Source organism: Ammospiza caudacuta, chromosome 4 (genome assembly GCF_027887145.1).
Source record: "Ammospiza caudacuta isolate bAmmCau1 chromosome 4, bAmmCau1.pri, whole genome shotgun sequence".
Lineage (NCBI taxonomy): Eukaryota > Metazoa > Chordata > Aves > Passeriformes > Passerellidae > Ammospiza > Ammospiza caudacuta.
In genome coordinates, this window is record NC_080596.1 from 41,046,859 (window position 1) to 41,190,194 (window position 143,336).

Below are 143,336 nucleotides of genomic sequence, written 5' to 3' on the forward strand. Positions count from 1 at the left end.
AAGGGACGATGCTCTCCGGAGCTAAGCGCCGCTCCCGGGCTTCTTTCGGCAGAAGCGGCGCTAAGAGAGCACTGTGAGCGGTACAATCGTCTTTGCGCGAAGAAGCTGCTTCTTCGGCTCAGGAGAAGAAGGAAGCTGTACAACACTGGGATTGTGTGCGCAGCTTGCCAACTGATAGAAAACAGTACCTTACCATTCTCCTGACTTTTCTAATCACATGAATATTCGATAAGAAGCTGTTTTGGACAGCTTTTCTTTTCTTTATGCCAAACACTTGGCAGACGTCCGTGCAACGTCCAGAACACGATGGGAGATGTTTTCTGTGCTCGCGCAGGTTTTCCTTGCCAGACAGAGTGGAAACGCTATCTGCTAAAATGTAGACTACAAAAGACGCCAAACGCGAAGGGACGATGCTCTCCGGAGCTAATCGCCGCTCCCGGGCTTCTTTCGGCAGAAGCGGCGCTAAGAGCACTGTGAGCGGTACAATCGTCTTTGCGCGAAGAAGCCGCTTCTTCGGCTCCGGGAGCCGGAGAGAGCGGCAGCATCGGAAAGGTGAAGAGGGAAGCTGCACAACCCTGGGATTGTGTGCTCAACTTGCCAACTGATAGAAAACATTACCTTACCATTCTCCTGACTTTTCTAAACACATGAATATTCGATAAGAAGCTGTTTTGGACAGCTTTTCTTTTCTTTATGCCAAACACTTGGCAGACCTCCGTGCAACGTCCAGAACACGATGGGAGATGTTTTCTGTGCTCCCGCAGGTTTTCCGTGCCAGACAGAGAGGAAAAGCTTTCCGCTAGGATGTAGACCACAAAAGACGCTAAAGACGAAGGGACGATGCTCTCCGGAGCTAAGCGCCGCTCCCGGGCGTCTTTCGGCAGAAGCCGCGCTAAGAGAGCACTGGGACCGGTACAATCGTCTTTGCGCGAAGAAGCCGCTTCTTCGGCTCAGGTGAAGAAGGAAGCTGTACAACACTGGGATTGTGTGCGCAGATTGCCAACTGATAGAAAACAGTACCTTACCATTCTCCTGACTTTTCTAATCACATGAATATTCGATAAGAAGCTGTTTTGGACAGCTTTTCTTTTCTTTATGCCAAACACTTGGCAGACGTCCGTGCAACGTCCAGAACATGATGGGAGATGTTTTCTGTGCTCCCGCAGGTTTTCCTTGCCAGACAGAGTGGAAAAGCTTTCCGATGGATGTAGACCACAAAAGACGCTAAAGACGAAGGGACGATGCTCTCCGGAGCTAAGCGCCGCTCCCGGGCTTCTTTCGGCAGAAGCCGCGCTAAGAGAGCACTGGGACCGGTACAATCGTCTTTGCGCGAAGAAGCCGTTTCTTCGGCTCAGGGAGCCGGAGAGGGCGGCAGCATCGGAAAGGTGAAGAAAGAAGCTGTACAACACTGTGATTGTGTGCGCAGCTCGCCAACTGATAGAAAACATTACCTTACCACTTTCCTGACTTTTCCCATCACAAGAGTATTCGATAGAAAGTTATTTTGGACAACTATCAATTTCTTCATACAAACACTTGGCAGACCTCCGTGCAATGTCCAGAACACGATGGGAGATGTTTTCTGTGCTCCCGCAGGTTTTCCTTGCCAGACAGAGTGGAAAAGCTTTCTGCTAGGATGTAGACCACAAAAGACGCTAAAGACGAAGGGACGATGCTCTCCGGAGCTAAGTGCCGCTCCCGGGCGACTTTCGGCAGAAGCCGCGCTAAGAGAGCACTGTGACCGGTACGATCATCTTTGCGCGAAGAAGCCGTTTCTTCGGCTCCGGGAGCCGGAGAGAGCGGCAGCATCGGAAAGGTGAAGAAGGAAGCTGTACAACACTGGGATTGTGTGCTCAACTTGCCAACTGATAGAAAACAGTACCTTATATTCTCCTGACTTTTATAATCACATGAATATTCGATAAGAAGCTGTTTTGGACAGCTTTTCTTTTCTTTATGCCAAACACTTGGCAGACCTCCGTGCAACGTCCAGAACACGATGGGAGATGTTTTCTGTGCTCCCGCAGGTTTTCCTTGCCCGACAGAGTGGAAAAGCTTTCTGCTAGGATGTAGACCACAAAAGACGCTAAAGACGAAGGTACGATGCTCTCCGGAGCTAAGCGCCGCTCCCGGGCGTCTTTCGGCAGAAGCCGCACTAAGAGAGCACTGTGAGCGGTACAATCGTCTTTGCGCGAAGAAGCCGCTTCTTGGGCTCAGGGAGCCGGAGAGAGCGGCAGCATCGGAAAGGTGAAGAAGGAAGCTGTACAACACTGGGATTGTGTGCGCAGCTTGCCAACTGATAGAAAACATTACCTTACCACTTTCCTGATTTTTCCAATCACAAGAATTTTCGATAGGAAGCTGTTTTGGACAGCTTTCCCTTTCTTTATGCCAAACACTTGGCAGAGCTCCGTGCAACGTCCAGAACACGATGGGAGATGTTTTCTGTGCTCCCGCAGGTTTTCCTTGCCAGACAGAGTGGAAACGCTATCTGCTAAAATGTAGACTACAAAAGACGCCAAACGCGAAGGGACGATGCTCTCCGGAGCTATGCGCCGCTCCCGGGCTTCTTTCGGCAGAAGCGGCACTAAGAGAGCACTGTGAGCGGTACAATCGTCTTTGCGCGAAGAAGCCGCTTCTTCGGCTCCGGGAGCCGGAGAGAGCGGCAGCATCGGAAAGGTGAAGAGGGAAGCTGCACAACCCTGGGATTGTGCGCTCAACTTGCCAACTGATAGAAAACATTACCTTACCATTCTCCTGATTTTTCCAATCACATGAATTTTCGATAGGAAGCTGTTTTGGACAGCTTTCCCTTTCTTTATGCCAAACACTTGGAAGAGCTCCGTGCAATGTCCAGAACACGATGGGAGATGTTTTCTGTGCTCCCGCAGGTTTTCCTTGCCAGACAGAGTGGAAACGCTATCTGCTAAAATGTAGACTACAAAAGACGCCAAACGCGAAGGGACGATGCTCTCCGGAGCTAAGCGCCGCTCCCGGGCTTCTTTCGGCAGAAGCCGCGCTAAGAGAGCACTGTGAGCGTCTTTGCGCGAAGAAGCCGCTTCATGGGCGCAGGGAGCCGGAGAGAGCGGCAGCATCGGAAAGGTGAAGAAGGAAGCTCTACAACACTGGGATTGTGTGCTCAAATAGCCAACTGATAGAAATGAGTACCTTACCACTTTCCTGACTTTTCCAATCACAAGAATATTTGATAGAAAGTTATTTTGGACAACTATTAATTTCTTCTTGCAAACACTTGGCAGACCTCCGTGCAATGTCCAGAACATGATGGGAGATGTTTTCTGTGCTCCCGCAGGTTTTCCGTGCCAGACAGACTGGAAACGCTATTTCCTAAGGTGTAGACCACAAAAGACGCTAAAGACGAAGGGACGATGCTCTCCGGAGCTAAGCGCCGCTCCCGGGCTTCTTTCGGCAGAAGCGGCGCTAAGAGAGCACTGTGAGCGGTACAATCGTCTTTGCGCGAAGAAGCCGCTTCTTCGGCTCAGGTGAAGAAGGAAGCTGTACAACACTGGGATTGTGTGCGCAGCTTGCCAACTGATAGAAAACAGTACCTTACCATTCTCCTGACTTTTCTAATCACATGAATATTCGATAAGAAGCTGTTTTGGACAGCTTTTCTTTTCTTTATGCCAAACACTTGGCAGACGTCCGTGCAACGTCCAGAACATGATGGGAGATGTCTTCTGTGCTCCCGCAGGTTTTCCTTGCCCGACAGAGTGGAAAAGCTTTCTGCTAGGATGTAGACCACAAAAGACGCTAAAGACGAAGGGACGATGCTCTCCGGAGCTAAGCGCCGCTCTCGGGCTTCTTTCGGCAGAAGCGGCGCTAAGAGCACTGTGAGCGGTACAATCGTCTTTGCGCGAAGAAGCCGCTTCTTCGGCTCCGGGAGCCGGAGAGAGCGGCAGCATCAGAAAGGTGAAGAAGGAAGCTGCACAACCCTGGGATTGTGTGCTCAACTTGCCAACTGATAGAAAACATTACCTTACCATTCTCCTGACTTTTCTAATCACATGAATATTCGATAAGAAGCTGTTTTGGACAGCTTTCCTTTTCTTTATGCCAAACACATGGCAGACCTCCGTGCAACGTCCAGAACAAGATGGGAGATGTTTTCTGTGCTCCCGCAGGTTTTCCTTGCCAGACAGAGTGGAAAAGCTTTCTGCCAGGATGTAGACCACAAAAGACGCTAAAGACGAAGGTACGATGCTCTCCGGAGCTAAGCGCCGCTCCCGGGCTTCTTTCGGCAGAAGCCGCGCTAAGAGAGCACTGTGACCGGTACAATCGTCTTTGCGCGAAGAAGCCGTTTCTTCGGCTCCGGGAGCCGGAGAGAGAGGCATCATCGGAAAGGTGAAGAAAGAAGCTCTACAACACTGTGATTGTGTGCGCAGCTTGCCAACTGATAGAAAACATTACCTTACCACTTTCCTGAATTTTCCCATCACAAGAGTATTCGATAAGAAGTTATTTTGGACAACTATCAATTTCTTCATACAAACACTTGGCAGACCTCCGTGCAATGTCCAGAACACGATGGGAGATGTTTTCTGTGCTCCCGCAGGTTTTCCTTGCCAGACAGAGTGGAAAAGCTTTCTGCTAGGATGTAGACCACAAAAGACGCTAAAGACGAAGGGACGATGCTCTCCGGAGCTAAGCGCCGCTCCCGGGCTTCTTTCGGCAGAAGCCGCGCTAAGAGAGCACTGTGAGCGGTACAATCGTCTTTGCGCGAAGAAGCCGCTTCTTGGGCTCCGGGAGCCGGAGAGAGCGGCAGCATCGGAAAGGTGAAGAAAGAAGCTGTACAACACTGGGATTGTGTGCGCAGCTTGCCAACTGATAGAAAACATTACCTTACCACTTTCCTGATTTTTCCAATCACAAGAATTTTCGATAGGAAGCTGTTTTGGACAGCTTTCCCTTTCTTTATGCCAAACACTTGGCAGAGCTCCGTGCAATGTCCAGAACACGATGGGAGATGTTTTCTGTGCTCCCGCAGGTTTTCCTTGCCAGACAGAGTGGAAACGCTATCTGCTAAAATGTAGACTACAAAAGACGCCAAACGCGAAGGGACGATGCTCTCCGGAGCTAAGCGCCGCTCCCGGGCTTCTTTCGGCAGAAGCCGCGCTAAGAGAGCACTGGGACCGGTACAATCGTCTTTGCGCGAAGAAGCCGTTTCTTCGGCTCCGGGAGCCGGAGAGAGCGGCAGCATCGGAAAGGTGAAGAAGAAAGCTGCACAACCCTGGGATTGTGCGCTCAACTTGCCAACTGATAGAAAACATTACCTTACCATTCTCCTGACTTTTCTAATCACATGAATATTCGATTGGAAGCTGTTTTTGACAGTTTTTCTTTTCTTTATGCCAAACACTTGGCAGACATCCGTGCAATGTCCAGAACACGATGGGAGATGTTTTCTGTGCTCCCGCAGGTTTTCCTTGCCCGACAGAGTGGAAAAGCTTTCTGCTAGGATGTAGACCACAAAAGACGCTAAAGACGAAGGGACGATGCTCTCCGGAGCTAAGCGCCGCTCCCGGGCTTCTTTCGGCAGAAGCCGCGCTAAGAGAGCACTGTGAGCGGTACAATCGTCTTTGCGCGAAGAAGCCGTTTCTTCGGCTCCGGGAGCCGGAGAGAGAGGCAGCATCGGAAAGGTGAAGAAGGAAGCTGTACAACACTGGGATTGTGTGCGCAGCTCGCCAACTGATAGAAAACATTACCTTACCACTTTCCTGACTTTTCCCATCACAGGAGTATTCGATAGAAAGTTATTTTGGACAACTATCAATTTCTTCATACAAACACTTGGCAGACCTCCGTGCAATGTCCAGAACACGATGGGAGATGTTTTCTGTGCTCCCGCAGGTTTTCCTTGCCAGACAGAGTGGAAAAGCTTTCTGCTAGGATGTAGACCACAAAAGACGCTAAAGACGAAGGGACGATGCTCTCCGGAGCTAAGCGCCGCTCCCGGGCTTCTTTCGGCAGAAGCCGCGCTAAGAGAGCACTGTGACCGGTACGATCGTCTTTGAGCGAAGAAGCCGCTTCTTCGGCTCCGGGAGCCGGAGAGAGCGGCAGCATCGGAAAGGTGAAGAAAGAAGCTGTACAACACTGGGATTGTGTGCTCAACTTGCCAACTGATAGAAAACAGTACCTTACCATTCTCCTGACTTTTCTAATCACATGAATATTCGATAAGAAGCTGTTTTGGACAGCTTTTCTTTTCTTTATGCCAAACACTTGGCAGACCTCCGTGCAACGTCCAGAACACGATGGGAGATGTTTTCTGTGCTCCCGCAGATTTTCCTTGCCAGACAGAGTGGAAACGCTATCTGCTAAAATGTAGACTACAAAAGACGCCAAACGCGAAGGGACGATGCTCTCCGGAGCTATGCGCCGCTCCCGGGCTTCTTTCGGCAGAAGCGGCACTAAGAGAGCACTGTGAGCGGTACAATCGTCTTTGCGCGAAGAAGCCGCTTCTTCGGCTCCGGGAGCCGGAGAGAGCGGCAGCATCGGAAAGGTGAAGAGGGAAGCTGCACAACCCTGGGATTGTGTGCTCAACTTGCCAACTGATAGAAAACATTACCTTACCATTCTCCTGATTTTTCCAATCACATGAATTTTCGATAGGAAGCTGTTTTGGACAGCTTTCCCTTTCTTTATGCCAAACACTTGGCAGAGCTCCGTGCAATGTCCAGAACACGATGGGAGATGTTTTCTGTGCTCCCGCAGGTTTTCCTTGCCAGACAGAGTGGAAACGCTATCTGCTAAAATGTAGACTACAAAAGACGCTAAACGCGAAGGGACGATGCTCTCCGGAGCTAATCGCCGCTCCCGGGCTTCTTTCGGCAGAAGCCGCGCTAAGAGAGCACTGTGAGCGGTACAATCGTCTTTGCGCGAAGAAGCCGCTTCTTGGGCTCCGGGAGCCGGAGAGAGCGGCAGCATCGGAAAGGTGAAGAAGGAAGCTCTACAACACTGGGATTGTGTGCTCAACTAGCCAACTGATAGAAATGAGTACCTTACCACTTTCCTGACTTTTCCAATCACAAGAATATTTGATAGAAAGTTATTTTGGACAACTATTAATTTCTTCTTGCAAACACTTGGCAGACCTCCGTGCAATGTCCAGAACACGATGGGAGATGTTTTCTGTGCTCCCGCAGGTTTTCCGTGCCAGACAGACTGGAAACGCTATTTGCTAAGGTGTAGACCACAAAAGACGCTAAAGACGAAGGGACGATGCTCTCCGGAGCTATGCGCCGCTCCCGGGCGTCTTTCGGCAGAAGCCGCACTAAGAGAGCACTGTGACCGGTACGATCGTCTTTGCGCGAAGAAGCCGCTTCTTCGGCTCCGGGAGCCGGAGAGAGCGGCAGCATCGGAAAGGTGAAGAAAGAAGCTCTACAACACTGGGATTGTGTGCTCAACTTGCCAACTGATAGAAAACAGTACCTTACCATTCTCCTGACTTTTCTAATCACATGAATATTCGATAAGAAGCTGTTTTGGACAGATTTCATTCTTTATGCCAAACACTTGGCAGACCTCCGTGCAATGTCCAGAACACGATGGGAGATGTTTTCTGTGCTCCCGCAGGTTTTCCTTGCCAGACAGAGTGGAAACGCTATCTGCTAAAATGTAGGCTACAAAAGACGCTAAAGACGAAGGGATGATGCTCTCCGGAGCTATGCGCCGCTCCCGGGCGTCTTTCGGCAGAAGCCGCGCTAAGAGAGCACTGTGAGCGGTACAATCGTCTTTGCGCGAAGAAGCCGTTTCTTCGGCTCCGGGAGCCGGAGAGAGAGGCAGCATCGGAAAGGTGAAGAAGGAAGCTGTACAACACTGTGATTGTGTGCGCAGCTCGCCAACTGATAGAAAACATTACCTTACCACTTTCCTGACTTTTCCCATCACAAGAGTATTCGATAGAAAGTTATTTTGGGCAGCTATCTATTTCTTCATACAAACACTTGGCAGAGCTCCGTGTAATGTCCAGAACACGATGGGAGATGTTTTCTGTGCTCCCGCAGGTTTTCCTTGCCAGACAGAGTGGAAACGCTATCTGCTAAAATGTAGACTACAAAAGACGCTAAACGCGAAGGGACGATGCTCTCCGGAGCTATGCGCCGCTCCCGGGCTTCTTTCGGCAGAAGCGGCGCTAAGAGAGCACTGGGACCGGTACAATCGTCTTTGCGCGAAGAAGCCGCTTCTTCGGCTCAGGTGAAGAAGGAAGCTGTACAACACTGGGATTGTGTGCGCAGCTTGCCAACTGATAGAAAACAGTACCTTACCATTCTCCTGACTTTTCTAATCACATGAATATTCGATAAGAAGCTGGTTTGGACAGCTTTTCTTTTCTTTATGCCAAACACTTGGCAGACCTCCGTGCAACGTCCAGAACACGATGGGAGATGTTTTCTGTGCTCCCGCAGGTTTTCCTTGCCAGACAGAGTGAAAACGCTATCTGCTAAAATGTAGACTACAAAAGACGCCAAACGCGTAGGGACGATGCTCTCCGGAGCTAAGCGCCGCTCCCGGGCTTCTTTCGGCAGAAGCCGCGCTAAGAGCACTGTGAGCGGTACAATCGTCTTTGCGCGAAGAAGCCGCTTCTTGGGCTCCGGGAGCCGGAGAGAGCGGCAGCATCGGAAAGGTGAAGAAAGAAGCTCTACAACACTGTGATTGTGTGCGCAGCTCGCCAACTGATAGAAAACATTACCTTACCACTTTCCTGACTTTTCCCATCACAAGAGTATTCGATAGAAAGTTATTTTGGGCAACTATCAATTTCTTCATACAAACACTTGGCAGACCTCCGTGCAATGTCCAGAACACGATGGAAGATGTTTTCTGTGCTCCCGCAGGTTTTTCTTGCCAGACAGACTGGAAAAGCTTTCTGCTAGGATGTAGACCACAAAAGACGCTAAAGACGAAGGGACGATGCTCTCCGGAGCTAAGCGCCGCTCCCGGGCGTCTTTCGGCAGAAGCCGCGCTAAGAGAGCACTGTGACCGGTACGATCGTCTTTGCGCGAAGAAGCCGCTTCTTCGGCTCCGGGAGCCGGAGTGAGCGGCAGCATCGGAAAGGTGAAGAAAGAAGCTGTACAACACTGGGATTGTGTGCTCAACTTGCCAACTGATAGAAAACTTTAGCTTATATTCTCCTGACTCTTATAATCACATGAATATTCGATAAGAAGCTGTTTTGGACAGATTTTCTTTTCTTTATGCCAAACACTTGGCAGACCTCCGTGCAACGTCCAGAACACGATGGGAGATGTATTCTGTGCTCCCGCAGGTTTTGCTTGCCCGACAGAGTGGAAAAGCTTTCTGCTAGGATGTAGACCACAAAAGACGCTAAAGACGAAGGGACGATGCTCTCCGGAGCTAATCGCCGCTCCCGGGCTTCTTTCGGCAGAAGCGGCGCTAAGAGCCATGTGACCGGTACAATCGTCTTTGCGCGAAGAAGCCGCTTCTTCGGCTCCGGGAGCCGGAGAGAGCGGCAGCATCGGAAAGGTGAAGAAGGAAGCTGCACAACCCTGGGATTGTGTGCTCAACTTGCCAACTGATAGAAAACATTACCTTACCATTCTCCTGACTTTTCTAATCACATGAATATTCGATAAGAAGCTGTTTTGGACAGCTTTTCTTTTCTTTATGCCAAACACTTGGCAGACCTCCGTGCAACGTCCAGAACACGATGGGAGATGTTTTCTGTGCTCCCGCACGTTTTCCGTGCCAGACAGAGAGGAAAAGCTTTCCGCTAGGATGTAGACCACAAAAGACGCTAAAGACGAAGGGACGATGCTCTCCGGAGCTAAGCGCCGCTCCCGGGCGTCTTTCGGCAGAAGCCGCGCTAAGAGAGCACTGTGAGCGGTACAATCGTCTTTGCGCGAAGAAGCCGCTTCTTGGGCTCCGGGAGCCGGAGAGAGCGGCAGCATCGGAAAGGTGAAGAAAGAAGCTCTACAACACTGTGATTGTGTGCGCAGCTTGCCAACTGATAGAAAACAGTACCTTACCATTCTCCTGACTTTTCTAATCACATGAATATTCGATAAGAAGCTGTTTTGGACAGCTTTTCTTTTCTTTATGCCAAACACTTGGCAGACCTCCGTGCAATGTCCAGAACACGATGGGAGATGTTTTCTGTGCTCCCGCAGGTTTTCCTTGCCAGACAGAGTGGAAACGCTATCTGCTAAAATGTAGACTACAAAAGACGCCAAACGCGAAGGGACGATGCTCTCCGGAGCTAAGCGCCGCTCCCGGGCTTCTTTCGGCAGAAGCCGCGCTAAGAGAGCACTGGGACCGGTACAATCGTCTTTGCGCGAAGAAGCCGCTTCTTGGGCGCAGGGAGCCGGAGAGAGCGGCAGCATCGGAAAGGTGAAGAAGGAAGCTCTACAACACTGGGATTGTGTGCTCAACTAGCCAACTGATAGAAATGAGTACCTTACAACTTTCCTGACTTTTCCAATCACAAGAATATTTGATAGAAAGTTATTTTGGACAACTATTAATTTCTTCTTGCAAACACTTGGCAGAGCTCCGTGCAATGTCCAGAACACGATGGGAGATGTTTTCTGTGCTCCCGCAGGTTTTCTTTGCCAGACAGACTGGAAACGCTATTTGCTAAGGTGTAGACCACAAAAGACGCTAAAGACGAAGGGACGATGCTCTCCGGAGCTAAGCGCCGCTCCCGGGCTTCTTTCGGCAGAAGCCGCGCTAAGAGAGCACTGGGACCGGTACAATCGTCTTTGCGCGAAGAAGCCGCTTCTTCGGCTCAGGTGAAGAAGGAAGCTGTACAACACTGGGATTGTGTGCTCAACTTGCCAACTGATAGAAAACAGTACCTTATATTCTCCTGACTTTTATAATCACATGAATATTAGATAAGAAGCTGTTTTGGACAGCTTTTCTTTTCTTTATGCCAAACACTTGGCAGACCTCCGTGCAACGTCCAGAACACGATGGGAGATGTTTTCTGTGCTCCCGCAGGTTTTCCTTGCCAGACAGAATGGAAAAGCTTTCTGCTAGGATGTAGACCACAAAAGACGCTAAAGACGAAGGGACGATGCTCTCCGGAGCTAAGCGCCGCTCCCGGGCGTCTTTCGGCAGAAGCCGCGCTAAGAGAGCACTGTGAGCGGTACAATCGTCTTTGCGCGAAGAAGCCGCTTCTTGGGCTCAGGGAGCCGGAGAGAGCGGCAGCGTCGGAAAGGTGAAGAAGGAAGCTGTACAACACTGGGATTGTGTGCGCAGCTTGCCAACTGATAGAAAACATTACCTTACCAGTTTCCTGATTTTTCCAATCACAAGAATTTTCGATAGGAAGCTGTTTTGGACAGCTTTCCCTTTATTTATGCCAAACACATGGCAGAGCTCCGTGCAATGTCCAGAACACGATGGGAGATGTTTTCTGTGCTCCCGCAGGTTTTCCTTGCCAGACAGAGTGGAAAAGCTTTCTGCTAGGATGTAGACCACAAAAGACGCTAAAGACGAAGGGACGACGCTCTCCGGAGCTAATCGCCGCTCCCGGGCTTCTTTCGGCAGAAGCCGCGCTAAGAGAGCACTGTGACCGGTACAATCGTCTTTGAGCGAGGAAGCCGCTTCTTCGGCTCCGGGAGCCGGAGAGAGCGGCAGCATCGGAAAGGTGAAGAAAGAAGCTGTACAACACTGGGATTGTGTGCTCAACTTGCCAACTGATAGAAAACAGTACCTTACCATTCTCCTGACTTTTCTAATCACATGAATATTCGATAAGAAGGTGTGTTGGACAGATTTCTTTTCTTTATGCCAAACACTTGGCAGACCTCCGTGCAACGTCCAGAACACGATGGGAGATGTTTTCTGTGCTCCCGCAGGTTTTCCTTGCCAGACAGAGTGGAAACGCTATCTGCTAAAATGTAGACTACAAAAGACGCTAAACGCGAAGGGACGATGCTCTCCGGAGCTAAGCGCCGCTCCCGGGCTTCTTTCGGCAGAAGCGGCGCTAAGAGAGCACTGTGACCGGTACAATCGTCTTTGCGCGAAGAAGCCGCTTCTTCGGCTCAGGAGAAGAAGGAAGCTGTACAACACTGGGATTGTGTGCGCAGCTTGCCAACTGATAGAAAACAGTACCTTACCATTCTCCTGACTTTTCTAATCACATGAATATTCGATAAGAAGCTGTTTTGGACAGCTTTTCTTTTCTTTATGCCAAACACTTGGCAGACGTCCGTGCAACGTCCAGAACACGATGGGAGATGTTTTCTGTGCTCCCACAGGTTTTCCTTGCCAGACAGAGTGGAAACGCTATCTGCTAAAATGTAGACTACAAAAGACGCCAAACGCGAAGGGACGATGCTCTCCGGAGCTAATCGCCGCTCCCGGGCTTCTTTCGGCAGAAGCGGCGCTAAGAGCACTGTGAGCGGTACAATCGTCTTTGCGCGAAGAAGCCGCTTCTTCGGCTCCGGGAGCCGGAGAGAGCGGCAGCATCGGAAAGGTGAAGAGGGAAGCTGCACAACCCTGGGATTGTGTGCTCAACTTGCCAACTGATAGAAAATATTACCTTACCATTCTCCTGACTTTTCTAAACACATGAATATTCGATAAGAAGCTGTTTTGGACAGCTTTTCTTTTCTTTATGCCAAACACTTGGCAGACCTCCGTGCAACGTCCAGAACACGATGGGAGATGTTTTCTGTGCTCCCGCAGGTTTTCCGTGCCAGACAGAGAGGAAAAGCTTTCCGCTAGGATGTAGACCACAAAAGACGCTGAAGACGAAGGGACGATGCTCTCCGGAGCTAAGCGCCGCTCCCGGGCGTCTTTCGGCAGAAGCCGCGCTAAGAGAGCACTGGGACCGGTACAATCGTCTTTGCGCGAAGAAGCCGCTTCTTCGGCTCAGGTGAAGAAGGAAGCTGTACAACACTGGGATTGTGTGCGCAGATTGCCAACTGATAGAAAACAGTACCTTAGCATTCTCCTGACTTTTCTAATCACATGAATATTCGATAAGAAGCTGTTTTGGACAGCTTTTCTTTTCTTTATGCCAAACACTTGGCAGACGTCCGTGCAACGTCCAGAACATGAAGGGAGATGTTTTCTGTGCTCCCGCAGGTTTTCCTTGCCAGACAGAGTGGAAAATCTTTCCGCTAGGATGTAGACACCAAAAGACGCTAAAGACGAAGGGACGATGCTCTCCGGAGCTAAGCGCCGCTCCCGGGCTTCTTTCGGCAGAAGCCGCGCTAAGAGAGCACTGGGACCGGTACAATCGTCTTTGCGCGAAGAAGCCGTTTCTTCGGCTCCGGGAGCCGGAGAGAGTGGCAGCATCGGAAAGGTGAAGAAAGAAGCTCTACAACACTGTGATTGTGTGCGCAGCTTGCCAACTGATAGAAAACATTACCTTACCACTTTCCTGAATTTTCCCATCACAAGAGTATTCGATAGAAAGTTATTTTGGACAACTATCAATTTCTTCATACAAACACTTGGCAGACCTCCGTGCAATGTCCAGAACACGATGGGAGATGTTTTCTGTGCTCCCGCAGGTTTTCCTTGCCAGACAGAGTGGAAAAGCTTTCTGCTAGGATGTAGCCCACAAAAGACGCTAAAGACGAAGGGACGATGCTCTCCGGAGCTAAGCGCCGCTCCCGGGCTTCTTTCGGCAGAAGCCGCGCTAAGAGAGCACTGTGAGCGGTACAATCGTCTTTGCGCGAAGAAGCCGCTTCTTGGGCTCCGGGAGCCGGAGAGAGCGGCAGCATCGGAAAGGTGAAGAAGGAAGCTGTACAACACTGGGATTGTGTGCGCAGCTTGCCAACTGATAGAAAACATTACCTTACCACTTTCCTGATTTTTCCAATCACAAGAATTTTCGATAGGAAGCTGTTTTGGACAGCTTTCCCTTTCTTTATGCCAAACACTTGGCAGACCTCCGTGCAATGTCCAGAACACGATGGGAGATGTTTTCTGTGCTCCCGCAGGTTTTCCTTGCCAGACTGAGTGGAAACGCTATCTGCTAGGATGTAGACCACAAAAGACGCTAAAGACGAAGGGACGATGCTCTCCGGAGCTAAGCGCCGCTCTCGGGCTTCTTTCGGCAGAAGCGGCGCTAAGAGCACTGTGAGCGGTACAATCGTCTTTGCGCGAAGAAGCCGCTTCTTCGGCTCCGGGAGCCGGAGAGAGCGGCAGCATCGGAAAGGTGAAGAAGGAAGCTGCACAACCCTGGGATTGTGTGCTCAACTTGCCAACTGATAGAAAACATTACCTTACCATTCTCCTGACTTTTCTAATCACATGAATATTCGATAAGAAGCTGTTTTGGACAGCTTTTCTTTTCTTTATGCCAAACACTTGGCAGACCTCCGTGCAATGTCCAGAACACGATGGGAGATGTTTTCTGTGCTCCCGCAGGTTTTCCTTGCCAGACAGAGTGGAAAAGCTTTCTGCCAGGATGTAGACCACAAAAGACGCTAAAGACGAAGGGACGATGCTCTCCGGAGCTAAGCGCCGCTCCCGGGCTTCTTTCGGCAGAAGCCGCGCTAAGAGAGCACTGTGAGCGGTACAATCGTCTTTGCGCGAAGAAGCCGTTTCTTCGGCTCCGGGAGCCGGAGAGAGAGGCATCATCGGAAAGGTGAAGAAAGAAGCTCTACAACACTGTGATTGTGTGCGCAGCTTGCCAACTGATAGAAAACATTACCTTACCACTTTCCTGAATTTTCCCATCAGAAGAGTATTCGATAAGAAGTTATTTTGGACAACTATCAATTTCTTCATACAAACACTTGGCAGACCTCCGTGCAATGTCCAGAACACGATGGGAGATGTTTTCTGTGCTCCCGCAGGTTTTCCTTGCCAGACAGAGTGGAAACGCTATCTGCTAAAATGTAGACTACAAAAGACGCCAAACGCGAAGGGACGATGCTCTCCGGAGCTAAGCGCCGCTCCCGGGCTTCTTTCGGCAGAAGCCGCGCTAAGAGAGCACTGGGACCGGTACCATCGTCTTTGCGCGAAGAAGCCGTTTCTTCGGCTCCGGGAGCCGGAGAGAGCGGCAGCATCGGAAAGGTGAAGAAGAAAGCTGCACAACCCTGGGATTGTGCGCTGAACTTGCCAACTGATAGAAAACATTACCTTACCATTCTCCTGACTTTTCTAATCACATGAATATTCGATAAGAAGCTGTTTTGGACAGTTTTTCTTTTCTTTATGCCAAACACTTGGCAGACCTCCGTGCAATGTCCAGAACACGATGGGAGATGTTTTCTGTGCTCCCGCAGGTTTTCCTTGCCCGACAGAGTGGAAAAGCTTTCTGCTAGGATGTAGACCGCAAAAGACGCTAAAGACGAAGGGACGATGCTCTCCGGAGCTAAGCGCCGCTCCCGGGCGTCTTTCGGCAGAAGCCGCGCTAAGAGAGCACTGGGACCGGTACAATCGTCTTTGCGCGAAGAAGCCGTTTCTTCGGCTCCGGGAGCCGGAGAGAGAGGCAGCATCGGAAAGGTGAAGAAGGAAGCTGTACAACACTGGGATTGTGTGCGCAGCTCGCCAACTGATAGAAAACATTACCTTACCTCTTTCCTGACTTTTCCCATCACAGGAGTATTCGATAGAAAGTTATTTTGGACAACTATCAATTTCTTCATACAAACACTTGGCAGACCTCCGTGCAATGTCCAGAACACGATGGAAGATGTTTTCTGTGCTCCCGCAGGTTTTCCTTGCCAGACAGAGTGGAAAAGCTTTCTGCTAGGATGTAGACCACAAAAGACGCTAAAGACGAAGGGACGACGCTCTCCGGAGCTAATCGCCGCTCCCGGGCTTCTTTCGGCAGAAGCCGCGCTAAGAGAGCACTGTGACCGGTACGATCGTCTTTGAGCGAAGAAGCCGCTTCTTCGGCTCCGGGAGCCGGAGAGAGCGGCAGCATCGGAAAGGTGAAGAAAGAAGCTGTACAACACTGGGATTTTGTGCTCAACTTGCCAACTGATAGAAAACAGTACCTTACCATTCTCCTGACTTTTCTAATCACATGAATATTCGATAAGAAGCTGTTTTGGACAACTATCAATTTCTTCATAAAAACACTTGGCAGACCTCCGTGCAATGTCCAGAACACGATGGGAGATGTTTTCTGTGCTCCCGCAGGTTTTCCTTGCCAGACAGAGTGGAAACGCTATCTGCTAAAATGTAGACTACAAAAGACGCTAAACGCGAAGGGACGATGCTCTCCGGAGCTAAGCGCCGCTCCCGGGCTTCTTTCGGCAGAAGCGGCGCTAAGAGAGCACTGTGACCGGTACAATCGTCTTGGCGCGAAGAAGCCGCTTCTTCGGCTCAGGTGAAGAAGGAAGCTGTACAACACTGGGATTGTGTGCGCAGCTTGCCAACTGATAGAAAACAGTACCTTACCATTCTCCTGACTTTTCTAATCACATGAATATTCGATAAGAAGCTGTTTTGGACAGCTTTTCTTTTCTTTATGCCAAACACTTGGCAGACCTCCGTGCAACGTCCAGAACATGATGGGAGATGTTTTCTGTGCTCCCGCAGGTTTTCCTTGCCCGACAGAGTGGAAAAGCTTTCTGCTAGGATGTAGACCACAAAAGACGCTAAAGACGAAGGGACGATGCTCTCCGGAGCTAAGCGCCGCTCCCGGGCTTCTTTCGGCAGAAGCGGCGCTAAGAGCACTGTGAGCGGTAGAATCGTCTTTGCGCGAAGAAGCCGCTTCTTCGGCTCCGGGAGCCGGAGAGAGCGGCAGCATCGGAAAGGTGAAGAAGGAAGCTGCACAACCCTGGGATTGTGTGCTCAACTTGCCAACTGATAGAAAACATTACCTTACCATTCTCCTGACTTTTCTAATCACATGAATATTCGATAAGAAGCTGTTTTGGACAGCTTTCCTTTTCTTTATGCCAAACACATGGCAGAGCTCCGTGCAACGTCCAGAACAAGATGGGAGATGTTTTCTGTGCTCCCGCAGGTTTTCCTTGCCAGACAGAGTGGAAAAGCTTTCTGCTAGGATGTAGACCACAAAAGACGCTAAAGACGAAGGTACGATGCTCTCCGGAGCTAAGCGCCGCTCCCGGGCTTCTTTCGGCAGAAGCCGCGCTAAGAGAGCACTGTGACCGGTACAATCGTCTTTGCGCGAAGAAGCCGTTTCTTCGGCTCCGGGAGCCGGAGAGAGAGGCATCATCGGAAAGGTGAAGAAAGAAGCTCTACAACACTGTGATTGTGTGCGCAGCTTGCCAACTGATAGAAAACATTACCTTACCACTTTCCTGAATTTTCCCATCACAAGAGTATTCGATAAGAAGTTATTTTGGACAACTATCAATTTCTTCATACAAACACTTGGCAGACCTCCGTGCAATGTCCAGAACACGATGGGAGATGTTTTCTGTGCTCCCGCAGGTTTTCCTTGCCAGACAGAGTGGAAAAGCTTTCTGCTAGGATGTAGACCACAAAAGACGCTAAAGACGAAGGGACGATGCTCTCCGGAGCTAAGCGCCGCTCCCGGGCTTCTTTCGGCAGAAGCCGCGCTAAGAGAGCACTGTGAGCGGTACAATCGTCTTTGCGCGAAGAAGCCGCTTCTTGGGCTCCGGGAGCCGGAGAGAGCGGCAGCATCGGAAAGGTGAAGAAAGAAGCTGTACAACACTGGGATTGTGTGCGCAGCTTGCCAACTGATAGAAAACATTACCTTACCACTTTCCTGATTTTTCCAATCACAAGAATTTTCGATAGGAAGCTGTTTTGGACAGCTTTCCCTTTCTTTATGCCAAACACTTGGCAGAGCTCCGTGCAATGTCCAGAACACGATGGGAGATGTTTTCTGTGCTCCCGCAGGTTTTCCTTGCCAGACAGAGTGGAAACGCTATCTGCTAAAATGTAGACTACAAAAGACGCCAAACGCGAAGGGACGATGCTCTCCGGAGCTAAGCGCCGCTCCCGGGCTTCTTTCGGCAGAAGCCGCGCTAAGAGAGCACTGGGACCGGTACAATCGTCTTTGCGCGAAGAAGCCGTTTCTTCGGCTCCGGGAGCCGGAGAGGGCGGCAGCATCGGAAAGGTGAAGAAGAAAGCTGCACAACCCTGGGATTGTGCGCTCAACTTGCCAACTGATAGAAAACATTACCTTACCATTCTCCTGACTTTTCTAATCACATGAATATTCGATAAGAAGCTGTTTTGGACAGTTTTTCTTTTCTTTATGCCAAACACTTGGCAGACCTCCGTGCAATGTCCAGAACACGATGGGAGATGTTTTCTGTGCTCCCGCAGGTTTTCCTTGCCCGACAGAGTGGAAAAGCTTTCTGCTAGGATGTAGACCGCAAAAGACGCTAAAGACGAAGGGACGATGCTCTCCGGAGCTAAGCGCCGCTCCCGGGCGTCTTTCGGCAGAAGCCGCGCTAAGAGAGCACTGTGACCGGTACAATCGTCTTTGCGCGAAGAAGCCGTTTCTTCGGCTCCGGGAGCCGGAGAGAGAGGCAGCATCGGAAAGGTGAAGAAGGAAGCTGTACAACACTGGGATTGTGTGCGCAGCTCGCCAACTGATAGAAAACATTACCTTACCACTTTCCTGACTTTTCCCATCACAGGAGTATTCGATAGAAAGTTATTTTGGACAACTATCAATTTCTTCATACAAACACTTGGCAGACCTCCGTGCAATGTCCAGAACACGATGGGAGATGTTTTCTGTGCTCCCGCAGGTTTTCCTTGCCAGACAGAGTGGAAAAGCTTTCTGCTAGGATGTAGACCACAAAAGACGCTAAAGACGAAGGGACGACGCTCTCCGGAGCTAATCGCCGCTCCCGGGCTTCTTTCGGCAGAAGCCGCGCTAAGAGAGCACTGTGACCGGTACGATCGTCTTTGAGCGAAGAAGCCGCTTCTTCGGCTCCGGGAGCCGGAGAGAGCGGCAGCATCGGAAAGGTGAAGAAAGAAGCTGTACAACACTGGGATTTTGTGCTCAACTTGCCAACTGATAGAAAACAGTACCTTACCATTCTCCTGACTTTTCTAATCACATGAATATTCGATAAGAAGCTGTTTTGGACAGCTTTTCTTTTCTTTATGCCAAACACTTGGCAGACCTCCGTGCAACGTCCAGAACACGATGGGAGATGTTTTCTGTGCTCCCGCAGATTTTCCTTGCCAGACAGAGTGGAAACGCAATCTGCTAAAATGTAGACTACAAAAGACGCCAAACGCGAAGGGACGATGCTCTCCGGAGCTGAGCGCCGCTCCCGGGCTTCTTTCGGCAGAAGCGGCGCTAAGAGCACTGTGAGCGGTACAATCGTCTTTGCGCGAAGAAGCCGCTTCTTCGGCTCCGGGAGCCGGAGAGAGCGGCAGCATCGGAAAGGTGAAGAAGGAAGCTGCACAACCCTGGGATTGTGTGCTCAACTTGCCAACTGATAGAAAACATTACCTTACCATTCTCCTGACTTTTCTAATCACATGAATATTCGATAAGAAGCTGTTTTGGACAGCTTTTCTTTTCTTTATGCCAAACACTTGGCAGACCTCCGTGCAACGTCCAGAACAGGATGGGAGATGTTTTCTGTGCTCCCGCAGGTTTTCCTTGCCAGACAGAGAGGAAAAGATTTCTGCTAGGATGTAGACCGCAAAAGACGCTAAAGACGAAGGGACGATGCTCTCCGGAGCTAAGCGCCGCTCCCGGGCTTCTTTCGGCAGAAGCCGCGCTAAGAGAGCACTGGGACCGGTACAATCGTCTTTGCGCGAAGAAGCCGTTTCTTCGGCTCCGGGAGCCGGAGAGAGAGGCAGCATCGGAATGGTGAAGAAGGAAGCTGTACAACACTGGGATTGTGTGCGCAGATCGCCAACTGATAGAAAACATTACCTTACCACTTTCCTGACTTTTCCCATCACAAGAGTATTCGATAGAAAGTTATTTTGGGCTGCTATCAATTTCTTCATACAAACACTTGGCAGACCTCCGTGCAATGTCCAGAACACGATGGGAGATGTTTTCTGTGCTCCCGCAGGTTTTCCTTGTCAGACTGAGTGGAAACGCTATCTGCTAAAATGTAGACTACAAAAGACGCTAAACGCGAAGGGACGATGCTCTCCGGAGCTAAGCGCCGCTCCCGGGCTTCTTTCGGCAGAAGCGGCGCTAAGAGAGCACTGTGAGCGGTACAATCGTCTTTGCGCGAAGAAGCCGCTTCTTCGGCTCAGGTGAAGAAGGAAGCTGTACAACACTGGGATTGTGTGCGCAGCTTGCCAACTGATAGAAAACAGTACCTTATATTCTCCTGACTTTTTTAATCACATGAATATTCGATAAGAAGCTGTTTTGGACAGCTTTTCTTTTCTTTATGCCAAACACTTGGCAGACCTCCGTGCAACGTCCAGAACACGATGGGAGATGTTTTCTGTGCTCCCGCAGGTTTTCCTTGCCCGACAGAGTGGAAAAGCTTTCTGCTAGGATGTAGACCACAAAAGACGCTAAAGACGAAGGGACGATGCTCTCCGGAGCTAAGCGCCGCTCCCGGGCGTCTTTCGGCAGAAGCCGCACTAAGAGAGCACTGTGAGCGGTACAATCGTCTTTGCGCGAAGAAGCCGCTTCTTGGGCTCAGGGAGCCGGAGAGAGCGGCAGCATCGGAAAGGTGAAGAAGGAAGCTGTACAACACTGGGATTGTGTGCGCAGCTTGCCAACTGATAGAAAACATTACCTTACCACTTTCCTGATTTTTCCAATCACAAGAATTTTCGATAGGAAGCTGTTTTGGACAGCTTTCCCTTTCTTTATGCCAAACACTTGGCAGAGCTCCGTGCAACGTCCAGAACACGATGGGAGATGTTTTCTGTGCTCCCGCAGGTTTTCCTTGCCAGACAGAGTGGAAACGCTATCTGCTAAAATGTAGACTACAAAAGACGCCAAACGCGAAGGGACGATGCTCTCCGGAGCTATGCGCCGCTCCCGGGCTTCTTTCGGCAGAAGCGGCACTAAGAGAGCACTGTGAGCGGTACAATCGTCTTTGCGCGAAGAAGCCGCTTCTTCGGCTCCGGGAGCCGGAGAGAGCGGCAGCATCGGAAAGGTGAAGAGGGAAGCTGCACAACCCTGGGATTGTGCGCTCAACTTGCCAACTGATAGAAAACATTACCTTACCATTCTCCTGATTTTTCCAATCACATGAATTTTCGATAGGAAGCTGTTTTGGACAGCTTTCCCTTTCTTTATGCCAAACACTTGGCAGAGCTCCGTGCAATGTCCAGAACACGATGGGAGATGTTTTCTGTGCTCCCGCAGGTTTTACTTGCCAGACAGAGTGGAAACGCTATCTGCTAAAATGTAGACTACAAAAGACGCCAAACGCGAAGGGACGATGCTCTCCGGAGCTAAGCGCCGCTCCCGGGCTTCTTTCGGCAGAAGCCGCGCTAAGAGAGCACTGTGAGCGTCTTTGCGCGAAGAAGCCGCTTCATGGGCGCAGGGAGCCGGAGAGAGCGGCAGCATCGGAAAGGTGAAGAAGGAAGCTCTACAACACTGGGATTGTGTGCTCAAATAGCCAACTGATAGAAATGAGTACCTTACCACTTTCCTGACTTTTCCAATCACAAGAATATTTGATAGAAAGTTATTTTGGACAACTATTAATTTCTTCTTGCAAACACTTGGCAGAGCTCCGTGCAATGTCCAGAACATGATGGGAGATGTTTTCTGTGCTCCCGCAGGTTTTCCGTGCCAGACAGACTGGAAACGCTATTTCCTAAGGTGTAGACCACAAAAGACGCTAAAGACGAAGGGACGATGCTCTCCGGAGCTAAGCGCCGCTCCCGGGCTTCTTTCGGCAGAAGCGGCGCTAAGAGAGCACTGTGAGCGGTACAATCGTCTTTGCGCGAAGAAGCCGCTTCTTCGGCTCAGGTGAAGAAGGAAGCTGTACAACACTGGGATTGTGTGCGCAGCTTGCCAACTGATAGAAAACAGTACCTTACCATTCTCCTGACTTTTCTAATCACATGAATATTCGATAAGAAGCTGTTTTGGACAGCTTTTCTTTTCTTTATGCCAAACACTTGGCAGACGTCCGTGCAACGTCCAGAACATGATGGGAGATGTTTTCTGTGCTCCCGCAGGTTTTCCTTGCCCGACAGAGTGGAAAAGCTTTCTGCTAGGATGTAGACCACAAAAGACGCTAAAGACGAAGGGACGATGCTCTCCGGAGCTAAGCGCCGCTCTCGGGCTTCTTTCGGCAGAAGCGGCGCTAAGAGCACTGTGAGCGGTACAATCATCTTTGCGCGAAGAAGCCGCTTCTTCGGCTCCGGGAGCCGGAGAGAGCGGCAGCATCGGAAAGGTGAAGAAGGAAGCTGCACAACCCTGTGATTGTGTGCTCAACTTGCCAACTGATAGAAAACATTACCTTACCATTCTCCTGACTTTTCTAATCACATGAATATTCGATAAGAAGCTGTTTTGGACAGCTTTTCTTTTCTTTATGCCAAACACATGGCAGACCTCCGTGCAACGTCCAGAACAAGATGGGAGATGTTTTCTGTGCTCCCGCAGGTTTTCCTTGCCAGACAGAGTGGAAAAGCTTTCTGCCAGGATGTAGACCACAAAAGACGCTAAAGACGAAGGTACGATGCTCTCCGGAGCTAAGCGCCGCTCCCGGGCTTCTTTCGGCAGAAGCCGCGCTAAGAGAGCACTGTGACCGGTACAATCGTCTTTGCGCGAAGAAGCCGTTTCTTCGGCTCCGGGAGCCGGAGAGAGAGGCATCATCGGAAAGGTGAAGAAAGAAGCTCTACAACACTGTGATTGTGTGCGCAGCTTGCCAACTGATAGAAAACATTTCCTTACCACTTTCCTGAATTTTCCCATCACAAGAGTATTCGATAAGAAGTTATTTTGGACAACTATCAATTTCTTCATACAAACACTTGGCAGACCTCCGTGCAATGTCCAGAACACGATGGGAGATGTTTTCTGTGCTCCCGCAGGTTTTCCTTGCCAGACAGAGTGGAAAAGCTTTCTGCTAGGATGTAGACCACAAAAGACGCTAAAGACGAAGGGACGATGCTCTCCGGAGCTAAGCGCCGCTCCCGGGCTTCTTTCGGCAGAAGCCGCGCTAAGAGAGCACTGTGAGCGGTACAATCGTCTTTGCGCGAAGAAGCCGCTTCTTGGGCTCCGGGAGCCGGAGAGAGCGGCAGCATCGGAAAGGTGAAGAAAGAAGCTGTACAACACTGGGATTGTGTGCGCAGCTTGCCAACTGATAGAAAACATTACCTTACCACTTTCCTGATTTTTCCAATCACAAGAATTTTCGATAGGAAGCTGTTTTGGACAGCTTTCCCTTTCTTTATGCCAAACACTTGGCAGAGCTCCGTGCAATGTCCAGAACACGATGGGAGATGTTTTCTGTGCTCCCGCAGGTTTTCCTTGCCAGACAGAGTGGAAACGCTATCTGCTAAAATGTAGACTACAAAAGACGCCAAACGCGAAGGGACGATGCTCTCCGGAGCTAAGCGCCGCTCCCGGGCTTCTTTCGGCAGAAGCCGCGCTAAGAGAGCACTGGGACCGGTACAATCGTCTTTGCGCGAAGAAGCCGTTTCTTCGGCTCCGGGAGCCGGAGAGAGCGGCAGCATCGGAAAGGTGAAGAAGAAAGCTGCACAACCCTGGGATTGTGCGCTCAACTTGCCAACTGATAGAAAACATTACCTTACCATTCTCCTGACTTTTCTAATCACATGAATATTCGATTGGAAGCTGTTTTGGACAGTTTTTCTTTTCTTTATGCCAAACACTTGGCAGACCTCCGTGCAATGTCCAGAACACGATGGGAGATGTTTTCTGTGCTCCCGCAGGTTTTCCTTGCCCGACAGAGTGGAAAAGCTTTCTGCTAGGATGTAGACCACAAAAGACGCTAAAGACGAAGGGACGATGCTCTCCGGAGCTAAGCGCCACTCCCGGGCTTCTTTCGGCAGAAGCCGCGCTAAGAGAGCACTGTGAGCGGTACAATCGTCTTTGCGCGAAGAAGCCGTTTCTTCGGCTCCGGGAGCCGGAGAGAGAGGCAGCATCGGAAAGGTGAAGAAGGAAGCTGTACAACACTGGGATTGTGTGCGCAGCTCGCCAACTGATAGAAAACATTACCTTACCACTTTCCTGACTTTTCCCATCACAGGAGTATTCGATAGAAAGTTATTTTGGACAACTATCAATTTCTTCATACAAACACTTGGCAGACCTCCGTGCAATGTCCAGAACACGATGGGAGATGTTTTCTGTGCTCCCGCAGGTTTTCCTTGCCAGACAGAGTGGAAAAGCTTTCTGCTAGGATGTAGACCACAAAAGACGCTAAAGACGAAGGGACGACGCTCTCCGGAGCTAATCGCCGCTCCCGGGCTTCTTTCGGCAGAAGCCGCGCTAAGAGAGCACTGTGACCGGTACGATCGTCTTTGAGCGAAGAAGCCGCTTCTTGGGCTCCGGGAGCCGGAGAGAGCGGCAGCATCGGAAAGGTGAAGAAAGAAGCTGTACAACACTGGGATTGTGTGCTCAACTTGCCAACTGATAGAAAACAGTACCTTACCATTCTCCTGACTTTTCTAATCACATGAATATTCGATAAGAAGCTGTTTTGGACAGCTTTTCTTTTCTTTATGCCAAACACTTGGCAGACCTCCGTGCAACGTCCAGAACACGATGGGAGATGTTTTCTGTGCTCCCGCAGGTTTTCCTTGCCCGACAGAGTGGAAAAGCTTTCTGCTAGGATGTAGACCACAAAAGACGCTAAAGACGAAGGGACGATGCTCTCCGGAGCTAAGCGCCGCTCCCGGGCGTCTTTCGGCAGAAGCCGCACTAAGAGAGCACTGTGAGCGGTACAATCGTCTTTGCGCGAAGAAGCCGCTTCTTGGGCTCAGGGAGCCGGAGAGAGCGGCAGCATCGGAAAGGTGAAGAAGGAAGCTGTACAACACTGGGATTGTGTGCGCAGCTTGCCAACTGATAGAAAACATTACCTTACCACTTTCCTGATTTTTCCAATCACAAGAATTTTCGATAGGAAGCTGTTTTGGACAGCTTTCCCTTTCTTTATGCCAAACACTTGGCAGAGCTCCGTGCAACGTCCAGAACACGATGGGAGATGTTTTCTGTGCTCCCGCAGGTTTTCCTTGCCAGACAGAGTGGAAACGCTATCTGCTAAAATGTAGACTACAAAAGACGCCAAACGCGAAGGGACGATGCTCTCCGGAGCTATGCGCCGCTCCCGGGCTTCTTTCGGCAGAAGCGGCACTAAGAGAGCACTGTGAGCGGTACAATCGTCTTTGCGCGAAGAAGCCGCTTCTTCGGGTCCGGGAGCCGGAGAGAGCGGCAGCATCGGAAAGGTGAAGAGGGAAGCTGCACAACCCTGGGATTGTGCGCTCAACTTGCCAACTGATAGAAAACATTACCTTACCATTCTCCTGATTTTTCCAATCACATGAATTTTCGATAGGAAGCTGTTTTGGACAGCTTTCCCTTTCTTTATGCCAAACACTTGGCAGAGCTCCGTGCAATGTCCAGAACACGATGGGAGATGTTTTCTGTGCTCCCGCAGGTTTTCCTTGCCAGACAGAGTGGAAACGCTATCTGCTAAAATGTAGACTACAAAAGACGCCAAACGCGAAGGGACGATGCTCTCCGGAGCTAAGCGCCGCTCCCGGGCTTCTTTCGGCAGAAGCCGCGCTAAGAGAGCACTGTGAGCGTCTTTGCGCGAAGAAGCCGCTTCATGGGCGCAGGGAGCCGGAGAGAGCGGCAGCATCGGAAAGGTGAAGAAGGAAGCTCTACAACACTGGGATTGTGTGCTCAAATAGCCAACTGATAGAAATGAGTACCTTACCACTTTCCTGACTTTTCCAATCACAAGAATATTTGATAGAAAGTTATTTTGGACAACTATTAATTTCTTCTTGCAAACACTTGGCAGAGCTCCGTGCAATGTCCAGAACATGATGGGAGATGTTTTCTGTGCTCCCGCAGGTTTTCCGTGCCAGACAGACTGGAAACGCTATTTCCTAAGGTGTAGACCACAAAAGACGCTAAAGACGAAGGGACGATGCTCTCCGGAGCTAAGCGCCGCTCCCGGGCTTCTTTCGGCAGAAGCGGCGCTAAGAGAGCACTGTGAGCGGTACAATCGTCTTTGCGCGAAGAAGCCGCTTCTTCGGCTCAGGTGAAGAAGGAAGCTGTACAACACTGGGATTGTGTGCGCAGCTTGCCAACTGATAGAAAACAGTACCTTACCATTCTCCTGACTTTTCTAATCACATGAATATTCGATAAGAAGCTGTTTTGGACAGCTTTTCTTTTCTTTATGCCAAACACTTGGCAGACGTCCGTGCAACGTCCAGAACATGATGGGAGATGTTTTCTGTGCTCCCGCAGGTTTTCCTTGCCCGACAGAGTGGAAAAGCTTTCTGCTAGGATGTAGACCACAAAAGACGCTAAAGACGAAGGGACGATGCTCTCCGGAGCTAAGCGCCGCTCTCGGGCTTCTTTCGGCAGAAGCGGCGCTAAGAGCACTGTGAGCGGTACAATCATCTTTGCGCGAAGAAGCCGCTTCTTCGGCTCCGGGAGCCGGAGAGAGCGGCAGCATCGGAAAGGTGAAGAAGGAAGCTGCACAACCCTGTGATTGTGTGCTCAACTTGCCAACTGATAGAAAACATTACCTTACCATTCTCCTGACTTTTCTAATCACATGAATATTCGATAAGAAGCTGTTTTGGACAGCTTTTCTTTTCTTTATGCCAAACACATGGCAGACCTCCGTGCAACGTCCAGAACAAGATGGGAGATGTTTTCTGTGCTCCCGCAGGTTTTCCTTGCCAGACAGAGTGGAAAAGCTTTCTGCCAGGATGTAGACCACAAAAGACGCTAAAGACGAAGGTACGATGCTCTCCGGAGCTAAGCGCCGCTCCCGGGCTTCTTTCGGCAGAAGCCGCGCTAAGAGAGCACTGTGACCGGTACAATCGTCTTTGCGCGAAGAAGCCGTTTCTTCGGCTCCGGGAGCCGGAGAGAGAGGCATCATCGGAAAGGTGAAGAAAGAAGCTCTACAACACTGTGATTGTGTGCGCAGCTTGCCAACTGATAGAAAACATTACCTTACCACTTTCCTGAATTTTCCCATCACAAGAGTATTCGATAAGAAGTTATTTTGGACAACTATCAATTTCTTCATACAAACACTTGGCAGACCTCCGTGCAATGTCCAGAACACGATGGGAGATGTTTTCTGTGCTCCCGCAGGTTTTCCTTGCCAGACAGAGTGGAAAAGCTTTCTGCTAGGATGTAGACCACAAAAGACGCTAAAGACGAAGGGACGATGCTCTCCGGAGCTAAGCGCCGCTCCCGGGCTTCTTTCGGCAGAAGCCGCGCTAAGAGAGCACTGTGACCGGTACAATCGTCTTTGCGCGAAGAAGCCGTTTCTTCGGCTCCGGGAGCCGGAGAGAGAGGCAGCATCGGAAAGGTGAAGAAGGAAGCTGTACAACACTGGGATTGTGTGCGCAGCTCGCCAACTGATAGAAAACATTACCTTACCACTTTCCTGACTTTTCCCATCACAGGAGTATTCGATAGAAAGTTATTTTGGACAACTATCAATTTCTTCATACAAACACTTGGCAGACCTCCGTGCAATGTCCAGAACACGATGGGAGATGTTTTCTGTGCTCCCGCAGGTTTTCCTTGCCAGACAGAGTGGAAAAGCTTTCTGCTAGGATGTAGACCACAAAAGACGCTAAAGACGAAGGGACGACGCTCTCCGGAGCTAATCGCCGCTCCCGGGCTTCTTTCGGCAGAAGCCGCGCTAAGAGAGCACTGTGACCGGTACGATCGTCTTTGAGCGAAGAAGCCGCTTCTTCGGCTCCGGGAGCCGGAGAGAGCGGCAGCATCGGAAAGGTGAAGAAAGAAGCTGTACAACACTGGGATTGTGTGCTCAACTTGCCAACTGATAGAAAACAGTACCTTACCATTCTCCTGACTTTTCTAATCACATGAATATTCGATAAGAAGCTGTTTTGGACAGCTTTTCTTTTCTTTATGCCAAACACTTGGCAGACCTCCGTGCAACGTCCAGAACACGATGGGAGATGTTTTCTGTGCTCCCGCAGATTTTCCTTGCCAGACAGAGTGGAAACGCTATCTGCTAAAATGTAGACTACAAAAGACGCCAAACGCGAAGGGACGATGCTCTCCGGAGCTATGCGCCGCTCCCGGGCTTCTTTCGGCAGAAGCGGCACTAAGAGAGCACTGTGAGCGGTACAATCGTCTTTGCGCGAAGAAGCCGCTTCTTCGGCTCCGGGAGCCGGAGAGAGCGGCAGCATCGGAAAGGTGAAGAGGGAAGCTGCACAACCCTGGGATTGTGTGCTCAACTTGCCAACTGATAGAAAACATTACCTTACCATTCTCCTGATTTTTCCAATCACATGAATTTTCGATAGGAAGCTGTTTTGGACAGCTTTCCCTTTCTTTATGCCAAACACTTGGCAGAGCTCCGTGCAATGTCCAGAACACGATGGGAGATGTTTTCTGTGCTCCCGCAGGTTTTCCTTGCCAGACAGAGTGGAAACGCTATCTGCTAAAATGTAGACTACAAAAGACGCTAAACGCGAAGGGACGATGCTCTCCGGAGCTAATCGCCGCTCCCGGGCTTCTTTCGGCAGAAGCCGCGCTAAGAGAGCACTGTGAGCGGTACAATCGTCTTTGCGCGAAGAAGCCGCTTCTTGGGCTCCGGGAGCCGGAGAGAGCGGCAGCATCGGAAAGGTGAAGAAGGAAGCTCTACAACACTGGGATTGTGTGCTCAACTAGCCAACTGATAGAAATGAGTACCTTACCACTTTCCTGACTTTTCCAATCACAAGAATATTTGATAGAAAGTTATTTTGGACAACTATTAATTTCTTCTTGCAAACACTTGGCAGACCTCCGTGCAATGTCCAGAACACGATGGGAGATGTTTTCTGTGCTCCCGCAGGTTTTCTTTGCCAGACAGACTGGAAACGCTATTTGCTAAGGTGTAGACCACAAAAGACGCTAAAGACGAAGGGACGATGCTCTCCGGAGCTATGCGCCGCTCCCGGGCGTCTTTCGGCAGAAGCCGCACTAAGAGAGCACTGTGACCGGTACGATCGTCTTTGCGCGAAGAAGCCGCTTCTTCGGCTCCGGGAGCCGGAGAGAGCGGCAGCATCGGAAAGGTGAAGAAAGAAGCTCTACAACACTGGGATTGTGTGCTCAACTTGCCAACTGATAGAAAACAGTACCTTACCATTCTCCTGACTTTTCTAATCACATGAATATTCGATAAGAAGCTGTTTTGGACAGATTTCATTCTTTATGCCAAACACTTGGCAGACCTCCGTGCAATGTCCAGAACACGATGGGAGATGTTTTCTGTGCTCCCGCAGGTTTTCCTTGCCAGACAGAGTGGAAACGCTATCTGCTAAAATGTAGACTACAAAAGACGCTAAAGACGAAGGGATGATGCTCTCCGGAGCTATGCGCCGCTCCCGGGCGTCTTTCGGCAGAAGCCGCGCTAAGAGAGCACTGTGAGCGGTACAATCGTCTTTGCGCGAAGAAGCCGTTTCTTCGGCTCCGGGAGCCGGAGAGAGAGGCAGCATCGGAAAGGTGAAGAAGGAAGCTGTACAACACTGTGATTGTGTGCGCAGCTCGCCAACTGATAGAAAACATTACCTTACCACTTTCCTGACTTTTCCCATCACAAGAGTATTCGATAGAAAGTTATTTTGGGCAGCTATCTATTTCTTCATACAAACACTTGGCAGAGCTCCGTGTAATGTCCAGAACACGATGGGAGATGTTTTCTGTGCTCCCGCAGGTTTTCCTTGCCAGACAGAGTGGAAACGCTATCTGCTAAAATGTAGACTACAAAAGACGCCAAACGCGAAGGGACGATGCTCTCCGGAGCTATGCGCCGCTCCCGGGCTTCTTTCGGCAGAAGCGGCGCTAAGAGAGCACTGGGACCGGTACAATCGTCTTTGCGCGAAGAAGCCGCTTCTTCGGCTCAGGTGAAGAAGGAAGCTGTACAACACTGGGATTGTGTGCGCAGCTTGGCAACTGATAGAAAACAGTACCTTACCATTCTCCTGACTTTTCTAATCACATGAATATTCGATAAGAAGCTGGTTTGGACAGCTTTTCTTTTCTTTATGCCAAACACTTGGCAGACCTCCGTGCAACGTCCAGAACACGATGGGAGATGTTTTCTGTGCTCCCGCAGGTTTTCCTTGCCAGACAGAGTGAAAACGCTATCTGCTAAAATGTAGACTACAAAAGACGCCAAACGCGTAGGGACGATGCTCTCCGGAGCTAAGCGCCGCTCCCGGGCTTCTTTCGGCAGAAGCCGCGCTAAGAGCACTGTGAGCGGTACAATCGTCTTTGCGCGAAGAAGCCGCTTCTTGGGCTCCGGGAGCCGGAGAGAGCGGCAGCATCGGAAAGGTGAAGAAAGAAGCTCTACAACACTGTGATTGTGTGCGCAGCTCGCCAACTGATAGAAAACATTACCTTACCACTTTCCTGACTTTTCCCATCACAAGAGTATTCGATAGAAAGTTATTTTGGGCAACTATCAATTTCTTCATACAAACACTTGGCAGACCTCCGTGCAATGTCCAGAACACGATGGAAGATGTTTTCTGTGCTCCCGCAGGTTTTTCTTGCCAGACAGACTGGAAAAGCTTTCTGCTAGGATGTAGACCACAAAAGACGCTAAAGACGAAGGGACGATGCTCTCCGGAGCTATGCGCCGCTCCCGGGCGTCTTTCGGCAGAAGCCGCGCTAAGAGAGCACTGTGACCGGTACGATCGTCTTTGCGCGAAGAAGCCGCTTCTTCGGCTCCGGGAGCCGGAAAGAGCGGCAGCATCGGAAAGGTGAAGAAAGAAGCTGTACAACACTGGGATTGTGTGCTCAACTTGCCAACTGATAGAAAACTTTAGCTTATATTCTCCTGACTCTTATAATCACATGAATATTCGATAAGAAGCTGTTTTGGACAGATTTTCTTTTCTTTATGCCAAACACTTGGCAGACGTCCGTGCAACGTCCAGAACATGATGGGAGATGTTTTCTGTGCTCCCGCAGGTTTTCCTTGCCAGACAGAGTGGAAAAGCTTTCCACTAGGATGTAGACACCAAAAGACGCTAAAGACGAAGGGACGATGCTCTCCGGAGCTAAGCGCCGCTCCCGGGCTTCTTTCGGCAGAAGCCGCGCTAAGAGAGCACTGGGACCGGTACAATCGTCTTTGCGCGAAGAAGCCGTTTCTTCGGCTCCGGGAGCCGGAGAGAGTGGCAGCATCGGAAAGGTGAAGAAAGAAGCTCTACAACACTGTGATTGTGTGCGCAGCTTGCCAACTGATAGAAAACATTACCTTACCACTTTCCTGAATTTTCCCATCACAAGAGTATTCGATAGAAAGTTATTTTGGACAACTATCAATTTCTTCATACAAACACTTGGCAGACCTCCGTGCAATGTCCAGAACACGATGGGAGATGTTTTCTGTGCTCCCGCAGGTTTTCCTTGCCAGACAGAGTGGAAAAGCTTTCTGCTAGGATGTAGACCACAAAAGACGCTAAAGACGAAGGGACGATGCTCTCCGGAGCTAAGCGCCGCTCCCGGGCTTCTTTCGGCAGAAGCCGCGCTAAGAGAGCACTGTGAGCGGTACAATCGTCTTTGCGCGAAGAAGCCGCTTCTTGGGCTCCGGGAGCCGGAGAGAGCGGCAGCATCGGAAAGGTGAAGAAGGAAGCTGTACAACACTGGGATTGTGTGCGCAGCTTGCCAACTGATAGAAAACATTACCTTACCACTTTCCTGATTTTTCCAATCACAAGAATTTTCGATAGGAAGCTGTTTTGGACAGCTTTCCCTTTCTTTATGCCAAACACTTGGCAGACCTCCGTGCAATGTCCAGAACACGATGGGAGATGTTTTCTGTGCTCCCGCAGGTTTTCCTTGCCAGACAGAGTGGAAACGCTATCTGCTAAAATGTAGACTACAAAAGACGCCAAACGCGAAGGGACGATGCTCTCCGGAGCTAAGCGCCGCTCCCGGGCTTCTTTCGGCAGAAGCCGCGCTAAGAGAGCACTGTGAGCGGTACCATCGTCTTTGCGCGAAGAAGCCGTTTCTTCGGCTCCGGGAGCCGGAGAGAGCGGCAGCATCGGAAAGGTGAAGAAGAAAGCTGCACAACCCTGGGATTGTGCGCTCAACTTGCCAACTGATAGAAAACATTACCTTACCATTCTCCTGACTTTTCTAATCACATGAATATTCGATAAGAAGCTGTTTTGGACAGTTTTTCTTTTCTTTATGCCAAACACTTGGCAGACCTCCGTGCAATGTCCAGAACACGATGGGAGATGTTTTCTGTGCTCCCGCAGGTTTTCCTTGCCAGACAGAGTGGAAAAGCTTTCTGCTAGGATGTAGACCACAAAAGACGCTAAAGACGAAGGGACGATGCTCTCCGGAGCTAAGCGCCGCTCCCGGGCGTCTTTCGGCAGAAGCCGCGCTAAGAGAGCACTGTGACCGGTACAATCGTCTTTGCGCGAAGAAGCCGTTTCTTCGGCTCCGGGAGCCGGAGAGAGAGGCAGCATGGGAAAGGTGAAGAAGGAAGCTCTACAACACTGGGATTGTGTGCTCAACTTGCCAACTGATAGAAAACAGTACCTTACCATTCTCCTGACTTTTCTAATCACATGAATATTCGATAAGAAGGTGTGTTGGACAGATTTCTTTTCTTTATGCCAAACACTTGGCAGACCTCCGTGCAACGTCCAGAACACGATGGGAGATGTTTTCTGTGCTCCCGCAGGTTTTCCTTGCCAGACAGAGTGGAAACGCTATCTGCTAAAATGTAGACTACAAAAGACGCTAAACGCGAAGGGACGATGCTCTCCGGAGCTAAGCGCCGCTCCCGGGCGTCTTTCGGCAGAAGCCGCGCTAAGAGAGCACTGTGACCGGTACAATCGTCTTTGCGCGAAGAAGCCGCTTCTTCGGCTCAGGAGAAGAAGGAAGCTGTACAACACTGGGATTGTGTGCGCAGCTTGCCAACTGATAGAAAACAGTACCTTACCATTCTCCTGACTTTTCTAATCACATGAATATTCGATAAGAAGCTGTTTTGGACAGCTTTTCTTTTCTTTATGCCAAACACTTGGCAGACGTCCGTGCAACGTCCAGAACACGATGGGAGATGTTTTCTGTGCTCGCGCAGGTTTTCCTTGCCAGACAGAGTGGAAACGCTATCTGCTAAAATGTAGACTACAAAAGACGCCAAACGCGAAGGGACGATGCTCTCCGGAGCTAATCGCCGCTCCCGGGCTTCTTTCGGCAGAAGCGGCGCTAAGAGCACTGTGAGCGGTACAATCGTCTTTGCGCGAAGAAGCCGCTTCTTCGGCTCCGGGAGCCGGAGAGAGCGGCAGCATCGGAAAGGTGAAGAGGGAAGCTGCACAACCCTGGGATTGTGTGCTCAACTTGCCAACTGATAGAAAATATTACCTTACCATTCTCCTGACTTTTCTAAACACATGAATATTCGATAAGAAGCTGTTTTGGACAGCTTTTCTTTTCTTTATGCCAAACACTTGGCAGACCTCCGTGCAACGTCCAGAACACGATGGGAGATGTTTTCTGTGCTCCCGCAGGTTTTCCGTGCCAGACAGAGAGGAAAAGCTTTCCGCTAGGATGTAGACCACAAAAGACGCTGAAGACGAAGGGACGATGCTCTCCGGAGCTAAGCGCCGCTCCCGGGCGTCTTTCGGCAGAAGCCGCGCTAAGAGAGCACTGGGACCGGTACAATCGTCTTTGCGCGAAGAAGCCGCTTCTTCGGCTCAGGTGAAGAAGGAAGCTGTACAACACTGGGATTGTGTGCGCAGATTGCCAACTGATAGAAAACAGTACCTTAGCATTCTCCTGACTTTTCTAATCACATGAATATTCGATAAGAAGCTGTTTTGGACAGCTTTTCTTTTCTTTATGCCAAACACTTGGCAGACGTCCGTGCAACGTCCAGAACATGATGGGAGATGTTTTCTGTGCTCCCGCAGGTTTTCCTTGCCAGACAGAGTGGAAAAGCTTTCCGCTAGGATGTAGACACCAAAAGACGCTAAAGACGAAGGGACGATGCTCTCCGGAGCTAAGCGCCGCTCCCGGGCTTCTTTCGGCAGAAGCCGCGCTAAGAGAGCACTGGGACCGGTACAATCGTCTTTGCGCGAAGAAGCCGTTTCTTCGGCTCCGGGAGCCGGAGAGAGTGGCAGCATCGGAAAGGTGAAGAAAGAAGCTCTACAACACTGTGATTGTGTGCGCAGCTCGCCAACTGATAGAAAACATTACCTTACCACTTTCCTGAATTTTCCCATCACAAGAGTATTCGATAGAAAGTTATTTTGGAAAACTATCAATTTCTTCATACAAACACTTGGCAGACCTCCGTGCAATGTCCAGAACACGATGGGAGATGTTTTCTGTGCTCCCGCAGGTTTTCCTTGCCAGACAGAGTGGAAAAGCTTTCTGCTAGGATGTAGACCACAAAAGACGCTAAAGACGAAGGGACGATGCTCTCCGGAGCTAAGCGCCGCTCCCGGGCTTCTTTCGGCAGAAGCCGCGCTAAGAGAGCACTGTGAGCGGTACAATCGTCTTTGCGCGAAGAAGCCGCTTCTTGGGCTCCGGGAGCCGGAGAGAGCGGCAGCATCGGAAAGGTGAAGAAGGAAGCTGTACAACACTGGGATTGTGTGCGCAGCTTGCCAACTGATAGAAAACATTACCTTACCACTTTCCTGATTTTTCCAATCACAAGAATTTTCGATAGGAAGCTGTTTTGGACAGCTTTCCCTTTCTTTATGCCAAACACTTGGCAGACCTCCGTGCAATGTCCAGAACACGATGGGAGATGTTTTCTGTGCTCCCGCAGGTTTTCCTTGCCAGACAGAGTGGAAACGCTATCTGCTAAAATGTAGACTACAAAAGACGCCAAACGCGAAGGGACGATGCTCTCCGGAGCTAAGCGCCGCTCCCGGGCTTCTTTCGGCAGAAGCCGCGCTAAGAGAGCACTGTGAGCGGTACAATCGTCTTTGCGCGAAGAAGCCGTTTCTTCGGCTCCGGGAGCCGGAGAGAGAGGCAGCATCGGAAAGGTGAAGAAGAAAGCTGCACAACCCTGGGATTGTGCGCTCAACTTGCCAACTGATAGAAAACATTACCTTACCATTCTCCTGACTTTTCTAATCACATGAATATTCGATAAGAAGCTGTTTTGGACAGTTTTTCTTTTCTTTATGCCAAACACTTGGCAGACCTCCGTGCAATGTCCAGAACACGATGGGAGATGTTTTCTGTGCTCCCGCAGGTTTTCCTTGCCAGACAGAGTGGAAAAGCTTTCTGCTAGGATGTAGACCACAAAAGACGCTAAAGACGAAGGGACGATGCTCTCCGGAGCTAAGCGCCGCTCCCGGGCGTCTTTCGGCAGAAGCCGCGCTAAGAGAGCACTGTGACCGGTACAATCGTCTTTGCGCGAAGAAGCCGTTTCTTCGGCTCCGGGAGCCGGAGAGAGAGGCAGCATCGGAAAGGTGAAGAAGGAAGCTGTACAACACTGGGATTGTGTGCGCAGCTCGCCAACTGATAGAAAACATTACCTTACCACTTTCCTGACTTTTCCCATCACAAGAGTATTCGATAGAAAGTTATTTTGGGCAGCTATCAATTTCTTCATACAAACACTTGGCAGACCTCCGTGCAATGTCCAGAACACGATGGGAGATGTTTTCTGTGCTCCCGCAGGTTTTCCTTGCCAGACTGAGTGGAAACGCTATCTGCTAAAATGTAGACTACAAAAGACGCTAAACGCGAAGGGACGATGCTCTCCGGAGCTAAGCGCCGCTCCCGGGCTTCTTTCGGCAGAAGCGGCGCTAAGAGAGCACTGTGAGCGGTACAATCGTCTTTGCGCGAAGAAGCCGCTTCTTCGGCTCAGGTGAAGAAGGAAGCTGTACAACACTGGGATTGTGTGCGCAGCTTGCCAACTGATAGAAAACAGTACCTTACCATTCTCCTGACTTTTCTAATCACATGAATATTCGATAAGAAGCTGTTTTGGACAGCTTTTCTTTTCTTTATGCCAAACACTTGGCAGACGTCCGTGCAACGTCCAGAACATGATGGGAGATGTTTTCTGTGCTCCCGCAGGTTTTCCTTGCCCGACAGAGTGGAAAAGCTTTCTGCTAGGATGTAGACCACAAAAGACGCTAAAGACGAAGGGACGATGCTCTCCGGAGCTAAGCGCCGCTCTCGGGCTTCTTTCGGCAGAAGCGGCGCTAAGAGCACTGTGAGCGGTACAATCGTCTTTGCGCGAAGAAGCCGCTTCTTCGGCTCCGGGAGCCGGAGAGAGCGGCAGCATCGGAAAGGTGAAGAAGGAAGCTGCACAACCCTGGGATTGTGTGCTCAACTTGCCAACTGATAGAAAACATTACCTTACCATTCTCCTGACTTTTCTAATCACATGAATATTCGATAAGAAGCTGTTTTGGACAGCTTTTCTTTTCTTTATGCCAAACACATGGCAGACCTCCGTGCAACGTCCAGAACACGATGGGAGATGTTTTCTGTGCTCCCGCAGGTTTTCCTTGCCAGACAGAGTGGAAAAGCTTTCTGCCAGGATGTAGACCACAAAAGACGCTAAAGACGAAGGGACGATGCTCTCCGGAGCTAAGCGCCGCTCCCGGGCTTCTTTCGGCAGAAGCCGCGCTAAGAGAGCACTGTGAGCGGTACAATCGTCTTTGCGCGAAGAAGCCGTTTCTTCGGCTCCGGGAGCCGGAGAGAGAGGCATCATCGGAAAGGTGAAGAAAGAAGCTCTACAACACTGTGATTGTGTGCGCAGCTTGCCAACTGATAGAAAACATTACCTTACCACTTTCCTGAATTTTCCCATCACAAGAGTATTCGATAAGAAGTTATTTTGGACAACTATCAATTTCTTCATACAAACACTTGGCAGACCTCCGTGCAATGTCCAGAACACGATGGGAGATGTTTTCTGTGCTCCCGCAGGTTTTCCTTGCCAGACAGAGTGGAAAAGCTTTCTGCTAGGATGTAGACCACAAAAGACGCTAAAGACGAAGGGACGATGCTCTCCGGAGCTAAGCGCCGCTCCCGGGCTTCTTTCGGCAGAAGCCGCGCTAAGAGAGCACTGTGAGCGGTACAATCGTCTTTGCGCGAAGAAGCCGCTTCTTGGGCTCCGGGAGCCGGAGAGAGCGGCAGCATCGGAAAGGTGAAGAAAGAAGCTGTACAACACTGGGATTGTGTGCGCAGCTTGCCAACTGATAGAAAACATTACCTTACCACTTTCCTGATTTTTCCAATCACAAGAATTTTCGATAGGAAGCTGTTTTGGACAGCTTTCCCTTTCTTTATGCCAAACACTTGGCAGAGCTCCGTGCAATGTCCAGAACACGATGGGAGATGTTTTCTGTGCTCCCGCAGGTTTTCCTTGCCAGACAGAGTGGAAACGCTATCTGCTAAAATGTAGACTACAAAAGACGCCAAACGCGAAGGGACGATGCTCTCCGGAGCTAAGCGCCGCTCCCGGGCTTCTTTCGGCAGAAGCCGCGCTAAGAGAGCACTGGGACCGGTACAATCGTCTTTGCGCGAAGAAGCCGTTTCTTCGGCTCCGGGAGCCGGAGAGAGCGGCAGCATCGGAAAGGTGAAGAAGAAAGCTGCACAACCCTGGGATTGTGCGCTCAACTTGCCAACTGATAGAAAACATTACCTTACCATTCTCCTGACTTTTCTAATCACATGAATATTCGATAAGAAGCTGTTTTGGACAGTTTTTCTTTTCTTTATGCCAAACACTTGGCAGACCTCCGTGCAATGTCCAGAACACGATGGGAGATGTTTTCTGTGCTCCCGCAGGTTTTCCTTGCCCGACAGAGTGGAAAAGCTTTCTGCTAGGATGTAGACCGCAAAAGACGCTAAAGACGAAGGGACGATGCTCTCCGGAGCTAAGCGCCGCTCCCGGGCGTCTTTCGGCAGAAGCCGCGCTAAGAGAGCACTGTGACCGGTACAATCGTCTTTGCGCGAAGAAGCCGTTTCTTCGGCTCCGGGAGCCGGAGAGAGAGGCAGCATCGGAAAGGTGAAGAAGGAAGCTGTACAACACTGGGATTGTGTGCGCAGCTCGCCAACTGATAGAAAACATTACCTTACCACTTTCCTGACTTTTCCCATCACAGGAGTATTCGATAGAAAGTTATTTTGGACAACTATCAATTTCTTCATACAAACACTTGGCAGACCTCCGTGCAATGTCCAGAACACGATGGGAGATGTTTTCTGTGCTCCCGCAGGTTTTCCTTGCCAGACAGAGTGGAAAAGCTTTCTGCTAGGATGTAGACCACAAAAGACGCTAAAGACGAAGGGACGACGCTCTCCGGAGCTAATCGCCGCTCCCGGGCTTCTTTCGGCAGAAGCCGCGCTAAGAGAGCACTGTGACCGGTACGATCGTCTTTGAGCGAAGAAGCCGCTTCTTCGGCTCCGGGAGCCGGAGAGAGCGGCAGCATCGGAAAGGTGAAGAAAGAAGCTGTACAACACTGGGATTTTGTGCTCAACTTGCCAACTGATAGAAAACAGTACCTTACCATTCTCCTGACTTTTCTAATCACATGAATATTCGATAAGAAGCTGTTTTGGACAGCTTTTCTTTTCTTTATGCCAAACACTTGGCAGACCTCCGTGCAACGTCCAGAACACGATGGGAGATGTTTTCTGTGCTCCCGCAGATTTTCCTTGCCAGACAGAGTGGAAACGCAATCTGCTAAAATGTAGACTACAAAAGACGCCAAACGCGAAGGGACGATGCTCTCCGGAGCTGAGCGCCGCTCCCGGGCTTCTTTCGGCAGAAGCGGCGCTAAGAGCACTGTGAGCGGTACAATCGTCTTTGCGCGAAGAAGCCGCTTCTTCGGCTCCGGGAGCCGGAGAGAGCGGCAGCATCGGAAAGGTGAAGAAGGAAGCTGCACAACCCTGGGATTGTGTGCTCAACTTGCCAACTGATAGAAAATATTACCTTACCATTCTCCTGACTTTTCTAATCACATGAATATTCGATAAGAAGCTGTTTTGGACAGCTTTTCTTTTCTTTATGCCAAACACTTGGCAGACCTCCGTGCAACGTCCAGAACACGATGGGAGATGTTTTCTGTGCTCCCGCAGGTTTTCCTTGCCAGACAGAGAGGAAAAGATTTCTGCTAGGATGTAGACCGCAAAAGACGCTAAAGACGAAGGGACGATGCTCTCCGGAGCTAAGCGCCGCTCCCGGGCTTCTTTCGGCAGAAGCCGCGCTAAGAGAGCACTGGGACCGGTACAATCGTCTTTGCGCGAAGAAGCCGTTTCTTCGGCTCCGGGAGCCGGAGAGAGAGGCAGCATCGGAAAGGTGAAGAAGGAAGCTGTACAACACTGGGATTGTGTGCGCAGATCGCCAACTGATAGAAAACATTACCTTACCACTTTCCTGACTTTTCCCATCACAAGAGTATTCGATAGAAAGTTATTTTGGGCTGCTATCAATTTCTTCATACAAACACTTGGCAGACCTCCGTGCAATGTCCAGAACACGATGGGAGATGTTTTCTGTGCTCCCGCAGGTTTTCCTTGCCAGACTGAGTGGAAACGCTATCTGCTAAAATGTAGACTACAAAAGACGCTAAACGCGAAGGGACGATGCTCTCCGGAGCTAAGCGCCGCTCCCGGGCTTCTTTCGGCAGAAGCGGCGCTAAGAGAGCACTGTGAGCGGTACAATCGTCTTTGCGCGAAGAAGCCGCTTCTTCGGCTCAGGTGAAGAAGGAAGCTGTACAACACTGGGATTGTGTGCGCAGCTTGCCAACTGATAGAAAACAGTACCTTACCATTCTCCTGACTTTTCTAATCACATGAATATTCGATAAGAAGCTGTTTTGGACAGCTTTTCTTTTCTTTATGCCAAACACTTGGCAGACGTCCGTGCAACGTCCAGAACATGATGGGAGATGTTTTCTGTGCTCCCGCAGGTTTTCCTTGCCCGACAGAGTGGAAAAGCTTTCTGCTAGGATGTAGACCACAAAAGACGCTAAAGACGAAGGGACGATGCTCTCCGGAGCTAAGCGCCGCTCCCGGGCTTCTTTCGGCAGAAGCGGCGCTAAGAGCACTGTGAGCGGTACAATCGTCTTTGCGCGAAGAAGCCGCTTCTTCGGCTCCGGGAGCCGGAGAGAGCGGCAGCATCGGAAAGGTGAAGAAGGAAGCTGCACAACCCTGGGATTGTGTGCTCAACTTGCCAACTGATAGAAAACATTACCTTACCATTCTCCTGACTTTTCTAAACACATGAATATTCGATAAGAAGCTGTTTTGGACAGCTTTTCTTTTCTTTATGCCAAACACATGGCAGACCTCCGTGCAACGTCCAGAACAAGATGGGAGATGTTTTCTGTGCTCCCGCAGGTTTTCCTTGCCAGACAGAGTGGAAAAGCTTTCTGCCAGGATGTAGACCACAAAAGACGCTAAAGACGAAGGGACGATGCTCTCCGGAGCTAAGCGCCGCTCCCGGGCTTCTTTCGGCAGAAGCCGCGCTAAGAGAGCACTGGGACCGGTACAATCGTCTTTGCGCGAAGAAGCCGTTTCTTCGGCTCCGGGAGCCGGAGAGAGAGGCAGCATCGGAAAGGTGAAGAAAGAAGCTCTACAACACTGTGATTGTGTGCGCAGCTCGCCAACTGATAGAAAACATTACCTTACCACTTTCCTGAATTTTCCCATCACAAGAGTATTCGATAGAAAGTTATTTTGGACAACTATCAATTTCTTCATACAAACACTTGGCAGACCTCCGTGCAATGTCCAGAACACGATGGGAGATGTTTTCTGTGCTCCCGCAGGTTTTCCTTGCCCGACAGAGTGGAAAAGCTTTCTGCTAGGATGTAGACCGCAAAAGACGCTAAAGACGAAGGGACGATGCTCTCCGGAGCTAATCGCCGCTCCCGGGCGTCTTTCGGCAGAAGCCGCGCTAAGAGAGCACTGTGACCGGTACAATCGTCTTTGCGCGAAGAAGCCGTTTCTTCGGCTCCGGGAGCCGGAGAGAGAGGCAGCATCGGAAAGGTGAAGAAGGAAGCTGTACAACACTGGGATTGTGTGCGCAGCTCGCCAACTGATAGAAAACATTACCTTACCACTTTCCTGACTTTTCCCATCACAGGAGTATTCGATAGAAAGTTATTTTGGACAACTATCAATTTCTTCATACAAACACTTGGCAGACCTCCGTGCAATGTCCAGAACACGATGGGAGATGTTTTCTGTGCTCCCGCAGGTTTTCCTTGCCAGACAGAGTGGAAAAGCTTTCTGCTAGGATGTAGACCACAAAAGACGCTAAAGACGAAGGGACGACGCTCTCCGGAGCTAATCGCCGCTCCCGGGCTTCTTTCGGCAGAAGCCGCGCTAAGAGAGCACTGTGACCGGTACGATCGTCTTTGAGCGAAGAAGCCGCTTCTTCGGCTCCGGGAGCCGGAGAGAGCGGCAGCATCGGAAAGGTGAAGAAAGAAGCTGTACAACACTGGGATTTTGTGCTCAACTTGCCAACTGATAGAAAACAGTACCTTACCATTCTCCTGACTTTTCTAATCACATGAATATTCGATAAGAAGCTGTTTTGGACAACTATCAATTTCTTCATAAAAACACTTGGCAGACCTCCGTGCAATGTCCAGAACACGATGGGAGATGTTTTCTGTGCTCCCGCAGGTTTTCCTTGCCAGACAGAGTGGAAACGCTATCTGCTAAAATGTAGACTACAAAAGACGCTAAACGCGAAGGGACGATGCTCTCCGGAGCTAAGCGCCGCTCCCGGGCTTCTTTCGGCAGAAGCGGCGCTAAGAGAGCACTGTGACCGGTACAATCGTCTTGGCGCGAAGAAGCCGCTTCTTCGGCTCAGGTGAAGAAGGAAGCTGTATAACACTGGGATTGTGTGCGCTGCTTGCCAACTGATAGAAAACAGTACCTTACCATTCTCCTGACTTTTCTAATCACATGAATATTCGATAAGAAGCTGTTTTGGACAGCTTTTCTTTTCTTTATGCCAAACACTTGGCAGACCTCCGTGCAACGTCCAGAACATGATGGGAGATGTTTTCTGTGCTCCCGCAGGTTTTCCTTGCCCGACAGAGTGGAAAAGCTTTCTGCTAGGATGTAGACCACAAAAGACGCTAAAGACGAAGGGACGATGCTCTCCGGAGCTAAGCGCCGCTCCCGGGCTTCTTTCGGCAGAAGCGGCGCTAAGAGCACTGTGAGCGGTAGAATCGTCTTTGCGCGAAGAAGCCGCTTCTTCGGCTCCGGGAGCCGGAGAGAGCGGCAGCATCGGAAAGGTGAAGAAGGAAGCTGCACAACCCTGGGATTGTGTGCTCAACTTGCCAACTGATAGAAAACATTACCTTACCATTCTCCTGACTTTTCTAATCACATGAATATTCGATAAGAAGCTGTTTTGGACAGCTTTTCTTTTCTTTATGCCAAACACATGGCAGACCTCCGTGCAACGTCCAGAACAAGATGGGAGATGTTTTCTGTGCTCCCGCAGGTTTTCCTTGCCAGACAGAGTGGAAAAGCTTTCTGCCAGGATGTAGACCACAAAAGACGCTAAAGACGAAGGGACGATGCTCTCCGGAGCTAAGCGCCGCTCCCGGGCTTCTTTCGGCAGAAGCGGCGCTAAGAGCACTGTGAGCGGTACAATCGTCTTTGCGCGAAGAAGCCGCTTCTTCGGCTCCGGGAGCCGGAGAGAGCGGCAGCATCGGAAAGGTGAAGAAGGAAGCTGCACAACCCTGGGATTGTGTGCTCAACTTGCCAACTGATAGAAAACATTACCTTACCATTCTCCTGACTTTTCTAATCACATGAATATTCGATAAGAAGCTGTTTTGGACAGCTTTTCTTTTCTTTATGCCAAACACATGGCAGACCTCCGTGCAACGTCCAGAACAAGATGGGAGATGTTTTCTGTGCTCCCGCAGGTTTTCCTTGCCAGACAGAGTGGAAAAGCTTTCTGCCAGGATGTAGACCACAAAAGACGCTAAAGACGAAGGGACGATGCTCTCCGGAGCTAAGCGCCGCTCCCGGGCTTCTTTCGGCAGAAGCCGCCCTAAGAGAGCACTGGGACCGGTACAATCGTCTTTGCGCGAAGAAGCCGTTTCTTCGGCTCCGGGAGCCGGAGAGAGAGGCATCATCGGAAAGGTGAAGAAAGAAGCTCTACAACACTGTGATTGTGTGCGCAGCTCGCCAACTGATAGAAAACATTACCTTACCACTTTCCTGAATTTTCCCATCAGAAGAGTATTCGATAAGAAGTTATTTTGGACAACTATCAATTTCTTCATACAAACACTTGGCAGACCTCCGTGCAATGTCCAGAACACGATGGGAGATGTTTTCTGTGCTCCCGCAGGTTTTCCTTGCCAGACAGAGTGGAAAAGCTTTCTGCTAGGATGTAGACCACAAAAGACGCTAAAGACGAAGGGACGATGCTCTCCGGAGCTAAGCGCCGCTCCCGGGCTTCTTTCGGCAGAAGCCGCGCTAAGAGAGCACTGTGAGCGGTACAATCGTCTTTGCGCGAAGAAGCCGCTTCTTGGGCTCCGGGAGCCGGAGAGAGCGGCAGCATCGGAAAGGTGAAGAAAGAAGCTGTACAACACTGGGATTGTGTGCGCAGCTTGCCAACTGATAGAAAACATTACCTTACCACTTTCCTGATTTTTCCAATCACAAGAATTTTCGATAGGAAGCTGTTTTGGACAGCTTTCCCTTTCTTTATGCCAAACACTTGGCAGAGCTCCGTGCAATGTCCAGAACACGATGGGAGATGTTTTCTGTGCTCCCGCAGGTTTTCCTTGCCAGACAGAGTGGAAACGCTATCTGCTAAAATGTAGACTACAAAAGACGCCAAACGCGAAGGGACGATGCTCTCCGGAGCTAAGCGCCGCTCCCGGGCTTCTTTCGGCAGAAGCCGCGCTAAGAGAGCACTGGGACCGGTACAATCGTCTTTGCGCGAAGAAGCCGTTTCTTCGGCTCCGGGAGCCGGAGAGAGCGGCAGCATCGGAAAGGTGAAGAAGAAAGCTGCACAACCCTGGGATTGTGCGCTCAACTTGCCAACTGATAGAAAACATTACCTTACCATTCTCCTGACTTTTCTAATCACATGAATATTCGATAAGAAGCTGTTTTGGACAGTTTTTCTTTTCTTTATGCCAAACACTTGGCAGACCTCCGTGCAATGTCCAGAACACGATGGGAGATGTTTTCTGTGCTCCCGCAGGTTTTCCTTGCCCGACAGAGTGGAAAAGCTTTCTGCTAGGATGTAGACCACAAAAGACGCTAAAGACGAAGGGACGATGCTCTCCGGAGCTAAGCGCCGCTCCCGGGCGTCTTTCGGCAGAAGCCGCGCTAAGAGAGCACTGTGACCGGTACAATCGTCTTTGCGCGAAGAAGCCGTTTCTTCGGCTCCGGGAGCCGGAGAGAGCGGCAGCATCGGAAAGGTGAAGAAGGAAGCTGTACAACACTGGGATTGTGTGCGCAGCTCGCCAACTGATAGAAAACATTACCTTACCACTTTCCTGACTTTTCCCATCACAGGAGTATTCGATAGAAAGTTATTTTGGACAACTATCAATTTCTTCATACAAACACTTGGCAGACCTCCGTGCAATGTCCAGAACACGATGGGAGATGTTTTCTGTGCTCCCGCAGGTTTTCCTTGCCAGACAGAGTGGAAAAGCTTTCTGCTAGGATGTAGACCACAAAAGACGCTAAAGACGAAGGGACGACGCTCTCCGGAGCTAATCGCCGCTCCCGGGCTTCTTTCGGCAGAAGCCGCGCTAAGAGAGCACTGTGAGCGGTACGATCGTCTTTGAGCGAAGAAGCCGCTTCTTCGGCTCCGGGAGCCGGAGAGAGCGGCAGCATCGGAAAGGTGAAGAAAGAAGCTGTACAACACTGGGATTTTGTGCTCAACTTGCCAACTGATAGAAAACAGTACCTTACCATTCTCCTGACTTTTCTAATCACATGAATATTCGATAAGAAGCTGTTTTGGACAGCTTTTCTTTTCTTTATGCCAAACACTTGGCAGACCTCCGTGCAACGTCCAGAACACGATGGGAGATGTTTTCTGTGCTCCCGCAGATTTTCCTTGCCAGACAGTGTGGAAACGCAATCTGCTAAAATGTAGCCTACAAAAGACGCCAAACGCGAAGGGACGATGCTCTCCGGAGCTGAGCGCCGCTCCCGGGCTTCTTTCGGCAGAAGCGGCGCTAAGAGCACTGTGAGCGGAACAATCGTCTTTGCGCGAAGAAGCCGTTTCTTCGGCTCCGGGAGCCGGAGAGAGCGGCAGCATCGGAAAGGTGAAGAAGGAAGCTGCACAACCCTGGGATTGTGTGCTCAACTTGCCAACTGATAGAAAACATTACCTTACCATTCTCCTGACTTTTCTAATCACATGAATATTCGATAAGAAGCTGTTTTGGACAGCTTTTCTTTTCTTTATGCCAAACACTTGGCAGACCTCCGTGCAACGTCCAGAACAGGATGGGAGATGTTTTCTGTGCTCCCGCAGGTTTTCCTTGCCAGACAGAGAGGAAAAGATTTCTGCTAGGATGTAGACCGCAAAAGACGCTAAAGACGAAGGGACGATGCTCTCCGGAGCTAAGCGCCGCTCCCGGGCTTCTTTCGGCAGAAGCCGCGCTAAGAGAGCACTGGGACCGGTACAATCGTCTTTGCGCGAAGAAGCCGTTTCTTCGGCTCCGGGAGCCGGAGAGAGAGGCAGCATCGGAAAGGTGAAGAAGGAAGCTGTACAACACTGGGATTGTGTGCGCAGATCGCCAACTGATAGAAAACATTACCTTACCACTTTCCTGACTTTTCCCATCACAAGAGTATTCGATAGAAAGTTATTTTGGGCTGCTATCAATTTCTTCATACAAACACTTGGCAGACATCCGTGCAATGTCCAGAACACGATGGGAGATGTTTTCTGTGCTCCCGCAGGTTTTCCTTGCCAGACAGAGTGGAAACGCTATCTGCTAAAATGTAGACTACAAAAGACGCTAAACGCGAAGGGACGATGCTCTCCGGAGCTAAGCGCCGCTCCCGGGCTTCTTTCGGCAGAAGCGGCGCTAAGAGAGCACTGTGAGCGGTACAATCGTCTTTGCGCGAAGAAGCCGCTTCTTCGGCTCAGGTGAAGAAGGAAGCTGTACAACACTGGGATTGTGTGCGCAGCTTGCCAACTGATAGAAAACAGTACCTTACCATTCTCCTGACTTTTCTAATCACATGAATATTCGATAAGAAGCTGTTTTGGACAGCTTTTCTTTTCTTTATGCCAAACACTTGGCAGACCTCCGTGCAACGTCCAGAACATGATGGGAGATGTTTTCTGTGCTCCCGCAGGTTTTCCTTGCCCGACAGAGTGGAAAAGCTTTCTGCTAGGATGTAGACCACAAAAGACGCTAAAGACGAAGGGACGATGCTCTCCGGAGCTAAGCGCCGCTCCCGGGCTTCTTTCGGCAGAAGCGGCGCTAAGAGCACTGTGAGCGGTAGAATCGTCTTTGCGCGAAGAAGCCGCTTCTTCGGCTCCGGGAGCCGGAGAGAGCGGCAGCATCGGAAAGGTGAAGAAGGAAGCTGCACAACCCTGGGATTGTGTGCTCAACTTGCCAACTGATAGAAAACATTACCTTACCATTCTCCTGACTTTTCTAATCACATGAATATTCGATAAGAAGCTGTTTTGGACAGCTTTTCTTTTCTTTATGCCAAACACATGGCAGACCTCCGTGCAACGTCCAGAACAAGATGGGAGATGTTTTCTGTGCTCCCGCAGGTTTTCCTTGCCAGACAGAGTGGAAAAGCTTTCTGCCAGGATGTAGACCACAAAAGACGCTAAAGACGAAGGGACGATGCTCTCCGGAGCTAAGCGCCGCTCCCGGGCTTCTTTCGGCAGAAGCCGCGCTAAGAGAGCACTGGGACCGGTACAATCGTCTTTGCGCGAAGAAGCCGTTTCTTCGGCTCCGGGAGCCGGAGAGAGAGGCAGCATCGGAAAGGTGAAGAAAGAAGCTCTACAACACTGTGATTGTGTGCGCAGCTCGCCAACTGATAGAAAACATTACCTTACCACTTTCCTGAATTTTCCCATCACAAGAGTATTCGATAGAAAGTTATTTTGGACAACTATCAATTTCTTCATACAAACACTTGGCAGACCTCCGTGCAATGTCCAGAACACGATGGGAGATGTTTTCTGTGCTCCCGCAGGTTTTCCTTGCCAGACAGAGTGGAAAAGCTTTCTGCTAGGATGTAGACCACAAAAGACGCTAAAGACGAAGGGACGATGCTCTCCGGAGCTAAGCGCCGCTCCCGGGCTTCTTTCGGCAGAAGCCGCGCTAAGAGAGCACTGGGACCGGTACAATCGTCTTTGCGCGAAGAAGCCGTTTCTTCGGCTCCGGGAGCCGGAGAGAGAGGCAGCATCGGAAAGGTGAAGAAAGAAGCTCTACAACACTGTGATTGTGTGCGCAGCTCGCCAACTGATAGAAAACATTACCTTACCACTTTCCTGAATTTTCCCATCACAAGAGTATTCGATAGAAAGTTATTTTGGACAACTATCAATTTCTTCATACAAACACTTGGCAGACCTCCGTGCAATGTCCAGAACACGATGGGAGATGTTTTCTGTGCTCCCGCAGGTTTTCCTTGCCAGACAGAGTGGAAAAGCTTTCTGCTAGGATGTAGACCACAAAAGACGCTAAAGACGAAGGGACGATGCTCTCCGGAGCTAAGCGCCGCTCCCGGGCTTCTTTCGGCAGAAGCCGCGCTAAGAGAGCACTGTGAGCGGTACAATCGTCTTTGCGCGAAGAAGCCGCTTCTTGGGCTCCGGGAGCCGGAGAGAGCGGCAGCATCGGAAAGGTGAAGAAAGAAGCTGTACAACACTGGGATTGTGTGCGCAGCTCGCCAACTGATAGAAAACATTACCTTACCACTTTCCTGACTTTTCCCATCACAAGAGTATTCGATAGAAAGTTATTTTGGACAACTATCAATTTCTTCATAAAAACACTTGGCAGACCTCCGTGCAATGTCCAGAACACGATGGGAGATGTTTTCTGTGCTCCCGCAGGTTTTCCTTGCCAGACAGAGTGGAAACGCTATCTGCTAAAATGTAGACTACAAAAGACGCTAAACGCGAAGGGACGATGCTCTCCGGAGCTAAGCGCCGCTCCCGGGCTTCTTTCGGCAGAAGCGGCGCTAAGAGAGCACTGTGAGCGGTACAATCGTCTTTGCGCGAAGAAGCCGCTTCTTCGGCTCAGGTGAAGAAGGAAGCTGTACAACACTGGGATTGTGTGCGCAGCTTGCCAACTGATAGAAAACAGTACCTTACCATTCTCCTGACTTTTCTAATCACATGAATATTCGATAAGAAGCTGTTTTGGACAGCTTTTCTTTTCTTTATGCCAAACACTTGGCAGACCTCCGTGCAACGTCCAGAACATGATGGGAGATGTTTTCTGTGCTCCCGCAGGTTTTCCTTGCCCGACAGAGTGGAAAAGCTTTCTGCTAGGATGTAGACCACAAAAGACGCTAAAGACGAAGGGACGATGCTCTCCGGAGCTAAGCGCCGCTCCCGGGCTTCTTTCGGCAGAAGCGGCGCTAAGAGCACTGTGAGCGGTAGAATCGTCTTTGCGCGAAGAAGCCGCTTCTTCGGCTCCGGGAGCCGGAGAGAGCGGCAGCATCGGAAAGGTGAAGAAGGAAGCTGCACAACCCTGGGATTGTGTGCTCAACTTGCCAACTGATAGAAAACATTACCTTACCATTCTCCTGACTTTTCTAATCACATGAATATTCGATAAGAAGCTGTTTTGGACAGCTTTTCTTTTCTTTATGCCAAACACAGGGCAGACCTCCGTGCAACGTCCAGAACAAGATGGGAGATGTTTTCTGTGCTCCCGCAGGTTTTCCTTGCCAGACAGAGTGGAAAAGCTTTCTGCCAGGATGTAGACCACAAAAGACGCTAAAGACGAAGGGACGATGCTCTCCGGAGCTAAGCGCCGCTCCCGGGCTTCTTTCGGCAGAAGCCGCGCTAAGAGAGCACTGGGACCGGTACAATCGTCTTTGCGCGAAGAAGCCGTTTCTTCGGCTCCGGGAGCCGGAGAGAGAGGCAGCATCGGAAAGGTGAAGAAAGAAGCTCTACAACACTGTGATTGTGTGCGCAGCTTGCCAACTGATAGAAAACATTACCTTACCACTTTCCTGAATTTTCCCATCACAAGAGTATTCGATAAGAAGTTATTTTGGACAACTATCAATTTCTTCATACAAACACTTGGCAGACCTCCGTGCAATGTCCAGAACACGATGGGAGATGTTTTCTGTGCTCCCGCAGGTTTTCCTTGCCAGACAGAGTGGAAAAGCTTTCTGCTAGGATGTAGACCACAAAAGACGCTAAAGACGAAGGGACGATGCTCTCCGGAGCTAAGCGCCGCTCCCGGGCTTCTTTCGGCAGAAGCCGCGCTAAGAGAGCACTGTGAGCGGTACAATCGTCTTTGCGCGAAGAAGCCGCTTCTTGGGCTCCGGGAGCCGGAGAGAGCGGCAGCATCGGAAAGGTGAAGAAAGAAGCTGTACAACACTGGGATTGTGTGCGCAGCTTGCCAACTGATAGAAAACATTACCTTACCACTTTCCTGATTTTTCCAATCACAAGAATTTTCGATAGGAAGCTGTTTTGGACAGCTTTCCCTTTCTTTATGCCAAACACTTGGCAGAGCTCCGTGCAATGTCCAGAACACGATGGGAGATGTTTTCTGTGCTCCCGCAGGTTTTCCTTGCCAGACAGAGTGGAAACGCTATCTGCTAAAATGTAGACTACAAAAGACGCCAAACGCGAAGGGACGATGCTCTCCGGAGCTAAGCGCCGCTCCCGGGCTTCTTTCGGCAGAAGCCGCGCTAAGAGAGCACTGTGACCGGTACAATCGTCTTTGCGCGAAGAAGCCGTTTCTTCGGCTCCGGGAGCCGGAGAGAGCGGCAGCATCGGAAAGGTGAAGAAGAAAGCTGCACAACCCTGGGATTGTGCGCTCAACTTGCCAACTGATAGAAAACATTACCTTACCATTCTCCTGACTTTTCTAATCACATGAATATTCGATAAGAAGCTGTTTTGGACAGTTTTTCTTTTCTTTATGCCAAACACTTGGCAGACCTCCGTGCAATGTCCAGAACACGATGGGAGATGTTTTCTGTGCTCCCGCAGGTTTTCCTTGCCCGACAGAGTGGAAAAGCTTTCTGCTAGGATGTAGACCGCAAAAGACGCTAAAGACGAAGGGACGATGCTCTCCGGAGCTAAGCGCCGCTCCCGGGCGTCTTTCGGCAGAAGCCGCGCTAAGAGAGCACTGTGACCGGTACAATCGTCTTTGCGCGAAGAAGCCGTTTCTTCGGCTCCGGGAGCCGGAGAGAGAGGCAGCATCGGAAAGGTGAAGAAGGAAGCTGTACAACACTGGGATTGTGTGCGCAGCTCGCCAACTGATAGAAAACATTACCTTACCACTTTCCTGACTTTTCCCATCACAGGAGTATTCGATAGAAAGTTATTTTGGACAACTATCAATTTCTTCATACAAACACTTGGCAGACCTCCGTGCAATGTCCAGAACACGATGGGAGATGTTTTCTGTGCTCCCGCAGGTTTTCCTTGCCAGACAGAGTGGAAAAGCTTTCTGCTAGGATGTAGACCACAAAAGACGCTAAAGACGAAGGGACGACGCTCTCCGGAGCTAATCGCCGCTCCCGGGCTTCTTTCGGCAGAAGCCGCGCTAAGAGAGCACTGTGACCGGTACGATCGTCTTTGAGCGAAGAAGCCGCTTCTTCGGCTCCGGGAGCCGGAGAGAGCGGCAGCATCGGAAAGGTGAAGAAAGAAGCTGTACAACACTGGGATTTTGTGCTCAACTTGCCAACTGATAGAAAACAGTACCTTACCATTCTCCTGACTTTTCTAATCACATGAATATTCGATAAGAAGCTGTTTTGGACAGCTTTTCTTTTCTTTATGGCAAACACTTGGCAGACCTCCGTGCAACGTCCAGAACACGATGGGAGATGTTTTCTGTGCTCCCGCAGATTTTCCTTGCCAGACAGAGTGGAAACGCAATCTGCTAAAATGTAGACTACAAAAGACGCCAAACGCGAAGGGACGATGCTCTCCGGAGCTGAGCGCCGCTCCCGGGCTTCTTTCGGCAGAAGCGGCGCTAAGAGCACTGTGAGCGGTAGAATCGTCTTTGCGCGAAGAAGCCGCTTCTTCGGCTCCGGGAGCCGGAGAGAGCGGCAGCATCGGAAAGGTGAAGAAGGAAGCTGCACAACCCTGGGATTGTGTGCTCAACTTGCCAACTGATAGAAAACATTACCTTACCATTCTCCTGACTTTTCTAATCACATGAATATTCGATAAGAAGCTGTTTTGGACAGCTTTTCTTTTCTTTATGCCAAACACTTGGCAGACCTCCGTGCAACGTCCAGAACAGGATGGGAGATGTTTTCTGTGCTCCCGCAGGTTTTCCTTGCCCGACAGAGTGGAAAAGCTTTCTGCTAGGATGTAGACCACAAAAGACGCTAAAGACGAAGGGACGATGCTCTCCGGAGCTAAGCGCCGCTCCCGGGCTTCTTTCGGCAGAAGCGGCGCTAAGAGCACTGTGAGCGGTACAATCGTCTTTGCGCGAAGAAGCCGCTTCTTCGGCTCCGGGAGCCGGAGAGAGCGGCAGCATCGGAAAGGTGAAGAAGGAAGCTGCACAACCCTGGGATTGTGTGCTCAACTTGCCAACTGATAGAAAACATTACCTTACCATTCTCCTGACTTTTCTAAACACATGAATATTCGATAAGAAGCTGTTTTGGACAGCTTTTCTTTTCTTTATGCCAAACACATGGCAGACCTCCGTGCAACGTCCAGAACAAGATGGGAGATGTTTTCTGTGCTCCCGCAGGTTTTCCGTGCCAGACAGAGAGGAAAAGCTTTCCGATAGGATGTAGACCGCAAAAGACGCTAAAGACGAAGGGACGATGCTCTCCGGAGCTAAGCGCCGCTCCCGGGCGTCTTTCGGCAGAAGCCGCGCTAAGAGAGCACTGGGACCGGTACAATCGTCTTTGCGCGAAGAAGCCGTTTCTTCGGCTCCGGGAGCCGGAGAGAGAGGCAGCATCGGAAAGGTGAAGAAAGAAGCTCTACAACACTGTGATTGTGTGCGCAGCTCGCCAACTGATAGAAAACATTACCTTACCACTTTCCTGAATTTTCCCATCACAAGAGTATTCGATAGAAAGTTATTTTGGACAACTATCAATTTCTTCATACAAACACTTGGCAGACCTCCGTGCAATGTCCAGAACACGATGGGAGATGTTTTCTGTGCTCCCGCAGGTTTTCCTTGCCAGACAGAGTGGAAAAGCTTTCTGCCAGGATGTAGACCACAAAAGACGCTAAAGACGAAGGGACGATGCTCTCCGGAGCTAAGCGCCGTTCCCGGGCTTCTATCGGCAGAAGCCGCGCTAAGAGAGCACTGTGAGCGGTACAATCGTCTTTGCGCGAAGAAGCCGCTTCTTGGGCTCCGGGAGCCGGAGAGAGCGGCAGCATCGGAAAGGTGAAGAAAGAAGCTGTACAACACTGGGATTGTGTGCGCAGCTCGCCAACTGATAGAAAACATTACCTTACCACTTTCCTGACTTTTCCCATCACAAGAGTATTCGATAGAAAGTTATTTTGGACAACTATCAATTTCTTCATAAAAACACTTGGCAGACCTCCGTGCAATGTCCAGAACACGATGGGAGATGTTTTCTGTGCTCCCGCAGGTTTTCCTTGCCAGACAGAGTGGAAACGCTATCTGCTAAAATGTAGACTACAAAAGACGCTAAACGCGAAGGGACGATGCTCTCCGGAGCTAAGCGCCGCTCCCGGGCTTCTTTCGGCAGAAGCGGCGCTAAGAGAGCACTGTGACCGGTACAATCGTCTTGGCGCGAAGAAGCCGCTTCTTCGGCTCAGGTGAAGAAGGAAGCTGTACAACACTGGGATTGTGTGCGCAGCTTGCCAACTGATAGAAAACAGTACCTTACCATTCTCCTGACTTTTCTAATCACATGAATATTCGATAAGAGGCTGTTTTGGACAGCTTTTCTTTTCTTTATGCCAAACACTTGGCAGACCTCCGTGCAACGTCCAGAACATGATGGGAGATGTTTTCTGTGCTCCCGCAGGTTTTCCTTGCCCGACAGAGTGGAAAAGCTTTCTGCTAGGATGTAGACCACAAAAGACGCTAAAGACGAAGGGACGATGCTCTCCGGAGCTAAGCGCCGCTCCCGGGCTTCTTTCGGCAGAAGCGGCGCTAAGAGCACTGTGAGCGGTAGAATCGTCTTTGCGCGAAGAAGCCGCTTCTTCGGCTCCGGGAGCCGGAGAGAGCGGCAGCATCGGAAAGGTGAAGAAGGAAGCTGCACAACCCTGGGATTGTGTGCTCAACTTGCCAACTGATAGAAAACATTACCTTACCATTCTCCTGACTTTTCTAATCACATGAATATTCGATAAGAAGCTGTTTTGGACAGCTTTTCTTTTCTTTATGCCAAACACATGGCAGACCTCCGTGCAACGTCCAGAACAAGATGGGAGATGTTTTCTGTGCTCCCGCAGGTTTTCCTTGCCAGACAGAGTGGAAAAGCTTTCTGCCAGGATGTAGACCACAAAAGACGCTAAAGACGAAGGGACGATGCTCTCCGGAGCTAAGCGCCGCTCCCGGGCTTCTTTCGGCAGAAGCCGCGCTAAGAGAGCACTGGGACCGGTACAATCGTCTTTGCGCGAAGAAGCCGTTTCTTCGGCTCCGGGAGCCGGAGAGAGAGGCAGCATCGGAAAGGTGAAGAAAGAAGCTCTACAACACTGTGATTGTGTGCGCAGCTTGCCAACTGATAGAAAACATTACCTTACCACTTTCCTGAATTTTCCCATCACAAGAGTATTCGATAAGAAGTTATTTTGGACAACTATCAATTTCTTCATACAAACACTTGGCAGACCTCCGTGCAATGTCCAGAACACGATGGGAGATGTTTTCTGTGCTCCCGCAGGTTTTCCTTGCCAGACAGAGTGGAAAAGCTTTCTGCTAGGATGTAGACCACAAAAGACGCTAAAGACGAAGGGACGATGCTCTCCGGAGCTAAGCGCCGCTCCCGGGCTTCTTTCGGCAGAAGCCGCGCTAAGAGAGCACTGTGAGCGGTACAATCGTCTTTGCGCGAAGAAGCCGCTTCTTGGGCTCCGGGAGCCGGAGAGAGCGGCAGCATCGGAAAGGTGAAGAAAGAAGCTGTACAACACTGGGATTGTGTGCGCAGCTTGCCAACTGATAGAAAACATTACCTTACCACTTTCCTGATTTTTCCAATCACAAGAATTTTCGATAGGAAGCTGTTTTGGACAGCTTTCCCTTTCTTTATGCCAAACACTTGGCAGAGCTCCGTGCAATGTCCAGAACACGATGGGAGATGTTTTCTGTGCTCCCGCAGGTTTTCCTTGCCAGACAGAGTGGAAACGCTATCTGCTAAAATGTAGACTACAAAAGACGCCAAACGCGAAGGGACGATGCTCTCCGGAGCTAAGCGCCGCTCCCGGGCTTCTTTCGGCAGAAGCCGCGCTAAGAGAGCACTGGGACCGGTACAATCGTCTTTGCGCGAAGAAGCCGTTTCTTCGGCTCCGGGAGCCGGAGAGAGCGGCAGCATCGGAAAGGTGAAGAAGAAAGCTGCACAACCCTGGGATTGTGCGCTCAACTTGCCAACTGATAGAAAACATTACCTTACCATTCTCCTGACTTTTCTAATCACATGAATATTCGATAAGAAGCTGTTTTGGACAGTTTTTCTTTTCTTTATGCCAAACACTTGGCAGACCTCCGTGCAATGTCCAGAACACGATGGGAGATGTTTTCTGTGCTCCCGCAGGTTTTCCTTGCCCGACAGAGTGGAAAAGCTTTCTGCTAGGATGTAGACCGCAAAAGACGCTAAAGACGAAGGGACGATGCTCTCCGGAGCTAAGCGCCGCTCCCGGGCGTCTTTCGGCAGAAGCCGCGCTAAGAGAGCACTGTGACCGGTACAATCGTCTTTGCGCGAAGAAGCCGTTTCTTCGGCTCCGGGAGCCGGAGAGAGAGGCAGCATCGGAAAGGTGAAGAAGGAAGCTGTACAACACTGGGATTGTGTGCGCAGCTCGCCAACTGATAGAAAACATTACCTTACCACTTTCCTGACTTTTCCCATCACAGGAGTATTCGATAGAAAGTTATTTTGGACAACTATCAATTTCTTCATACAAACACTTGGCAGACCTCCGTGCAATGTCCAGAACACGATGGGAGATGTTTTCTGTGCTCCCGCAGGTTTTCCTTGCCAGACAGAGTGGAAAAGCTTTCTGCTAGGATGTAGACCACAAAAGACGCTAAAGACGAAGGGACGACGCTCTCCGGAGCTAATCGCCGCTCCCGGGCTTCTTTCGGCAGAAGCCGCGCTAAGAGAGCACTGTGACCGGTACGATCGTCTTTGAGCGAAGAAGCCGCTTCTTCGGCTCCGGGAGCCGGAGAGAGCGGCAGCATCGGAAAGGTGAAGAAAGAAGCTGTACAACACTGGGATTTTGTGCTCAACTTGCCAACTGATAGAAAACAGTACCTTACCATTCTCCTGACTTTTCTAAACACATGAATATTCGATAAGAAGCTGTTTTGGACAGCTTTTCTTTTCTTTATGGCAAACACTTGGCAGACCTCCGTGCAACGTCCAGAACACGATGGGAGATGTTTTCTGTGCTCCCGCAGATTTTCCTTGCCAGACAGAGTGGAAACGCAATCTGCTAAAATGTAGACTACAAAAGACGCCAAACGCGAAGGGACGATGCTCTCCGGAGCTGAGCGCCGCTCCCGGGCTTCTTTCGGCAGAAGCGGCGCTAAGAGCACTGTGAGCGGTACAATCGTCTTTGCGCGAAGAAGCCGCTTCTTCGGCTCCGGGAGCCGGAGAGAGCGGCAGCATCGGAAAGGTGAAGAAGGAAGCTGTACAACACTGGGATTGTGTGCGCAGATCGCCAACTGATAGAAAACATTACCTTACCACTTTCCTGACTTTTCCCATCACAAGAGTATTCGATAGAAAGTTATTTTGGGCTGCTATCAATTTCTTCATACAAACACTTGGCAGACCTCCGTGCAATGTCCAGAACACGATGGGAGATGTTTTCTGTGCTCCCGCAGGTTTTCCTTGCCAGACAGAGTGGAAACGCTATCTGCTAAAATGTAGACTACAAAAGACGCTAAACGCGAAGGGACGATGCTCTCCGGAGCTAAGCGCCGCTCCCGGGCTTCTTTCGGCAGAAGCGGCGCTAAGAGAGCACTGTGACCGGTACAATCGTCTTTGCGCGAAGAAGCCGCTTCTTCGGCTCAGGTGAAGAAGGAAGCTGTACAACACTGGGATTGTGTGCGCAGCTTGCCAACTGATAGAAAACAGTACCTTACCATTCTCCTGACTTTTCTAATCACATGAATATTCGATAAGAAGCTGTTTTGGACAGCTTTTCTTTTCTTTATGCCAAACACTTGGCAGACGTCCGTGCAACGTCCAGAACATGATGGGAGATGTTTTCTGTGCTCCCGCAGGTTTTCCTTGCCCGACAGAGTGGAAAAGCTTTCTGCTAGGATGTAGACCACAAAAGACGCTAAAGACGAAGGGACGATGCTCTCCGGAGCTAAGCGCCGCTCCCGGGCTTCTTTCGGCAGAAGCGGCGCTAAGAGCACTGTGAGCGGTACAATCGTCTTTGCGCGAAGAAGCCGCTTCTTCGGCTCCGGGAGCCGGAGAGAGCGGCAGCATCGGAAAGGTGAAGAAGGAAGCTGCACAACCCTGGGATTGTGTGCTCAACTTGCCAACTGATAGAAAACATTACCTTACCATTCTCCTGACTTTTCTAAACACATGAATATTCGATAAGAAGCTGTTTTGGACAGCTTTTCTTTTCTTTATGCCAAACACATGGCAGACCTCCGTGCAACGTCCAGAACAAGATGGGAGATGTTTTCTGTGCTCCCGCAGATTTTCCTTGCCAGACAGAGTGGAAAAGCTTTCTGCCAGGATGTAGACCACAAAAGACGCTAAAGACGAAGGGACGATGCTCTCCGGAGCTAAGCGCCGCTCCCGGGCTTCTTTCGGCAGAAGCCGCGCTAAGAGAGCACTGGGACCGGTACAATCGTCTTTGCGCGAAGAAGCCGTTTCTTCGGCTCCGGGAGCCGGAGAGAGAGGCAGCATCGGAAAGGTGAAGAAAGAAGCTGTACAACACTGTGATTGTGTGCGCAGCTCGCCAACTGATAGAAAACATTACCTTACCACTTTCCTGAATTTTCCCATCACAAGAGTATTCGATAGAAAGTTATTTTGGACAACTATCAATTTCTTCATACAAACACTTGGCAGACCTCCGTGCAATGTCCAGAACACGATGGGAGATGTTTTCTGTGCTCCCGCAGGTTTTCCTTGCCAGACAGAGTGGAAAAGCTTTCTGCTAGGATGTAGACCACAAAAGACGCTAAAGACGAAGGGACGATGCTCTCCGGAGCTAAGCGCCGCTCCCGGGCTTCTTTCGGCAGAAGCCGCGCTAAGAGAGCACTGTGAGCGGTACAATCGTCTTTGCGCGAAGAAGCCGCTTCTTGGGCTCCGGGAGCCGGAGAGAGCGGCAGCATCGGAAAGGTGAAGAAAGAAGCTGCACAACCCTGGGATTGTGTGCTCAACTTGCCAACTGATAGAAAACATTACCTTACCATTCTCCTGACTTTTCTAATCACATGAATATTCGATAAGAAGCTGTTTTGGACAGCTTTTCTTTTCTTTATGCCAAACACAGGGCAGACCTCCGTGCAACGTCCAGAACAAGATGGGAGATGTTTTCTGTGCTCCCGCAGGTTTTCCTTGCCAGACAGAGTGGAAAAGCTTTCTGCCAGGATGTAGACCACAAAAGAAGCTAAAGACGAAGGGACGATGCTCTCCGGAGCTAAGCGCCGCTCCCGGGCTTCTTTCGGCAGAAGCCGCGCTAAGAGAGCACTGGGACCGGTACAATCGTCTTTGCGCGAAGAAGCCGTTTCTTCGGCTCCGGGAGCCGGAGAGAGAGGCAGCATCGGAAAGGTGAAGAAAGAAGCTCTACAACACTGTGATTGTGTGCGCAGCTTGCCAACTGATAGAAAACATTACCTTACCACTTTCCTGAATTTTCCCATCACAAGAGTATTCGATAGAAAGTTATTTTGGACAACTATCAATTTCTTCATACAAACACTTGGCAGACCTCCGTGCAATGTCCAGAACACGATGGGAGATGTTTTCTGTGCTCCCGCAGGTTTTCCTTGCCAGACAGAGTGGAAACGCTATCTGCTAAAATGTAGACTACAAAAGACGCTAAACGCGAAGGGACGATGCTCTCCGGAGCTAAGCGCCGCTCCCGGGCTTCTTTCGGCAGAAGCGGCGCTAAGAGATCACTGTGAGCGGTACAATCGTCTTTGCGCGAAGAAGCCGCTTCTTCGGCTCAGGAGAAGAAGGAAGCTGAACAACACTGGGATTGTGTGCGCAGCTTGCCAACTGATAGAAAACAGTACCTTACCATTCTCCTGACTTTTCTAATCACATGAATATTCGATAAGAAGCTGTTTTGGACAGCTTTTCTTTTCTTTATGCCAAACACTTGGCAGACGTCCGTGCAACGTCCAGAACACGATGGGAGATGTTTTCTGTGCTCGCGCAGGTTTTCCTTGCCAGACAGAGTGGAAACGCTATCTGCTAAAATGTAGACTACAAAAGACGCCAAACGCGAAGGGACGATGCTCTCCGGAGCTAATCGCCGCTCCCGGGCTTCTTTCGGCAGAAGCGGCGCTAAGAGCACTGTGAGCGGTACAATCGTCTTTGCGCGAAGAAGCCGCTTCTTGGGCTCAGGGAGCCGGAGAGAGTGGCAGCATCGGAAAGGTGAAGAGGGAAGCTGCACAACCCTGGGATTGTGTGCTCAACTTGCCAACTGATAGAAAATATTACCTTACCATTCTCCTGACTTTTCTAAACACATGAATATTCGATAAGAAGCTGTTTTGGACAGCTTTTCTTTTCTTTATGCCAAACACTTGGCAGACCTCCGTGCAACGTCCAGAACACGATGGGAGATGTTTTCTGTGCTCCCGCAGGTTTTCCGTGCCAGACAGAGAGGAAAAGCTTTCCGATAGGATGTAGACCACAAAAGACGCTAAAGACGAAGGGACGATGCTCTCCGGAGCTAAGCGCCGCTCCCGGGCGTCTTTCGGCAGAAGCCGCGCTAAGAGAGCACTGGGACCGGTACAATCGTCTTTGCGCGAAGAAGCCGTTTCTTCGGCTCCGGGAGCCGGAGAGAGAGGCAGCATCGGAAAGGTGAAGAAAGAAGCTCTACAACACTGTGATTGTGTGCGCAGCTCGCCAACTGATAGAAAACATTACCTTACCACTTTCCTGAATTTTCCCATCACAAGAGTATTCGATAGAAAGTTATTTTGGACAACTATCAATTTCTTCATACAAACACTTGGCAGACCTCCGTGCAATGTCCAGAACACGATGGGAGATGTTTTCTGTGCTCCCGCAGGTTTTCCTTGCCAGACAGAGTGGAAAAGCTTTCTGCTAGGATGTAGACCACAAAAGACGCTAAAGACGAAGGGACGATGCTCTCCGGAGCTAAGCGCCGTTCCCGGGCTTCTATCGGCAGAAGCCGCGCTAAGAGAGCACTGTGAGCGGTACAATCGTCTTTGCGCGAAGAAGCCGCTTCTTCGGCTCCGGGAGCCGGAGAGAGCGGCAGCATCGGAAAGGTGAAGAAAGAAGCTGTACAACACTGGGATTGTGTGCGCAGCTCGCCAACTGATAGAAAACATTACCTTACCACTTTCCTGACTTTTCCCATCACAAGAGTATTCGATAGAAAGTTATTTTGGACAACTATCAATTTCTTCATAAAAACACTTGGCAGACCTCCGTGCAATGTCCAGAACACGATGGGAGATGTTTTCTGTGCTCCCGCAGGTTTTCCTTGCCAGACAGAGTGGAAACGCTATCTGCTAAAATGTAGACTACAAAAGACGCTAAACGCGAAGGGACGATGCTCTCCGGAGCTAAGCGCCGCTCCCGGGCTTCTTTCGGCAGAAGCGGCGCTAAGAGAGCACTGTGACCGGTACAATCGTCTTGGCGCGAAGAAGCCGCTTCTTCGGCTCAGGTGAAGAAGGAAGCTGTACAACACTGGGATTGTGTGCGCAGCTTGCCAACTGATAGAAAACAGTACCTTACCATTCTCCTGACTTTTCTAATCACATGAATATTCGATAAGAAGCTGTTTTGGACAGCTTTTCTTTTCTTTATGCCAAACACTTGGCAGACCTCCGTGCAACGTCCAGAACATGATGGGAGATGTTTTCTGTGCTCCCGCAGGTTTTCCTTGCCCGACAGAGTGGAAAAGCTTTCTGCTAGGATGTAGACCACAAAAGACGCTAAAGACGAAGGGACGATGCTCTCCGGAGCTAAGCGCCGCTCCCGGGCTTCTTTCGGCAGAAGCGGCGCTAAGAGCACTGTGAGCGGTAGAATCGTCTTTGCGCGAAGAAGCCGCTTCTTCGGCTCCGGGAGCCGGAGAGAGCGGCAGCATCGGAAAGGTGAAGAAGGAAGCTGCACAACCCTGGGATTGTGTGCTCAACTTGCCAACTGATAGAAAACATTACCTTACCATTCTCCTGACTTTTCTAATCACATGAATATTCGATAAGAAGCTGTTTTGGACAGCTTTTCTTTTCTTTATGCCAAACACATGGCAGACCTCCGTGCAACGTCCAGAACAAGATGGGAGATGTTTTCTGTGCTCCCGCAGGTTTTCCTTGCCAGACAGAGTGGAAAAGCTTTCTGCCAGGATGTAGACCACAAAAGACGCTAAAGACGAAGGGACGATGCTCTCCGGAGCTAAGCGCCGCTCCCGGGCTTCTTTCGGCAGAAGCGGCGCTAAGAGCACTGTGAGCGGTACAATCGTCTTTGCGCGAAGAAGCCGCTTCTTCGGCTCCGGGAGCCGGAGAGAGCGGCAGCATCGGAAAGGTGAAGAAGGAAGCTGCACAACCCTGGGATTGTGTGCTCAACTTGCCAACTGATAGAAAACATTACCTTACCATTCTCCTGACTTTTCTAATCACATGAATATTCGATAAGAAGCTGTTTTGGACAGCTTTTCTTTTCTTTATGCCAAACACATGGCAGACCTCCGTGCAACGTCCAGAACAAGATGGGAGATGTTTTCTGTGCTCCCGCAGGTTTTCCTTGCCAGACAGAGTGGAAAAGCTTTCTGCCAGGATGTAGACCACAAAAGACGCTAAAGACGAAGGGACGATGCTCTCCGGAGCTAAGCGCCGCTCCCGGGCTTCTTTCGGCAGAAGCCGCGCTAAGAGAGCACTGTGACCGGTACAATCGTCTTTGCGCGAAGAAGCCGTTTCTTCGGCTCCGGGAGCCGGAGAGAGAGGCATCATCGGAAAGGTGAAGAAAGAAGCTCTACAACACTGTGATTGTGTGCGCAGCTCGCCAACTGATAGAAAACATTACCTTACCACTTTCCTGAATTTTCCCATCACAAGAGTATTCGATAAGAAGTTATTTTGGACAACTATCAATTTCTTCATACAAACACTTGGCAGACCTCCGTGCAATGTCCAGAACACGATGGGAGATGTTTTCTGTGCTCCCGCAGGTTTTCCTTGCCAGACAGAGTGGAAAAGCTTTCTGCTAGGATGTAGACCACAAAAGACGCTAAAGACGAAGGGACGATGCTCTCCGGAGCTAAGCGCCGCTCCCGGGCTTCTTTCGGCAGAAGCCGCGCTAAGAGAGCACTGTGAGCGGTACAATCGTCTTTGCGCGAAGAAGCCGCTTCTTGGGCTCCGGGAGCCGGAGAGAGCGGCAGCATCGGAAAGGTGAAGAAAGAAGCTGTACAACACTGGGATTGTGTGCGCAGCTTGCCAACTGATAGAAAACATTACCTTACCACTTTCCTGATTTTTCCAATCACAAGAATTTTCGATAGGAAGCTGTTTTGGACAGCTTTCCCTTTCTTTATGCCAAACACTTGGCAGAGCTCCGTGCAATGTCCAGAACACGATGGGAGATGTTTTCTGTGCTCCCGCAGGTTTTCCTTGCCAGACAGAGTGGAAACGCTATCTGCTAAAATGTAGACTACAAAAGACGCCAAACGCGAAGGGACGATGCTCTCCGGAGCTAAGCGCCGCTCCCGGGCTTCTTTCGGCAGAAGCCGCGCTAAGAGAGCACTGGGACCGGTACAATCGTCTTTGCGCGAAGAAGCCGTTTCTTCGGCTCCGGGAGCCGGAGAGAGCGGCAGCATCGGAAAGGTGAAGAAGAAAGCTGCACAACCCTGGGATTGTGCGCTCAACTTGCCAACTGATAGAAAACATTACCTTACCATTCTCCTGACTTTTCTAATCACATGAATATTCGATAAGAAGCTGTTTTGGACAGTTTTTCTTTTCTTTATGCCAAACACTTGGCAGACCTCCGTGCAATGTCCAGAACACGATGGGAGATGTTTTCTGTGCTCCCGCAGGTTTTCCTTGCCCGACAGAGTGGAAAAGCTTTCTGCTAGGATGTAGACCGCAAAAGACGCTAAAGACGAAGGGACGATGCTCTCCGGAGCTAAGCGCCGCTCCCGGGCGTCTTTCGGCAGAAGCCGCGCTAAGAGAGCACTGTGACCGGTACAATCGTCTTTGCGCGAAGAAGCCGTTTCTTCGGCTCCGGGAGCCGGAGAGAGCGGCAGCATCGGAAAGGTGAAGAAGGAAGCTGTACAACACTGGGATTGTGTGCGCAGCTCGCCAACTGATAGAAAACATTACCTTACCACTTTCCTGACTTTTCCCATCACAGGAGTATTCGATAGAAAGTTATTTTGGACAACTATCAATTTCTTCATACAAACACTTGGCAGACCTCCGTGCAATGTCCAGAACACGATGGGAGATGTTTTCTGTGCTCCCGCAGGTTTTCCTTGCCAGACAGAGTGGAAAAGCTTTCTGCTAGGATGTAGACCACAAAAGACGCTAAAGACGAAGGGACGACGCTCTCCGGAGCTAATCGCCGCTCCCGGGCTTCTTTCGGCAGAAGCCGCGCTAAGAGAGCACTGTGACCGGTACGATCGTCTTTGAGCGAAGAAGCCGCTTCTTCGGCTCAGGTGAAGAAGGAAGCTGTACAACACTGGGATTGTGTGCGCAGCTTGCCAACTGATAGAAAACAGTACCTTACCATTCTCCTGACTTTTCTAATCACATGAATATTCGATAAGAAGCTGTTTTGGACAGCTTTTCTTTTCTTTATGCCAAACACTTGGCAGACCTCCGTGCAACGTCCAGAACATGATGGGAGATGTTTTCTGTGCTCCCGCAGGTTTTCCTTGCCCGACAGAGTGGAAAAGCTTTCTGCTAGGATGTAGACCACAAAAGACGCTAAAGACGAAGGGACGATGCTCTCCGGAGCTAAGCGCCGCTCCCGGGCTTCTTTCGGCAGAAGCGGCGCTAAGAGCACTGTGAGCGGTAGAATCGTCTTTGCGCGAAGAAGCCGCTTCTTCGGCTCCGGGAGCCGGAGAGAGCGGCAGCATCGGAAAGGTGAAGAAGGAAGCTGTACAACCCTGGGATTGTGTGCTCAACTTGCCAACTGATAGAAAACATTACCTTACCATTCTCCTGACTTTTCTAATCACATGAATATTCGATAAGAAGCTGTTTTGGACAGCTTTTCTTTTCTTTATGCCAAACACTTGGCAGACCTCCGTGCAACGTCCAGAACAAGATGGGAGATGTTTTCTGTGCTCCCGCAGGTTTTCCGTGCCAGACAGAGAGGAAAAGCTTTCCGATAGGATGTAGACCACAAAAGACGCTAAAGACGAAGGGACGATGCTCTCCGGAGCTAAGCGCCGCTCCCGGGCGTCTTTCGGCAGAAGCCGCGCTAAGAGAGCACTGGGACCGGTACAATCGTCTTTGCGCGAAGAAGCCGTTTCTTCGGCTCCGGGAGCCGGAGAGAGAGGCAGCATCGGAAAGGTGAAGAAAGAAGCTCTACAACACTGTGATTGTGTGCGCAGCTCGCCAACTGATAGAAAACATTACCTTACCACTTTCCTGAATTTTCCCATCACAAGAGTATTCGATAGAAAGTTATTTTGGACAACTATCAATTTCTTCATACAAACACTTGGCAGACCTCCGTGCAATGTCCAGAACACGATGGGAGATGTTTTCTGTGCTCCCGCAGGTTTTCCTTGCCAGACAGAGTGGAAAAGCTTTCTGCTAGGATGTAGACCACAAAAGACGCTAAAGACGAAGGGACGATGCTCTCCGGAGCTAAGCGCCGTTCCCGGGCTTCTATCGGCAGAAGCCGCGCTAAGAGAGCACTGTGAGCGGTACAATCGTCTTTGCGCGAAGAAGCCGCTTCTTGGGCTCCGGGAGCCGGAGAGAGCGGCAGCATCGGAAAGGTGAAGAAAGAAGCTGTACAACACTGGGATTGTGTGCGCAGCTCGCCAACTGATAGAAAACATTACCTTACCACTTTCCTGACTTTTCCCATCACAAGAGTATTCGATAGAAAGTTATTTTGGACAACTATCAATTTCTTCATAAAAACACTTGGCAGACCTCCGTGCAATGTCCAGAACACGATGGGAGATGTTTTCTGTGCTCCCGCAGGTTTTCCTTGCCAGACAGAGTGGAAACGCTATCTGCTAAAATGTAGACTACAAAAGACGCTAAACGCGAAGGGACGATGCTCTCCGGAGCTAAGCGCCGCTCCCGGGCTTCTTTCGGCAGAAGCGGCGCTAAGAGAGCACTGTGACCGGTACAATCGTCTTGGCGCGAAGAAGCCGTTTCTTCGGCTCAGGTGAAGAAGGAAGCTGTACAACACTGGGATTGTGTGCGCAGCTTGCCAACTGATAGAAAACAGTACCTTACCATTCTCCTGACTTTTCTAATCACATGAATATTCGATAAGAAGCTGTTTTGGACAGCTTTTCTTTTCTTTATGCCAAACACTTGGCAGACCTCCGTGCAACGTCCAGAACATGATGGGAGATGTTTTCTGTGCTCCCGCAGGTTTTCCTTGCCCGACAGAGTGGAAAAGCTTTCTGCTAGGATGTAGACCACAAAAGACGCTAAAGACGAAGGGACGATGCTCTCCGGAGCTAAGCGCCGCTCCCGGGCTTCTTTCGGCAGAAGCGGCGCTAAGAGCACTGTGAGCGGTAGAATCGTCTTTGCGCGAAGAAGCCGCTTCTTCGGCTCCGGGAGCCGGAGAGAGCGGCAGCATCGGAAAGGTGAAGAAGGAAGCTGCACAACCCTGGGATTGTGTGCTCAACTTGCCAACTGATAGAAAACATTACCTTACCATTCTCCTGACTTTTCTAATCACATGAATATTCGATAAGAAGCTGTTTTGGACAGCTTTTCTTTTCTTTATGCCAAACACATGGCAGACCTCCGTGCAACGTCCAGAACAAGATGGGAGATGTTTTCTGTGCTCCCGCAGGTTTTCCTTGCCAGACAGAGTGGAAAAGCTTTCTGCCAGGATGTAGACCACAAAAGACGCTAAAGACGAAGGGACGATGCTCTCCGGAGCTAAGCGCCGCTCCCGGGCTTCTTTCGGCAGAAGCCGCGCTAAGAGAGCACTGGGACCGGTACAATCGTCTTTGCGCGAAGAAGCCGTTTCTTCGGCTCCGGGAGCCGGAGAGAGAGGCAGCATCGGAAAGGTGAAGAAAGAAGCTCTACAACACTGTGATTGTGTGCGCAGCTTGCCAACTGATAGAAAACATTACCTTACCACTTTCCTGAATTTTCCCATCACAAGAGTATTCGATAAGAAGTTATTTTGGACAACTATCAATTTCTTCATACAAACACTTGGCAGACCTCCGTGCAATGTCCAGAACACGATGGGAGATGTTTTCTGTGCTCCCGCAGGTTTTCCTTGCCAGACAGAGTGGAAAAGCTTTCTGCTAGGATGTAGACCACAAAAGACGCTAAAGACGAAGGGACGATGCTCTCCGGAGCTAAGCGCCGCTCCCGGGCTTCTTTCGGCAGAAGCCGCGCTAAGAGAGCACTGTGAGCGGTACAATCGTCTTTGCGCGAAGAAGCCGCTTCTTGGGCTCCGGGAGCCGGAGAGAGCGGCAGCATCGGAAAGGTGAAGAAAGAAGCTGTACAACACTGGGATTGTGTGCGCAGCTTGCCAACTGATAGAAAACATTACCTTACCACTTTCCTCATTTTTCCAATCACAAGAATTTTCGATAGGAAGCTGTTTTGGACAGCTTTCCCTTTCTTTATGCCAAACACTTGGCAGAGCTCCGTGCAATGTCCAGAACACGATGGGAGATGTTTTCTGTGCTCCCGCAGGTTTTCCTTGCCAGACAGAGTGGAAACGCTATCTGCTAGGATGTAGACCGCAAAAGACGCTAAAGACGAAGGGACGATGCTCTCCGGAGCTAAGCGCCGCTCCCGGGCGTCTTTCGGCAGAAGCCGCGCTAAGAGAGCACTGTGACCGGTACAATCGTCTTTGCGCGAAGAAGCCGTTTCTTCGGCTCCGGGAGCCGGAGAGAGAGGCAGCATCGGAAAGGTGAAGAAGGAAGCTGTACAACACTGGGATTGTGTGCGCAGCTCGCCAACTGATAGAAAACATTACCTTACCACTTTCCTGACTTTTCCCATCACAGGAGTATTCGATAGAAAGTTATTTTGGACAACTATCAATTTCTTCATACAAACACTTGGCAGACCTCCGTGCAATGTCCAGAACACGATGGGAGATGTTTTCTGTGCTCCCGCAGGTTTTCCTTGCCAGACAGAGTGGAAAAGCTTTCTGCTAGGATGTAGACCACAAAAGACGCTAAAGACGAAGGGACGACGCTCTCCGGAGCTAATCGCCGCTCCCGGGCTTCTTTCGGCAGAAGCCGCGCTAAGAGAGCACTGTGACCGGTACGATCGTCTTTGAGCGAAGAAGCCGCTTCTTCGGCTCCGGGAGCCGGAGAGAGCGGCAGCATCGGAAAGGTGAAGAAAGAAGCTGTACAACACTGGGATTTTGTGCTCAACTTGCCAACTGATAGAAAACAGTACCTTACCATTCTCCTGACTTTTCTAATCACATGAATATTCGATAAGAAGCTGTTTTGGACAGCTTTTCTTTTCTTTATGCCAAACACTTGGCAGACCTCCGTGCAACGTCCAGAACACGATGGGAGATGTTTTCTGTGCTCCCGCAGATTTTCCTTGCCAGACAGAGTGGAAACGCAATCTGCTAAAATGTAGACTACAAAAGACGCCAAACGCGAAGGGACGATGCTCTCCGGAGCTGAGCGCCGCTCCCGGGCTTCTTTCGGCAGAAGCGGCGCTAAGAGCACTGTGAGCGGTACAATCGTCTTTGCGCGAAGAAGCCGCTTCTTCGGCTCCGGGAGCCGGAGAGAGCGGCAGCATCGGAAAGGTGAAGAAGGAAGCTGCACAACCCTGGGATTGTGTGCTCAACTTGCCAACTGATAGAAAACATTACCTTACCATTCTCCTGACTTTTCTAAACACATGAATATTCGATAAGAAGCTGTTTTGGACAGCTTTTCTTTTCTTTATGCCAAACACTTGGCAGACCTCCGTGCAACGTCCAGAACAGGATGGGAGATGTTTTCTGTGCTCCCGCAGGTTTTCCTTGCCAGACAGAGAGGAAAAGATTTCTGCTAGGATGTAGACCGCAAAAGACGCTAAAGACGAAGGGACGATGCTCTCCGGAGCTAAGCGCCGCTCCCGGGCTTCTTTCGGCAGAAGCCGCGCTAAGAGAGCACTGGGACCGGTACAATCGTCTTTGCGCGAAGAAGCCGTTTCTTCGGCTCCGGGAGCCGGAGAGAGAGGCAGCATCGGAAAGGTGAAGAAGGAAGCTGTACAACACTGGGATTGTGTGCGCAGATCGCCAACTGATAGAAAACATTACCTTACCACTTTCCTGACTTTTCCCATCACAAGAGTATTCGATAGAAAGTTATTTTGGACAACTATCAATTTCTTCATACAAACACTTGGCAGACCTCCGTGCAATGTCCAGAACACGATGGGAGATGTTTTCTGTGCTCCCGCAGGTTTTCCTTGCCAGACTGAGTGGAAACGCTATCTGCTAAAATGTAGACTACAAAAGACGCTAAACGCGAAGGGACGATGCTCTCCGGAGCTAAGCGCCGCTCCCGGGCTTCTTTCGGCAGAAGCGGCGCTAAGAGAGCACTGTGAGCGGTACAATCGTCTTTGCGCGAAGAAGCCGCTTCTTCGGCTCAGGTGAAGAAGGAAGCTGTACAACACTGGGATTGTGTGCGCAGCTTGCCAACTGATAGAAAACAGTACCTTACCATTCTCCTGACTTTTCTAATCACATGAATATTCGATAAGAAGCTGTTTTGGACAGCTTTTCTTTTCTTTATGCCAAACACTTGGCAGACCTCCGTGCAACGTCCAGAACAGGATGGGAGATGTTTTCTGTGCTCCCGCAGGTTTTCCTTGCCCGACAGAGTGGAAAAGCTTTCTGCTAGGATGTAGACCACAAAAGACGCTAAAGACGAAGGGACGATGCTCTCCGGAGCTAAGCGCCGCTCCCGGGCTTCTTTCGGCAGAAGCGGCGCTAAGAGCACTGTGAGCGGTACAATCGTCTTTGCGCGAAGAAGCCGCTTCTTCGGCTCCGGGAGCCGGAGAGAGCGGCAGCATCGGAAAGGTGAAGAAGGAAGCTGCACAACCCTGGGATTGTGTGCTCAACTTGCCAACTGATAGAAAACATTACCTTACCATTCTCCTGACTTTTCTAAACACATGAATATTCGATAAGAAGCTGTTTTGGACAGCTTTTCTTTTCTTTATGCCAAACACATGGCAGACCTCCGTGCAACGTCCAGAACAAGATGGGAGATGTTTTCTGTGCTCCCGCAGGTTTTCCTTGCCAGACAGAGTGGAAAAGCTTTCTGCCAGGATGTAGACCACAAAAGACGCTAAAGACGAAGGGACGATGCTCTCCGGAGCTAAGCGCCGCTCCCGGGCTTCTTTCGGCAGAAGCCGCGCTAAGAGAGCACTGGGACCGGTACAATCGTCTTTGCGCGAAGAAGCCGTTTCTTCGGCTCCGGGAGCCGGAGAGAGAGGCAGCATCGGAAAGGTGAAGAAAGAAGCTCTACAACACTGTGATTGTGTGCGCAGCTCGCCAACTGATAGAAAACATTACCTTACCACTTTCCTGAATTTTCCCATCACAAGAGTATTCGATAGAAAGTTATTTTGGACAACTATCAATTTCTTCATACAAACACTTGGCAGACCTCCGTGCAATGTCCAGAACACGATGGGAGATGTTTTCTGTGCTCCCGCAGGTTTTCCTTGCCAGACAGAGTGGAAAAGCTTTCTGCTAGGATGTAGACCACAAAAGACGCTAAAGACGAAGGGACGATGCTCTCCGGAGCTAAGCGCCGCTCCCGGGCTTCTTTCGGCAGAAGCCGCGCTAAGAGAGCACTGGGACCGGTACAATCGTCTTTGCGCGAAGAAGCCGTTTCTTCGGCTCCGGGAGCCGGAGAGAGAGGCAGCATCGGAAAGGTGAAGAAAGAAGCTCTACAACACTGTGATTGTGTGCGCAGCTCGCCAACTGATAGAAAACATTACCTTACCACTTTCCTGAATTTTCCCATCACAAGAGTATTCGATAGAAAGTTATTTTGGACAACTATCAATTTCTTCATACAAACACTTGGCAGACCTCCGTGCAATGTCCAGAACACGATGGGAGATGTTTTCTGTGCTCCCGCAGGTTTTCCTTGCCAGACAGAGTGGAAAAGCTTTCTGCTAGGATGTAGACCACAAAAGACGCTAAAGACGAAGGGACGATGCTCTCCGGAGCTAAGCGCCGCTCCCGGGCTTCTTTCGGCAGAAGCCGCGCTAAGAGAGCACTGTGAGCGGTACAATCGTCTTTGCGCGAAGAAGCCGCTTCTTGGGCTCCGGGAGCCGGAGAGAGCGGCAGCATCGGAAAGGTGAAGAAAGAAGCTGCACAACCCTGGGATTGTGTGCTCAACTTGCCAACTGATAGAAAACATTACCTTACCATTCTCCTGACTTTTCTAATCACATGAATATTCGATAAGAAGCTGTTTTGGACAGCTTTTCTTTTCTTTATGCCAAACACAGGGCAGACCTCCGTGCAACGTCCAGAACAAGATGGGAGATGTTTTCTGTGCTCCCGCAGGTTTTCCTTGCCAGACAGAGTGGAAAAGCTTTCTGCCAGGATGTAGACCACAAAAGAAGCTAAAGACGAAGGGACGATGCTCTCCGGAGCTAAGCGCCGCTCCCGGGCTTCTTTCGGCAGAAGCCGCGCTAAGAGAGCACTGGGACCGGTACAATCGTCTTTGCGCGAAGAAGCCGTTTCTTCGGCTCCGGGAGCCGGAGAGAGAGGCAGCATCGGAAAGGTGAAGAAAGAAGCTCTACAACACTGTGATTGTGTGCGCAGCTTGCCAACTGATAGAAAACATTACCTTACCACTTTCCTGAATTTTCCCATCACAAGAGTATTCGATAGAAAGTTATTTTGGACAACTATCAATTTCTTCATACAAACACTTGGCAGACCTCCGTGCAATGTCCAGAACACGATGGGAGATGTTTTCTGTGCTCCCGCAGGTTTTCCTTGCCAGACAGAGTGGAAACGCTATCTGCTAAAATGTAGACTACAAAAGACGCTAAACGCGAAGGGACGATGCTCTCCGGAGCTAAGCGCCGCTCCCGGGCTTCTTTCGGCAGAAGCGGCGCTAAGAGATCACTGTGAGCGGTACAATCGTCTTTGCGCGAAGAAGCCGCTTCTTCGGCTCAGGAGAAGAAAGAAGCTGTACAACACTGGGATTGTGTGCGCAGCTTGCCAACTGATAGAAAACAGTACCTTACCATTCTCCTGACTTTTCTAATCACATGAATATTCGATAAGAAGCTGTTTTGGACAGCTTTTCTTTTCTTTATGCCAAACACTTGGCAGACGTCCGTGCAACGTCCAGAACACGATGGGAGATGTTTTCTGTGCTCGCGCAGGTTTTCCTTGCCAGACAGAGTGGAAACGCTATCTGCTAAAATGTAGACTACAAAAGACGCCAAACGCGAAGGGACGATGCTCTCCGGAGCTAATCGCCGCTCCCGGGCTTCTTTCGGCAGAAGCGGCGCTAAGAGCACTGTGAGCGGTACAATCGTCTTTGCGCGAAGAAGCCGCTTCTTGGGCTCAGGGAGCCGGAGAGAGTGGCAGCATCGGAAAGGTGAAGAGGGAAGCTGTACAACCCTGGGATTGTGTGCTCAACTTGCCAACTGATAGAAAACATTACCTTACCATTCTCCTGACTTTTCTAATCACATGAATATTCGATAAGAAGCTGTTTTGGACAGCTTTTCTTTTCTTTATGCCAAACACTTGGCAGACCTCCGTGCAACGTCCAGAACAAGATGGGAGATGTTTTCTGTGCTCCCGCAGGTTTTCCGTGCCAGACAGAGAGGAAAAGCTTTCCGATAGGATGTAGACCACAAAAGACGCTAAAGACGAAGGGACGATGCTCTCCGGAGCTAAGCGCCGCTCCCGGGCGTCTTTCGGCAGAAGCCGCGCTAAGAGAGCACTGGGACCGGTACAATCGTCTTTGCGCGAAGAAGCCGTTTCTTCGGCTCCGGGAGCCGGAGAGAGAGGCAGCATCGGAAAGGTGAAGAAAGAAGCTCTACAACACTGTGATTGTGTGCGCAGCTCGCCAACTGATAGAAAACATTACCTTACCACTTTCCTGAATTTTCCCATCACAAGAGTATTCGATAGAAAGTTATTTTGGACAACTATCAATTTCTTCATACAAACACTTGGCAGACCTCCGTGCAATGTCCAGAACACGATGGGAGATGTTTTCTGTGCTCCCGCAGGTTTTCCTTGCCAGACAGAGTGGAAAAGCTTTCTGCTAGGATGTAGACCACAAAAGACGCTAAAGACGAAGGGACGATGCTCTCCGGAGCTAAGCGCCGTTCCCGGGCTTCTATCGGCAGAAGCCGCGCTAAGAGAGCACTGTGAGCGGTACAATCGTCTTTGCGCGAAGAAGCCGCTTCTTGGGCTCCGGGAGCCGGAGAGAGCGGCAGCATCGGAAAGGTGAAGAAAGAAGCTGTACAACACTGGGATTGTGTGCGCAGCTCGCCAACTGATAGAAAACATTACCTTACCACTTTCCTGACTTTTCCCATCACAAGAGTATTCGATAGAAAGTTATTTTGGACAACTATCAATTTCTTCATAAAAACACTTGGCAGACCTCCGTGCAATGTCCAGAACACGATGGGAGATGTTTTCTGTGCTCCCGCAGGTTTTCCTTGCCAGACAGAGTGGAAACGCTATCTGCTAAAATGTAGACTACAAAAGACGCTAAACGCGAAGGGACGATGCTCTCCGGAGCTAAGCGCCGCTCCCGGGCTTCTTTCGGCAGAAGCGGCGCTAAGAGAGCACTGTGACCGGTACAATCGTCTTGGCGCGAAGAAGCCGTTTCTTCGGCTCAGGTGAAGAAGGAAGCTGTACAACACTGGGATTGTGTGCGCAGCTTGCCAACTGATAGAAAACAGTACCTTACCATTCTCCTGACTTTTCTAATCACATGAATATTCGATAAGAAGCTGTTTTGGACAGCTTTTCTTTTCTTTATGCCAAACACTTGGCAGACCTCCGTGCAACGTCCAGAACATGATGGGAGATGTTTTCTGTGCTCCCGCAGGTTTTCCTTGCCCGACAGAGTGGAAAAGCTTTCTGCTAGGATGTAGACCACAAAAGACGCTAAAGACGAAGGGACGATGCTCTCCGGAGCTAAGCGCCGCTCCCGGGCTTCTTTCGGCAGAAGCGGCGCTAAGAGCACTGTGAGCGGTAGAATCGTCTTTGCGCGAAGAAGCCGCTTCTTCGGCTCCGGGAGCCGGAGAGAGCGGCAGCATCGGAAAGGTGAAGAAGGAAGCTGCACAACCCTGGGATTGTGTGCTCAACTTGCCAACTGATAGAAAACATTACCTTACCATTCTCCTGACTTTTCTAATCACATGAATATTCGATAAGAAGCTGTTTTGGACAGCTTTTCTTTTCTTTATGCCAAACACATGGCAGACCTCCGTGCAACGTCCAGAACAAGATGGGAGATGTTTTCTGTGCTCCCGCAGGTTTTCCTTGCCAGACAGAGTGGAAAAGCTTTCTGCCAGGATGTAGACCACAAAAGACGCTAAAGACGAAGGGACGATGCTCTCCGGAGCTAAGCGCCGCTCCCGGGCTTCTTTCGGCAGAAGCCGCGCTAAGAGAGCACTGGGACCGGTACAATCGTCTTTGCGCGAAGAAGCCGTTTCTTCGGCTCCGGGAGCCGGAGAGAGAGGCAGCATCGGAAAGGTGAAGAAAGAAGCTCTACAACACTGTGATTGTGTGCGCAGCTTGCCAACTGATAGAAAACATTACCTTACCACTTTCCTGAATTTTCCCATCACAAGAGTATTCGATAAGAAGTTATTTTGGACAACTATCAATTTCTTCATACAAACACTTGGCAGACCTCCGTGCAATGTCCAGAACACGATGGGAGATGTTTTCTGTGCTCCCGCAGGTTTTCCTTGCCAGACAGAGTGGAAAAGCTTTCTGCTAGGATGTAGACCACAAAAGACGCTAAAGACGAAGGGACGATGCTCTCCGGAGCTAAGCGCCGCTCCCGGGCTTCTTTCGGCAGAAGCCGCGCTAAGAGAGCACTGTGAGCGGTACAATCGTCTTTGCGCGAAGAAGCCGCTTCTTGGGCTCCGGGAGCCGGAGAGAGCGGCAGCATCGGAAAGGTGAAGAAAGAAGCTGTACAACACTGGGATTGTGTGCGCAGCTTGCCAACTGATAGAAAACATTACCTTACCACTTTCCTGATTTTTCCAATCACAAGAATTTTCGATAGGAAGCTGTTTTGGACAGCTTTCCCTTTCTTTATGCCAAACACTTGGCAGAGCTCCGTGCAATGTCCAGAACACGATGGGAGATGTTTTCTGTGCTCCCGCAGGTTTTCCTTGCCAGACAGAGTGGAAACGCTATCTGCTAAAATGTAGACTACAAAAGACGCCAAACGCGAAGGGACGATGCTCTCCGGAGCTAAGCGCCGCTCCCGGGCTTCTTTCGGCAGAAGCCGCGCTAAGAGAGCACTGTGAGCGGTACCATCGTCTTTGCGCGAAGAAGCCGTTTCTTCGGCTCCGGGAGCCGGAGAGAGCGGCAGCATCGGAAAGGTGAAGAAGAAAGCTGCACAACCCTGGGATTGTGCGCTCAACTTGCCAACTGATAGAAAACATTACCTTACCATTCTCCTGACTTTTCTAATCACATGAATATTCGATAAGTAGCTGTTTTGGACAGTTTTTCTTTTCTTTATGCCAAACACTTGGCAGACCTCCGTGCAATGTCCAGAACACGATGGGAGATGTTTTCTGTGCTCCCGCAGGTTTTCCTTGCCCGACAGAGTGGAAAAGCTTTCTGCTAGGATGTAGACCGCAAAAGACGCTAAAGACGAAGGGACGATGCTCTCCGGAGCTAAGCGCCGCTCCCGGGCGTCTTTCGGCAGAAGCCGCGCTAAGAGAGCACTGTGACCGGTACAATCGTCTTTGCGCGAAGAAGCCGTTTCTTCGGCTCCGGGAGCCGGAGAGAGAGGCAGCATCGGAAAGGTGAAGAAGGAAGCTGTACAACACTGGGATTGTGTGCGCAGCTCGCCAACTGATAGAAAACATTACCTTACCACTTTCCTGACTTTTCCCATCACAGGAGTATTCGATAGAAAGTTATTTTGGACAACTATCAATTTCTTCATACAAACACTTGGCAGACCTCCGTGCAATGTCCAGAACACGATGGGAGATGTTTTCTGTGCTCCCGCAGGTTTTCCTTGCCAGACAGAGTGGAAAAGCTTTCTGCTAGGATGTAGACCACAAAAGACGCTAAAGACGAAGGGACGACGCTCTCCGGAGCTAATCGCCGCTCCCGGGCTTCTTTCGGCAGAAGCCGCGCTAAGAGAGCACTGTGACCGGTACGATCGTCTTTGAGCGAAGAAGCCGCTTCTTCGGCTCCGGGAGCCGGAGAGAGCGGCAGCATCGGAAAGGTGAAGAAAGAAGCTGTACAACACTGGGATTTTGTGCTCAACTTGCCAACTGATAGAAAACAGTACCTTACCATTCTCCTGACTTTTCTAATCACATGAATATTCGATAAGAAGCTGTTTTGGACAGCTTTTCTTTTCTTTATGGCAAACACTTGGCAGACCTCCGTGCAATGTCCAGAACACGATGGGAGATGTTTTCTGTGCTCCCGCAGATTTTCCTTGCCAGACAGAGTGGAAACGCAATCTGCTAAAATGTAGACTACAAAAGACGCCAAACGCGAAGGGACGATGCTCTCCGGAGCTGAGCGCCGCTCCCGGGCTTCTTTCGGCAGAAGCGGCGCTAAGAGCACTGTGAGCGGTACAATCGTCTTTGCGCGAAGAAGCCGCTTCTTCGGCTCCGGGAGCCGGAGAGAGCGGCAGCATCGGAAAGGTGAAGAAGGAAGCTGCACAACCCTGGGATTGTGTGCTCAACTTGCCAACTGATAGAAAACATTACCTTACCATTCTCCTGACTTTTCTAATCACATGAATATTCGATAAGAAGCTGTTTTGGACAGCTTTTCTTTTCTTTATGCCAAACACTTGGCAGACCTCCGTGCAACGTCCAGAACAGGATGGGAGATGTTTTCTGTGCTCCCGCAGGTTTTCCTTGCCAGACAGAGAGGAAAAGATTTCTGCTAGGATGTAGACCGCAAAAGACGCTAAAGACGAAGGGACGATGCTCTCCGGAGCTAAGCGCCGCTCCCGGGCTTCTTTCGGCAGAAGCCGCGCTAAGAGAGCACTGGGACCGGTACAATCGTCTTTGCGCGAAGAAGCCGTTTCTTCGGCTCCGGGAGCCGGAGAGAGAGGCAGCATCGGAAAGGTGAAGAAGGAAGCTGTACAACACTGGGATTGTGTGCGCAGATCGCCAACTGATAGAAAACATTACCTTACCACTTTCCTGACTTTTCCCATCACAAGAGTATTCGATAGAAAGTTATTTTGGGCTGCTATCAATTTCTTCATACAAACACTTGGCAGACCTCCGTGCAATGTCCAGAACACGATGGGAGATGTTTTCTGTGCTCCCGCAGGTTTTCCTTGCCAGACTGAGTGGAAACGCTATCTGCTAAAATGTAGACTACAAAAGACGCTAAACGCGAAGGGACGATGCTCTCCGGAGCTAAGCGCCGCTCCCGGGCTTCTTTCGGCAGAAGCGGCGCTAAGAGAGCACTGTGAGCGGTACAATCGTCTTTGCGCGAAGAAGCCGCTTCTTCGGCTCAGGTGAAGAAGGAAGCTGTACAACACTGGGATTGTGTGCGCAGCTTGCCAACTGATAGAAAACAGTACCTTACCATTCTCCTGACTTTTCTAATCACATGAATATTCGATAAGAAGCTGTTTTGGACAGCTTTTCTTTTCTTTATGCCAAACACTTGGCAGACGTCCGTGCAACGTCCAGAACATGATGGGAGATGTTTTCTGTGCTCCCGCAGGTTTTCCTTGCCCGACAGAGTGGAAAAGCTTTCTGCTAGGATGTAGACCACAAAAGACGCTAAAGACGAAGGGACGATGCTCTCCGGAGCTAAGCGCCGCTCCCGGGCTTCTTTCGGCAGAAGCCGCGCTAAGAGAGCACTGGGACCGGTACAATCGTCTTTGCGCGAAGAAGCCGTTTCTTCGGCTCCGGGAGCCGGAGAGAGAGGCAGCATCGGAAAGGTGAAGAAAGAAGCTCTACAACACTGTGATTGTGTGCGCAGCTCGCCAACTGATAGAAAACATTACCTTACCACTTTCCTGAATTTTCCCATCACAAGAGTATTCGATAGAAAGTTATTTTGGACAACTATCAATTTCTTCATACAAACACTTGGCAGACCTCCGTGCAATGTCCAGAACACGATGGGAGATGTTTTCTGTGCTCCCGCAGGTTTTCCTTGCCAGACAGAGTGGAAAAGCTTTCTGCTAGGATGTAGACCACAAAAGACGCTAAAGACGAAGGGACGATGCTCTCCGGAGCTAAGCGCCGCTCCCGGGCTTCTTTCGGCAGAAGCCGCGCTAAGAGAGCACTGTGAGCGGTACAATCGTCTTTGCGCGAAGAAGCCGCTTCTTGGGCTCCGGGAGCCGGAGAGAGCGGCAGCATCGGAAAGGTGAAGAAAGAAGCTGCACAACCCTGGGATTGTGTGCTCAACTTGCCAACTGATAGAAAACATTACCTTACCATTCTCCTGACTTTTCTAATCACATGAATATTCGATAAGAAGCTGTTTTGGACAGCTTTTCTTTTCTTTATGCCAAACACAGGGCAGACCTCCGTGCAACGTCCAGAACAAGATGGGAGATGTTTTCTGTGCTCCCGCAGGTTTTCCTTGCCAGACAGAGTGGAAAAGCTTTCTGCCAGGATGTAGACCACAAAAGAAGCTAAAGACGAAGGGACGATGCTCTCCGGAGCTAAGCGCCGCTCCCGGGCTTCTTTCGGCAGAAGCCGCGCTAAGAGAGCACTGGGACCGGTACAATCGTCTTTGCGCGAAGAAGCCGTTTCTTCGGCTCCGGGAGCCGGAGAGAGAGGCAGCATCGGAAAGGTGAAGAAAGAAGCTCTACAACACTGTGATTGTGTGCGCAGCTTGCCAACTGATAGAAAACATTACCTTACCACTTTCCTGATTTTTCCCATCACAAGAGTATTCGATAGAAAGTTATTTTGGACAACTATCAATTTCTTCATACAAACACTTGGCAGACCTCCGTGCAATGTCCAGAACACGATGGGAGATGTTTTCTGTGCTCCCGCAGGTTTTCCTTGCCAGACAGAGTGGAAACGCTATCTGCTAAAATGTAGACTACAAAAGACGCTAAACGCGAAGGGACGATGCTCTCCGGAGCTAAGCGCCGCTCCCGGGCTTCTTTCGGCAGAAGCGGCGCTAAGAGATCACTGTGAGCGGTACAATCGTCTTTGCGCGAAGAAGCCGCTTCTTCGGCTCAGGAGAAGAAGGAAGCTGTACAACACTGGGATTGTGTGCGCAGCTTGCCAACTGATAGAAAACAGTACCTTACCATTCTCCTGACTTTTCTAATCACATGAATATTCGATAAGAAGCTGTTTTGGACAGCTTTTCTTTTCTTTATGCCAAACACTTGGCAGACGTCCGTGCAACGTCCAGAACACGATGGGAGATGTTTTCTGTGCTCGCGCAGGTTTTCCTTGCCAGACAGAGTGGAAACGCTATCTGCTAAAATGTAGACTACAAAAGACGCCAAACGCGAAGGGACGATGCTCTCCGGAGCTAATCGCCGCTCCCGGGCTTCTTTCGGCAGAAGCGGCGCTAAGAGCACTGTGAGCGGTACAATCGTCTTTGCGCGAAGAAGCCGCTTCTTGGGCTCAGGGAGCCGGAGAGAGTGGCAGCATCGGAAAGGTGAAGAGGGAAGCTGCACAACCCTGGGATTGTGTGCTCAACTTGCCAACTGATAGAAAATATTACCTTACCATTCTCCTGACTTTTCTAAACACATGAATATTCGATAAGAAGCTGTTTTGGACAGCTTTTCTTTTCTTTATGCCAAACACTTGGCAGACCTCCGTGCAACGTCCAGAACACGATGGGAGATGTTTTCTGTGCTCCCGCAGGTTTTCCGTGCCAGACAGAGAGGAAAAGCTTTCCGATAGGATGTAGACCACAAAAGACGCTAAAGACGAAGGGACGATGCTCTCCGGAGCTAAGCGCCGCTCCCGGGCGTCTTTCGGCAGAAGCCGCGCTAAGAGAGCACTGGGACCGGTACAATCGTCTTTGCGCGAAGAAGCCGTTTCTTCGGCTCCGGGAGCCGGAGAGAGAGGCAGCATCGGAAAGGTGAAGAAAGAAGCTCTACAACACTGTGATTGTGTGCGCAGCTCGCCAACTGATAGAAAACATTACCTTACCACTTTCCTGAATTTTCCCATCACAAGAGTATTCGATAGAAAGTTATTTTGGACAACTATCAATTTCTTCATACAAACACTTGGCAGACCTCCGTGCAATGTCCAGAACACGATGGGAGATGTTTTCTGTGCTCCCGCAGGTTTTCCTTGCCAGACAGAGTGGAAAAGCTTTCTGCTAGGATGTAGACCACAAAAGACGCTAAAGACGAAGGGACGATGCTCTCCGGAGCTAAGCGCCGTTCCCGGGCTTCTATCGGCAGAAGCCGCGCTAAGAGAGCACTGTGAGCGGTACAATCGTCTTTGCGCGAAGAAGCCGCTTCTTGGGCTCCGGGAGCCGGAGAGAGCGGCAGCATCGGAAAGGTGAAGAAAGAAGCTGTACAACACTGGGATTGTGTGCGCAGCTCGCCAACTGATAGAAAACATTACCTTACCACTTTCCTGACTTTTCCCATCACAAGAGTATTCGATAGAAAGTTATTTTGGACAACTATCAATTTCTTCATAAAAACACTTGGCAGACCTCCGTGCAATGTCCAGAACACGATGGGAGATGTTTTCTGTGCTCCCGCAGGTTTTCCTTGCCAGACAGAGTGGAAACGCTATCTGCTAAAATGTAGACTACAAAAGACGCTAAACGCGAAGGGACGATGCTCTCCGGAGCTAAGCGCCGCTCCCGGGCTTCTTTCGGCAGAAGCGGCGCTAAGAGAGCACTGTGACCGGTACAATCGTCTTGGCGCGAAGAAGCCGCTTCTTCGGCTCAGGTGAAGAAGGAAGCTGTACAACACTGGGATTGTGTGCGCAGCTTGCCAACTGATAGAAAACAGTACCTTACCATTCTCCTGACTTTTCTAATCACATGAATATTCGATAAGAAGCTGTTTTGGACAGCTTTTCTTTTCTTTATGCCAAACACTTGGCAGACCTCCGTGCAACGTCCAGAACATGATGGGAGATGTTTTCTGTGCTCCCGCAGGTTTTCCTTGCCCGACAGAGTGGAAAAGCTTTCTGCTAGGATGTAGACCACAAAAGACGCTAAAGACGAAGGGACGATGCTCTCCGGAGCTAAGCGCCGCTCCCGGGCTTCTTTCGGCAGAAGCGGCGCTAAGAGCACTGTGAGCGGTACAATCGTCTTTGCGCGAAGAAGCCGCTTCTTCGGCTCCGGGAGCCGGAGAGAGCGGCAGCATCGGAAAGGTGAAGAAGGAAGCTGCACAACCCTGGGATTGTGTGCTCAACTTGCCAACTGATAGAAAACATTACCTTACCATTCTCCTGACTTTTCTAATCACATGAATATTCGATAAGAAGCTGTTTTGGACAGCTTTTCTTTTCTTTATGCCAAACACATGGCAGACCTCCGTGCAACGTCCAGAACAAGATGGGAGATGTTTTCTGTGCTCCCGCAGGTTTTCCTTGCCAGACAGAGTGGAAAAGCTTTCTGCCAGGATGTAGACCACAAAAGACGCTAAAGACGAAGGGACGATGCTCTCCGGAGCTAAGCGCCGCTCCCGGGCTTCTTTCGGCAGAAGCCGCGCTAAGAGAGCACTGGGACCGGTACAATCGTCTTTGCGCGAAGAAGCCGTTTCTTCGGCTCCGGGAGCCGGAGAGAGAGGCAGCATCGGAAAGGTGAAGAAAGAAGCTCTACAACACTGTGATTGTGTGCGCAGCTTGCCAACTGATAGAAAACATTACCTTACCACTTTCCTGAATTTTCCCATCACAAGAGTATTCGATAAGAAGTTATTTTGGACAACTATCAATTTCTTCATACAAACACTTGGCAGACCTCCGTGCAATGTCCAGAACACGATGGGAGATGTTTTCTGTGCTCCCGCAGGTTTTCCTTGCCAGACAGAGTGGAAAAGCTTTCTGCTAGGATGTAGACCACAAAAGACGCTAAAGACGAAGGGACGATGCTCTCCGGAGCTAAGCGCCGCTCCCGGGCTTCTTTCGGCAGAAGCCGCGCTAAGAGAGCACTGTGAGCGGTACAATCGTCTTTGCGCGAAGAAGCCGCTTCTTGGGCTCCGGGAGCCGGAGAGAGCGGCAGCATCGGAAAGGTGAAGAAAGAAGCTGTACAACACTGGGATTGTGTGCGCAGCTTGCCAACTGATAGAAAACAGTACCTTACCACTTTCCTGATTTTTCCAATCACAAGAATTTTCGATAGGAAGCTGTTTTGGACAGCTTTCCCTTTCTTTATGCCAAACACTTGGCAGAGCTCCGTGCAATGTCCAGAACACGATGGGAGATGTTTTCTGTGCTCCCGCAGGTTTTCCTTGCCAGACAGAGTGGAAACGCTATCTGCTAAAATGTAGACTACAAAAGACGCCAAACGCGAAGGGACGATGCTCTCCGGAGCTAAGCGCCGCTCCCGGGCTTCTTTCGGCAGAAGCCGCGCTAAGAGAGCACTGTGAGCGGTACCATCGTCTTTGCGCGAAGAAGCCGTTTCTTCGGCTCCGGGAGCCGGAGAGAGCGGCAGCATCGGAAAGGTGAAGAAGAAAGCTGCACAACCCTGGGATTGTGCGCTCAACTTGCCAACTGATAGAAAACATTACCTTACCATTCTCCTGACTTTTCTAATCACATGAATATTCGATAAGAAGCTGTTTTGGACAGTTTTTCTTTTCTTTATGCCAAACACTTGGCAGACCTCCGTGCAATGTCCAGAACACGATGGGAGATGTTTTCTGTGCTCCCGCAGGTTTTCCTTGCCCGACAGAGTGGAAAAGCTTTCTGCTAGGATGTAGACCGCAAAAGACGCTAAAGACGAAGGGACGATGCTCTCCGGAGCTAAGCGCCGCTCCCGGGCGTCTTTCGGCAGAAGCCGCGCTAAGAGAGCACTGTGACCGGTACAATCGTCTTTGCGCGAAGGAGCCGTTTCTTCGGCTCCGGGAGCCGGAGAGAGAGGCAGCATCGGAAAGGTGAAGAAGGAAGCTGTACAACACTGGGATTGTGTGCGCAGCTCGCCAACTGATAGAAAACATTACCTTACCACTTTCCTGACTTTTCCCATCACAGGACTATTCGATAGAAAGTTATTTTGGACAACTATCAATTTCTTCATACAAACACTTGGCAGACCTCCGTGCAATGTCCAGAACACGATGGGAGATGTTTTCTGTGCTCCCGCAGGTTTTCCTTGCCAGACAGAGTGGAAAAGCTTTCTGCTAGGATGTAGACCACAAAAGACGCTAAAGACGAAGGGACGACGCTCTCCGGAGCTAATCGCCGCTCCCGGGCTTCTTTCGGCAGAAGCCGCGCTAAGAGAGCACTGTGACCGGTACGATCGTCTTTGAGCGAAGAAGCCGCTTCTTCGGCTCCGGGAGCCGGAGAGAGCGGCAGCATCGGAAAGGTGAAGAAAGAAGCTGTACAACACTGGGATTTTGTGCTCAACTTGCCAACTGATAGAAAACAGTACCTTACCATTCTCCTGACTTTTCTAATCACATGAATATTCGATAAGAAGCTGTTTTGGACAGCTTTTCTTTTCTTTATGGCAAACACTTGGCAGACCTCCGTGCAACGTCCAGAACACGATGGGAGATGTTTTCTGTGCTCCCGCAGATTTTCCTTGCCAGACAGAGTGGAAACGCAATCTGCTAAAATGTAGACTACAAAAGACGCCAAACGCGAAGGGACGATGCTCTCCGGAGCTGAGCGCCGCTCCCGGGCTTCTTTCGGCAGAAGCGGCGCTAAGAGCACTGTGAGCGGTACAATCGTCTTTGCGCGAAGAAGCCGCTTCTTCGGCTCCGGGAGCCGGAGAGAGCGGCAGCATCGGAAAGGTGAAGAAGGAAGCTGCACAACCCTGGGATTGTGTGCTCAACTTGCCAACTGATAGAAAACATTACCTTACCATTCTCCTGACTTTTCTAATCACATGAATATTCGATAAGAAGCTGTTTTGGACAGCTTTTCTTTTCTTTATGCCAAACACTTGGCAGACCTCCGTGCAACGTCCAGAACAGGATGGGAGATGTTTTCTGTGCTCCCGCAGGTTTTCCTTGCCAGACAGAGAGGAAAAGATTTCTGCTAGGATGTAGACCGCAAAAGACGCTAAAGACGAAGGGACGATGCTCTCCGGAGCTAAGCGCCGCTCCCGGGCTTCTTTCGGCAGAAGCCGCGCTAAGAGAGCACTGGGACCGGTACAATCGTCTTTGCGCGAAGAAGCCGTTTCTTCGGCTCCGGGAGCCGGAGAGAGAGGCAGCATCGGAAAGGTGAAGAAGGAAGCTGTACAACACTGGGATTGTGTGCGCAGATCGCCAACTGATAGAAAACATTACCTTACCACTTTCCTGACTTTTCCCATCACAAGAGTATTCGATAGAAAGTTATTTTGGGCTGCTATCAATTTCTTCATACAAACACTTGGCAGACCTCCGTGCAATGTCCAGAACACGATGGGAGATGTTTTCTGTGCTCCCGTAGGTTTTCCTTGCCAGACTGAGTGGAAACGCTATCTGCTAAAATGTAGACTACAAAAGACGCTAAACGCGAAGGGACGATGCTCTCCGGAGCTAAGCGCCGCTCCCGGGCTTCTTTCGGCAGAAGCGGCGCTAAGAGAGCACTGTGAGCGGTACAATCGTCTTTGCGCGAAGAAGCCGCTTCTTCGGCTCAGGTGAAGAAGGAAGCTGTACAACACTGGGATTGTGTGCGCAGCTTGCCAACTGATAGAAAACAGTACCTTACCATTCTCCTGACTTTTCTAATCACATGAATATTCGATAAGAAGCTGTTTTGGACAGCTTTTCTTTTCTTTATGCCAAACACTTGGCAGACGTCCGTGCAATGTCCAGAACATGATGGGAGATGTTTTCTGTGCTCCCGCAGGTTTTCCTTGCCCGACAGAGTGGAAAAGCTTTCTGCTAGGATGTAGACCACAAAAGACGCTAAAGACGAAGGGACGATGCTCTCCGCAGCTAAGCGCCGCTCCCGGGCTTCTTTCGGCAGAAGCGGCGCTAAGAGCACTGTGAGCGGTACAATCGTCTTTGCGCGAAGAAGCCGCTTCTTCGGCTCCGGGAGCCGGAGAGAGCGGCAGCATCGGAAAGGTGAAGAAGGAAGCTGCACAACCCTGGGATTGTGTGCTCAACTTGCCAACTGATAGAAAACATTACCTTACCATTCTCCTGACTTTTCTAAACACATGAATATTCGATAAGAAGCTGTTTTGGACAGCTTTTCTTTTCTTTATGCCAAACACATGGCAGACCTCCGTGCAACGTCCAGAACAAGATGGGAGATGTTTTCTGTGCTCCCGCAGGTTTTCCTTGCCAGACAGAGTGGAAAAGCTTTCTGCCAGGATGTAGACCACAAAAGACGCTAAAGACGAAGGGACGATGCTCTCCGGAGCTAAGCGCCGCTCCCGGGCTTCTTTCGGCAGAAGCCGCGCTAAGAGAGCACTGGGACCGGTACAATCGTCTTTGCGCGAAGAAGCCGTTTCTTCGGCTCCGGGAGCCGGAGAGAGAGGCAGCATCGGAAAGGTGAAGAAAGAAGCTCTACAACACTGTGATTGTGTGCGCAGCTCGCCAACTGATAGAAAACATTACCTTACCACTTTCCTGAATTTTCCCATCACAAGAGTATTCGATAGAAAGTTATTTTGGACAACTATCAATTTCTTCATACAAACACTTGGCAGACCTCCGTGCAATGTCCAGAACACGATGGGAGATGTTTTCTGTGCTCCCGCAGGTTTTCCTTGCCAGACAGAGTGGAAAAGCTTTCTGCTAGGATGTAGACCACAAAAGACGCTAAAGACGAAGGGACGATGCTCTCCGGAGCTAAGCGCCGCTCCCGGGCTTCTTTCGGCAGAAGCCGCGCTAAGAGAGCACTGGGACCGGTACAATCGTCTTTGCGCGAAGAAGCCGTTTCTTCGGCTCCGGGAGCCGGAGAGAGAGGCAGCATCGGAAAGGTGAAGAAAGAAGCTCTACAACACTGTGATTGTGTGCGCAGCTCGCCAACTGATAGAAAACATTACCTTACCACTTTCCTGAATTTTCCCATCACAAGAGTATTCGATAGAAAGTTATTTTGGACAACTATCAATTTCTTCATACAAACACTTGGCAGACCTCCGTGCAATGTCCAGAACACGATGGGAGATGTTTTCTGTGCTCCCGCAGGTTTTCCTTGCCAGACAGAGTGGAAAAGCTTTCTGCTAGGATGTAGACCACAAAAGACGCTAAAGACGAAGGGACGATGCTCTCCGGAGCTAAGCGCCGCTCCCGGGCTTCTTTCGGCAGAAGCCGCGCTAAGAGAGCACTGTGAGCGGTACAATCGTCTTTGCGCGAAGAAGCCGCTTCTTGGGCTCCGGGAGCCGGAGAGAGCGGCAGCATCGGAAAGGTGAAGAAAGAAGCTGCACAACCCTGGGATTGTGTGCTCAACTTGCCAACTGATAGAAAACATTACCTTACCATTCTCCTGACTTTTCTAATCACATGAATATTCGATAAGAAGCTGTTTTGGACAGCTTTTCTTTTCTTTATGCCAAACACAGGGCAGACCTCCGTGCAACGTCCAGAACAAGATGGGAGATGTTTTCTGTGCTCCCGCAGGTTTTCCTTGCCAGACAGAGTGGAAAAGCTTTCTGCCAGGATGTAGACCACAAAAGAAGCTAAAGACGAAGGGACGATGCTCTCCGGAGCTAAGCGCCGCTCCCGGGCTTCTTTCGGCAGAAGCCGCGCTAAGAGAGCACTGTGACCGGTACAATCGTCTTTGCGCGAAGAAGCCGTTTCTTCGGCTCCGGGAGCCGGAGAGAGAGGCAGCATCGGAAAGGTGAAGAAAGAAGCTCTACAACACTGTGATTGTGTGCGCAGCTTGCCAACTGATAGAAAACATTACCTTACCACTTTCCTGAATTTTCCCATCACAAGAGTATTCGATAGAAAGTTATTTTGGACAACTATCAATTTCTTCATACAAACACTTGGCAGACCTCCGTGCAATGTCCAGAACACGATGGGAGATGTTTTCTGTGCTCCCGCAGGTTTTCCTTGCCAGACAGAGTGGAAACGCTATCTGCTAAAATGTAGACTACAAAAGACGCTAAACGCGAAGGGACGATGCTCTCCGGAGCTAAGCGCCGCTCCCGGGCTTCTTTCGGCAGAAGCGGCGCTAAGAGATCACTGTGAGCGGTACAATCGTCTTTGCGCGAAGAAGCCGCTTCTTCGGCTCAGGAGAAGAAGGAAGCTGTACAACACTGGGATTGTGTGCGCAGCTTGCCAACTGATAGAAAACAGTACCTTACCATTCTCCTGACTTTTCTAATCACATGAATATTCGATAAGAAGCTGTTTTGGACAGCTTTTCTTTTCTTTATGCCAAACACTTGGCAGACGTCCGTGCAACGTCCAGAACACGATGGGAGATGTTTTCTGTGCTCGCGCAGGTTTTCCTTGCCAGACAGAGTGGAAACGCTATCTGCTAAAATGTAGACTACAAAAGACGCCAAACGCGAAGGGACGATGCTCTCCGGAGCTAATCGCCGCTCCCGGGCTTCTTTCGGCAGAAGCGGCGCTAAGAGCACTGTGAGCGGTACAATCGTCTTTGCGCGAAGAAGCCGCTTCTTGGGCTCAGGGAGCCGGAGAGAGTGGCAGCATCGGAAAGGTGAAGAGGGAAGCTGCACAACCCTGGGATTGTGTGCTCAACTTGCCAACTGATAGAAAATATTACCTTACCATTCTCCTGACTTTTCTAAACACATGAATATTCGATAAGAAGCTGTTTTGGACAGCTTTTCTTTTCTTTATGCCAAACACTTGGCAGACCTCCGTGCAACGTCCAGAACACGATGGGAGATGTTTTCTGTGCTCCCGCAGGTTTTCCGTGCCAGACAGAGAGGAAAAGCTTTCCGATAGGATGTAGACCACAAAAGACGCTAAAGACGAAGGGACGATGCTCTCCGGAGCTAAGCGCCGCTCCCGGGCGTCTTTCGGCAGAAGCCGCGCTAAGAGAGCACTGGGACCGGTACAATCGTCTTTGCGCGAAGAAGCCGTTTCTTCGGCTCCGGGAGCCGGAGAGAGAGGCAGCATCGGAAAGGTGAAGAAAGAAGCTCTACAACACTGTGATTGTGTGCGCAGCTCGCCAACTGATAGAAAACATTACCTTACCACTTTCCTGAATTTTCCCATCACAAGAGTATTCGATAGAAAGTTATTTTGGACAACTATCAATTTCTTCATACAAACACTTGGCAGACCTCCGTGCAATGTCCAGAACACGATGGGAGATGTTTTCTGTGCTCCCGCAGGTTTTCCTTGCCAGACAGAGTGGAAAAGCTTTCTGCTAGGATGTAGACCACAAAAGACGCTAAAGACGAAGGGACGATGCTCTCCGGAGCTAAGCGCCGTTCCCGGGCTTCTATCGGCAGAAGCCGCGCTAAGAGAGCACTGTGAGCGGTACAATCGTCTTTGCGCGAAGAAGCCGCTTCTTGGGCTCCGGGAGCCGGAGAGAGCGGCAGCATCGGAAAGGTGAAGAAAGAAGCTGTACAACACTGGGATTGTGTGCGCAGCTCGCCAACTGATAGAAAACATTACCTTACCACTTTCCTGACTTTTCCCATCACAAGAGTATTCGATAGAAAGTTATTTTGGACAACTATCAATTTCTTCATAAAAACACTTGGCAGACCTCCGTGCAATGTCCAGAACACGATGGGAGATGTTTTCTGTGCTCCCGCAGGTTTTCCTTGCCAGACAGAGTGGAAACGCTATCTGCTAAAATGTAGACTACAAAAGACGCTAAACGCGAAGGGACGATGCTCTCCGGAGCTAAGCGCCGCTCCCGGGCTTCTTTCGGCAGAAGCGGCGCTAAGAGAGCACTGTGACCGGTACAATCGTCTTGGCGCGAAGAAGCCGCTTCTTCGGCTCAGGTGAAGAAGGAAGCTGTACAACACTGGGATTGTGTGCGCAGCTTGCCAACTGATAGAAAACAGTACCTTACCATTCTCCTGACTTTTCTAATCACATGAATATTCGATAAGAAGCTGTTTTGGACAGCTTTTCTTTTCTTTATGCCAAACACTTGGCAGACCTCCGTGCAACGTCCAGAACATGATGGGAGATGTTTTCTGTGCTCCCGCAGGTTTTCCTTGCCCGACAGAGTGGAAAAGCTTTCTGCTAGGATGTAGACCACAAAAGACGCTAAAGACGAAGGGACGATGCTCTCCGGAGCTAAGCGCCGCTCCCGGGCTTCTTTCGGCAGAAGCGGCGCTAAGAGCACTGTGAGCGGTAGAATCGTCTTTGCGCGAAGAAGCCGCTTCTTCGGCTCCGGGAGCCGGAGAGAGCGGCAGCATCGGAAAGGTGAAGAAGGAAGCTGCACAACCCTGGGATTGTGTGCTCAACTTGCCAACTGATAGAAAACATTACCTTACCATTCTCCTGACTTTTCTAATCACATGAATATTCGATAAGAAGCTGTTTTGGACAGCTTTTCTTTTCTTTATGCCAAACACATGGCAGACCTCCGTGCAACGTCCAGAACAAGATGGGAGATGTTTTCTGTGCTCCCGCAGGTTTTCCTTGCCAGACAGAGTGGAAAAGCTTTCTGCCAGGATGTAGACCACAAAAGACGCTAAAGACGAAGGGACGATGCTCTCCGGAGCTAAGCGCCGCTCCCGGGCTTCTTTCGGCAGAAGCCGCGCTAAGAGAGCACTGTGACCGGTACAATCGTCTTTGCGCGAAGAAGCCGTTTCTTCGGCTCCGGGAGCCGGAGAGAGAGGCATCATCGGAAAGGTGAAGAAAGAAGCTCTACAACACTGGGATTGTGTGCGCAGCTTGCCAACTGATAGAAAACATTACCTTACCACTTTCCTGAATTTTCCCATCACAAGAGTATTCGATAGAAAGTTATTTTGGACAACTATCAATTTCTTCATACAAACACTTGGCAGACCTCCGTGCAACGTCCAGAACACGATGGGAGATGTTTTCTGTGCTCCCGCAGGTTTTCCTTGCCAGACAGAGTGGAAAAGCTTTCTGCTAGGATGTAGACCACAAAAGACGCTAAAGACGAAGGGACGATGCTCTCCGGAGCTAAGCGCCGCTCCCGGGCTTCTTTCGGCAGAAGCCGCGCTAAGAGAGCACTGTGAGCGGTACAATCGTCTTTGCGCGAAGAAGCCGCTTCTTCGGCTCCGGGAGCCGGAGAGAGCGGCAGCATCGGAAAGGTGAAGAAAGAAGCTGTACAACACTGGGATTGTGTGCGCAGCTTGCCAACTGATAGAAAACATTACCTTACCACTTTCCTGATTTTTCCAATCACAAGAATTTTCGATAGGAAGCTGTTTTGGACAGCTTTCCCTTTCTTTATGCCAAACACTTGGCAGAGCTCCGTGCAATGTCCAGAACACGATGGGAGATGTTTTCTGTGCTCCCGCAGGTTTTCCTTGCCAGACAGAGTGGAAACGCTATCTGCTAAAATGTAGACTACAAAAGACGCCAAACGCGAAGGGACGATGCTCTCCGGAGCTAAGCGCCGCTCCCGGGCTTCTTTCGGCAGAAGCCGCGCTAAGAGAGCACTGGGACCGGTACAATCGTCTTTGCGCGAAGAAGCCGTTTCTTCGGCTCCGGGAGCCGGAGAGAGCGGCAGCATCGGAAAGGTGAAGAAGAAAGCTGCACAACCCTGGGATTGTGCGCTCAACTTGCCAACTGATAGAAAACATTACCTTACCATTCTCCTGACTTTTCTAATCACATGAATATTCGATAAGAAGCTGTTTTGGACAGTTTTTCTTTTCTTTATGCCAAACACTTGGCAGACCTCCGTGCAATGTCCAGAACACGATGGGAGATGTTTTCTGTGCTCCCGCAGGTTTTCCTTGCCCGACAGAGTGGAAAAGCTTTCTGCTAGGATGTAGACCGCAAAAGTCGCTAAAGACGAAGGGACGATGCTCTCCGGAGCTAAGCGCCGCTCCCGGGCGTCTTTCGGCAGAAGCCGCGCTAAGAGAGCACTGTGACCGGTACAATCGTCTTTGCGCGAAGAAGCCGTTTCTTCGGCTCCGGGAGCCGGAGAGAGAGGCAGCATCGGAAAGGTGAAGAAGGAAGCTGTACAACACTGGGATTGTGTGCGCAGCTCGCCAACTGATAGAAAACATTACCTTACCACTTTCCTGACTTTTCCCATCACAGGAGTATTCGATAGAAAGTTATTTTGGACAACTATCAATTTCTTCATACAAACACTTGGCAGACCTCCGTGCAATGTCCAGAACACGATGGGAGATGTTTTCTGTGCTCCCGCAGGTTTTCCTTGCCCGACAGAGTGGAAAAGCTTTCTGCTAGGATGTAGACCACAAAAGACGCTAAAGACGAAGGGACGACGCTCTCCGGAGCTAATCGCCGCTCCCGGGCTTCTTTCGGCAGAAGCCGCGCTAAGAGAGCACTGTGACCGGTACGATCGTCTTTGAGCGAAGAAGCCGCTTCTTCGGCTCCGGGAGCCGGAGAGAGCGGCAGCATCGGAAAGGTGAAGAAAGAAGCTGTACAACACTGGGATTTTGTGCTCAACTTGCCAACTGATAGAAAACAGTACCTTACCATTCTCCTGACTTTTCTAATCACATGAATATTCGATAAGAAGCTGTTTTGGACAGCTTTTCTTTTCTTTATGCCAAACACTTGGCAGACCTCCGTGCAACGTCCAGAACACGATGGGAGATGTTTTCTGTGCTCCCGCAGATTTTCCTTGCCAGACAGAGTGGAAACGCAATCTGCTAAAATGTAGACTACAAAAGACGCCAAACGCGAAGGGACGATGCTCTCCGGAGCTGAGCGCCGCTCCCGGGCTTCTTTCGGCAGAAGCGGCGCTAAGAGCACTGTGAGCGGTACAATCGTCTTTGCGCGAAGAAGCCGCTTCTTCGGCTCCGGGAGCCGGAGAGAGCGGCAGCATCGGAAAGGTGAAGAAGGAAGCTGCACAACCCTGGGATTGTGTGCTCAACTTGCCAACTGATAGAAAACATTACCTTACCATTCTCCTGACTTTTCTAATCACATGAATATTCGATAAGAAGCTGTTTTGGACAGCTTTTCTTTTCTTTATGCCAAACACTTGGCAGACCTCCGTGCAACGTCCAGAACAGGATGGGAGATGTTTTCTGTGCTCCCGCAGGTTTTCCTTGCCAGACAGAGAGGAAAAGCTTTCTGCTAGGATGTAGACCGCAAAAGACGCTAAAGACGAAGGGACGATGCTCTCCGGAGCTAAGCGCCGCTCCCGGGCTTCTTTCGGCAGAAGCCGCGCTAAGAGAGCACTGGGACCGGTACAATCGTCTTTGCGCGAAGAAGCCGTTTCTTCGGCTCCGGGAGCCGGAGAGAGAGGCAGCATCGGAAAGGTGAAGAAGGAAGCTGTACAACACTGGGATTGTGTGCGCAGATCGCCAACTGATAGAAAACATTACCTTACCACTTTCCTGACTTTTCCCATCACAAGAGTATTCGATAGAAAGTTATTTTGGGCTACTATCAATTTCTTCATACAAACACTTGGCAGACCTCCGTGCAATGTCCAGAACACGATGGGAGATGTTTTCTGTGCTCCCGCAGGTTTTCCTTGCCAGACTGAGTGGAAACGCTATCTGCTAAAATGTAGACTACAAAAGACGCTAAACGCGAAGGGACGATGCTCTCCGGAGCTAAGCGCCGCTCCCGGGCTTCTTTCGGCAGAAGCGGCGCTAAGAGAGCACTGTGACCGGTACAATCGTCTTTGCGCGAAAAAGCCGCTTCTTCGGCTCAGGTGAAGAAGGAAGCTGTACAACACTGGGATTGTGTGCGCAGCTTGCCAACTGATAGAAAACAGTACCTTACCATTCTCCTGACTTTTCTAATCACATGAATATTCGATAAGAAGCTGTTTTGGACAGCTTTTCTTTTCTTTATGCCAAACACTTGGCAGACGTCCGTGCAACGTCCAGAACATGATGGGAGATGTTTTCTGTGCTCCCGCAGGTTTTCCTTGCCCGACAGAGTGGAAAAGCTTTCTGCTAGGATGTAGACCACAAAAGACGCTAAAGACGAAGGGACGATGCTCTCCGGAGCTAAGCGCCGCTCCCGAACTTCTTTCGGCAGAAGCGGCGCTAAGAGCACTGTGAGCGGTACAATCGTCTTTGCGCGAAGAAGCCGCTTCTTCGGCTCCGGGAGCCGGAGAGAGCGGCAGCATCGGAAAGGTGAAGAAGGAAGCTGCACAACCCTGGGATTGTGTGCTCAACTTGCCAACTGATAGAAAACATTACCTTACCATTCTCCTGACTTTTCTAAACACATGAATATTCGATAAGAAGCTGTTTTGGACAGCTTTTCTTTTCTTTATGCCAAACACATGGCAGACCTCCGTGCAACGTCCAGAACACGATGGGAGATGTTTTCTGTGCTCCCGCAGGTTTTCCTTGCCAGACAGAGTGGAAAAGCTTTCTGCCAGGATGTAGACCACAAAAGACGCTAAAGACGAAGGGACGATGCTCTCCGGAGCTAAGCGCCGCTCCCGGGCTTCTTTCGGCAGAAGCCGCGCTAAGAGAGCACTGGGACCGGTACAATCGTCTTTGCGCGAAGAAGCCGTTTCTTCGGCTCCGGGAGCCGGAGAGAGAGGCAGCATCGGAAAGGTGAAGAAAGAAGCTCTACAACACTGTGATTGTGTGCGCAGCTCGCCAACTGATAGAAAACATTACCTTACCACTTTCCTGAATTTTCCCATCACAAGAGTATTCGATAGAAAGTTATTTTGGACAACTATCAATTTCTTCATACAAACACTTGGCAGACCTCCGTGCAATGTCCAGAACACGATGGGAGATGTTTTCTGTGCTCCCGCAGGTTTTCCTTGCCAGACAGAGTGGAAAAGCTTTCTGCTAGGATGTAGACCACAAAAGACGCTAAAGACGAAGGGACGATGCTCTCCGGAGCTAAGCGCCGCTCCCGGGCTTCTTTCGGCAGAAGCCGCGCTAAGAGAGCACTGGGACCGGTACAATCGTCTTTGCGCGAAGAAGCCGTTTCTTCGGCTCCGGGAGCCGGAGAGAGAGGCAGCATCGGAAAGGTGAAGAAAGAAGCTGTACAACACTGGGATTGTGTGCGCAGCTCGCCAACTGATAGAAAACATTACCTTACCACTTTCCTGAATTTTCCCATCACAAGAGTATTCGATAGAAAGTTATTTTGGACAACTATCAATTTCTTCATACAAACACTTGGCAGAGCTCCGTGCAATGTCCAGAACACGATGGGAGATGTTTTCTGTGCTCCCACAGGTTTTCCTTGCCAGACAGAGTGGAAACGCTATCTGCTAAAATGTAGACTACAAAAGACGCTAAACGCGAAGGGACGATGCTCTCCGGAGCTAAGCGCCGCTCCCGGGCTTCTTTCGGCAGAAGCGGCGCTAAGAGAGCACTGTGAGCGGTACAATCGTCTTTGCGCGAAGAAGCCGCTTCTTCGGCTCAGGTGAAGAAGGAAGCTGTACAACACTGGGATTGTGTGCGCAGCTTGCCAACTGATAGAAAACAGTACCTTACCATTCTCCTGACTTTTCTAATCACATGAATATTCGATAAGAAGCTGTTTTGGACAGCTTTTCTTTTCTTTATGCCAAACACTTGGCAGACCTCCGTGCAACGTCCAGAACATGATGGGAGATGTTTTCTGTGCTCCCGCAGGTTTTCCTTGCCCGACAGAGTGGAAAAGCTTTCTGCTAGGATGTAGACCACAAAAGACGCTAAAGACGAAGGGACGATGCTCTCCGGAGCTAAGCGCCGCTCCCGGGCTTCTTTCGGCAGAAGCGGCGCTAAGAGCACTGTGAGCGGTAGAATCGTCTTTGCGCGAAGAAGCCGCTTCTTCGGCTCCGGGAGCCGGAGAGAGCGGCAGCATCGGAAAGGTGAAGAAGGAAGCTGCACAACCCTGGGATTGTGTGCTCAACTTGCCAACTGATAGAAAACATTACCTTACCATTCTCCTGACTTTTCTAATCACATGAATATTCGATAAGAAGCTGTTTTGGACAGCTTTTCTTTTCTTTATGCCAAACACAGGGCAGACCTCCGTGCAACGTCCAGAACAAGATGGGAGATGTTTTCTGTGCTCCCGCAGGTTTTCCTTGCCAGACAGAGTGGAAAAGCTTTCTGCCAGGATGTAGACCACAAAAGACGCTAAAGACGAAGGGACGATGCTCTCCGGAGCTAAGCGCCGCTCCCGGGCTTCTTTCGGCAGAAGCCGCGCTAAGAGAGCACTGGGACCGGTACAATCGTCTTTGCGCGAAGAAGCCGTTTCTTCGGCTCCGGGAGCCGGAGAGGGCGGCAGCATCGGAAAGGTGAAGAAAGAAGCTCTACAACACTGTGATTGTGTGCGCAGCTTGCCAACTGATAGAAAACATTACCTTACCACTTTCCTGAATTTTCCCATCACAAGAGTATTCGATAGAAAGTTATTTTGGACAATTATCCATTTCTTCATACAAACACTTGGCAGACCTCCGTGCAATGTCCAGAACACGATGGGAGATGTTTTCTGTGCTCCCGCAGGTTTTCCTTGCCAGACAGAGTGGAAACGCTATCTGCTAAAATGTAGACTACAAAAGACGCTAAACGCGAAGGGACGATGCTCTCCGGAGCTAAGCGCCGCTCCCGGGCTTCTTTCGGCAGAAGCGGCGCTAAGAGAGCACTGTGACCGGTACAATCGTCTTTGCGCGAAGAAGCCGCTTCTTCGGCTCAGGAGAAGAAGGAAGCTGTACAACACTGGGATTGTGTGCGCAGCTTGCCAACTGATAGAAAACAGTACCTTACCATTCTCCTGACTTTTCTAATCACATGAATATTCGATAAGAAGCTGTTTTGGACAGCTTTTCTTTTCTTTATGCCAAACACTTGGCAGACGTCCGTGCAACGTCCAGAACACGATGGGAGATGTTTTCTGTGCTCGCGCAGGTTTTCCTTGCCAGACAGAGTGGAAACGCTATCTGCTAAAATGTAGACTACAAAAGACGCCAAACGCGAAGGGACGATGCTCTCCGGAGCTAATCGCCGCTCCCGGGCTTCTTTCGGCAGAAGCGGCGCTAAGAGCACTGTGAGCGGTACAATCGTCTTTGCGCGAAGAAGCCGCTTCTTCGGCTCCGGGAGCCGGAGAGAGCGGCAGCATCGGAAAGGTGAAGAGGGAAGCTGCACAACCCTGGGATTGTGTGCTCAACTTGCCAACTGATAGAAAATATTACCTTACCATTCTCCTGACTTTTCTAAACACATGAATATTCGATAAGAAGCTGTTTTGGACAGCTTTTCTTTTCTTTATGCCAAACACTTGGCAGACCTCCGTGCAACGTCCAGAACACGATGGGAGATGTTTTCTGTGCTCCCGCAGGTTTTCCGTGCCAGACAGAGAGGAAAAGCTTTCCGATAGGATGTAGACCACAAAAGACGCTAAAGACGAAGGGACGATGCTCTCCGGAGCTAAGCGCCGCTCCCGGGCGTCTTTCGGCAGAAGCCGCGCTAAGAGAGCACTGGGACCGGTACAATCGTCTTTGCGCGAAGAAGCCGCTTCTTCGGCTCAGGTGAAGAAGGAAGCTGTACAACACTGGGATTGTGTGCGCAGATTGCCAACTGATAGAAAACAGTACCTTAGCATTCTCCTGACTTTTCTAATCACATGAATATTCGATAAGAAGCTGTTTTGGACAGCTTTTCTTTTCTTTATGCCAAACACTTGGCAGACGTCCGTCCAACGTCCAGAACATGATGGGAGATGTTTTCTGTGCTCCCGCAGGTTTTCCTTGCCAGACAGAGTGGAAAAGCTTTCCGCTAGGATGTAGACACCAAAAGACGCTAAAGACGAAGGGACGATGCTCTCCGGAGCTAAGCGCCGCTCCCGGGCTTCTTTCGGCAGAAGCCGCGCTAAGAGAGCACTGGGACCGGTACAATCGTCTTTGCGCGAAGAAGCCGTTTCTTCGGCTCCGGGAGCCGGAGAGGGCGGCAGCATCGGAAAGGTGAAGAAAGAAGCTGTACAACACTGGGATTGTGTGCGCAGCTCGCCAACTGATAGAAAACATTACCTTACCACTTTCCTGACTTTTCCCATCACAAGAGTATTCGATAGAAAGTTATTTTGGACAACTATCAATTTCTTCATACAAACACTTGGCAGACCTCCGTGCAATGTCCAGAACACGATGGGAGATGTTTTCTGTGCTCCCGCAGGTTTTCCTTGCCAGACAGAGTGGAAAAGCTTTCTGCTAGGATGTAGACCACAAAAGACGCTAAAGACGAAGGTACGATGCTCTCCGGAGCTAAGCGCCGCTCCCGGGCGTCTTTCGGCAGAAGCCGCGCTAAGAGAGCACTGTGACCGGTACGTTCGTCTTTGCGCGAAGAAGCCGCTTCTTGGGCTCCGGGAGCCGGAGAGAGCGGCAGCATCGGAAAGGTGAAGAAAGAAGCTGTACAACACTGGGATTGTGTGCTCAACTTGCCAACTGATAGAAAACAGTACCTTACCATTCTCCTGACTTTTATAATCACATGAATATTCGATAAGAAGCTGTTTTGGACAGCTTTTCTTTTCTTTATGCCAAACACTTGGCAGACCTCCGTGCAACGTCCAGAACACGATGGGAGATGTATTCTGTGCTCCCGCAGGTTTTCCTTGCCCGACAGAGTGGAAAAGCTTTCTGCTAGGATGTAGACCACAAAAGACGCTAAAGACGAAGGGACGATGCTCTCTGGAGCTAAGCGCCGCTCCCGGGCTTCTTTCGGCAGAAGCGGCGCTAAGAGCACTGTGTGCGGTACAATCGTCTTTGCGCGAAGAAGCCGCTTCTTCGGCTCCGGGAGCCGGAGAGAGCGGCAGCATCGGAAAGGTGAAGAAGGAAGCTGCACAACCCTGGGATTGTGTGCTCAACTTGCCAACTGATAGTAAACATTACCTTACCATTCTCCTGACTTTTCTAATCACATGAATATTCGATAAGAAGCTGTTTTGGACAGCTTTTCTTTTCTTTATGCCAAAAACTTGGCAGACCTCCGTGCAACGTCCAGAACAGGATGGGAGATGTTTTCTGTGCTCCCGCAGGTTTTCCTTGCCAGACAGAGAGGAAAAGCTTTCTGCTAGGATGTAGACCGCAAAAGACGCTAAAGACGAAGGGACGATGCTCTCCGGAGCTAAGCGCCGCTCCCGGGCTTCTTTCGGCAGAAGCCGCGCTAAGAGAGCACTGGGACCGGTACAATCGTCTTTGCGCGAAGAAGCCGTTTCTTCGGCTCCGGGAGCCGGAGAGAGAGGCAGCATCGGAAAGGTGAAGAAAGAAGCTCTACAACACTGTGATTGTGTGCGCAGCTTGCCAACTGATAGAAAACATTACCTTACCACTTTCCTGAATTTTCCCATCACAAGAGTATTCGATAGAAAGTTATTTTGGACAACTATCAATTTCTTCATACAAACACTTGGCAGACCTCCGTGCAACGTCCAGAACACGATGGGAGATGTTTTCTGTGCTCCCGCAGGTTTTCCTTGCCAGACAGAGTGGAAAAGCTTTCTGCTAGGATGTAGACCGCAAAAGACGCTAAAGACCAAGGGACGATCCTCTCCGGAGCTAAGCGCCGCTCCCGGGCGTCTTTCGGCAGAAGCCGCGATAAGAGAGCACTGTGAGCGGTACAATCGTCTTTGCGCGAAGAAGCCGCTTCTTGGGCTCCGGGAGCCGGAGAGAGCGGCAGCATCGGAAAGGTGAAGAAGGAAGCTGTACAACACTGGGATTGTGTGCGCAGCTTGCCAACTGATAGAAAACATTACCTTACCACTTTCCTGATTTTTCCAATCACAAGAATTTTCGATAGGAAGCTGTTTTGGACAGCTTTCCCTTTCTTTATGCCAAACACTTGGCAGACCTCCGTGCAATGTCCAGAACACGATGGGAGATGTTTTCTGTGCTCCCGCAGGTTTTCCTTGCCAGACAGAGTGGAAACGCTATCTGCTAAAATGTAGACTACAAAAGACGCCAAACGCGAAGGGACGATGCTCTCCGGAGCTAATCGCCGCTCCCGGGCTTCTTTCGGCAGAAGCCGCGCTAAGAGAGCACTGTGAGCGGTACCATCGTCTTTGCGCGAAGAAGCCGTTTCTTCGGCTCCGGGAGCCGGAGAGAGCGGCAGCATCGGAAAGGTGAAGAAGAAAGCTGCACAACCCTGGGATTGTGCGCTCAACTTGCCAACTGATAGAAAACATTACCTTACCATTCTCCTGACTTTTCTAATCACATGAATATTCGATTAGAAGCTGTTTTGGACAGTTTTTCTTTTCTTTATGCCAAACACTTGGCAGACCTCCGTGCAATGTCCAGAACACGATGGGAGATGTTTTCTGTGCTCCCGCAGGTTTTCCTTGCCAGACAGAGTGGAAAAGCTTTCTGCTAGGATGTAGACCACAAAAGACGCTAAAGACGAAGGGACGATCCTCTCCGGAGCTAAGCGCCGCTCCCGGGCGTCTTTCGGCAGAAGCCGCGATAAGAGAGCACTGTGAGCGGTACAATCGTCTTTGCGCGAAGAAGCCGTTTCTTCGGCTCCGGGAGCCGGAGAGGGCGGCAGCATGGGAAAGGTGAAGAAAGAAGCTCTACAACACTGTGATTGTGTGCGCAGCTCGCCAACTGATAGAAAACATTACCTTACCACTTTCCTGACTTTTCCCATCACAAGAGTATTCGATAGAAAGTTATTTTGGACAACTATCAATTTCTTCATACAAACACTTGGCAGACCTCCGTGCAATGTCCAGAACACGATGGGAGATGTTTTCTGTGCTCCCGCAGGTTTTCCTTGCCAGACAGAGTGGAAAAGCTTTCTGCTAGGATGTAGACCGCAAAAGACGCTAAAGACGAAGGGACGATGCTCTCCGGAGCTAAGCGCCGCTCCCGGGCGTCTTTCGGCAGAAGCCGCGCTAAGAGAGCACTGTGACCGGTACGATCGTCTTTGCGCGAAGAAGCCGCTTCTTGGGCTCCGGGAGCCGGAGAGAGCGGCAGCATCGGAAAGGTGAAGAAAGAAGCTGTACAACACTGGGATTGTGTGCTCAACTTGCCAACTGATAGAAAACTTTAGCTTATATTCTCCTGACTTTTATAATCACATGAATATTCGATAAGAAGCTGTTTTGGACAGCTTTTCTTTTCTTTATGCCAAACACTTGGCAGACCTCCGTGCAACGTCCAGAACACGATGGGAGATGTATTCTGTGCTCCCGCAGGTTTTCCTTGCCCGACAGAGTGGAAAAGCTTTCTGCTAGGATGTAGACCACAAAAGACGCTAAAGACGAAGGGACGATGCTCTCCGGAGCTGAGCGCCGCTCCCGGGCTTCTTTCGGCAGAAGCGGCGCTAAGAGCACTGTGAGCGGTACAATCGTCTTTGCGCGAAGAAGCCGCTTCTTCGGCTCCGGGAGCCGGAGAGAGCGGCAGCATCGGAAAGGTGAAGAAGGAAGCTGCACAACCCTGGGATTGTGTGCTCAACTTGCCAACTGATAGAAAACATTACCTTACCATTCTCCTGACTTTTCTAATCACATGAATATTCGATAAGAAGCTCTTTTGGACAGCTTTTCTTTTCTTTATGCCAAAAACTTGGCAGACCTCCGTGCAACGTCCAGAACAGGATGGGAGATGTTTTCTGTGCTCCCGCAGGTTTTCCTTGCCAGACAGAGAGGAAAAGCTTTCTGCTAGGATGTAGACCGCAAAAGACGCTAAAGACGAAGGGACGATGCTCTCCGGAGCTAAGCGCCGCTCCCGGGCTTCTTTCGGCAGAAGCCGCGCTAAGAGAGCACTGGGACCGGTACAATCGTCTTTGCGCGAAGAAGCCGTTTCTTCGGCTCCGGGAGCCGGAGAGAGAGGCAGCATCGGAAAGGTGAAGAAAGAAGCTCTACAACACTGTGATTGTGTGCGCAGCTTGCCAACTGATAGAAAACATTACCTTACCACTTTCCTGAATTTTCCCATCACAAGAGTATTCGATAGAAAGTTATTTTGGACAACTATCAATTTCTTCATACAAACACTTGGCAGACCTCCGTGCAACGTCCAGAACACGATGGGAGATGTTTTCTGTGCTCCCGCAGGTTTTTCTTGCCAGACAGAGTGGAAAAGCTTTCTGCTAGGATGTAGACCGCAAAAGACGCTAAAGACGAAGGGACGATCCTCTCCGGAGCTAAGCGCCGCTCCCGGGCGTCTTTCGGCAGAAGCCGCGATAAGAGAGCACTGTGAGCGGTACAATCGTCTTTGCGCGAAGAAGCCGCTTCTTGGGCTCCGGGAGCCGGAGAGAGCGGCAGCATCGGAAAGGTGAAGAAGGAAGCTGTACAACACTGGGATTGTGTGCGCAGCTTGCCAACTGATAGAAAACATTACCTTACCACTTTCCTGATTTTTCCAATCACAAGAATTTTCGATAGGAAGCTGTTTTGGACAGCTTTCCCTTTCTTTATGCCAAACACTTGGCAGACCTCCGTGCAATGTCCAGAACACGATGGGAGATGTTTTCTGTGCTCCCGCAGGTTTTCCTTGCCAGACAGAGTGGAAACGCTATCTGCTAAAATGTAGACTACAAAAGACGCCAAACGCGAAGGGACGATGCTCTCCGGAGCTAAGCGCCGCTCCCGGGCTTCTTTCGGCAGAAGCCGCGCTAAGAGAGCACTGGGACCGGTACCATCGTCTTTGCGCGAAGAAGCCGTTTCTTCGGCTCCGGGAGCCGGAGAGAGCGGCAGCATCGGAAAGGTGAAGAAGAAAGCTGCACAACCCTGGGATTGTGCGCTCAACTTGCCAACTGATAGAAAACATTACCTTACCATTCTCCTGACTTTTCTAATCACATGAATATTCGATTAGAAGCTGTTTTGGACAGTTTTTCTTTTCTTTATGCCAAACACTTGGCAGACCTCCGTGCAATGTCCAGAACACGATGGGAGATGTTTTCTGTGCTCCCGCAGGTTTTCCTTGCCAGACAGAGTGGAAAAGCTTTCTGCTAGGATGTAGACCACAAAAGACGCTAAAGACGAAGGGACGATGCTCTCCGGAGCTAAGCGCCGCTCCCGGGCGTCTTTCGGCAGAAGGCGCGCTAAGAGAGCACTGTGAGCGGTACAATCGTCTTTGCGCGAAGAAGCCGTTTCTTCGGCTCCGGGAGCCGGAGAGAGCGGCAGCATGGGAAAGGTGAAGAAGGAAGCTGTACAACACTGGGATTGTGTGCGCAGCTCGCCAACTGATAGAAAACATTACCTTACCACTTTCCTGACTTTTCCCATCACAAGAGTATTCGATAGAAAGTTATTTTGGGCAGCTATCAATTTCTTCATACAAACACTTGGCAGACCTCCGTGCAATGTCCAGAACACGATGGGAGATGTTTTCTGTGCTCCCGCAGGTTTTCCTTGCCAGACAGAGTGGAAACGCTATCTGCTAAAATGTAGACTAGAAAAGACGCTAAACGCGAAGGGACGATGCTCTCCGGAGCTAAGTGCCGCTCCCGGGCTTCTTTCGGCAGAAGCGGCGCTAAGAGAGCACTGTGACCGGTACAATCGTCTTTGCGCGAAGAAGCCGCTTCTTCGGCTCAGGTGAAGAAGGAAGCTGTACAACACTGGGATTGTGTGCGCAGCTTGCCAACTGATAGAAAACAGTACCTTACCATTCTCCTGACTTTTCTAATCACATGAATATTCGATAAGAAGCTGTTTTGGACAGCTTTTCTTTTCTTTATGCCAAACACTTGGCAGACGTCCGTGCAACGTCCAGAACAGGATGGGAGATGTTTTCTGTGCTCCCGCAGGTTTTCCTTGCCCGACAGAGTGGAAAAGCTTTCTGCTAGGATGTAGACCACAAAAGACGCTAAAGACGAAGGGACGATGCTCTCCGGAGCTAAGCGCCGCTCTCGGGCTTCTTTCGGCAGAAGCGGCGCTAAGAGCACTGTGAGCGGTACAATCGTCTTTGCGCGAAGAAGCCGCTTCTTCGGCTCCGGGAGCCGGAGAGAGCGGCAGCATCGGAAAGGTGAAGAAGGAAGCTGCACAACCCTGGGATTGTGTGCTCAACTTGCCAACTGATAGAAAACATTACCTTACCATTCTCCTGACTTTTCTAATCACATGAATATTCGATAAGAAGCTGTTTTGGACAGCTTTTCTTTTCTTTATGCCAAACACATGGCAGACCTCCGTGCAACGTCCAGAACACGATGGGAGATGTTTTCTGTGCTCCCGCAGGTTTTCCTTGCCAGACAGAGTGGAAAAGCTTTCTGCCAGGATGTAGACCACAAAAGACGCTAAAGACGAAGGGACGATGATCTCCGGAGCTAAGCGCCGCTCCCGGGCTTCTTTCGGCAGAAGCCGCGCTAAGAGAGCACTGTGACCGGTACAATCGTCTTTGCGCGAAGAAGCCGTTTCTTCGGCTCCGGGAGCCGGAGAGAGAGGCATCATCGGAAAGGTGAAGAAAGAAGCTCTACAACACTGTGATTGTGTGCGCAGCTTGCCAACTGATAGAAAACATTACCTTACCACTTTCCTGAATTTTCCCATCACAAGAGTATTCGATAAGAAGGTTTTTTGGACAACTATCAATTTCTTCATACAAACACTAGGCAGACCTCCGTGCAATGTCCAGAACACGATGGGAGATGTTTGCTGTGCTCCCGCAGGTTTTCCTTGCCAGACAGAGTGGAAACGCTATCTGCTAAAATGTAGACTACAAAAGACGCCAAACGCGAAGGGACGATGCTCTCCGGAGCTAAGCGCCGCTCCCGGGCTTCTTTCGGCAGAAGCCGCGCTAAGAGAGCACTGGGACCGGTACAATCGTCTTTGCGCGAAGAAGCCGTTTCTTCGGCTCCGGGAGCCGGAGAGAGCGGCAGCATCGGAAAGGTGAAGAAGAAAGCTGCACAACCCTGGGATTGTGCGCTCAACTTGCCAACTGATAGAAAACATTACCTTACCATTCTCCTGACTTTTCTAATCACATGAATATTCGATAAGAAGCTGTTTTGGACAGTTTTTCTTTTCTTTATGCCAAACACTTGGCAGACCTCCGTGCAATGTCCAGAACACGATGGGAGATGTTTTCTGTGCTCCCGCAGGTTTTCCTTGCCAGACAGAGTGGAAAAGCTTTCTGCTAGGATGTAGACCGCAAAAGACGCTAAAGACGAAGGGACGATGCTCTCCGGAGCTAAGCGCCGCTCCCGGGCGTCTTTCGGCAGAAGCCGCGCTAAGAGAGCACTGGGACCGGTACAATCGTCTTTGCGCGAAGAAGCCGTTTCTTCGGCTCCGGGAGCCGGAGAGAGAGGCAGCATCGGAAAGGTGAAGAAGGAAGCTGTACAACACTGGGATTGTGTGCGCAGCTCGCCAACTGATAGAAAACATTACCTTACCACTTTCCTGACTTTTCCCATCACAGGAGTATTCGATAGAAAGTTATTTTGGACAACTATCAATTTCTTCATACAAACACTTGGCAGACCTCCGTGCAATGTCCAGAACAGGATGGGAGATGTTTTCTGTGCTCCCGCAGGTTTTCCTTGCCAGACAGAGTGGAAAAGCTTTCTGCTAGGATGTAGACCACAAAAGACGCTAAAGACGAAGGGACGACGCTCTCCGGAGCTAATCGCCGCTCCCGGGCTTCTTTCGGCAGAAGCCGCGCTAAGAGAGCACTGTGACCGGTACGATCGTCTTTGAGCGAAGAAGCCGCTTCTTCGGCTCCGGGAGCCGGAGAGAGCGGCAGCATCGGAAAGGTGAAGAAAGAAGCTGTACAACACTGGGATTGTGTGCTCAACTTGCCAACTGATAGAAAACAGTACCTTACCATTCTCCTGACTTTTCTAATCACATGAATATTCGATAAGAAGCTGTTTTGGACAGCTTTTCTTTTCTTTATGCCAAACACTTGGCAGACCTCCGTGCAACGTCCAGAACACGATTTGAGATGTTTTCTGTGCTCCCGCAGATTTTCCTTGCCAGACAGAGTGGAAACGCTATCTGCTAAAATGTAGACTACAAAAGACGCCAAACGCGAAGGGACGATGCTCTCCGGAGCTATGCGCCGCTCCCGGGCTTCTTTCGGCAGAAGCGGCACTAAGAGAGCACTGTGAGCGGTACAATTGTCTTTGCGCGAAGAAGCCGCTTCTTCGGCTCCGGGAGCCGGAGAGAGCGGCAGCATCGGAAAGGTGAAGAAGGAAGCTGCACAACCCTGGGATTGTGTGCTCAACTTGCCAACTGATAGAAAACATTACCTTACCATTCTCCTGACTTTTCTAATCACATGAATATTCGATAAGAAGCTGTTTTGGACAGTTTTTCTTTTCTTTATGCCAAACACTTGGCAGACCTCCGTGCAATGTCCAGAACACGATGGGAGATGTTTTCTGTGCTCCCGCAGGTTTTCCTTGCCAGACAGAGTGGAAAAGCTTTCTGCTAGGATGTAGACCACAAAAGACGCTAAAGACGAAGGGACGATGCTCTCCGGAGCTAAGCGCCGCTCCCGGGCGTCTTTCGGCAGAAGCCGCGCTAAGAGAGCACTGTGACCGGTACAATCGTCTTTGCGCGAAGAAGCCGTTTCTTCGGCTCCGGGAGCCGGAGAGAGAGGCAGCATCGGACAGGTGAAGAAGGAAGCTGTACAACACTGGGATTGTGTGCGCAGCTCGCCAACTGATAGAAAACATTACCTTACCACTTTCCTGACTTTTCCCATCACAAGAGTATTCGATAGAAAGTCATTTTGGGCTGCTATCAATTTCTTCATACAAACACTTGGCAGACCTCCGTGCAATGTCCAGAACACGATGGGAGATGTTTTCTGTGCTCCCGCAGGTTTTCCTTGCCAGACAGAGTGGAAACGCTATCTGCTAAAATGTAGACTACAAAAGACGCTAAACGCGTAGGGACGATGCTCTCCGGAGCTAAGCGCCGCTCCCGGGCTTCTTTCGGCAGAAGCGGCGCTAAGAGAGCACTGTGACCGGTACAATCGTCTTTGCGCGAAGAAGCCGCTTCTTCGGCTCAGGTGAAGAAGGAAGCTGTACAACACTGGGATTGTGTGCGCAGCTTGCCAACTGATAGAAAACAGTACCTTACCATTCTCCTGACTTTTCTAATCACATGAATATTCGATAAGAAGCTGTTTTGGACAGCTTTTCTTTTCTTTATGCCAAACACTTGGCAGACCTCCGTGCAACGTCCAGAACACGATGGGAGATGTTTTCTGTGCTCGCGCAGGTTTTCCTTGCCAGACAGAGTGGAAAAGCTTTCTGCTAAAATGTAGACCACAAAAGACGCCAAAGACGAAGGGACGATGCTCTCCGGAGCTAATCGCCGCTCCCGGGCTTCTTTCGGCAGAAGCGGCGCTAAGAGAGCACTGTGAGCGGTACAATCGTCTTTGCGCGAAGAAGCCGCTTCTTCGGCTCCGGGAGCCGGAGAGAGCGGCAGCATCGGAAAGGTGAAGAGGGAAGCTGCACAACACTGTGATTGTGTGCGCAGCTCGCCAACTGATAGAAAACATTACCTTACCACTTTCCTGATTTTTCCCATCACAAGAGTATTCGATAGAAAGTTATTTTGGACAACTATCCATTTCTTCATACAAACACTTGGCAGACCTCCGTGCAATGTCCAGAACACGATGGAAGATGTTTTCTGTGCTCCCGCAGGTTTTCCTTGCCAGACAGTGTGGAAAAGCTTTCTGCTAAAATGTAGACCACAAAAGACGCTAAAGACGAAGGCACGATGCTCTCCGGAGCTAAGCGCCGCTCCCGGGCGTCTTTCGGCAGAAGCCGCGCTAAGAGAGCACTGTGAGCGGTACAATCGTCTTTGCGCGAAGAAGCCGCTTCTTGGGCTCAGGGAGCCGGAGAGAGCGGCAGCATCGGAAAGGTGAAGAAGGAAGCTCTACAACACTGTGATTGTGTGCTCAACTAGCCAACTGATAGAAATGAGTACCTTACCACTTTCCTGACTTTTCCAATCACAACAATATTTGATAGAAAGTTATTTTGGACAACTATTAATTTCTTCTTGCAAACACTTGGCAGACATCCGTGCAATGTCCAGAACACGATGGGAGATGTTTTCTGTGCTCCCGCAGGTTTTCCTTGCCAGACAGAGTGGAAACGCTATTTGCTAAGGTGTAGACCACAAAAGACGCTAAAGACGAAGGGACGATGCTCTCCGGAGCTAAGCGCCGCTCCCGGGCGTCTTTCGGCAGAAGCCGCGCTAAGAGAGCACTGTGAGCGGTACAATCGTCTTTGCGCGAAGAAGCCGCTTCTTGGGCTCAGGGAGCCGGAGAGAGCGGCAGCGTCGGAAAGGTGAAGAAGGAAGCTGTACAACACTGGGATTGTGTGCGCAGCTTGCCAACTGATAGAAAACATTACCTTACCAGTTTCCTGATTTTTCCAATCACAAGAATTTTCGATAGGAAGCTGTTTTGGACAGCTTTCCCTTTCTTTATGCCAAACACTTGGCAGAGCTCCGTGCAATGTCCAGAACACGATGGGAGATGTTTTCTGTGCTCCCGCAGGTTTTCCTTGCCCGACAGAGTGGAAAAGCTTTCTGCTAGGATGTAGACCACAAAAGACGCTAAAGACGAAGGGACGACGCTCTCCGGAGCTAATCGCCGCTCCCGGGCTTCTTTCGGCAGAAGCCGCGCTAAGAGAGCACTGTGACCGGTACAATCGTCTTTGAGCGAGGAAGCCGCTTCTTCGGCTCCGGGAGCCGGAGAGAGCGGCAGCATCGGAAAGGTGAAGAAAGAAGCTGTACAACACTGGGATTGTGTGCTCAACTTGCCAACTGATAGAAAACAGTACCTTACCATTCTCCTGACTTTTCTAATCACATGAATATTCGATAAGAAGGTGTGTTGGACAGATTTCTTTTCTTTATGCCAAACACTTGGCAGACCTCCGTGCAACGTCCAGAACACGATGGGAGATGTTTTCTGTGCTCCCGCAGGTTTTCCTTGCCAGACAGAGTGGAAAGGCTATCTGCTAAAATGTAGACCACAAAAGACGCTAACGACGAAGGTACGATGCTCTCCGGAGCTAAGAGCCGCTCCCGGGCTTCTTTCGGCAGAAGCCGCGCTAAGAGAGCACTGTGAGCGGTACAATCGTCTTTGCGCGAAGAAGCCGCTTCTTGGGCGCAGGGAGCCGGAGAGAGCGGCAGCATCGGAAAGGTGAAGAAGGAAGCTCTACAACACTGTGATTGTGTGCTCAACTAGCCAACTGATAGAAATGAGTACCTTACCACTTTCCTGACTTTTCCAATCACAACAACATTTGATAGAAAGTTATTTTGGACAACTATTAATTTCTTCTTGCAAACACTTGGCAGACATCCGTGCAATGTCCAGAACACGATGGGAGATGTTTTCTGTGCTCCCGCAGGTTTTCCTTGCCAGACAGAGTGGAAACGCTATCTGCTAAAATGTAGACTACAAAAGACGCTAAACGCGAAGGGACGATGCTCTCCGGAGCTAAGCGCCGCTCACGGGCTTCTTTCGGCAGAAGCGGCGCTAAGAGAGCACTGTGACCGGTACAATCGTCTTTGCGCGAAGAAGCCGCTTCTTCGGCTCAGGAGAAGAAGGAAGCTGTACAACACTGGGATTGTGTGCGCAGCTTGCCAACTGATAGAAAACAGTACCTTACCATTCTCCTGACTTTTCTAATCACATGAATATTCGATAAGAAGCTGTTTTGGACAGCTTTTCTTTTCTTTATGCCAAACACTTGGCAGACGTCCGTGCAACGTCCAGAACACGATGGGAGATGTTTTCTGTGCTCGCGCAGGTTTTCCTTGCCAGACAGAGTGGAAACGCTATCTGCTAAAATGTAGAGTACAAAAGACGCCAAACGCGAAGGGACGATGCTCTCCGGAGCTAAGCGCCGCTCCCGGGCTTCTTTCGGCAGAAGCGGCGCTAAGAGAGCACTGTGACCGGTACAATCGTCTTTGCGCGAAGAAGCCGTTTCTTCGGCTCAGGGAGCCGGAGAGGGCGGCAGCATCGGAAAGGTGAAGAAAGAAGCTCTACAACACTGTGATTGTGTGCGCAGCTCGCCAACTGATAGAAAACATTACCTTACCACTTTCCTGACTTTTCCCATCACAAGAGTATTCGATAGAAAGTTATTTTGGACAACTATCAATTTCTTCATACAAACACTTGGCAGACCTCCGTGCAATGTCCAGAACACGATGGAAGATGTTTTCTGTGCTCCCGCAGGTTTTCCTTGCCAGACAGAGTGGAAAAGCTTTCTGCTAAAATGTAGACCACAAAAGACGCTAAAGACGAAGGGACGATGCTCTCCGGAGCTAAGCGCCGCTCCCGGGCGTCTTTCGGCAGAAGCCGCGCTAAGAGAGCACTGTGAGCGGTACAATCGTCTTTGCGCGAAGAAGCCGCTTCTTGGGCGCAGGGAGCCGGAGAGAGCGGCAGCATCGGAAAGGTGAAGAAGGAAGCTCTACAACACTGTGATTGTGTGCTCAACTAGCCAACTGATAGAAATGAGTACCTTACCACTTTCCTGACTTTTCCAATCACAACAACATTTGATAGAAAGTTATTTTGGACAACTATTAATTTCTTCTTGCAAACACTTGGCAGACATCCGTGCAATGTCCAGAACACGATGGGAGATGTTTTCTGTGCTCCCGCAGGTTTTCCTTGCCAGACAGACTGGAAACGCTATTTGCTAAGGTGTAGACCACAAAAGACGCTAAAGACGAAGGGACGATGCTCTCCGGAGCTATGCGCCGCTCCCGGGCGTCTTTCGGCAGAAGCCGCGCTAAGAGAGCACTGTGACCGGTACGATCGTCTTTGCGCGAAGAAGCCGCTTCTTGGGCTCCGGGAGCCGGGGAGAGCGGCAGCATGGGAAAGGTGAAGAAGGAAGCTGTACAACACTGGGATTGTGTGCTCAACTTGCCAACTGATAGAAAACAGTACCTTACCATTCTCCTGACTTTTCTAATCACATGAATATTCGATAAGAAGCTGTTTTGGACAGCTTTTCTTTTCTTTATGCCAAACACTTGGCAGACATCCGTGCAACGACCAGAACACGATGGGAGATGTTTTCTGTGCTCCCGCAGGTTTTCCTTGCCAGACAGAGTGGAAAAGCTTTCTGCTAGGATGTAGACCACAAAAGACGCTAAAGACGAAGGGACGACGCTCTCCGGAGCTAATCGCCGCTCCCGGGCTTCTTTCGGCAGAAGCCGCGCTAAGAGAGCACTGTGAGCGGTACAATCGTCTTTGAGCGAGGAAGCCGCTTCTTCGGCTCCGGGAGCCGGAGAGAGCGGCAGCATCGGAAAGGTGAAGAAAGAAGCTGTACAACACTGGGATTGTGTGCTCAACTTGCCAACTGATAGAAAACAGTACCTTACCATTCTCCTGACTTTTCTAATCACATGAATATTCGATAAGAAGCTGTGTTGGACAGCTTTTCTTTTCTTTATGCCAAACACTTGGCAGACCTCCGTGCAACGTCCAGAACACGATGGGAGATGTTTTCTGTGCTCCCGCAGGTTTTCCTTGCCAGACAGAGTGGAAAAGCTATCTGCTAAAATGTAGACCACAAAAGACGCTAACGACGAAGGGACGATGCTCTCCGGAGCTAAGCGCCGCTCCCGGGCGTCTTTCGGCAGAAGCCGCGCTAAGAGAGCACTGGGACCGGTACAATCGTCTTTGCGCGCAGAAGCCGTTTCTTCGGCTCCGGGAGCCGGAGAGAGAGGCAGCATCGGAAAGGTGAAGAAAGAAGCTCTACAACACTGTGATTGTGTGCGCAGCTCGCCAACTGATAGAAAACATTACCTTACCACTTTCCTGACTTTTCCCATCACAAGAATATTCGATAGAAAGTTATTTTGGACAACTATCAATTTCTTCATACAAACACTTGGCAGAGCTCCGTGCAACGTCCAGAACACGATGGGAGATGTTTTCTGTGCTCCCGCAGGTTTTCCTTGCCAGACAGAGTGGAAACGCTATCTGCTAAAATGTAGACTACAAAAGACGCCAAACGCGAAGGGACGATGCTCTCCGGAGCTATGCGCCGCTCCCGGGCTTCTTTCGGCAGAAGCGGCACTAAGAGAGCACTGTGAGCGGTACAATCGTCTTTGCGCGAAGAAGCCGCTTCTTCGGCTCCGGGAGCCGGAGAGAGCGGCAGCATCGGAAAGGTGAAGAGGGAAGCTGCACAACCCTGGGATTGTGTGCTCAACTAACCAACTGATAGAAATGAGTACCTTACCACTTTCCTGACTTTTCCAATCACAAGAATATTTGATAGAAAGTTTTTTTGGACAACTATTAATTTCTTCTTGCAAACACTTGGCAGACCTCCGTGCAATGTCCAGAACACGATGGGAGATGTTTTCTGTGCTCCCGCAGGTTTTCTTTGCCAGACAGACTGGAAACGCTATTTGCTAAGGTGTAGACCACAAAAGACGCTAAAGACGAAGGGACGATGCTCTCCGGAGCTAAGCGCCGCTCCCGGGCTTCTTTCGGCAGAAGCGGCGCTAAGAGAGCACTGTGACCGGTACGATCGTCTTTGCGCGAAGAAGCCGCTTCTTCTGCACAGGTGAAGAAGGAAGCTGTACAACACTGGGATTGTGTGCTCAACTTGCCAACTGATAGAAAACAGTACCTTATATTCTCCTGACTTTTATAATCACATGAATATTAGATAAGAAGCTGTTTTGGACAGCTTTTCTTTTCTTTATGCCAAACACTTGGCAGACCTCCGTGCAACGTCCAGAACACGATGGGAGATGTTTTCTATGCTCCCGCAGGTTTTCCTTGCCAGACAGAATGGAAAAGCTTTCTGCTAGGATGTAGACCACAAAAGACGCTAAAGACGAAGGGACGATGCTCTCCGGAGCTAATCGCCGCTCCCGGGCGTCTTTCGGCAGAAGCCGCGCTAAGAGAGCACTGTGAGCGGTACAATCGTCTTTGCGCGAAGAAGCCGCTTCTTGGGCTCAGGGAGCCGGAGAGAGCGGCAGCGTCGGAAAGGTGAAGAAGGAAGCTGTACAACACTGGGATTGTGTGCGCAGCTTGCCAACTGATAGAAAACAGTACCTTACCATTCTCCTGACTTTTCTAATCACATGAATATTCGATAAGAAGCTGTTTTGGACAGCTTTTCTTTTCTTTATGCCAAACACTTGGCAGACCTCCGTGCAACGTCCAGAACACGATGGGAGATGTTTTCTGTGCTCGCGCAGGTTTTCCTTGCCAGACAGAGTGGAAACGCTATCTGCTAAAATGTAGACTACAAAAGACGCCAAACGCGAAGGGACGATGCTCTCCGGAGCTAATCGCCGCTCCCGGGCTTCTTTCGGCAGAAGCGGCGCTAAGAGCACTGTGAGCGGTACAATCGTCTTTGCGCGAAGAAGCCGCTTCTTCGGCTCCGGGAGCCGGAGAGAGCGGCAGCATCGGAAAGGTGAAGAGGGAAGCTGCACAACCCTGGGATTGTGTGCTCAACTTGCCAACTGATAGAAAATATTACCTTACCATTCTCCTGACTTTTCTAAACACATGAATATTCGATAAGAAGTTGTTTTGGACAGCTTTTCTTTCCTTTATGCCAAACACTTGGCAGACCTCCGTGCAACGTCCAGAACACGATGGGAGATGTTTTCTGTGCTCCCGCAGGTTTTCCGTGCCAGACAGAGAGGAAAAGCTTTCCGCTAGGATGTAGACCACAAAAGACGCTGAAGACGAAGGGACGATGCTCTCCGGAGCTAAGCGCCGCTCCCGGGCGTCTTTCGGCAGAAGCCGCGCTAAGAGAGCACTGGGACCGGTACAATCGTCTTTGCGCGAAGAAGCCGTTTCTTCGGCTCCGGGAGCCGGAGAGAGAGGCATCATCGGAAAGGTGAAGAAAGAAGCTCTACAACACTGTGATTGTGTGCGCAGCTTGCCAACTGATAGAAAACATTACCTTACCACTTTCCTGAATTTTCCCATCACAAGAGTATTCGATAAGAAGTTATTTTGGACAACTATCAATTTCTTCATACAAACACTTGGCAGACCTCCGTGCAATGTCCAGAACACGATGGGAGATGTTTTCTGTGCTCCCGCAGGTTTTCCTTGCCCGACAGAGTGGAAAAGCTTTCTGCTAGGATGTAGACCACAAAAGATGCTAAAGACGAAGGGACGATGCTCTCCGGAGCTAAGCGCCGCTCCCGGGCTTCTTTCGGCAGAAGCCGCGCTAAGAGAGCACTGTGAGCGGTACGATCGTCTTTGCGCGAAGAAGCCGCTTCTTGGGCTCCGGGAGCCGGAGAGAGCGGCAGCATCGGAAAGGTGAAGAAAGAAGCTGTACAACACTGGGATTGTGTGCGCAGCTTGCCAACTGATAGAAAACATTACCTTACCACTTTCCTGATTTTTCCAATCACAAGAATTTTCGATAGGAAGCTGTTTTGGACAGCTTTCCCTTTCTTTATGCCAAACACTTGGCAGAGCTCCGTGCAATGTCCAGAACACGATGGGAGATGTTTTCTGTGCTCCCGCAGGTTTTCCTTGCCAGACAGAGTGGAAACGCTATCTGCTAAAATGTAGACTACAAAAGACGCCAAACGCGAAGGGACGATGCTCTCCGGAGCTAAGCGCCGCTCCCGGGCTTCTTTCGGCAGAAGCCGCGCTAAGAGAGCACTGGGACCGGTACAATCGTCTTTGCGCGAAGAAGCCGTTTCTTCGGCTCCGGGAGCCGGAGAGAGCGGCAGCATCGGAAAGGTGAAGAAGAAAGCTGCACAACCCTGGGATTGTGCGCTCAACTTGCCAACTGATAGAAAACATTACCTTACCATTCTCCTGACTTTTCTAATCACATGAATATTCGATAAGAAGCTGTTTTGGACAGTTTTTCTTTTCTTTATGCCAAACACTTGGCAGACCTCCGTGCAATGTCCAGAACACGATGGGAGATGTTTTCTGTGCTCCCGCAGGTTTTCCTTGCCCGACAGAGTGGAAAAGCTTTCTGCTAGGATGTAGACCGCAAAAGACGCTAAAGACGAAGGGACGATGCTCTCCGGAGCTAAGCGCCGCTCCCGGGCGTCTTTCGGCAGAAGCCGCGCTAAGAGAGCACTGTGACCGGTACAATCGTCTTTGCGCGAAGAAGCCGTTTCTTCGGCTCCGGGAGCCGGAGAGAGAGGCAGCATCGGAAAGGTGAAGAAGGAAGCTGTACAACACTGGGATTGTGTGCGCAGCTCGCCAACTGATAGAAAACATTACCTTACCACTTTCCTGACTTTTCCCATCACAGGAGTATTCGATAGAAAGTTATTTTGGACAACTATCAATTTCTTCATACAAACACTTGGCAGACCTCCGTGCAATGTCCAGAACACGATGGGAGATGTTTTCTGTGCTCCCGCAGGTTTTCCTTGCCAGACAGAGTGGAAAAGCTTTCTGCTAGGATGTAGACCACAAAAGACGCTAAAGACGAAGGGACGACGCTCTCCGGAGCTAATCGCCGCTCCCGGGCTTCTTTCGGCAGAAGCCGCGCTAAGAGAGCACTGTGACCGGTACGATCGTCTTTGAGCGAAGAAGCCGCTTCTTCGGCTCCGGGAGCCGGAGAGAGCGGCAGCATCGGAAAGGTGAAGAAAGAAGCTGTACAACACTGGGATTTTGTGCTCAACTTGCCAACTGATAGAAAACAGTACCTTACCATTCTCCTGACTTTTCTAATCACATGAATATTCGATAAGAAGCTGTTTTGGACAGCTTTTCTTTTCTTTATGCCAAACACTTGGCAGACCTCCGTGCAACGTCCAGAACACGATGGGAGATGTTTTCTGTGCTCCCGCAGATTTAACTTGCCAGACAGAGTGGAAAAGCTATCTGCTAAAATGTAGACTACAAAAGACGCCAAACGCGAAGGGACGATGCTCTCAAGAGCTGAGCGCCGCTCCCGGGCTTCTTTCGGCAGAAGCGGCGCTAAGAGCACTGTGAGCGGTACAATCGTCTTTGCGCGAAGAAGCCGCTTCTTGGGCTCCGGGAGCCGGAGAGAGCGGCAGCATCGGAAAGGTGAAGAAGGAAGCTGCACAACCCTGGGATTGTGTGCTCAACTTGCCAACTGATAGAAAACATTACCTTACCATTCTCCTGACTTTTCTAATCACATGAATATTCGATAAGAAGCTGTTTTGGACAGCTTTTCTTTTCTTTATGCCAAACACTTGGCAGACCTCCGTGCAACGTCCAGAACAGGATGGGAGATGTTTTCTGTGCTCCCGCAGGTTTTCCTTGCCAGACAGAGAGGAAAAGCTTTCTGCTAGGATGTAGACCGCAAAAGACGCTAAAGACGAAGGGACGATGCTCTCCGGAGCTAAGCGCCGCTCCCGGGCTTCTTTCGGCAGAAGCCGCGCTAAGAGAGCACTGTGAGCGGTACAATCGTCTTTGCGCGAAGAAGCCGTTTCTTCGGCTCCGGGAGCCGGAGAGAGAGGCAGCATCGGAAAGGTTAAGAAGGAAGCTGTACAACACTGGGATTGTGTGCGCAGCTCGCCAACTGATAGAAAACATTACCTTACCACTTTCCTGACTTTTCCCATCACAAGAGTATTCGATAGAAAGTTATTTTGGGCTGCTATCAATTTCTTCATACAAACACTTGGCAGACCTCCGTGCAATGTCCAGAACACGATGGGAGATGTTTTCTGTGCTCCCGCAGGTTTTCCTTGCCAGACAGAGTGGAAACGCTATCTGCTAAAATGTAGACTACAAAAGACGCTAAACGCGAAGGGACGATGCTCTCCGGAGCTAAGCGCCGCTCCCGGGCTTCTTTCGGCAGAAGCGGCGCTAAGAGAGCACTGTGACCGGTACAATCGTCTTTGCGCGAAGAAGCCGCTTCTTCGGCTCAGGTGAAGAAGGAAGCTGTACAACACTGGGATTGTGTGCGCAGCTTGCCAACTGATAGAAAACAGTACCTTACCATTCTCCTGACTTTTCTAATCACATGAATATTCGATAAGAAGCTGTTTTGGACAGCTTTTCTTTTCTTTATGCCAAACACTTGGCAGACGTCCGTGCAACGTCCAGAACATGATGGGAGATGTTTTCTGTGCTCCCGCAGGTTTTCCTTGCCCGACAGAGTGGAAAAGCTTTCTGCTAGGATGTAGACCACAAAAGACGCTAAAGACGAAGGGACGATGCTCTCCGGAGCTAAGCGCCGCTCCCGGGCTTCTTTCGGCAGAAGCGGCGCTAAGAGCACTGTGAGCGGTACAATCGTCTTTGCGCGAAGAAGCCGCTTCTTCGGCTCCGGGAGCCGGAGAGAGCGGCAGCATCGGAAAGGTGAAGAAAGAAGCTGCACAACCCTGGGATTGTGTGCTCAACTTGCCAACTGATAGAAAACATTACCTTACCATTCTCCTGACTTTTCTAATCACATGAATATTCGATAAGAAGCTCTTTTGGACAGCTTTTCTTTTCTTTATGCCAAACACATGGCAGACCTCCGTGCAACGTCCAGAACAAGATGGGAGATGTTTTCTGTGCTCCCGCAGGTTTTCCTTGCCAGACAGAGTGGAAAAGCTTTCTGCCAGGATGTAGACCACAAAAGACGCTAAAGACGAAGGGACGATGCTCTCCGGAGCTAAGCGCCGCTCCCGGGCTTCTTTCGGCAGAAGCCGCGCTAAGAGAGCACTGGGACCGGTACAATCGTCTTTGCGCGAAGAAGCCGTTTCTTCGGCTCCGGGAGCCGGAGAGAGAGGCAGCATCGGAAAGGTGAAGAAAGAAGCTCTACAACACTGTGATTGTGTGCGCAGCTTGCCAACTGATAGAAAACATTACCTTACCACTTTCCTGAATTTTCCCACCACAAGAGTATTCGATAGAAAGTTATTTTGGACAACTATCAATTTCTTCATACAAACACTTGGCAGACCTCCGTGCAATGTCCAGAACACGATGGGAGATGTTTTCTGTGCTCCCGCAGGTTTTCCTTGCCAGACAGAGTGGAAAAGCTTTCTGCTAGGATGTAGACCACAAAAGACGCTAAAGACGAAGGGACGATGCTCTCCGGAGCTAAGCGCCGCTCCCGGGCTTCTTTCGGCAGAAGCCGCGCTAAGAGAGCACTGTGAGCGGTACAATCGTCTTTGCGCGAAGAAGCCGCTTCTTGGGCTCCGGGAGCCGGAGAGAGCGGCAGCATCGGAAAGGTGAAGAAAGAAGCTGTACAACACTGGGATTGTGTGCTCAACTTGCCAACTGATAGAAAACATTACCTTACCATTCTCCTGATTTTTCTAAACACATGAATATTCGATAAGAAGCTGTTTTGGACAGCTTTTCTTTTCTTTATGCCAAACACTTGGCAGACCTCCTTGCAACGTCCAGAACACGATGGGAGATGTTTTCTGTGCTCCCGCAGGTTTTCCGTGCCAGACAGAGAGGAAAAGCTTTCCGCTAGGATGTAGACCACAAAAGACGCTAAAGACGAAGGGACGATGCTCTCCGGAGCTAAGCGCCGCTCCCGGGCGTCTTTCGGCAGAAGCCGCGCTAAGAGAGCACTGTGAGCGGTACAATCGTCTTTGCGCGAAGAAGCCGCTTCTTCGGCTCAGGTGAAGAAGGAAGCTGTACAACACTGGGATTGTGTGCGCTGATTGCCAACTGATAGAAAACAATACCTTAGCATTCTCCTGACTTTTCTAATCACATGAATATTCGATAAGAAGCTGTTTTGGACAGCTTTTCTTTTCTTTATGCCAAACACTTGGCAGACCTCCGTGCAATGTCCAGAACACGATGGGAGATGTTTTCTGTGCTCCCGCAGGTTTTCCTTGCCAGACAGAGTGGAAAAGCTTTCCGCTAGGATGTAGACACCAAAAGACGCTAAAGACGAAGGGACGATGCTCTCCGGAGCTAAGCGCCGCTCCCGGGCTTCTTTCGGCAGAAGCCGCGCTAAGAGAGCACTGGGACCGGTACAATCGTCTTTGCGCGAAGAAGCCGTTTCTTCGGCTCAGGGAGCCGGAGAGGGCGGCAGCATCGGAAAGGTGAAGAAAGAAGCTCTACAACACTGTGATTGTGTGCGCAGCTCGCCAACTGATAGAAAACATTACCTTACCACTTTCCTGACTTTTGCCATCACAAGGGTATTCGATAGAAAGTTATTTTGGACAACTATCAATTTCTTCATACAAACACTTGGCAGACCTCCGTGCAATGTCCAGAACACGATGGGAGATGTTTTCTGTGCTCCCGCAGGTTTTCCTTGCCAGACAGAGTGGAAAAGCTTTCTGCTAGGATGTAGACCACAAAAGACGCTAAAGACGAAGGTACGATGCTCTCCGGAGCTAAGCGCCGCTCCCGGGCGTCTTTCGGCAGAAGCCGCGCTAAGAGAGCACTGTGACCGGTACGATCGTCTTTGCGCGAAGAAGCCGCTTCTTCGGCTCCGGGAGCCGGAGAGAGCGGCAGCATCGGAAAGGTGAAGAAAGAAGCTGTACAACACTGGGATTGTGTGCTCAACTTGCCAACTGATAGAAAACAGTACCTTATATTCTCCTGACTTTTATAATCACATGAATATTCGATAAGAAGCTGTTTGGACAGCTTTTCTTTTCTTTATGCCAAACACTTGGCAGACCTCCGTGCAACGTCCAGAACACGATGGGAGATGTATTCTGTGCTCCCGCAGGTTTTCCTTGCCCGACAGAGTGGAAAAGCTTTCTGCTAGGATGTAGACCACAAAAGACGCTAAAGACGAAGGGACGATGCTCTCCGGAGCTGAGCGCCGCTCCCGGGCTTCTTTCGGCAGAAGCGGCGCTAAGAGCACTGTGAGCGGTACAATCGTCTTTGCGCGAAGAAGCCGCTTCTTCGGCTCCGGGAGCCGGAGAGAGCGGCAGCATCGGAAAGGTGAAGAAGGAAGCTGCACAACCCTGGGATTGTGTGCTCAACTTGCCAACTGATAGAAAACATTACCTTACCATTCTCCTGACTTTTCTAATCACATGAATATTCGATAAGAAGCTGTTTTGGACAGCTTTTCTTTTCTTTATGCCAAACACTTGGCAGACCTCCGTGCAACGTCCAGAACAGGATGGGAGATGTTTTCTGTGCTCCCGCAGGTTTTCCTTGCCAGACAGAGAGGAAAAGCTTTCTGCTAGGATGTAGACCGCAAAAGACGCTAAAGACGAAGGGACGATGCTCTCCGGAGCTAAGCGCCGCTCCCGGGCTTCTTTCGGCAGAAGCCGCGCTAAGAGAGCACTGGGACCGGTACAATCGTCTTTGCGCGAAGAAGCCGTTTCTTCGGCTCCGGGAGCCGGAGAGAGAGGCAGCATCGGAAAGGTGAAGAAAGAAGCTCTACAACACTGTGATTGTGTGCGCAGCTTGCCAACTGATAGAAAACATTACCTTACCACTTTCCTGAATTTTCCCATCACAAGAGTATTCGATAGAAAGTTATTTTGGACAACTATCAATTTCTTCATACAAACACTTGGCAGACCTCCGTGCAACGTCCAGAACACGATGGGAGATGTTTTCTGTGCTCCCGCAGGTTTTCCTTGCCAGACAGAGTGGAAAAGCTTTCTGCTAGGATGTAGACCACAAAAGACGCTAAAGACGAAGGGACGATGCTCTCCGGAGCTAAGCGCCGCTCCCGGGCTTCTTTCGGCAGAAGCCGCGCTAAGAGAGCACTGTGAGCGGTACCATCGTCTTTGCGCGAAGAAGCCGTTTCTTCGGCTCCGGGAGCCGGAGAGAGCGGCAGCATCGGAAAGGTGAAGAAGAAAGCTGCACAACCCTGGGATTGTGCGCTCAACTTGCCAACTGATAGAAAACATTACCTTACCATTCTCCTGACTTTTCTAATCACATGAATATTCGATAAGAAGCTGTTTTGGACAGTTTTTCTTTTCTTTATGCCAAACACTTGGCAGACCTCCGTGCAATGTCCAGAACACGATGGGAGATGTTTTCTGTGCTCCCGCAGGTTTTCCTTGCCAGACAGAGTGGAAAAGCTTTCTGCTAGGATGTAGACCACAAAAGATGCTAAAGACGAAGGGACGATGCTCTCCGGAGCTAAGCGCCGCTCCCGGGCGTCTTTCGGCAGAAGCCGCGCTAAGAAAGCACTGTGACCGGTACAATCGTCTTTGCGCGAAGAAGCCGTTTCTTCGGCTCCGGGAGCCGGAGAGAGAGGCAGCATGGGAAAGGTGAAGAAGGAAGCTGTACAACACTGGGATTGTGTGCGCAGCTCGCCAACTGATAGAAAACATTACCTTACCACTTTCCTGACTTTTCCCATCACATGAGTATTCGATAGAAAGTTATTTTGGGCAGCTATCAATTTCTTCATACAAACACTTGGCAGACCTCCGTGCAATGTCCAGAACACGATGGGAGATGTTTTCTGTGCTCCCGCAGGTTTTCCTTGCCAGACAGAGTGGAAACGCTATCTGCTAAAATGTAGACTACAAAAGACGCTAAACGCGAAGGGACGATGCTCTCCGGAGCTAAGCGCCGCTCCCGGGCTTCTTTCGGCAGAAGCGGCGCTAAGAGAGCACTGTGAGCGGTACAATCGTCTTTGAGCGAAGAAGCCGCTTCTTCGGCTCCGGGAGCCGGAGAGAGCGGCAGCATCGGAAAGGTGAAGAAAGAAGCTGTACAACACTGGGATTTTGTGCTCAACTTGCCAACTGATAGAAAACAGTACCTTACCATTCTCCTGACTTTTCTAATCACATGAATATTCGATAAGAAGCTGTTTTGGACAGCTTTTCTTTTCTTTATGCCAAACACTTGGCAGACCTCCGTGCAACGTCCAGAACACGATGGGAGATGTTTTCTGTGCTCCCGCAGATTTAACTTGCCAGACAGAGTGGAAACGCTATCTGCTAAAATGTAGACTACAAAAGACGCCAAACGCGAAGGGACGATGCTCTCAAGAGCTGAGCGCCGCTCCCGGGCTTCTTTCGGCAGAAGCGGCGCTAAGAGCACTGTGAGCGGTACAATCGTCTTTGCGCGAAGAAGCCGCTTCTTCGGCTCCGGGAGCCGGAGAGAGCGGCAGCATCGGAAAGGTGAAGAAGGAAGCTGCACAACCCTGGGATTGTGTGCTCAACTTGCCAACTGATAGAAAACATTACCTTACCATTCTCCTGACTTTTCTAATCACATGAATATTCGATAAGAAGCTGTTTTGGACAGCTTTTCTTTTCTTTATGCCAAACACTTGGCAGACCTCCGTGCAACGTCCAGAACAGGATGGGAGATGTTTTCTGTGCTCCCGCAGGTTTTCCTTGCCCGACAGAGAGGAAAAGCTTTCTGCTAGGATGTAGACCGCAAAAGACGCTAAAGACGAAGGGACGATGCTCTCCGGAGCTAAGCGCCGCTCCCGGGCTTCTTTCGGCAGAAGCCGCGCTAAGAGAGCACTGTGAGCGGTACAATCGTCTTTGCGCGAAGAATCCGTTTCTTCGGCTCCGGGAGCCGGAGAGAGAGGCAGCATCGGAAAGGTGAAGAAGGAAGCTGTACAACACTGGGATTGTGTGCGCAGCTCGCCAACTGATAGAAAACATTACCTTTCCACTTTCCTGACTTTTCCCATCACAAGAGTATTCGATAGAAAGTTATTTTGGGCTGCTATCAATTTCTTCATACAAACACTTGGCAGACCTCCGTGCAATGTCCAGAACACGATGGGAGATGTTTTCTGTGCTCCCGCAGGTTTTCCTTGCCAGACAGAGTGGAAACGCTATCTGCTAAAATGTAGACTACAAAAGACGCTAAACGCGAAGGGACGATGCTCTCCGGAGCTAAGCGCCGCTCCCGGGCTTCTTTCGGCAGAAGCGGCGCTAAGAGAGCACTGTGACCGGTACAATCGTCTTTGCGCGAAGAAGCCGCTTCTTCGGCTCAGGTGAAGAAGGAAGCTGTACAACACTGGGATTGTGTGCGCAGCTTGCCAACTGATAGAAAACAGTACCTTACCATTCTCCTGACTTTTCTAATCACATGAATATTCGATAAGAAGCTGTTTTGGACAGCTTTTCTTTTCTTTATGCCAAACACATGGCAGACCTCCGTGCAACGTCCAGAACAAGATGGGAGATGTTTTCTGTGCTCCCGCAGGTTTTTCTTGCCAGACAGAGTGGAAAAGCTTTCTGCCAGGATGTAGACCACAAAAGACGCTAAAGACGAAGGGACGATGCTCTCCGGAGCTAAGCGCCGCTCCCGGGCTTCTTTCGGCAGAAGCCGCGCTAAGAGAGCACTGGGACCGGTACAATCGTCTTTGCGCGAAGAAGCCGTTTCTTCGGCTCCGGGAGCCGGAGAGAGAGGCAGCATCGGAAAGGTGAAGAAAGAAGCTCTACAACACTGTGATTGTGTGCGCAGCTTGCCAACTGATAGAAAACATTACCTTACCACTTTCCTGAATTTTCCCACCAAAAGAGTATTCGATAGAAAGTTATTTTGGACAACTATCAATTTCTTCATACAAACACTTGGCAGACCTCCGTGCAATGTCCAGAACACGATGGGAGATGTTTTCTGTGCTCCCGCAGGTTTTCCTTGCCAGACAGAGTGGAAAAGCTTTCTGCTAGGATGTAGACCACAAAAGACGCTAAAGACGAAGGGACGATGCTCTCCGGAGCTAAGCGCCGCTCCCGGGCTTCTTTCGGCAGAAGCCGCGCTAAGAGAGCACTGTGAGCGGTACAATCGTCTTTGCGCGAAGAAGCCGCTTCTTGGGCTCCGGGAGCCGGAGAGAGCGGCAGCATCGGAAAGGTGAAGAAAGAAGCTGTACAACACTGGGATTGTGTGCGCAGCTCGCCAACTGATAGAAAACATTACCTTACCACTTTCCTGACTTTTCCCATCACAAGAGTATTCGATAGAAAGTTATTTTGGACAACTATCAATTTCTTCATAAAAACACTTGGCAGACCTCCGTGCAATGTCCAGAACACGATGGGAGATGTTTTCTGTGCTCCCGCAGGTTTTCCTTGCCAGACAGAGTGGAAACGCTATCTGCTAAAATGTAGACTACAAAAGACGCTAAACGCGAAGGGACGATGCTCTCCGGAGCTAAGCGCCGCTCCCGGGCTTCTTTCGGCAGAAGCGGCGCTAAGAGAGCACTGTGACCGGTACAATCGTCTTTGCGCGAAGAAGCCGCTTCTTCGGCTCAGGTGAAGAAGGAAGCTGTACAACACTGGGATTGTGTGCGCAGCTTGCCAACTGATAGAAAACAGTACCTTACCATTCTCCTGACTTTTCTAATCACATGAATATTCGATAAGAAGCTGTTTTGGACAGCTTTTCTTTTCTTTATGCCAAACACTTGGCAGACCTCCGTGCAACGTCCAGAACATGATGGGAGATGTTTTCTGTGCTCCCGCAGGTTTTCCTTGCCCGACAGAGTGGAAAAGCTTTCTGCTAGGATGTAGACCACAAAAGACGCTAAAGACGAAGGGACGATGCTCTCCGGAGCTAAGCGCCGCTCCCGGGCTTCTTTCGGCAGAAGCGGCGCTAAGAGCACTGTGAGCGGTACAATCGTCTTTGCGCGAAGAAGCCGCTTCTTCGGCTCCGGGAGCCGGAGAGAGCGGCAGCATCGGAAAGGTGAAGAAGGAAGCTGCACAACCCTGGGATTGTGTGCTCAACTTGCCAACTGATAGAAAACATTACCTTACCATTCTCCTGATTTTTCTAAACACATGAATATTCGATAAGAAGCTGTTTTGGACAGCTTTTCTTTTCTTTATGCCAAACACTTGGCAGACCTCCGTGCAACGTCCAGAACACGATGGGAGATGTTTTCTGTGCTCCCGCAGGTTTTCCGTGCCAGACAGAGAGGAAAAGCTTTCCGCTAGGATGTAGACCACAAAAGACGCTAAAGACGAAGGGACGATGCTCTCCGGAGCTAAGCGCCGCTCCCGGGCGTCTTTCGGCAGAAGCCGCGCTAAGAGAGCACTGTGACCGGTACGATCGTCTTTGCGCGAAGAAGCCGCTTCTTCGGCTCAGGTGAAGAAGGAAGCTGTACAACACTGGGATTGTGTGCGCTGATTGCCAACTGATAGAAAACAATACCTTAGCATTCTCCTGACTTTTCTAATCACATGAATATTCGATAAGAAGCTGTTTTGGACAGCTTTTCTTTTCTTTATGCCAAACACTTGGCAGACCTCCGTGCAATGTCCAGAACACGATGGGAGATGTTTTCTGTGCTCCCGCAGGTTTTCCTTGCCAGACAGAGTGGAAAAGCTTTCCGCTAGGATGTAGACACCAAAAGACGCTAAAGACGAAGGGACGATGCTCTCCGGAGCTAAGCGCCGCTCCCGGGCTTCTTTCGGCAGAAGCCGCGCTAAGAGAGCACTGGGACCGGTACAATCGTCTTTGCGCGAAGAAGCCGTTTCTTCGGCTCAGGGAGCCGGAGAGGGCGGCAGCATCGGAAAGGTGAAGAAAGAAGCTCTACAACACTGTGATTGTGTGCGCAGCTCGCCAACTGATAGAAAACATTACCTTACCACTTTCCTGACTTTTGCCATCACAAGGGTATTCGATAGAAAGTTATTTTGGACAACTATCAATTTCTTCATACAAACACTTGGCAGACCTCCGTGCAATGTCCAGAACACGATGGGAGATGTTTTCTGTGCTCCCGCAGGTTTTCCTTGCCAGACAGAGTGGAAAAGCTTTCTGCTAGGATGTAGACCACAAAAGACGCTAAAGACGAAGGTACGATGCTCTCCGGAGCTAAGCGCCGCTCCCGGGCGTCTTTCGGCAGAAGCCGCGCTAAGAGAGCACTGTGACCGGTACGATCGTCTTTGCGCGAAGAAGCCGCTTCTTCGGCTCCGGGAGCCGGAGAGAGCGGCAGCATCGGAAAGGTGAAGAAAGAAGCTGTACAACACTGGGATTGTGTGCTCAACTTGCCAACTGATAGAAAACAGTACCTTATATTCTCCTGACTTTTATAATCACATGAATATTCGATAAGAAGCTGTTTGGACAGCTTTTCTTTTCTTTATGCCAAACACTTGGCAGACCTCCGTGCAACGTCCAGAACACGATGGGAGATGTATTCTGTGCTCCCGCAGGTTTTCCTTGCCCGACAGAGTGGAAAAGCTTTCTGCTAGGATGTAGACCACAAAAGACGCTAAAGACGAAGGGACGATGCTCTCCGGAGCTGAGCGCCGCTCCCGGGCTTCTTTCGGCAGAAGCGGCGCTAAGAGCACTGTGAGCGGTACAATCGTCTTTGCGCGAAGAAGCCGCTTCTTCGGCTCCGGGAGCCGGAGAGAGCGGCAGCATCGGAAAGGTGAAGAAGGAAGCTGCACAACCCTGGGATTGTGTGCTCAACTTGCCAACTGATAGAAAACATTACCTTACCATTCTCCTGACTTTTCTAATCACATGAATATTCGATAAGAAGCTGTTTTGGACAGCTTTTCTTTTCTTTATGCCAAACACTTGGCAGACCTCCGTGCAACGTCCAGAACAGGATGGGAGATGTTTTCTGTGCTCCCGCAGGTTTTCCTTGCCAGACAGAGAGGAAAAGCTTTCTGCTAGGATGTAGACCGCAAAAGACGCTAAAGACGAAGGGACGATGCTCTCCGGAGCTAAGCGCCGCTCCCGGGCTTCTTTCGGCAGAAGCCGCGCTAAGAGAGCACTGGGACCGGTACAATCGTCTTTGCGCGAAGAAGCCGTTTCTTCGGCTCCGGGAGCCGGAGAGAGAGGCAGCATCGGAAAGGTGAAGAAAGAAGCTCTACAACACTGTGATTGTGTGCGCAGCTTGCCAACTGATAGAAAACATTACCTTACCACTTTCCTGAATTTTCCCATCACAAGAGTATTCGATAGAAAGTTATTTTGGACAACTATCAATTTCTTCATACAAACACTTGGCAGACCTCCGTGCAACGTCCAGAACACGATGGGAGATGTTTTCTGTGCTCCCGCAGGTTTTCCTTGCCAGACAGAGTGGAAAAGCTTTCTGCTAGGATGTAGACCACAAAAGACGCTAAAGACGAAGGGACGATGCTCTCCGGAGCTAAGCGCCGCTCCCGGGCTTCTTTCGGCAGAAGCCGCGCTAAGAGAGCACTGTGAGCGGTACCATCGTCTTTGCGCGAAGAAGCCGTTTCTTCGGCTCCGGGAGCCGGAGAGAGCGGCAGCATCGGAAAGGTGAAGAAGAAAGCTGCACAACCCTGGGATTGTGCGCTCAACTTGCCAACTGATAGAAAACATTACCTTACCATTCTCCTGACTTTTCTAATCACATGAATATTCGATAAGAAGCTGTTTTGGACAGTTTTTCTTTTCTTTATGCCAAACACTTGGCAGACCTCCGTGCAATGTCCAGAACACGATGGGAGATGTTTTCTGTGCTCCCGCAGGTTTTCCTTGCCAGACAGAGTGGAAAAGCTTTCTGCTAGGATGTAGACCACAAAAGATGCTAAAGACGAAGGGACGATGCTCTCCGGAGCTAAGCGCCGCTCCCGGGCGTCTTTCGGCAGAAGCCGCGCTAAGAAAGCACTGTGACCGGTACAATCGTCTTTGCGCGAAGAAGCCGTTTCTTCGGCTCCGGGAGCCGGAGAGAGAGGCAGCATGGGAAAGGTGAAGAAGGAAGCTGTACAACACTGGGATTGTGTGCGCAGCTCGCCAACTGATAGAAAACATTACCTTACCACTTTCCTGACTTTTCCCATCACATGAGTATTCGATAGAAAGTTATTTTGGGCAGCTATCAATTTCTTCATACAAACACTTGGCAGACCTCCGTGCAATGTCCAGAACACGATGGGAGATGTTTTCTGTGCTCCCGCAGGTTTTCCTTGCCAGACAGAGTGGAAACGCTATCTGCTAAAATGTAGACTACAAAAGACGCTAAACGCGAAGGGACGATGCTCTCCGGAGCTAAGCGCCGCTCCCGGGCTTCTTTCGGCAGAAGCGGCGCTAAGAGAGCACTGTGAGCGGTACAATCGTCTTTGAGCGAAGAAGCCGCTTCTTCGGCTCCGGGAGCCGGAGAGAGCGGCAGCATCGGAAAGGTGAAGAAAGAAGCTGTACAACACTGGGATTTTGTGCTCAACTTGCCAACTGATAGAAAACAGTACCTTACCATTCTCCTGACTTTTCTAATCACATGAATATTCGATAAGAAGCTGTTTTGGACAGCTTTTCTTTTCTTTATGCCAAACACTTGGCAGACCTCCGTGCAACGTCCAGAACACGATGGGAGATGTTTTCTGTGCTCCCGCAGATTTAACTTGCCAGACAGAGTGGAAACGCTATCTGCTAAAATGTAGACTACAAAAGACGCCAAACGCGAAGGGACGATGCTCTCAAGAGCTGAGCGCCGCTCCCGGGCTTCTTTCGGCAGAAGCGGCGCTAAGAGCACTGTGAGCGGTACAATCGTCTTTGCGCGAAGAAGCCGCTTCTTCGGCTCCGGGAGCCGGAGAGAGCGGCAGCATCGGAAAGGTGAAGAAGGAAGCTGCACAACCCTGGGATTGTGTGCTCAACTTGCCAACTGATAGAAAACATTACCTTACCATTCTCCTGACTTTTCTAATCACATGAATATTCGATAAGAAGCTGTTTTGGACAGCTTTTCTTTTCTTTATGCCAAACACTTGGCAGACCTCCGTGCAACGTCCAGAACAGGATGGGAGATGTTTTCTGTGCTCCCGCAGGTTTTCCTTGCCCGACAGAGAGGAAAAGCTTTCTGCTAGGATGTAGACCGCAAAAGACGCTAAAGACGAAGGGACGATGCTCTCCGGAGCTAAGCGCCGCTCCCGGGCTTCTTTCGGCAGAAGCCGCGCTAAGAGAGCACTGTGAGCGGTACAATCGTCTTTGCGCGAAGAATCCGTTTCTTCGGCTCCGGGAGCCGGAGAGAGAGGCAGCATCGGAAAGGTGAAGAAGGAAGCTGTACAACACTGGGATTGTGTGCGCAGCTCGCCAACTGATAGAAAACATTACCTTTCCACTTTCCTGACTTTTCCCATCACAAGAGTATTCGATAGAAAGTTATTTTGGGCTGCTATCAATTTCTTCATACAAACACTTGGCAGACCTCCGTGCAATGTCCAGAACACGATGGGAGATGTTTTCTGTGCTCCCGCAGGTTTTCCTTGCCAGACAGAGTGGAAACGCTATCTGCTAAAATGTAGACTACAAAAGACGCTAAACGCGAAGGGACGATGCTCTCCGGAGCTAAGCGCCGCTCCCGGGCTTCTTTCGGCAGAAGCGGCGCTAAGAGAGCACTGTGACCGGTACAATCGTCTTTGCGCGAAGAAGCCGCTTCTTCGGCTCAGGTGAAGAAGGAAGCTGTACAACACTGGGATTGTGTGCGCAGCTTGCCAACTGATAGAAAACAGTACCTTACCATTCTCCTGACTTTTCTAATCACATGAATATTCGATAAGAAGCTGTTTTGGACAGCTTTTCTTTTCTTTATGCCAAACACATGGCAGACCTCCGTGCAACGTCCAGAACAAGATGGGAGATGTTTTCTGTGCTCCCGCAGGTTTTTCTTGCCAGACAGAGTGGAAAAGCTTTCTGCCAGGATGTAGACCACAAAAGACGCTAAAGACGAAGGGACGATGCTCTCCGGAGCTAAGCGCCGCTCCCGGGCTTCTTTCGGCAGAAGCCGCGCTAAGAGAGCACTGGGACCGGTACAATCGTCTTTGCGCGAAGAAGCCGTTTCTTCGGCTCCGGGAGCCGGAGAGAGAGGCAGCATCGGAAAGGTGAAGAAAGAAGCTCTACAACACTGTGATTGTGTGCGCAGCTTGCCAACTGATAGAAAACATTACCTTACCACTTTCCTGAATTTTCCCACCAAAAGAGTATTCGATAGAAAGTTATTTTGGACAACTATCAATTTCTTCATACAAACACTTGGCAGACCTCCGTGCAATGTCCAGAACACGATGGGAGATGTTTTCTGTGCTCCCGCAGGTTTTCCTTGCCAGACAGAGTGGAAAAGCTTTCTGCTAGGATGTAGACCACAAAAGACGCTAAAGACGAAGGGACGATGCTCTCCGGAGCTAAGCGCCGCTCCCGGGCTTCTTTCGGCAGAAGCCGCGCTAAGAGAGCACTGTGAGCGGTACAATCGTCTTTGCGCGAAGAAGCCGCTTCTTGGGCTCCGGGAGCCGGAGAGAGCGGCAGCATCGGAAAGGTGAAGAAAGAAGCTGTACAACACTGGGATTGTGTGCGCAGCTCGCCAACTGATAGAAAACATTACCTTACCACTTTCCTGACTTTTCCCATCACAAGAGTATTCGATAGAAAGTTATTTTGGACAACTATCAATTTCTTCATAAAAACACTTGGCAGACCTCCGTGCAATGTCCAGAACACGATGGGAGATGTTTTCTGTGCTCCCGCAGGTTTTCCTTGCCAGACAGAGTGGAAACGCTATCTGCTAAAATGTAGACTACAAAAGACGCTAAACGCGAAGGGACGATGCTCTCCGGAGCTAAGCGCCGCTCCCGGGCTTCTTTCGGCAGAAGCGGCGCTAAGAGAGCACTGTGACCGGTACAATCGTCTTTGCGCGAAGAAGCCGCTTCTTCGGCTCAGGTGAAGAAGGAAGCTGTACAACACTGGGATTGTGTGCGCAGCTTGCCAACTGATAGAAAACAGTACCTTACCATTCTCCTGACTTTTCTAATCACATGAATATTCGATAAGAAGCTGTTTTGGACAGCTTTTCTTTTCTTTATGCCAAACACTTGGCAGACCTCCGTGCAACGTCCAGAACATGATGGGAGATGTTTTCTGTGCTCCCGCAGGTTTTCCTTGCCCGACAGAGTGGAAAAGCTTTCTGCTAGGATGTAGACCACAAAAGACGCTAAAGACGAAGGGACGATGCTCTCCGGAGCTAAGCGCCGCTCCCGGGCTTCTTTCGGCAGAAGCGGCGCTAAGAGCACTGTGAGCGGTACAATCGTCTTTGCGCGAAGAAGCCGCTTCTTCGGCTCCGGGAGCCGGAGAGAGCGGCAGCATCGGAAAGGTGAAGAAGGAAGCTGCACAACCCTGGGATTGTGTGCTCAACTTGCCAACTGATAGAAAACATTACCTTACCATTCTCCTGATTTTTCTAAACACATGAATATTCGATAAGAAGCTGTTTTGGACAGCTTTTCTTTTCTTTATGCCAAACACTTGGCAGACCTCCGTGCAACGTCCAGAACACGATGGGAGATGTTTTCTGTGCTCCCGCAGGTTTTCCGTGCCAGACAGAGAGGAAAAGCTTTCCGCTAGGATGTAGACCACAAAAGACGCTAAAGACGAAGGGACGATGCTCTCCGGAGCTAAGCGCCGCTCCCGGGCGTCTTTCGGCAGAAGCCGCGCTAAGAGAGCACTGTGACCGGTACGATCGTCTTTGCGCGAAGAAGCCGCTTCTTCGGCTCCGGGAGCCGGAGAGAGCGGCAGCATCGGAAAGGTGAAGAAAGAAGCTGTACAACACTGGGATTGTGTGCTCAACTTGCCAACTGATAGAAAACAGTACCTTACCATTCTCCTGACTTTTCTAATCACATGAATATTCGATAAGAAGCTGTTTGGACAGCTTTTCTTTTCTTTATGCCAAACACTTGGCAGACCTCCGTGCAACGTCCAGAACACGATGGGAGATGTATTCTGTGCTCCCGCAGGTTTTCCTTGCCCGACAGAGTGGAAAAGCTTTCTGCTAGGATGTAGACCACAAAAGACGCTAAAGACGAAGGGACGATGCTCTCCGGAGCTGAGCGCCGCTCCCGGGCTTCTTTCGGCAGAAGCGGCGCTAAGAGCACTGTGAGCGGTACAATCGTCTTTGCGCGAAGAAGCCGCTTCTTCGGCTCCGGGAGCCGGAGAGAGCGGCAGCATCGGAAAGGTGAAGAAGGAAGCTGCACAACCCTGGGATTGTGTGCTCAACTTGCCAACTGATAGAAAACATTACCTTACCATTCTCCTGACTTTTCTAATCACATGAATATTCGATAAGAAGCTGTTTTGGACAGCTTTTCTTTTCTTTATGCCAAAGACTTGGCAGACCTCCGTGCAACGTCCAGAACAGGATGGGAGATGTTTTCTGTGCTCCCGCAGGTTTTCCTTGCCAGACAGAGAGGAAAAGCTTTCTGCTAGGATGTAGACCGCAAAAGACGCTAAAGACGAAGGGACGATGCTCTCCGGAGCTAAGCGCCGCTCCCGGGCTTCTTTCGGCAGAAGCCGCGCTAAGAGAGCACTGGGACCGGTACAATCGTCTTTGCGCGAAGAAGCCGTTTCTTCGGCTCCGGGAGCCGGAGAGAGAGGCAGCATCGGAAAGGTGAAGAAAGAAGCTCTACAACACTGTGATTGTGTGCGCAGCTTGCCAACTGATAGAAAACATTACCTTACCACTTTCCTGAATTTTCCCATCACAAGAGTATTCGATAGAAAGTTATTTTGGACAACTATCAATTTCTTCATACAAACACTTGGCAGACCTCCGTGCAACGTCCAGAACACGATGGGAGATGTTTTCTGTGCTCCCGCAGGTTTTCCTTGCCAGACAGAGTGGAAAAGCTTTCTGCTAGGATGTAGACCACAAAAGACGCTAAAGACGAAGGGACGATGCTCTCCGGAGCTAAGCGCCGCTCCCGGGCTTCTTTCGGCAGAAGCCGCGCTAAGAGAGCACTGTGAGCGGTACAATCGTCTTTGCGCGAAGAAGCCGCTTCTTGGGCTCCGGGAGCCGGAGAGAGCGGCAGCATCGGAAAGGTGAAGAAGGAAGCTGTACAACACTGGGATTGTGTGCGCAGCTTGCCAACTGATAGAAAACAGTACCTTACCACTTTCCTGATTTTTCCAATCACAAGAATTTTCGATAGGAAGCTGTTTTGGACAGCTTTCCCTTTCTTTATGCCAAACACTTGGCAGACCTCCGTGCAACGTCCAGAACACGATGGGAGATGTTTTCTGTGCTCCCGCAGGTTTTCCTTGCCAGACAGAGTGGAAACGCTATCTGCTAAAATGTAGACTACAAAAGACGCCAAACGCGAAGGGACGATGCTCTCCGGAGCTAAGCGCCGCTCCCGGGCTTCTTTCGGCAGAAGCCGCGCTAAGAGAGCACTGTGAGCGGTACCATCGTCTTTGCGCGAAGAAGCCGTTTCTTCGGCTCCGGGAGCCGGAGAGAGCGGCAGCATCGGAAAGGTGAAGAAGAAAGCTGCACAACCCTGGGATTGTGCGCTCAACTTGCCAACTGATAGAAAACATTACCTTACCATTCTCCTGACTTTTCTAATCACATGAATATTCGATAAGAAGCTGTTTTGGACAGTTTTTCTTTTCTTTATGCCAAACACTTGGCAGACCTCCGTGCAATGTCCAGAACACGATGGGAGATGTTTTCTGTGCTCCCGCAGGTTTTCCTTGCCAGACAGAGTGGAAAAGCTTTCTGCTAGGATGTAGACCACAAAAGATGCTAAAGACGAAGGGACGATGCTCTCCGGAGCTAAGCGCCGCTCCCGGGCGTCTTTCGGCAGAAGCCGCGCTAAGAAAGCACTGTGACCGGTACAATCGTCTTTGCGCGAAGAAGCCGTTTCTTCGGCTCCGGGAGCCGGAGAGAGAGGCAGCATGGGAAAGGTGAAGAAGGAAGCTGTACAACACTGGGATTGTGTGCGCAGCTCGCCAACTGATAGAAAACATTACCTTACCACTTTCCTGACTTTTCCCATCACATGAGTATTCGATAGAAAGTTATTTTGGGCAGCTATCAATTTCTTCATACAAACACTTGGCAGACCTCCGTGCAATGTCCAGAACACGATGGGAGATGTTTTCTGTGCTCCCGCAGGTTTTCCTTGCCAGACAGAGTGGAAACGCTATCTGCTAAAATGTAGACTACAAAAGACGCTAAACGCGAAGGGACGATGCTCTCCGGAGCTAAGCGCCGCTCCCGGGCTTCTTTCGGCAGAAGCGGCGCTAAGAGAGCACTGTGACCGGTACAATCGTCTTTGCGCGAAGAAGCCGCTTCTTCGGCTCAGGTGAAGAAGGAAGCTGTACAACACTGGGATTGTGTGCGCAGCTTGCCAACTGATAGAAAACAGTACCTTACCATTCTCCTGACTTTTCTAATCACATGAATATTCGATAAGAAGCTGTTTTGGACAGCTTTTCTTTTCTTTATGCCAAACACTTGGCAGACGTCCGTGCAACGTCCAGAACATGATGGGAGATGTTTTCTGTGCTCCCGCAGGTTTTCCTTGCCCGACAGAGTGGAAAAGCTTTCTGCTAGGATGTAGACCACAAAAGACGCTAAAGACGAAGGGACGATGCTCTCCGGAGCTAAGCGCCGCTCCCGGGCTTCTTTCGGCAGAAGCGGCGCTAAGAGCACTGTGAGCGGTACAATCGTCTTTGCGCGAAGAAGCCGCTTCTTCGGCTCCGGGAGCCGGAGAGAGCGGCAGCATCGGAAAGGTGAAGAAGGAAGCTGCACAACCCTGGGATTGTGTGCTCAACTTGCCAACTGATAGAAAACATTACCTTACCATTCTCCTGACTTTTCTAATCACATGAATATTCGATAAGAAGCTGTTTTGGACAGCTTTTCTTTTCTTTATGCCAAACACATGGCAGACCTCCGTGCAACGTCCAGAACAAGATGGGAGATGTTTTCTGTGCTCCCGCAGGTTTTCCTTGCCAGACAGAGTGGAAAAGCTTTCTGCCAGGATGTAGACCACAAAAGACGCTAAAGACGAAGGGACGATGCTCTCCGGAGCTAAGCGCCGCTCCCGGGCTTCTTTCGGCAGAAGCCGCGCTAAGAGAGCACTGGGACCGGTACAATCGTCTTTGCGCGAAGAAGCCGTTTCTTCGGCTCCGGGAGCCGGAGAGAGAGGCATCATCGGAAAGGTGAAGAAAGAAGCTCTACAACACTGTGATTGTGTGCGCAGCTTGCCAACTGATAGAAAACATTACCTTACCACTTTCCTGACTTTTCCCATCACAGGAGTATTCGATAGAAAGTTATTTTGGACAACTATCAATTTCTTCATACAAACACTTGGCAGACCTCCGTGCAATGTCCAGAACACGATGGGAGATGTTTTCTGTGCTCCCGCAGGTTTTCCTTGCCAGACAGAGTGGAAAAGCTTTCTGCTAGGATGTAGACCACAAAAGACGCTAAAGACGAAGGGACGACGCTCTCCGGAGCTAATCGCCGCTCCCGGGCTTCTTTCGGCAGAAGCCGCGCTAAGAGAGCACTGTGACCGGTACGATCGTCTTTGAGCGAAGAAGCCGCTTCTTCGGCTCCGGGAGCCGGAGAGAGCGGCAGCATCGGAAAGGTGAAGAAAGAAGCTGTACAACACTGGGATTGTGTGCTCAACTTGCCAACTGATAGAAAACAGTACCTTACCATTCTCCTGACTTTTCTAATCACATGAATATTCGATAAGAAGCTGTTTTGGACAGCTTTTCTTTTCTTTATGCCAAACACTTGGCAGACCTCCGTGCAACGTCCAGAACACGATGGGAGATGTTTTCTGTGCTCCCGCAGATTTTCCTTGCCAGACAGAGTGGAAACGCTATCTGCTAAAATGTAGACTTCAAAAGACGCCAAACGCGAAGGGACGATGCTCTCCGGAGCTATGCGCCGCTCCCGGGCTTCTTTCGGCAGAAGCCGCGCTAAGAGAGCACTGTGAGCGGTACAATCGTCTTTGCGCGAAGAAGCCGCTTCTTCGGCTCCGGGAGCCGGAGAGAGCGGCAGCATCGGAAAGGTGAAGAAGAAAGCTGCACAACCCTGGGATTGTGCGCTCAACTTGCCAACTGATAGAAAACATTACCTTACCATTCTCCTGACTTTTCTAATCACATGAATATTCGATAAGAAGCTGTTTTGGACAGCTTTTCTTTTCTTTATGCCAAACACTTGGCAGACCTCCGTGCAATGTCCAGAACACGATGGGAGATGTTTTCTGTGCTCCCGCAGGTTTTCCTTGCCCGACAGAGTGGAAAAGCTTTCTGCTAGGATGTAGACCACAAAAGACGCTAAAGACGAAGGGACGATGCTCTCCGGAGCTAAGCGCCGCTCCCGGGCGTCTTTCGGCAGAAGCCGCGCTAAGAGAGCACTGTGACCGGTACAATCGTCTTTGCGCGAAGAAGCCGTTTCTTCGGCTCCGGGAGCCGGAGAGAGAGGCAGCATGGGAAAGGTGAAGAAGGAAGCTGTACAACACTGGGATTGTGTGCGCAGCTCGCCAACTGATAGAAAACATTACCTTACCACTTTCCTGAATTTTCCCATCACATGAGTATTCGATAGAAAGTTATTTTGGGCAGCTATCAATTTCTTCATACAAACACTTGGCAGACCTCCGTGCAATGTCCAGAACACGATGGGAGATGTTTTCTGTGCTCCCGCAGGTTTTCCTTGCCAGACAGAGTGGAAACGCTATCTGCTAAAATGTAGACTACAAAAGACGCTAAACGCGAAGGGACGATGCTCTCCGGAGCTAAGCGCCGCTCCCGGGCTTCTTTCGGCAGAAGCGGCGCTAAGAGAGCACTGTGACCGGTACAATCGTCTTTGCGCGAAGAAGCCGCTTCTTCGGCTCAGGTGAAGAAGGAAGCTGTACAACACTGGGATTGTGTGCGCAGCTTGCCAACTGATAGAAAACAGTACCTTACCATTCTCCTGACTTTTCTAATCACATGAATATTCGATAAGAAGCTGTTTTGGACAGCTTTTCTTTTCTTTATGCCAAACACTTGGCAGACGTCCGTGCAACGTCCAGAACATGATGGGAGATGTTTTCTGTGCTCCCGCAGGTTTTCCTTGCCCGACAGAGTGGAAAAGCTTTCTGCTAGGATGTAGACCACAAAAGACGCTAAAGACGAAGGGACGATGCTCTCCGGAGCTAAGCGCCGCTCCCGGGCTTCTTTCGGCAGAAGCGGCGCTAAGAGCACTGTGAGCGGTACAATCGTCTTTGCGCGAAGAAGCCGCTTCTTGGGCTCCGGGAGCCGGAGAGAGCGGCAGCATCGGAAAGGTGAAGAAGGAAGCTGCACAACCCTGGGATTGTGTGCTCAACTTGCCAACTGATAGAAAACATTACCTTACCATTCTCCTGACTTTTCTAATCACACGAATATTCGATAAGAAGCTGTTTTGGACAGCTTTTCTTTTCTTTATGCCAAACACATGGCAGAGCTCCGTGCAACGTCCAGAACAAGATGGGAGATGTTTTCTGTGCTCCCGCAGGTTTTCCTTGCCAGACAGAGTGGAAAAGCTTTCTGCCAGGATGTAGACCACAAAAGACGCTAAAGACGAAGGGACGATGCTCTCCGGAGCTAAGCGCCGCTCCCGGGCGTCTTTCGGCAGAAGCCGCGCTAAGAGAGCACTGGGACCGGTACAATCGTCTTTGCGCGAAGAAGCCGTTTCTTCGGCTCCGGGAGCCGGAGAGAGAGGCAGCATCGGAAAGGTGAAGAAAGAAGCTCTACAACACTGTGATTGTGTGCGCAGCTTGCCAACTGATAGAAAACATTACCTTACCACTTTCCTGAATTTTCCCATCACAAGAGTATTCGATAGAAAGTTATTTTGGGCTGCTATCAATTTCTTCATACAAACACTTGGCAGACCTCCGTGCAATGTCCAGAACACGATGGGAGATGTTTTCTGTGCTCCCGCAGGTTTTCCTTGCCAGACAGACTGGAAACGCTATCTGCTAAAATGTAGACTACAAAAGACGCTAAACGCGAAGGGACGATGCTCTCCGGAGCTAAGCGCCGCTCCCGGGCTTCTTTCGGCAGAAGCGGCGCTAAGAGAGCACTGTGACCGGTACAATCGTCTTGGCGCGAAGAAGCCGCTTCTTCGGCTCAGGTGAAGAAGGAAGCTGTACAACACTGGGATTGTGTGCGCAGCTTGCCAACTGATAGAAAACAGTACCTTACCATTCTCCTGACTTTTCTAATCACATGAATATTCGATAAGAAGCTGTTTTGGACAGCTTTTCTTTTCTTTATGCCAAACACTTGGCAGACGTCCGTGCAACGTCCAGAACATGATGGGAGATGTTTTCTGTGCTCCCGCAGGTTTTCCTTGCCCGACAGAGTGGAAAAGCTTTCTGCTAGGATGTAGACCACAAAAGACGCTAAAGACGAAGGGACGATGCTCTCCGGAGCTAAGCGCCGCTCCCGGGCTTCTTTCGGCAGAAGCGGCGCTAAGAGCACTGTGAGCGGTACAATCGTCTTTGCGCGAAGAAGCCGCTTCTTCGGCTCCGGGAGCCGGAGAGAGCGGCAGCATCGGAAAGGTGAAGAAGGAAGCTGCACAACCCTGGGATTGTGTGCTCAACTTGCCAACTGATAGAAAACATTACCTTACCACTTTCCTGATTTTTCCAATCACAAGAATTTTCGATAGGAAGCTGTTTTGGACAGCTTTCCCTTTCTTTATGCCAAACACTTGGCAGAGCTCCGTGCAATGTCCAGAACACGATGGGAGATGTTTTCTGTGCTCCCGCAGGTTTTCCTTGCCAGACAGAGTGGAAACGCTATCTGCTAAAATGTAGACTACAAAAGACGCCAAACGCGAAGGGACGATGCTCTCCGGAGCTAAGCGCCGCTCCCGGGCTTCTTTCGGCAGAAGCCGCGCTAAGAGAGCACTGGGACCGGTACAATCGTCTTTGCGCGAAGAAGCCGTTTCTTCGGCTCCGGGAGCCGGAGAGAGCGGCAGCATCGGAAAGGTGAAGAAGAAAGCTGCACAACCCTGGGATTGTGCGCTCAACTTGCCAACTGATAGAAAACATTACCTTACCATTCTCCTGACTTTTCTAATCACATGAATATTCGATAAGAAGCTGTTTTGGACAGTTTTTCTTTTCTTTATGCCAAACACTTGGCAGACCTCCGTGCAATGTCCAGAACACGATGGGAGATGTTTTCTGTGCTCCCGCAGGTTTTCCTTGCCCGACAGAGTGGAAAAGCTTTCTGCTAGGATGTAGACCGCAAAAGACGCTAAAGACGAAGGGACGATGCTCTCCGGAGCTAAGCGCCGCTCCCGGGCGTCTTTCGGCAGAAGCCGCGCTAAGAGAGCACTGTGACCGGTACAATCGTCTTTGCGCGAAGAAGCCGTTTCTTCGGCTCCGGGAGCCGGAGAGAGAGGCAGCATCGGAAAGGTGAAGAAGGAAGCTGTACAACACTGGGATTGTGTGCGCAGCTCGCCAACTGATAGAAAACATTACCTTACCACTTTCCTGACTTTTCCCATCACAAGAGTATTCGATAGAAAGTTATTTTGGACAACTATCAATTTCTTCATACAAACACTTGGCAGACCTCCGTGCAATGTCCAGAACACGATGGGAGATGTTTTCTGTGCTCCCGCAGGTTTTCCTTGCCAGACAGAGTGGAAAAGCTTTCTGCTAGGATGTAGACCACAAAAGACGCTAAAGACGAAGGGACGACGCTCTCCGGAGCTAATCGCCGCTCCCGGGCTTCTTTCGGCAGAAGCCGCGCTAAGAGAGCACTGTGACCGGTACGATCGTCTTTGAGCGAAGAAGCCGCTTCTTCGGCTCCGGGAGCCGGAGAGAGCGGCAGCATCGGAAAGGTGAAGAAAGAAGCTGTACAACACTGGGATTGTGTGCTCAACTTGCCAACTGATAGAAAACAGTACCTTACCATTCTCCTGACTTTTCTAATCACATGAATATTCGATAAGAAGCTGTTTTGGACAGCTTTTCTTTTCTTTATGCCAAACACTTGGCAGACCTCCGTGCAACGTCCAGAACACGATGGGAGATGTTTTCTGTGCTCCCGCAGATTTTCCTTGCCAGACAGAGTGGAAACGCTATCTGCTAAAATGTAGACTACAAAAGACGCCAAACGCGAAGGGACGATGCTCTCCGGAGCTATGCGCCGCTCCTGGGCTTCTTTCGGCAGAAGCGGCACTAAGAGAGCACTGTGAGCGGTACAATCGTCTTTGCGCGAAGAAGCCGCTTCTTCGGCTCCGGGAGCCGGAGAGAGCGGCAGCATCGGAAAGGTGAAGAAGAAAGCTGCACAACCCTGGGATTGTGCGCTCAACTTGCCAACTGATAGAAAACATTACCTTACCATTCTCCTGACTTTTCTAATCACATGAATATTCGATAAGAAGCTGTTTTGGACAGTTTTTCTTTTCTTTATGCCAAACACTTGGCAGACCTCCGTGCAATGTCCAGAACACGATGGGAGATGTTTTCTGTGCTCCCGCAGGTTTTCCTTGCCAGACAGAGTGGAAACGCTATCTGCTAAAATGTAGACTACAAAAGACGCTAAACGCGAAGGGACGATGCTCTCCGGAGCTAAGCGCCGCTCCCGGGCTTCTTTCGGCAGAAGCGGCGCTAAGAGAGCACTGTGACCGGTACAATCGTCTTTGCGCGAAGAAGCCGCTTCTTCGGCTCAGGTGAAGAAGGAAGCTGTACAACACTGGGATTGTGTGCGCAGCTTGCCAACTGATAGAAAACAGTACCTTACCATTCTCCTGACTTTTCTAATCACATGAATATTCGATAAGAAGCTGTTTTGGACAGCTTTTCTTTTCTTTATGCCAAACACTTGGCAGACGTCCGTGCAACGTCCAGAACATGATGGGAGATGTTTTCTGTGCTCCCGCAGGTTTTCCTTGCCCGACAGTTTGGAAAAGCTTTCTGCTAGGATGTAGACCACAAAAGACGCTAAAGACGAAGGGACGATGCTCTCCGGAGCTAAGCGCCGCTCCCGGGCTTCTTTCGGCAGAAGCGGCGCTAAGAGCACTGTGAGCGGTACAATCGTCTTTGCGCGAAGAAGCCGCTTCTTGGGCTCCGGGAGCCGGAGAGAGCGGCAGCATCGGAAAGGTGAAGAAGGAAGCTGCACAACCCTGGGATTGTGTGCTCAACTTGCCAACTGATAGAAAACATTACCTTACCATTCTCCTGACTTTTCTAATCACATGAATATTCGATAAGAAGCTGTTTTGGACAGCTTTCCTTTTCTTTATGCCAAACACATGGCAGAGCTCCGTGCAACGTCCAGAACAAGATGGGAGATGTTTTCTGTGCTCCCGCAGGTTTTCCTTGCCAGACAGAGTGGAAAAGCTTTCTGCCAGGATGTAGACCACAAAAGACGCTAAAGACGAAGGGACGATGCTCTCCGGAGCTAAGCGCCGCTCCCGGGCTTCTTTCGGCAGAAGCCGCGCTAAGAGAGCACTGGGACCGGTACAATCGTCTTTGCGCGAAGAAGCCGTTTCTTCGGCTCCGGGAGCCGGAGAGAGAGGCAGCATCGGAAAGGTGAAGAAAGAAGCTCTACAACACTGTGATTGTGTGCGCAGCTTGCCAACTGATAGAAAACATTACCTTACCACTTTCCTGAATTTTCCCATCACAAGAGTATTCGATAGAAAGTTATTTTGGGCTGCTATCAATTTCTTCATACAAACACTTGGCAGACCTCCGTGCAATGTCCAGAACACGATGGGAGATGTTTTCTGTGCTCCCGCAGGTTTTCCTTGCCAGACAGAGTGGAAACGCTATCTGCTAAAATGTAGACTACAAAAGACGCTAAACGCGAAGGGACGATGCTCTCCGGAGCTAAGCGCCGCTCCCGGGCTTCTTTTGGCAGAAGCGGCGCTAAGAGAGCACTGTGACCGGTACAATCGTCTTGGCGCGAAGAAGCCGCTTCTTCGGCTCAGGTGAAGAAGGAAGCTGTACAACACTGGGATTGTGTGCGCAGCTTGCCAACTGATAGAAAACAGTACCTTACCATTCTCCTGACTTTTCTAATCACATGAATATTCGATAAGAAGCTGTTTTGGACAGCTTTTCTTTTCTTTATGCCAAACACTTGGCAGACGTCCGTGCAACGTCCAGAACATGATGGGAGATGTTTTCTGTGCTCCCGCAGGTTTTCCTTGCCCGACAGAGTGGAAAAGCTTTCTGCTAGGATGTAGACCACAAAAGACGCTAAAGACGAAGGGACGATGCTCTCCGGAGCTAAGCGCCGCTCCCGGGCTTCTTTCGGCAGAAGCGGCGCTAAGAGCACTGTGAGCGGTACAATCGTCTTTGCGCGAAGAAGCCGCTTCTTCGGCTCCGGGAGCCGGAGAGAGCGGCAGCATCGGAAAGGTGAAGAAGGAAGCTGCACAACCCTGGGATTGTGTGCTCAACTTGCCAACTGATAGAAAACATTACCTTACAATTCTCCTGACTTTTCTAATCACATGAATATTCGATAAGAAGCTGTTTTGGACAGCTTTTCTTTTCTTTATGCCAAACACATGGCAGACCTCCGTGCAACGTCCAGAACACGATGGGAGATGTTTTCTGTGCTCCCGCAGGTTTTCCTTGCCAGACAGAGTGGAAAAGCTTTCTGCCAGGATGTAGACCACAAAAGACGCTAAAGACGAAGGGACGATGCTCTCCGGAGCTAAGCGCCGCTCCCGGGCTTCTTTCGGCAGAAGCCGCGCTAAGAGAGCACTGGGACCGGTACAATCGTCTTTGCGCGAAGAAGCCGTTTCTTTGGCTCCGGGAGCCGGAGAGAGCGGCAGCATCGGAAAGGTGAAGAAAGAAGCTCTACAACACTGTGATTGTGTGCGCAGCTTGCCAACTGATAGAAAACATTACCTTACCACTTTCCTGAATTTTCCCATCACAAGAGTATTCGATAGAAAGTTATTTTGGACAACTATCAATTTCTTCATACAAACACTTGGCAGACCTCCGTGCAATGTCCAGAACACGATGGGAGATGTTTTCTGTGCTCCCGCAGGTTTTCCTTGCCAGACAGAGTGGAAAAGCTTTCTGCTAGGATGTAGACCACAAAAGACGCTAAAGACGAAGGGACGATGCTCTCCGGAGCTAAGCGCCGCTCCCGGGCTTCTTTCGGCAGAAGCCGCGCTAAGAGAGCACTGTGAGCGGTACAATCGTCTTTGCGCGAAGAAGCCGCTTCTTGGGCTCCGGGAGCCGGAGAGAGCGGCAGCATCGGAAAGGTGAAGATGGAAGCTGTACAACACTGGGATTGTGTGCGCAGCTCGCCAACTGATAGAAAACATTACCTTACCACTTTCCTGACTTTTCCCATCACAAGAGTATTCGATAGAAAGTTATTTTGGGCTGCTATCAATTTCTTCATACAAACACTTGGCAGACCTCCGTGCAATGTCCAGAACACGATGGGAGATGTTTTCTGTGCTCCCGCAGGTTTTCCTTGCCAGACAGAGTGGAATTGCTATCTGCTAAAATGTAGACTACAAAAGACGCTAAACGCGAAGGGACGATGCTCTCCGGAGCTAAGCGCCGCTCCCGGGCTTCTTTCGGCAGAAGCCGCGCTAAGAGAGCACTGTGACCGGTACAATCGTCTTGGCGCGAAGAAGCCGCTTCTTCGGCTCAGGTGAAGAAGGAAGCTGTACAACACTGGGATTGTGTGCGCAGCTTGCCAACTGATAGAAAACAGTACCTTACCATTCTCCTGACTTTTCTAATCACATGAATATTCGATAAGAAGCTGTTTTGGACAGCTTTTCTTTTCTTTATGCCAAACACTTGGCAGACGTCCGTGCAACGTCCAGAACATGATGGGAGATGTTTTCTGTGCTCCCGCAGGTTTTCCTTGCCCGACAGAGTGGAAAAGCTTTCTGCTAGGATGTAGACCACAAAAGACGCTAAAGACGAAGGGACGATGCTCTCCGGAGCTAAGCGCCGCTCCCGGGCTTCTTTCGGCAGAAGCGGCGCTAAGAGCACTGTGAGCGGTACAATCGTCTTTGCGCGAAGAAGCCGCTTCTTCGGCTCCGGGAGCCGGAGAGAGCGGCAGCATCGGAAAGGTGAAGAAGGAAGCTGCACAACCCTGGGATTGTGTGCTCAACTTGCCAACTGATAGAAAACATTACCTTACCATTCTCCTGACTTTTCTAATCACATGAATATTCGATAAGAAGCTGTTTTGGACAGCTTTTCTTTTCTTTATGCCAAACACTTGGCAGACGTCCGTGCAACGTCCAGAACATGATGGGAGATGTTTTCTGTGCTCCCGCAGGTTTTCCTTGCCCGACAGAGTGGAAAAGCTTTCTGCTAGGATGTAGACCACAAAAGACGCTAAAGACGAAGGGACGATGCTCTCCGGAGCTAAGCGCCGCTCCCGGGCTTCTTTCGGCAGAAGCGGCGCTAAGAGCACTGTGAGCGGTACAATCGTCTTTGCGCGAAGAAGCCGCTTCTTCGGCTCCGGGAGCCGGAGAGAGCGGCAGCATCGGAAAGGTGAAGAAGGAAGCTGCACAACCCTGGGATTGTGTGCTCAACTTGCCAACTGATAGAAAACATTACCTTACAATTCTCCTGACTTTTCTAATCACATGAATATTCGATAAGAAGCTGTTTTGGACAGCTTTTCTTTTCTTTATGCCAAACACATGGCAGACCTCCGTGCAACGTCCAGAACAAGATGGGAGATGTTTTCTGTGCTCCCGCAGGTTTTCCTTGCCAGACAGAGTGGAAAAGCTTTCTGCCAGGATGTAGACCACAAAAGACGCTAAAGACGAAGGGACGATGCTCTCCGGAGCTAAGCGCCGCTCCCGGGCTTCTTTCGGCAGAAGCCGCGCTAAGAGAGCACTGGGACCGGTACAATCGTCTTTGCGCGAAGAAGCCGTTTCTTCGGCTCCGGGAGCCGGAGAGAGCGGCAGCATCGGAAAGGTGAAGAAAGAAGCTCTACAACACTGTGATTGTGTGCGCAGCTTGCCAACTGATAGAAAACATTACCTTACCACTTTCCTGAATTTTCCCATCACAAGAGTATTCGATAGAAAGTTATTTTGGACAACTATCAATTTCTTCATACAAACACTTGGCAGACCTCCGTGCAATGTCCAGAACACGATGGGAGATGTTTTCTGTGCTCCCGCAGGTTTTCCTTGCCAGACAGAGTGGAAAAGCTTTCTGCTAGGATGTAGACCACAAAAGACGCTAAAGACGAAGGGACGATGCTCTCCGGAGCTAAGCGCCGCTCCCGGGCTTCTTTCGGCAGAAGCCGCGCTAAGAGAGCACTGTGAGCGGTACAATCGTCTTTGCGCGAAGAAGCCGCTTCTTGGGCTCCGGGAGCCGGAGAGAGCGGCAGCATCGGAAAGGTGAAGAAAGAAGCTGTACAACACTGGGATTGTGTGCGCAGCTCGCCAACTGATAGAAAACATTACCTTACCACTTTCCTGACTTTTCCCATCACAAGAGTATTCGATAGAAAGTTATTTTGGGCTGCTATCAATTTCTTCATACAAACACTTGGCAGACCTCCGTGCAATGTCCAGAACACGATGGGAGATGTTTTCTGTGCTCCCGCAGGTTTTCCTTGCCAGACAGAGTGGAAACGCTATCTGCTAAAATGTAGACTACAAAAGACGCTAAACGCGAAGGGACGATGCTCTCCGGAGCTAAGCGCCGCTCCCGGGCTTCTTTCGGCAGAAGCGGCGCTAAGAGAGCACTGTGACCGGTACAATCGTCTTTGCGCGAAGAAGCCGCTTCTTCGGCTCAGGTGAAGAAGGAAGC